Consider the following 144,179-nt stretch of genomic DNA (forward strand, 5'->3'; position numbering starts at 1 on the left):
TATCAAAGTATTTCATGACTGGATTATTACTGATATTCCTAAAACTAGGTAAGATCTGAAGGAGTTGGATATAAAAAAATTAATTTTAAGAATAAGATAAATATAAAACAACATAGTCTTGTCTGTTCAGGGATCATTTCCCAAATGCCCTTGTCTTCCCATAAATAACAGTCCTAGCTCATCAGACTCTTCCTACTAGAGATGCAGGTGCCATTGGCCAAGAAGGTGAGTGCTGGGATCGGATCCTTCTTTACTTTACTCCAGGACCTGCACTAATGCTCTTCACTGTGATGTACGCTTAGTTACAATTCCCAAAAGCTGAATCACAAATGTGCTTCTATTTTATTCTTTGGTAAAATTGTAATCCTGAAGTAAGGATGATCTGTTCAAGCTTAATAATTGTCTTGTGTACTTCATCATCAGGTACAGATTAAAATGTATCCTGTGTCTTCTTCTGATCTTAAGCAGTGTGAAATTAGTAAAATATTTCCTTCTGTATCATTTGGTAGCTCAGAAGTTAATCTCAATTGCTAAGTAAACATTTGAATCAGATCAAAGAAGGGTTTTTGTATTGACAATCTGTTACAATGTAAGAATCTGAATGTTAAACAATCATCCTAGGGTGGCCAATGTTTCTGGTGCACACACAGCCTTTTAGGAGCTGCCTTAGGGAAGCTCGGGGCTCTGGGTTTTTCTGATCCAGCTATGCCACCATTATTGAAGGTCTAATAATTACTTTATGAGAATAAGAACACTAATAATGACTTTAATTTCTTCAATCAGTTAGGAATCTTCCAAGGGAAATTCAGCTTCAGAGACACAATTTTCCTATTCTTTGGAAGGAAGTTTTGGCTACCGGTGCAGTCTTTTTCTAAAATTATCATTGCAAGTACAAACTTGTGTGCATCCAGAATATTTACTTCTTTTACATAGCAGATATTTATTTCTGATTTTTTCTGAGATGCTATCAGCATTGGCTTCAAAAGATTCTTTGCCATTATTAAAGGAACATTTTCTATTGCTTCCCTAAGTTTGAGGAGTAATTGGCTTTTCTTTTTTCTTAATTCTGTTATTGAGATTGGACCTAACCCAATTTGCTATTAAGTTTAGGATTTTGGCAGGTTATGTTTCTGTTTTAATATTTTCAGAGGCTTTGTTAGTTTTGGTTTTCATTTTTCATTATGCAAATGTAACATTTTTTCTAGGTTGGATTTTGATATAAATTCAGTATTCAATTTTTCCTATTTTATAGATATAAATTGCTTTTACTGATTTGTAACACTGAAATCCTATAAAAAATAAAGTTACAAAATATTATTAGGTAAGATGAGAGGGGCAAGATCTGAAGTGTGATTCGAGATGGCTCATGTATAGGTGTGATGATTGCATTGAGCTCTTATGGAGATCCGCTCTTCTGCTCTCCCTGTTGTATTCATTCTTTAGGATATCAGTGTAAGGTTCAGATGAAAGATCCGCTCTTCTGCTCTCCATGTTGTATTCATTCTTTAGGATATCAGTGTAAGGTTCAGATGAAAGATCCGCTCTTCTGCTCTTCATGTTGTATTCATTCTTTAGGATATCAGTGTAAGGTTCAGATGAAAGATCCGCTCTTCTGCTCTCCATGTTGTATTCATTCTTTAGGATATCAGTGTAAGGTTCAGATGAAAGATCTGCTTCTCTGCTGACCCTGTTCCATTCATCCTTTATATGGACTAATGCAGTGCATGCTTCAGAGCTCTAATGGAGATCAGCACAGCGGCTTCCTCCAATTCACTTAGAAGGACAATGGTGGGAGAAGGTTGGTACAAGGTTGTTTCAAAAACATTCAGAGGACAATGTTAAAGCTATTTCCCAAGAAATGGAATTAAAAAAAAAAAGTTCACCCTATGAATGACAAAAGCTATGCTCATAGTGCCTGTGCATTCATAGCTTTACCTTCATTTTGAAGAGGTGCTCCTGAGGATTTTGAAACTTGCATGCACATAGATTTGTGGGATAATTTTCAAATGACCTTGTGTAAGTTTGCTTTAGATACCGATGTAAAGTCAGAGTTAAAAATTGTCCCCATATTTTACAGCAATGGGGCAATTTTGAAATTAAGACTTCACTTTAAATATTGCCTCAGGAATGAATTAGAAATAAAAATGCAAAAGGAAGGATCTTAGACAATTAATATAACTGCCAGCAGAAGTAATCTATTTGTTTATTTTGATTTAATTCAATTGCATATTTAAAATAGGAAAGTAGTTTAAGCTACAACTTTAGATTTTGCTTTAAAAGTTCACTTCATAAAAAAATGAAAAAACAAGTTTTATACATGTGAAGACAACATAATTATAAATGTGTGAGTATGTAACACAGAGATTGTGTCACCATAGTGTACATTTTCAATTGGTGTTATGTGTAAGCAGCTTGCACTCATGAGTGTGTTATTTGAAAAGCATTGAGAGTAGATGTGCATTTTACATTTTCCATATACATTTTAGGGATGTTCCAGGGCTGGGTTCAGAAGAATGCATGGATGTTTCTATTTTATACATTAAACAGATACAAGGAGAGAGGAAAAAGGATACAATCCACAAATCCACAAAAAATTAAAGAATTCTTAATACAAACAAATGACAATATCATAAGTCAAAGCTCTATAAATCTTTAATCTGCAGCCTCTCGCCACGCAATGCGCCGCAGGCTGTATTCAGCCTTTAGAGCGTTTTTCATCTAATCATTTATTGTCATTTGTTGCTCTGTATTTAAACAGTTATACTTTATTGTATCTACAATTTTTTATTTGGTTTTTACTTTTATATTCAAAGCATCTTTACCCCAGACTTTACCACCAAATCACCAAATTTATAAAAAGGAATACTTAGCCCAGCATACCCTGGTGATATCACAGATTTGATTTGTTGGGCTAAGTATTCCTACTTATAAATTTGGTGATTTGGTGGTAGAGTCTGCGGTAAAGATGCTTTGAATATAAAAGTAAAAACTAAATAAAAAATTGTAGATACAATAAAGTATAACTGTTTAAATACAGAGCAACAAATGACAATAAATGATTAGATGAAAAATGCTCTAAAGGCTGAATACAGCCTGCGGCGCATTGCGTGGCGAGAGGCTGCAGATTAAAGATTTATAGAGCTTTGACTTATGATATTGTCACTTGTTTGTATTAAGAATTCTTTAATTTTTTGTGGATTTGTGGATTGTATCCTTTTTCCTCTCTCCTTGTATCTATTTAGTGATTAATTGGAGAGGTAATGGCTTCTATTTGTTGTGATTGTTTCTATTTTATATACATTATTTTGCTTTCATGGCATACCTGGCCCAAGGATCACTTTGGTGAAGCAAATCAAGCATTTCCCCTCTCTACCTCCCCTATACAATTGGCATCAGCATCACCTTCCCTTTCTCTCTACCCTTGGAACCATCACCTTCTCTTCCTTTCTCTCTTCCTCCTACCCCCTGGCATCATAATCACCCCTCTTCCTTGACATCTTCTTCATCCTTTCCCTCTCCTCCATCCCCTGGCATCAGCACTTTCTCTAGCCCTCCTCTTTTCCCCTCCACCCTCTGCTATCATCATCATCACCACCTTCCCTCTCCCACAAACTCTCCCCGTTCACATTATCATCTCCTTCCCTTTCATTCTACCCCTCTCCCCCACACCCTGGCATCATCTCGTTTTTTCTCTCCCTCCATCTCTTCTACTCATCACCAGCATTATCAGCCTGAAGTCCCCCATTTCCCTCTCACCCCCACCCAGTCATTTTTTCACTTTTAAGATGATGACCAGGTGCAAATATATGCAAGTGAAAGACTTCTGCATGTCCCTCTGGCATGTTGTAAAATAGTAACTTACTGTATAAATGTTGGCCCCTTCAACAAACCGGCCCTGGCCTACCTCTTCTTTGCACTTTCAAATTTACTTGTAGACCCTGATTTGCATGTGTATGCTTTTTTTTTTTTTAAATAGCAAATACTCACATAAATTCTATTTTATGAGTGGACGTGCTATTTTTTATGAGTGTGCAACTTTTGAAAAGTTACCTTATAATATATATGCCTTTTCACATGTATTTTAGAGCTGAAAATATATTTAATGGCGTCTATTAAAATCTCCTCACTTACATGGTAGAAGGGCATTTGCTTGAATAGGCTCACATCTGCTTAAAATTGCACGCTCAGGTTATTTTATAACATGCACTCACATATGCACATTTGTTAATAAATAGCTGCATCCCTGGGTGCAAGCTGATGAACATGCACAGATGTGCTCTCAGGCACCTGTTTAAAAGTTACCATCATATTGAATTATTTAATGGATGGAATTTAATAAAACTGCAGAAACTCTACAGGAGTTACATGAACAATATTAATCTTAAGATTCAGAAAACAAAAAACATGATCTCTGTGTCCAGGGATCATATCCCGAATGGGCCTAACATCAAACTTAAACACTCCTGGCTCATCAGGTTATTTAGTTATTATTTATTTATTTTAAAGGGCTTTATTCTGCATCTTCCTAATACGTGTTCAGTGTGGATTACAATGTACACTGATAGAAGAACATGATACATAAAGCAATACTACAATGTAAAATTAAAATATCATGTCAGAGATGAAGAAATCATTGGTCAAGAAATTATCTTGACCAGACCTTGACCAGATCTTGACCAGATCTTTCATTATCATAAACTAGAATCTATGCTAATGCTCTTCAGCATGATACTTCCACAGATACAATTTGTAAATGCTCTTTAGTTGAGTGCACTCTTCATTTACCAGTTATTATTTGATGTTACTGTAAGCCTGAAGAAAGGATCATCTATTCTAACTAGATAATTTCTTGACTAATTCAGCACTGGAACCAGATATCAAAGTGTCTCCCTTATGATTAAATAAAACATTTCCTGCTTTTCTGTCATCTGTTAATTTGATCACCTCACTAGTCATTCTCCTTTCCAGATCATTTATAAATATATTAAAAAGCACCGGTCCCAGTACAGATCCTCGAGATATGCAACTGTTTAGATTTCTTCACTGAAAAAGCTGACCATATAATCCTACTCTCTGTTTCCTCTCATTTTACCAGTTTGTGATCCACAAAATGACATTTTCTCCTATACCATGACTTTCAATTTTCTTAGGAGTCTCTCACATGGGACTTTGTCAAATGCCTTCTGAAAACCTAAAGACACTAAGGACTGGATTTACTAAATGTTGCAGAGCTTAGAATATCCAGCCGTAATGGGGGGTGGGGTGGCAAAGTGAGGGTCGGGCCTGTGAAAGCCGGCAGCAATCACACATCCGCGGTGCAATTGCTGCCGGTTTTCGCACCCAATAGCACCATCATAAACGGTGGTGCTATTGGGTGTGAAACTTGCGGCGAAAAGGGGCCTTACCTTTTTGCCATCAGCAATGTCTTCTGTATATATTATCTGACTTTGCTAAGATGCTTCTCTGCTACAGGACACACAAGGATATCACAAGTAATTTAGTTGAAGCAAATATAAATTTATTATTGCATATCTTTGGGAGACACAGACAGCCAGACCTTCAACACAGGGGAAAGCACTACAGCTGTCTCTCCCAGTATCTTGTTAGAGCTGTATTATATAGGTTTAAAACATGCAGAGAATGCCTGTGAGCCTATGGTGATAATCACTTACGCAATATGACAGTGAAATAAACTACTTTAACCTGAAAACACTCCACCCACATTGAGACCCCTCTGTTTCTTAGCCTTGCTTTTGACAGACATGTTCTGCTTTTTCTGAGTGTCCTTTCTCCTTGATCATTTCATCTCCAGGGGGCAGGGAGAAACTCTGATATCAGTTGAGCCTCTCAGTTGATTACAGATAATCCAAGAATGTAGTCTGGAATGTGGCCTCAGCGATTTGCTATCTGTAATCTCATGACCTTTGAGCATAGGCTTTGCAGAGCCTAAATGTATTCCAGATGTCTTCCAAAGTCTTGAATCTGAGGTCAGTTAAAGGTTTTAGTTGCAAACAAGCCTCAGACAATAAAGGATTCTGGGAGCTGAGTGAGCCATAGTCTTAGCATTAGTCTCCATATTAGACTGCCCATATATCACTTCGCGTGCGATCCGCATAGAAAATGATTCCTAAGTGGTAGATTTTTAAAGACTTGCGCACATCCATGTTATAAAATCATTGGGCCACACGCACATTCACTCCAGATTTTATAATCCACATGCGTATGTGCAAGCAGCGTGCAAAGTGGATTACACATATGCAAATTTTGGGTGATGATGCATCCCAGCTTTCCCAGTTTCTTCCCCCCTACTCTAACCTCCCTTCCCCTTCCCCTTCCCCTTCCTCTGTCCTCCCCAACCCGTAAATGCTACCATTTTTTTCCCTTGTTTTTCAACTTAATTCTGAGCCTGAAGCTCAGTCACAGTGATGAATGGTGCTGTCCCAGCCCGCCCCAACCCACCCCTGACCCACCCCTCCCTACCCCTCCTCACCCCTAGGCCTGCCTCTTCAAAGAGGCTGGGCAGTTCTGCACATAACCCCCTTTTTAACATGTGCAGAGGTTTTAAAATTTGTCTCACATTTATCCACATGTTTTTTAACCCTTTAAAAAAATGTTACAGATTTGTGAGGCAAGAATTCCTTTGGGTGAATCCCATTAAACCTTGTTTATCAATATGTTCTGTGATTTTGTTCTTTAGAATAGTTTCCTTGATTTTTCCTGGCACTAAATTCATGTTCAGTGGTCTACAGTTTTGCAGATCACCCCTGTAGCACTTTTTAAATATCATGGTTACATTGGCCTGCTCCAATCTTCAGGTACAATGAACAATTTTAATGATAGGTTACAAATTACTAGTAATAGATCTGAAATCTCATTTTTGAGTTCTTTCAGAACCCTGGGGTATATACCATCTGGTCCAGGCAATTTGTTGCTCTTTAGTTTGTCAATCTGCCCTTCTACATTTTCTAGGTTTACAGTTCTGAAACTGAGAGTAATTTTATATAAGTGCATGTAGAATCAAAGTATGTGGATACAAATTAATTACAGGTTATAGTCCAAATATTCAAAGGAGAGTTATAAATACAGGTCTCCTTTGAAAATTAGGGCTCTATACAGAAACCCTGCCAGATCTGTGTGCATACATTTAGAAGTCCTCTGGAGCAGGTGTAAATGTATGTGTATACATTTATGTGTGTGCTTCTTAAAATCCAATGTAAACACATCATTGATTTCTGTACCCCAACTTTACCTTTTATCTATTTATCTATTTATTTATTTATTTGTAGAGTTTTATATACCGTTATTCGGTAGAGCCATCATAACTGTTTACAAAATATGCAATTATCATACAAAATATGCAATTAATGTACAATCAAATGGAGTTAATATAGTAGTTGGGAACAGTAGAGTTTTGTGAACAATAAAACAATTTTTTCTTAGTAGTTGAAAAACAGAATAGTGCCTAGAACATTTTAAAGAATTTAACGGATCAAGTGAGAGAGCAGGGAGGGGTGAAAGGAGGGAACATCAGGAGAGCATGGAGAAGGAGGATTATGCTTGCGAGTTCTGTTGAGTGCTGAGATGATCAGGTGTCAGATGGTTAGAATAGAGTTTGCAGAATAAAAATATTTTTAGGTCTTTTTAAAATGTTTTTAGGATGTGCTGTGTCAGTTCTTTGGGTAGGGTGTTCCAAATTTTGGGGGAAGCAATGGAAAATGCTCTTTCTCGTGTAGTTGAAAGATGAGCGTCTCTTAAGGTGGGGATGTTTAAGAATCCTGTGTTGTTAGAGCGTAGGTTTCTTTGTGGGTTTTGGGGGGTTATGTTTATGCCTTTTAATCCATGAAGATCATCATTTAGAATTTTATGAATGATGGTCATAGATTTGTAGGTAATTCGTGCAGAGATGGGTAGCCCGTGAAGAGAGGTCAAAATGGGTGTAATGTGTTTGTTTCTTTTTTTTCCAGTAAGGATTCTCGCAGCTGAGTTCTGCAGTATTTGCAGTGGTTTGAGGGATGATGAAGGGATTCCAATAAGTAATGAGTTGCAGTAATCGAAGGTGGAGAAAATAAGCAGTTGTAGGACAGTTCTGAAGTCAGAAGGGTTGAGAAATGGCTTTATGTGTCTTAGGGTTAGAAGCTTGTGGTATCCTTCTTTCGTTTTATTTATTATGTGGGGTTTGAAAGAGAGTTCAGCATCGATGGTAACTCCAAGGTTCCTGGTATGGGTGGTAGGGATTATCGTTGTCATTTGTTTATCTAGGATTGTCTGGGGTAGCAGAGTTGGATTGGGTTTTTTATCCATGAGTATGATTTCAGTTTTGTCGAAGTTGATTATGAGTTTCATGGAGTTTAGTAAGTGCTTGATTGAGATAAGTAGATCTGATGTTTTTTTGTATGCGTCTTCAATTGAGTTTTGTATGGGAATTAGAAGCTGAATGTCATCAGCGTAGAGGAAATGTGAGATCCCATGATCTTTTAGTAGTTGGCAGATGGGTAGGAGGTATATGTTGAAGAGGGTAGCAGATAAGGCTGAACCTTGAGGAACTCCAGTTTTGAGGTCAATCATTTTTGATGGGGTGTTGTTGATCACTACTTGATATGAACGTTCAGATAGGTAGGACAAGAACCATTGTAATGTAGTACCAGAAAGGCCAATATTTGACAGTCGTTCTAACAGTATATTGTGGTTTACTGTGTTGAAAGCAGCTGAGAGGTCAAGGAGTATGAATAGGTATTTTTCACCTTTGTCAAAGCCTCTGATGATAATGTCATTTAGGGAGCTGAGGAGAGATTCTGTATTTAGGTTTTTTCTAAATCCATATTGGGATGGATGTAGGATGTTGTTTGTCTCCAGATAATCATCTAGTTGGGTGTGTACAACTTTTTCAATGGTTTTGGTTAGGAATGAAAGGTTTGATATAGGGCGGAAGTTGGTGAGGATTTCTGGATCTAGGTTGTTCTTTTTGAGGATTGGTTTGATGACAGCAGATTTGAGGCATTTGGGGTAGTAGCCTTCGGTCAATGATAAATTGACGATTTTGGTGATGGTTTTAGAAATGGTTGATTCGATTGTTTTGAGGGAGGTTATTGGGGTGGTGTCCAATGGATGGTTGGCTGGGTTCATTTTGTTTATTATCATTTTAATTTCAAGAGCGGAGGAGATGTCAAAGTTTGACCAGGATGAAGTTATCATGCTGTTGAGTTTGATGTTCTGGTTGTTGTTGGTTATGTTGGATTGGATGAGATGAGCTATTTTGTTGTTGAAGAAGTCTGCAAAGTCATCACTTCCATGTTTGGTGCATGTAGAATCTTGGGTGGTTTTGGTAAGTTTTTGAACTATTGTGAATAGCATTCTGGGATTATGATGAAATTTGGAGAGTTTATTGGAGAAGAAATTCTTTTTTGCATTGTTGATGATATTTTTGTATTGAGTTAGGTTGTTCCGATAGTTATTTAGTGTGGTAGGGTTTTTGTTTTTCCGCCATTCTCTTTCTTTTTTTCTGAGTAGACGTTTGGCAGTTCTGATATTTTCATTGTACCATTGGTTGTTGTGTTTGGACTGTTTATATTTTGTAATGGTGGGATTAATGGTGTCTGCTACTTTTTTGTGATGTTCAGCCATGATAAGATAGCATTATCAGCGTTAGATAGGTTGATGTTTTTTAGTTCTGATTGAAGAGTTTTTTGTAGGAGATCTGTGTTAAATGGTGGACGGTAAGATATTATTTTAGGGGTGCTTTGAAGTGTTTTTAGGTTGAGGTTGGTGAGTAGTTTAGCTTGGATTAGGTGATGGTCAAACCATGGTATTTCTGTAGTGTGAGTAGAGATTGATTTCCAAATTTCAGTGTTGATAAAGATGAGGTCAATTGTGTGGCCTGCTTTGTGAGTTGGAGATTGGATTATTTGTTCAAGATTTAGGACTGATAGTGCATCAATGATTGTTTGGCAGGTTTTAGATTGGAGGGGTAAGTTGAAGTGTATATTGAAGTCGCCAAGTAAGATGATGGGTTTGTTGAGGGAGATGTTATTTAAGAGAAATTCAATTAGAGATGAACAGTTTTTCTCAAGTGCTCCTGGTGGAGAGTAAATGATGCATATCTGAAGTTTTGGTGAGTCATATATAGCAATTGCAAAAGGTGGAGAAATGGTAGATGGACGAAGTTTTAGTTGAAGGTTTGTTTTTTTTTAATATAAGCATTAAGCCCCCTCCTTTTTTATTTTTTCTGGGAATTGAAGAGATGTTGTAGTCCTGGTTGGATAGTTGGTTTATTAGGACGGAATCTGTGTTTTTTTTAGCAAGGTTTCCATGATTGCAATGAAGTCTGGTTTGCAGTCGTTGAGTAGGTCATTGAATAGAGGGATTTTTTAAATTATTGAGCGAGTATTGATAAGTATGAATGAGAGAAGCATATAGCTTGAGAGTTGGATGTGTGTGTGTTGTTTTTGATGGAGGTTGGCTTTTTTACATTGTGTAGAGGTTTTGAAAAAGAATGTTTTTTATGTGTTGAGAGTTCCTTAGAAGAAGGGGGAGGGTTGATTGGAGAAGAGATCTTATTAATCTTCAAGTTTTTTTTTTTTTTGTTTTTTTTTAGTGTTTGGAAGGAGCAGGAAGAGGAAGGAGGGTGTTAGGAGTGGAAAAGAATAATGGGCTGCTTTGAATGGGCTGCGTGAAGGGGCGCGCAAAGGGGCCTGCTCCTTTGGACATGCTCCTTCGGCGCGCGGTGTGCGGCGCCTGGGGTGACTGTTAATTTAAAAGCCACTTACCCGGCCCCTCTGTTGACGTCAGGTGGCTGGCTTTTCTTCAGTCAGGAGGCGTGGCTGCTTAGAGGCCTTTCGGGAAGGCCTGGCTGAGTTCCATGCTGATTAGCTGCAGTCGCGATCGGGTGGGGGGCGTCTCGCAGGATTCCTTCTTTTAAGGCAGCAGTGGTTGTGAGAGAGAGCAGCCTTCTGGGAAGCCCCTGCGGAGCTAGGTGACAGCGAGCAGATTAAGGAAACCAGTAGCGACAGGAGCCCGGCGGTGATGGTAGGTTGGGACTTGTTAGGCTATTTTATTTTATTTTATTTTAGAAAGCATTCTTTGGGATTGTAAATGTAAGCACTTAAATGACATAAGCTCCTAATTTTATTCACAGACCCCTCCCCCCAGTAATTTTTTAAAGCACATACTCATGGATAAAACTGGGATTTACCTACATTAATCCTTTTGAAAATCAGACCCAATTTGTTTTAATTACATTTTCTGATTTTTGTAGAAACAGATCTGTAATTTATATGCTCATTATTGTGATATGTAAACTTCAATATATTACAAACACTGGGAATGCCTAGGTTATCCCTTCTTAAATGTTCCTGATTGTTAATAGAGCAGAAATTTTTCAAAATTCACCAGGGTAATGTTGTGCGTTCTGGCCGCATGGGTGCCGTAACTGAGCCTGCTCACCTGGCCTTGCCTTCTACCAGTGCAGGCCTACCCACTACGGCAATCCCCCGACGTCCCCATCATTCACCGTGGACCTCTCTGGCATCCTCCTCACTCCAGACCTCGCAGCGGAGCTTCCGTTGGGGCTCTGCATCTTCGGCCACCTCGGCCCCACCCCTAGGCGCGCACTAGGCTGACGCCTCCTATTTAAAGGGCCAAGCGTGAGAAACCCTGGCTGAACACAGAGTGATGACATCACATAGCCTGACTATAAATAGCAAGGTCCTGTCCCCAAAAACTCGCCTTGGCAATTGGGTCGACACTATCGGTGTACTGAGTTTGCCTTCGTGATCCAGTGTCTTCCATTCCAGTGTCTTCCATTGCAGTACTTCCGTTCCAGCGTCACCTGTTCCAGCGTCTTCTGTTCCAGTGTCTACCCGCTCCTCTCCAGGTTGTACCTATTCGGACTGACTTCTCGGTACTGACCTCTGCCTGCCTGAACATTCTACTGCCTGCTGCCTGGAACTGACCTCTGCCTGCCTGACCATTCTACTGCTTGCCGCCTGGAACCGACCTCTGCCTGCCTAAACATTCTATTGTCTGTCGCCTGGAACTCATCTTTGCCTGCTTGACCATTCTACTGTCTGCTGCCTGGAACTGACCTCTACCTGCCTAATCATTTTACTGACTGCCGCCTGGAACCGACCCTCGCTTGACACGACAACGCATGGACTGACCCTGGTATTGACCCCTGCTTTGGCTGACCTCTCTTGGACTGATATTCTGGCTTTGACCCCTGCACTTCACTCAGACACTCTCTTCTTGCCCTCAGTGACCATCAGGCCTACATACGTGAATACCAACTGCGGTCGCCACTGGCTGGACTTACAGGCGCTGCCTGCCTCCTCCAGAGGACCTTTCTGAACTGTTGCCTTCCCTAGGTCTCCAGAACTTCTGGTTCAGGTTTTATCCACACAGTCCACATCAGCCATGCACCCTTGCTCGTAGTGGAAACACCTCTCCGCTACCTCTCCGGGAGACCCTGCGAGGCCCACCTAAGTCCAGGTAGTCCGGGTACCCAAGGGCTCAACCTGCCGAAACCCCGGACTGTTACTGGCAAAGCTCCAGCTAGCCTCTATCTCCTCTTGTGCTCCGCCTCCTGGTGGCAGGCACTCTCTGGGTCCGAGCAGAGGGCCGTACCAATTCTGCACTAGGCCAAGGGTCCACCTCCAGTGCAACAAGTAAATCTCAATTTTGTCAGATAGAAGGGCTGCCTGAAAGCTGTCCACTGCTAACTCCATTAAACTATGTTTGGGTTTCCACAACATTTCTATAATTTAGTTGTTAAAGGGAGGCCTTCCTGGAGGTGAAGGAGGGGACAGAGGACACGCAATTTGGGCATAATTAGAGGCTTCAATTGTAACAATACCTACAGATAAGTTGACTTTCAGTTTCACTTTGGGCACTACTTTGGATTTATGGACACTAAAAGCAGCTAAAAATATAAAACATGAAGTAAAAGGACCTTTGGCATTCAAGAGTCTTTTGAGTTTTATATCACTGGACTGCTTACATTAAAGTCCGAGAGACTTAATATTTACCAACTACATTCCTTGACAACAGTGTTTTTGTGGGATCTGTTATAATTGACTCATAATTAGGAAATAGTAGGGATGTGCATTCGTTTGCAACGTATTGGCAATCCGCAATGCATAAGTCCCTATTTGTTGTATTCGTGGGCTCGTGAAATGCATCGCAATCCCCCACGAATGCAACGTATCATATTAGTTTCATTCTTTTGGCTCGCTGTGATTTCTTAGTGGCCATTTGAAATAGGAAATAGCAAAAAACAGCCCTTTCCTGAGTCATAAGTGACCTCACATAGAGTCATAGAATGGGTCAGACAGGCTAACAAGGAGACCAGAATGCAACCTATCAGAGCTAAGCATTTTTCTAATGCAGCCAATCACCGCTCTCACTCAGTGCTCTGTGACGCAATTCCTGATGATGCAGCACTATTTATACGTTAAGCATGTGGCGTGCCACACACTTTCTTTGCAGAGATGTTCTAGGGAGGTGGTCCAGGGTGGTGGCTGCACTCAGAGCTAGTCTGACTGAAATCTGTATTCAATTGCTTGCTACTTTGATAGAATTTTCCATTGAAAAAGATATTTCTTCCTTTTTGCTACTGTGCCAAGTAAGCCATGCTTTTTATTTAACTGCAGGTTTGTTTTTTTTATTGAACTCAGGCTGTCTTTGTGTCTGTGCCACTGAGACAAGCTGCTAGCAGTGGCATGTTGCTGGTTATTTTTATATTCTACCCCCTGGGCTAGGTTGCAAGTAGGATTTGGGTGTTGTCGGTGGAAGATATATTCAATTTTTAGCTAGTTTGATAGAATTTTCCATTGAAAAAGATATTCCTTCTTTTTTGCTTTTTATTTAACTGCAGTTTGTTTTATTGAACTCAGGCTGTCTCTTTGTGCTCGTTTAAACCATACAGTGGTCCCAGTAGAAATGTACATCCAGGCACTTCCTCAGGGGCCTGGGGGTGGTTTGCAGACTCACATAATTGGGACAGTGGTGCTCTCTGAAGTCAAATCCCCAGTGGGCCTCTTTTGCAGTTACAAGCTTGGTGTGTTTACATGCAGTGGTCCCAGTAGACGTGTATATCCAGGCACTACCTCATGGGCCTGGGTGCGGATAGCAGACTCACATATATTGGTATAGCGGTGCTCTCTGAAGCCAAATCCCCAGTGGGCCTCTTTTGGAAGTAATTCTTTTAATTCAAATCCCAAGTAGGCAGTGACATTAAATCCATAATGTCATGGAAAGCTAGATGTGGTCGAGTGATTGGGACTGACAGAGGAGGCACTTCAAAAGGCAGTGCCAGTCCCCCATTACAGTTAAAAAGGGACCTGTTCCAATCTAAAATCTTTGAAAGGGCAAGCAGTTCCATCCGGAAAAAAAATAAATGTAAAGATGATGCATCGCCACCATCTGTTTCTGACCCTGTAGTTTTGGAGGTGAGGGAAGGGAAGGCTGACTCATGCCAGACAAAATGGTGACACCCAAAAGCAGCAGTGCGACAGCAGACTCTAGTTAGTGATGACAATGTAGTGCAGGCACTGTTTGCTTCTGATTCTGATGAAGAATCATCTTGTGTAGGATTCTCATCATCAGAAATGGAAGAAGTAATAGCTGACGAAGGTTTAGAAGGATTCGTTAGTCCTGTCTTAGCCTCCACTTCAGTGCAGCAGGGGAGAGATGAAACTGATGATGATGAGGATGAAGAGCAATCAGTGCAGACACAAAGTGTGACTGATGCCCCTGGCATTGCTTCTCAAGGTGCACCCACTATTTCAGCTCCAGTGCCAGCATCCACTCCGAAGGCTATAGAGAAGGGATCACGAAATAAATCTGTGATCTGGAGCCACTTTAAAGTGATGGAGGACCCACGTTTTACTCAGTGTAATTACTATGCCAGGGCTATTAGCAGAGACAAGCAAATGGGACATCTATCTAATTTTGGCATGACGCATCATATGAAGATGCAACAACCAACAACAGTACTGCTATCTGGGGATGGTGTTAGTACCAGTCAGGAGACCCCTTTTTCCAGGTAGCGTAAAGTGGTTGAAAAGGAGCAGAGTCACACCATGCCATCAGCCCCTTCTAGCAGTCAGGTAGTAGGCCAGCAGCCATGTGGCAGAAGCGACAACCCATCATGGAGGAACATATCTCTTCTATCCTACAAATACTTCATCGGTTTCCAATTTTATACCGTGTATAATATAAACTTGTCAGTACCATCCATTCCCTTTAATATATCTTATTGCTATAGATTGCAGCCACTTAAAAACCTATCAGAACTTTATGATCATCTAACCATGGATGGCTGGACATTCCCCCATCCCACCCACAACCCCAAGATTGGTCCACTTGGAGGGAACCAGAGAGCATGCTGTTGCGATCCCCCCTGTTGCTGCGCTACAGGTGGTCTCTCACCTTCCTCCGGAGGCCGCTCCGAAGCCAGGGCCTCGCCTGTGTTCCATCCGGGACTTGCTCCAGGGCCTGAGAGGCCTAGCTGTGCCTGTGGCTTGCTTGCCAGCGTTTGGACTTCCTGTCTGGCGACGCCCTTCTCCTAGGGGCCGGCCCGCAGCTCTCCTCCTTATTTATAGGGCCAGCGGTGGGCGGTCCTGGCAAGCTCCTCCCAGGGAGTTGCCTTCTACCTCCAGTATATAAGGACTTCCTTTTCTTTTGCAACTGGCCTCCGGATCGGGCTCTACAGTCGTCTGTAACCTTGCTGATCCAGGTCTACCGTGGTCTGCCTTGCGTTGATGGCTCTCTGTTCCTGACCTTGCCTTGATGTCTGTTCCTGACCTTGCCTTGATGTCTGATCCTGACCTTGCTTTGATGTCTGTTCCAGTCCAGGCCTGCGGATCGGGTTCTACAGTCGTCTGTAACCTTCCCGATCCAGGTCCACCGTGGTCTGCCTTGTGTTGATGGCTCCTTGTCCTGTCTCTGTCCGAATGTATGCTTCCTGATGTTCCTGATGTCTGCCTTGATGTGTTCCTGATGTCCTGATCCAGTTCCGCTCGCTTCTGCCCTACGTCCTGTCTGGTTCCTGAGCCTTCTGTCCTGTTGGGCCCTGGAGTGGCCAACAGGAGGGATTCGTCCCACGGGCTCTTGAGCTTCCCTGCCTGCCAGCCGAAGGGGCTTCGGATGTCAGTATCCCAGCATCGGAGTTCCTGTTCGCCTGGATCTTCCGCTTCGTCTTCCCTGCACCCTCCTTTCCTCAGCGTGGTCTGCGACCAGCCTTCCTGGGCTGTGTAGGGCGCATCTGGGATGGGGTGGTCCGCGACTCAGTCCCGTGGGTGGGCTGAGTAGGGCGCCCTGATGGACAGTGCCATGTTTCCTTCCAGCCCTCCTCTTCAACGTCTTGCTTCAGCCTGTCTTAGATGTCTGCTTCAGCCCCCGTCTGACGTCTTCAGTGTAAAGGACTCTGTCTGCCCTCGCCTCTGTCCGGCCTGCTGCCCATTGCCATTCCCAGCGGCAGGTCCAAAAGGGCTGGGAACAGTCAGAGGACCGTTCATCAGTCAACTTCCCCGTGTTGGCTACCATGGGCGTGCAGGTCCGGCTGAGGGTCAGACTCTGTGCCTGCTTCTGTACCCGTCTGGCTCACCATGCCTGCCCAGCTCACCTCCCACGGTGTGGCTGGGGCTCCTCCCTAGCTTTCGCCGTGGCCCAAGGGCTCACCACCAGCTCGAGACGACCGCGCCCGCGTGCGCTCGTAACACATGCTTTCTCAACTGCTGGATCTTTAGGGGTAGATTTTAAAAGGAGCATGTGCGGCGTACATGTGCGCACGCTACCCTGTTCTCTCCGAGGCAACTTTGAAATTGGAGCGGCCTCAAAGGGAACATCCCTACCCCCCACCCCATCTTCCCTTCCTTTCACCTACCTTCACCACCCTTTCCCCCTACCTTTTTCTTTTTTTTTGTTTCAAAACTTACTTCAGCCCTGGGGCTGCCACAGGAGCCGACTGTCGGCCGACCGTCAGCCCCTATGACATAGTGAGGGCAAAGGTAGCGCTGGCACCATTTTGAATACTGGCAATACGGCCCGAGTGCAGAAGGTCGCTCCCGGACCCCCGCTGGACTTTTGGCAAGTCTTGTGGGGGTCAGGAGGCCCCCCCAAGCTGGCCAAAAGTCCCTGGGGGTCCAGCGGGGGTCCGGGAGCGATCACCTGCACTCAGGCTGTATTGCCAATATTCAAAATGGCGCCGGCGCTACCTTTGCCCTGTCACATGGTAAGGGCAAAGGGCCATCGGCGCCATTTTTATTAACGCAGCCGATGGCCCAAGAGCGGGAGATCGTTCCCCACACTCCCGCTGGACCACAAAGTAATTTTAAAACCTTTTTTGGGGGTTCGGGAGGGTGTTTTGATTATCGGATCGGGCGCAGCGATAAAATCGGGCTGGGCGATAAAAATTTTAAGATTTGGATCGGAACCGGAACCGATCAGATTCTGGTTCCGATTCAATCTCTACTCTGTATAAACATTTAGCAGCAAACTTCCTCTTTGGGCAGGAGTCATGCAACAAACTTGTATTCTCTTCTTTAGTTTATTTTAATCTTTGGATTCTTGGGTTTCTGCCTGTGCAGTCACTCAGTGCAGAAATCACCAAACTGATACCATATGTGGGATAGCACAAGCACAGTTTAGCTTCCAAGAGGAGAGAGACACACAGGACTCTTGGTCTTCTTACATTCAATTTTATACTTCAAACATCAATAGTTTATCATAAACAACTTACTTTCTGGAACATTCACATTCACTAATTTTCTTCTGGACAGAGATGTGTCAGGAACAGACATGGGGCCTGTCAGTTCCCCTTTGGGCCCTGATTCATATTCCTACTTTCAGGAAATCCACCCACAGTGCTCCCTGCATATCTAACTGTTAAGGTGGAACAGGTCTATTTCATTACTGTTGAAGAAGGGATTTTAGGGACACTCCTTCACAGAGCTCTACTTTTGAAGCTGTTTACTTACTTTAAAAGCTATTTAACTGGGTAAAAATACTGTCTGGAAATTCTTGAGTAAAAAGCATGTAAGAAAATCCATGGCAAATGTTACGAATCCCAGCAGCGGGACTCCACGGCCGGGCTCTCACCTCCTCTTCTGCCAGTTCCAGGCTGCTCATGGCATTCCCTGCTCCTCTCTGGGCCACGGCTGGGCCTCTCTTCGGTGGTGTCCCCACGAGGCAGATGCCGCCGAGCTCCCTCTGCAGTCTCCACTCCCTAGGTGCGCGCGTGTGTAGAAGAATGCAATTTAAAGGGGCCGCGGAGAGAAACTTCGGCCCGGCCCCTTGAGTGACGTCAAACGCCGGCAAGGATTTAAACCCAGCACCAGCCTTCTGCTCTTTGCCTTGCAATAGGGTTCACTCTCCGGAGTTGCTAGTTTATTTATTTATTTATTTAACGTGTTTTGTATACCGTCATTTGGTTTCGCCATCAGAACGGTTTACAGAATCATGCAACAGGTTGTATACGCATCATCACAGTGTCTTATCTTGTAAGTTGATTACACATAGTAGTTACTATTTGCAAGGCTAATTACATATAATAGTTATTACTTGTAAGGCTAATTATAAGTTATTACTACTTGTAAGACTAATTACATACTTACAATAAGATATTACATACAGGAAAGGTATTACATTTAAGAATTCTATGGTAAATCCGGGGCTGTAACAATTTTATTTTTGTTGGGTGGCATGTGTACTTGGTGGGCCGGTTGGTTGAGTGAATTTGAGTAGGCTCTGGTGAACAGCCAGGTTTCCAGTTGCTATTCTTCATTCCTGCTTTCCTGTTCCAGTTCCTGTTTGCTCCTGGCTCCGTGTTCCTGCTCCATTTCCTGCCTGCACCTGCCTCAGTGTTCCTGATCCAGTCCCTGTCTGCTCTTGCCTCCATGTTCCCGTTCCCGTTCCTGCTCCACTCTCCAGTTCCTGTTCCTTCCTCGGCTTGTCTTCCTGGTTCCTGACCAGCTGGGCACCTGATATTCCACTGATCTGCTGCCTGTCTTGACTACTGGTCCGCTTCTCGACTTGCACCTCCGCTGCCTGCCATGAACTCTAGACTTTCCTCCTCCGCCTGCTCCGTTCCTCCTCCGTCTGCCCCGACCCAGACAGCTTATCTATGCTCCATCACCCAGAGACTCCACTCAGTCCTGCTTGTCCCCTACCTAACTCTGATCCGCCTCATGGCTACGGACTTCCTTCAGTGGTCTCTCTTCACCTTCTAGCCGATTCAAGAGTCCACTACCATAACAGATTGCAAGGCCATGGACCCAGTGGACCTCGCTGGCCTCCAGGACATTCCTGGAATAGCTCAGTGGCTACAACAGCAGCAGCACTGTCTAGATGTCTTGACAGCCATGGTTGAAAGAATGGCATCCCTGCAGGATTCAACACCTCCGGTGCCCTCTCCACCTTTGCTTCCAGTCCCAGATCTTGGTCCAGCCACATCTATGCATTTACTGGCTCCACCTCATTACTCAGGTGAAGCTAAGCAATGTCGGGGTTTCCTCAATCATTATTTTATGCGATTTGCTCTCCAGCCAACTCAGTTCCCTTCCGACCAGGTGAAAACCCACTTACATTCTATCTTTGCTGGATGGGAGGGGCCTGGCTTGGGCCTCTCCATTATGGGAACATAATGATGATCCATTACTGGGGAGCCTCCAACAGTTCGTACACAACTTTAAACAAGTATTCAACAAACCAGCTTGCCAATCTACCACAGCCGCTGAGCTCCTGCACTTGCACCAAGGTTCCTGGCCGCTGGCTGACTACGCGGTCGAGTTCCGTATCTTGGCGACTGAGTTAAGCAGGTGGGAAGACAGCCTATGTAGCATTTTCCTGGAAGGACTATCCTCTCGCATTAAAGGCTAGTTGGCAGCGAGAGACCTCCCAGATGACCTCGAAGGCCTGATTGATCTGGCAGGTAGGATCGATCACAGACTCCCACAACGGCCTCGAGAGATTAAAACAGTTCATAGACTGGTTATCCTGGCTCCGACCTTCTCTTGATCTCTGACGTCATTGCCGGATCAACCAATCAGTCAGGCTGATGAGCCTATGCTATTAGAACAAATCCCCTAACCCCAGAGGAGTGGAAGCGATGCCAGTCGCTAGGCCTTTGTTTGTACTGCTGGGGTAAAGGTCATTTACTAGCTCCATGCAGTGAATGACTGGAAAACTCCAGGTGTCATCGGGGAGCTGTCCCTAAGCTGCATCAATCCTCCTCTTCAATCTACAGTACCAGTGACTCTTGAGTACCCTGGAGGAACATTCTCCACTCTTGCCTTCATTGACTCCAGTGCAGGAGGGAACTTTATCCTGGCTGATTTGGTACAACAATTGCAACTTCCTGTAACCCCTCGGAAATCTCTGTTATGGATTTCATCTATTCATGGCACATTACTCCCAGGTTGTGTCTCTGCTTCCACAACACCTTTGATTCTTCGCACCGGAGTACTCCATACAGAGGAGATCTTGTTTCTGGTTTTGGAAAAGGCCATCCACCCTATTGTTCTAGGGTTACCATGGCTCCAAAGACATTCTCCTATTATTCACTGGGACACTCTGCAAATAGCTGCCTGGAGTCCGCAATGTTTCTCATCCTGTTTTCTGACACTACCACAGCCCTGTGCAGCCTTAATCACCACCCCACTTGCACTACGTATCAGTATGCCGAGTATATGGACGTCATCTCAAAAGAAAGAGTGGAACTCCTACCACAGCATTGACCATTCGACTGTGCCATTGATTTATTGCCCGGCATGACACCACTTAGGGGGCGAGTATATCCTTTGTCTCTTCCAGAGACACAAGCCATGTCTAGCTACATCAAGGAAAACTTGGATCATGGATTCATTCATCCTTCTAAGTCACCCACAGGAGCCGGTTTCTTTTTTTGTTGCTAAGAAAGACGGGTCCCTCAGGCCCTGCATCGACTACAGATGACTTAATGCCATTACTCGTCGAAACAGGTATCCATTACCATTCATTCCAGAACTGTTGGATCGACTACAGGGAGCCAAGGTGTTCACCAAACTCGATTTCTGCGGCATCTATAACCTTGTATGGATTCACCTCAGGGTCGAGTGGAAGACCACCTTCAACACTCGCGATGGACACTATGAGTACCTTGTCATGCTGTTTGGGCTATGTAATGCCCCTGCGGTTTTTCAAAACCTAATGAATGAGATACTCCGAGACATGCTCCATTCTTCCATCATAGTCTACTTGGATGTCGTCCTAATCTATTCTAAGAATATTGCTACACATCGCCAGCAAGTAAAACAATTGTTACAATACCTTAGAGACAACCATCTATTCGCTAAACTAGAGAAGTACATGTTTGAGCAAGAGTCACTACCGTTCCTAGGCTATATTGTCTCTTCCACTGGATTTGAAATGGACCCAGACAAAGTGTCTGCAATTAAGGATTGGCCTCGGCCTGTAGGGGTCAAGGCTCTCCAATGATTCCTTGGGTTTGCCAATTTCTATAGACAGTTCATACCACATTATTATCAGAAGGTGGCTCCACTCTTGGCCCTTACCAAAAAGGAGCCAACACTAAAGAATGACCCTTGATGGCTTGCCAAGCCTTTGAGGACTTAAACGAGGCTTTTCTATTAGACACCTGTCTATATCTTCCTGACCCTCAATCACACTTCATTGTGGAGGTGGATGCTTCAGACATAGCAATAGGAGCAGTTCTCGGCCAGGTCTCCAATAAGGGGAGATTACTCCCTTGTTCCTACTTCTCTCGGAAGTTCTCAGCTGTGGAAAAAAAAAACTATGGCATCGATGATAAGGAGCTCCTCGCTAATAAACTGGAATTTGAGGAATGGCGGCAGTGGCTGTAGGGGGCCCAGCACCCCATAGTGGTTTACATGGACTATAAGAATTTTGAATTTCTGTGCCACACACAACGTCTGAATCCAAGACAGGCTCACTGGTCCCTATTCTTCAGCCATTTCCACTTCTCATTACACTACAGACACGCATGAAAGAACATACGTGCTGATGCCTTATCTCACACTATTGAATGTGAGGACTCACCCAAGTCTTGTCAATATATTTTGGACCCTGCAAAAGTTATAGTTGCAGCTACGGAGGTACCCCCTCTCAGCAAAACCGTGGTTCCAGTTCACTTAAGAAGAAAAGTTCTCTTGTGGGCTCACGATTCCCTTTCAGCTGGACACCCTGGTAAAGCAAGAACTCTGGAGCTCCTTGCTCAGTACTAATGGTGGCCTCATATGGGATGAGATGTCCTGGCCTACGTTAGCTCCTGTACTACCTGTGCCAAACAAAGATCCTTGCCAGGTCATCCCTGGTTTCTCCTCCAACCTCTACCTATTCCTGTTGAACCATGGACCCACTTATCCACGGATTTTATAGTGGACCTGCCACCATCCGAAGGGAAGACTGTCATTTGGGTAACCATGGATAGATTTTCTAAGATGGCCCATTTTGTCCCTTTGCCCAAACTTCCCTCTGCACCTGAGTTGGCCCAACTCTTTACGCAACACATTTTTCGCTCTCATGGACTTCCTTTGAATATTGCCTCTGACAGGGGTCCACAGTTCACAGCGAAGTACTGGAGAGCTCTTTGTAAGAATTTTGGGGTTCATTTGGACTTCACCTTGGTATTCCATCCCCAAAGCAATAGACAGGCAGAACATACAAATTGCTCATTAAAGACTTTTCTCCGAACCTTCGTAGGGGACATGCAAGATAACTGGGTTCCATACTGCCATGGGCTGAATTCTCATACAATAACCATATTCATTCTGCCACAGGGAATTCTCCCTTCCAACTGGTCTATGGTAGACAACCCAAACCACTGCTACCTCTTCCCTTGTCTGTGCTGTCTCCTGCAGCCCAAATGACTTCCCAGCAGCTCCAGTCTCTCTGGGAGTCTACACAAATCAAACTACAGCACACAGCTGCCATTGCTAAAAGGAATGCCAATAGACATCACTGCCCAGCTCCAGTGTTTCAACCGGGTGGCAAAGTGTGGTTGAACATGAAGCATATTAATCTTCGCATTCCCTCTATGTGACTGGTGCCCTAATTCTTTGGTCCATTTCTGGTATCTGAAAGAATTGGTGCCGATTCCTACCACCTACGTCTTCCCAGCTTGTTGAGGATTTACAATGTTTTCCATGTCTCTCTGCTCAAACCTTTGGTACTTTCAAGATTCCATTGAAAACCTCCTGATTCTTCCAAAACAGCTGCAGAAGATGATGCCATTTATCAAGTATGGGAGGTCTTAGATGTACACTTTCATCATCGAAGATGGGAATATTTATTGTCCTGGGAGGGATGTGGTCCTGAGGACAATACTTGGGAACCTGCTATCATCTTAGACAAAATCCCTCCTTCAATTTCATCAGGATCATCCGAACAAACCAGGGCCTCCAAGAAGGTAAGGGGGGAGTACTGTTACGAATCCTGGCCATGGGACTCCACGGCCGGGCTCTCACCTCCTCTTCTGCCAGCTCTGGACTGTTCATGGTGTTCCCTGCTCCTCTCTGAGTCATGGCTGGACCTCTCCTCAGAAGCATCCCCACGAGGCAGACGCCGCCAAGCTCCCTGTGCAGCTTCCGTGCGCAAAGACTGCAATTTAAAGGGGCCGCAGCAGGAAACTTCGGCCTGGCCCCTTGAGTGATGTCAGTCACTAGCAAGGATTTAAACCCAGCACAAGTGGTGCTTTGCCTTGCAACAGGGTTCACTCTCCGGAGTTGCTAGTTGCTATTCTTCATTCCTGCGTTCCTGATCCACTTCCCGACTCCATGTTCCTGTTCCAATACCTGCTTGCTCCTGCCTCCATGTTCCTACTCCAGTTCCTGCCTGCACTTGCCTCAGTGTTCTTGATCCAGTCCCTGCCCTCTCCTGCCTCCATATTCCCGTTCCAGTTCCTGCTCCTCTCTCCAGTTCCTGTTCCTTCCTCGGCTTGTCTTCCTGGTTCCTGACTTCGGCTTGGCTCCTGATATTCCACTGATCTGCTGCCTGTCTTGCTTACTGGTCCACTTCTCGACTTGCACCTCCGCTGCCTGTCACAAATTCTAGACTTTCTTGACTCCATTCCTCCTCTGCATGCTGCGACTCAGACAGTTTATCTACTCTCCGTCACCCAGAGACTCCGCTCAGTCCTGCTTGTCTCCTGGCTCTGATCCACCTCCTGGCTTTGGACTCCACTGCAGGTTTTCCTTCTACAATCTCTCTTCACCTCCTAGCTGACTCAAGGGTCCACTACCATAACAGCAAACATACATTTAGTCAGGATATGGGTAGATGTTCCCTATTTGTGTTTTATTCAATGTTTAAATGTTTTAAGTGTTTTAAGTTATGGATGTTTTAGCAGCTCTGTTATTTTATTATGAATGTATATTGTAGCGCTTAGTATTTGTTTATATTTTTAGCTAATTTAAATTACTGCTGCTTAGTAAAAATTGTTGGATTGTTCTTGTTATTTTATGTATTTTATGACTATAAACCATTACGATGGCTTGTCTTAGTGATGGTATAAAAAAACTTAGATAAAATAAAAAAATAAAAATATTTGAAAAAAAAATATCACATGGTTTTATATTGAAAAGGAGGTGGTAGATGGGAAGCTCAGTAGCATAAGAACATAAGAACATGCCATACTGGGTCAGACCAAGGGTCCATCAAGCCCAGCATCCTGTTTCCAACAGTAGCCAATCCAGGCCATAAGAACCTGGCAAGTACCCAAAAACTAAGTCTATTCCATGTTAATGTTGCTAGTAATAGCAGTGGCTATTTTCTAAGTCAACTTAATTAATAGCAGGTAATGGACTTCTCCTCTAAGAACTTATCCAATCCTTTTTTAAACACAGCTATACTAATTGCACTAACCACATCCTCTGGCAACAAATTCCAGAGTTTAATTGTGCGTTGAGTAAAAAAGAACTTTCTCCGATTAGTTTTAAATGTGCCACATGCTAACTTCATGGAGAACCCCCTAGTCTTTCTAATTTCCGAAAGAGTAAATAACCGATAGAGATGTGCTTCGTTTTTTTCTACCGGGTCGTTTTTCGGTTCGAGTACTTCGTGGTACATTTCGGGTTTTCTCATTTCGGTTTTCCGAAAAACGAAACGAGGAAACCCGAAAACGGGGCCGAAAAACGAATCAGTAATCGAAGCTAAAAAAAACCCACCCCAAGCACTTAAAAACGTTTTAAAGCATACATATACAACCCCCCCCCATCCCGATCCCTCCCCAAGACTTACGAAGATCCCTGGTGGTCCAGCGGGGTCCCGGCTTCTATTTGCCCTCCGTGCCCTCCGTGCCAGTGCAAGCTGCGCGCCTCCGAATAGCCCGAACTACCATGTCACAGGGGCTTTCGGCGCTATTGGCCAGCCCCTGTCACATGGCCATCGGCGCCATCTTGTGCTCCTATCATGTGACAGGAGCTGACCAATGGCGCCGAAAGCCTCTGTGACATAGTATGGGCAAAGGCTATCGGCGCCATTTTGGTTACTGGCAGCCGAAAACGAAATCGCTCCCGGACCCCTGCTGGATCCCCAGGGATTATTGGCAAGCCTTGGGGGGGTCAGGAGGGGGCTATTCACTATTCAGCACCATTTTGAGGCGCGCGGCTTGCACTGGCATGGAGGGCACGGAGGGAAAATGGAGGCCGGGACCCCGCTGGACCACCAGGGATCTTCGTAAGTGTTAGGGAGGGATAGGGATCGGGATCGGGATCGGGGGGGGGGGGGGGGTATTAGCTAATTTAAATGTTTGGGGTGGTTTGGGGTGTTTTTTTTATTTAAAAAAAAAATTTGTGCCCCTCTCCCCAGGCAAACCCGAAAACCGAATTTTCCCCGAAAGTCGGGGAAAATTCATTTCGGGTTTCGGGGACAACGAAATGCCAACGAAGTAGGAAATTTCGTTGAATTTCCTACTTCGGGCGAAAAATGATACACATCTCTAATAACCGATTCACATCTACCCATTCTAGACCTCTCATGATTTTAAACACCTCTATCATATCCCCCCTCAGCCGTCTCTTCTCCAAGCTGAAAAGTCCTAACCTCTTTAGTCTTTCCTCATAAGGGAGCTGTTCCATTCCCCTTATCATTTTGGTTGCCCTTCTCTGTACCTTCTCCATCGCAATTATATATTTTTTGAGATGTGGTGACCAGAATTGTACACAGTATTCAAGGTGCGGTCTCACCATGGAGTGATACAGAGGCATTATGACATTTTCCATTTTATTCACCATTCCATTTCTAATAATTCCCAACATTCTGTTTGCTTTTTTGACTGCTGCAGCACACTGAACCGACAATTTCAATGTGTTATCCACTATGACGCCTAGATCTCTTTCTTGGGTTGTAGCACCTAATAAGGAACCTAACATTGTATAACTATAGCATGGGTTATTTTTCCCTATATGCATCACCTTGCACGTATCCACATTACATTTCATCTGCCATTTGGATGCCCAATTTTCCAGTCTCACAAGGTCTTCCTGCAATTTATAACAATTTGCTTGTGATTTAACTACTCTGAACAATTTTGTATCATCATCATTTTGTATCATCTGCAAATTTGATTATCTCACTCGTCGTATTTCTTTCCAGATCATTTATAAATATATTTGTCTTTATATTTGACTTTATTTATTCTCCAGCATCCCTCAGAAGTTCAGAGATGAGAGCTCTCCACTCTGCTTGCTGTACATTTGCCTGCTAATTAGCTTTTCTGTGACTGCCTAACCTCTCACACATCCTTCCCAAGATGGTAACGTTCAGAAGTGTCACTACATTTACATCATAATTTTCATCCCTCTGATCTTGCAATAGATGAGTTGGTGAGAGGGAGGATGTGAAAACGGAGAGAAAAATGGATGACAAATGATGTATAACAAGTATCAGCTGCTTCTCATGACTTTGAAAAGAATTGAATGACTGAGTGTTTTTCAACACTGATAGCCTTAGGCATAATTGGGACTACCTGCATATTACAGTTTTCAAAAGTCATTGAATGGAAATGTTTTAATCTCTTTCTTTCTATCCTAACAGATTATGGGCACTGAAACAATGGAGATGGAGAATAAGACATGGACAACAGGATTCATTATTCTGGGGTTTAATAAACATTCTCATGAGGAAACCTTAATTTATGTAATAGTTTTACCAACCTTCTTTATCTCTATTCTGGGAAACCTTGGGTTTTTAACATTAATGTGGTCTGACCATCACCTCCACAAACCCATGTACTTCTTCCTCAGTAACCTGTCCTTCATTGATATCTGTAACACCACAGTCACTCTCTCAACCTTTCTGCAAAGTCTCATAAAAGGGAAAACATTAATTTCCTTCTCTCTGTGTATGACACAGCTTTACTGTGTTATAAGTTTAACAAGTACTGAAGTTCTTCTTCTCTCTGCCATGGCCTATGACCGCTATGTGGCAATATGCCACCCCTTACGATACCCACTCATGATGAATAAAAGGATCTGTATCTTATTGGTGGCTGCTTCATGGTTAACTGGCTGTCTTGATGAACTTCCAGTTGAAATTATCATATCTCAGTTCTCCTATTGTGGCTCCAATGAGATTAACCACTTCTTCTGTGACCCCAATGCACTGCTAAAGTTATCCTGTAGTGATACTCACAACTTTGAAACAGTTGTACTTTCTGAAGGAATATTTTTGTCTCTCATCCCATTTCTTCTAACTCTATTATCCTACATCTTTATCATTGGAACTGTCCTGAAAATCCATCATTCTGATGGACGAAGCAAGGCCTTCTCCACTTGTTCCTCCCACCTGACAGTTATTCTTCTATTTTATGGGACAATTATGTGTGTCTACATGAGGCCCAGTTCAATGCAATCACCAGAGCAGGACAAAATGTTTGCCCTCCTGTACACAGTACTCACCCCCATGCTAAACCCTATTATTTATAGTCTAAGAAATCAAGAAGTTAAAAATGCTCTCAGAAAAATCATCATTAGAAAACAATATGAAAGGAAAAAAACTCTCTCTGCATTCCATCTGATATGCTGTCAGGAATAAACACTCATCTGATGCATGTTTGTACTGCCATTTGTGGAATGAATGTGAAACCATGAAAAACTGCAGAATTTATTTCTTGTGTTGTTTTTCTTGTTTTAAATAATAGATCATGATGAAAGAGACCACGAGTCCATATGATTTAGCAATTGGATCACAACATGATGAACTTTTACTTAATTACTAGAGGAAGGACTCTAAATTTATTTATTTTATTTATTTAAAGGCTTTTATATACCGGAGTTCATGTACTAGTACATACCACTTCGGTTTACACAGAACCAATATTGGAAAATTACATCAAACAAGTGGGTATAAAATAACAAGGCTAACTTTGTAGGAACTTAGAACTTGAGGTAAAGGAGAGAACAGGACCAAGTGGTAACAGATCAATGTAAATAGCTAAATAATAAATACAAATTCTTACAATAAATACAAATGCTTACAGATTACAGTCTTCAAAATCTAAGTTTACATCTTCAGAATAATGTTTAAATCTACAAGAACTAACGATTACATCTTCAAGGTTTGTAGACTTCAAAGCTGAGGTTACATCTGACTTAAAAGGTATTGGTGTAGCATGCTGTAAATTTAATGATTGGGAATATGAGACCAAGAAATACAATTAAGAGTTGCGACATCAGACATCTGGTTAACGTGATTATGAAATGCGTGAATGAGTCTAGTTCTGGGACGTGGCTCTGAGCGAAAACTAAGTGAAGGCTTTTGTAAAGAGCCAGGTTTTGAGTTTCTTTTTGAATGTTCGAGTACAGGTTTCAAGACGAATGTCCGTGGGGAGGGCATTCCAATGGAGGGGGCTGGCAGTCGAGAATGCATGTTTCTTGAGTGAGGACTTGGCTGAAGGTAAGTGTAAGGTGCCTAAGTAACTGGTTCTGATTGGTCTTGATGATGCATGTGGACGAAGTGGACAGCTTAGATCAAGCGATGTTTGGGAATGGATGGTCTTGTGTGTTATAGTTAGCACTTTGAAAATGATTCTGGATCTGATAGGGAGCCAGTGTAAGTAAATCAGCTATAAAAAGCATTTAACTTTCAGAAGGGTGATTAAGATAAAAATGAGGAAAAAACTTACCTATGTGATTGCATTTCTCTACCTGTAAAGTACTCATTGAGAGAGAGAGAGAGAGAGAGAGGGAGAGAGAGAGACTATCTATACAACCCTTCTAGTAGGCTCTCCGGGCAAGGCAGGCAGCGCCTGCGAGTCTAGTCGATGAAGGCCGCAGTCGGAATCCAAGCAGGTTGGTCTAGTACTCACGGTAGGCCAGAAGAAAGTGTCCAAGTGAAGAGCAAGGGTAAAAGACAGAGTATCCATCCAGAAGTGGTCAGCCAAAGCAGGGGTCAATAACAAGGTCAGTCCGAGCATAGTCAAGGCAGGCAGTGGTCATTTCCAGGCAGCAGACTAAGAGAATAGTTAGGAAGGCAGTGGTCAGTTCCCGGCAGCAGACAAAGCGAGTAGTCAGGCAGGCAGTCATCAGTTACAGAGATCAGTCCGAGAAGCTACTACCTGAAGAAGGAAACAGGCAGGACCACAGGAAGATGCAAGAACAAGGAGACACTGGAACAAGGAGATGCTGGAACAAGGAAACATTGGAGCAAGGAAACACTGGAACACAGGATTAGACAAACTAATACACCGAGATGTCGACCCGATTGCCAAGGCGAGGTCCTGGGGGCAGGGCCTCGGTATTTATAGGGAGATCAAGTGACATCACTGGGTGGAGGTCAAGCCACACTTCCCACACTGGTCCCTTTAAAAGGGATGATGTCAGCTGCGCATGCCCCTAGGGGTGGGGCCGAGGCGGCCGAAGATGCGGAGCCCCGACAGGAGCTCTGCTGCAAGGCCTGTGGCATCGAAGAAGCCAAAGAGGGCCATGGTAAACATAGGGGGCACCTGGAGCCACAGCAGCTGCAAGACCGGAGCTCATGGACAGCCGTGCGAGGTGAGCAGGCCCGACCGCGGCACCAATGCAACTGGGATGCGCAACTGTACATCCCCTTCTAGGCCACCCCCTTACCGGTCTGGGTTTCTCTGGGTGTAAGCGATGAAACTCTTGGAGAAGATTCTTGTCGAGAATGTGGTGAGAGGGCTCCCAAGAATTCTCCTCAGGGCCGAAGCCATCCCATGAAAGGAGGTATTCCCAGTGGCCCCTACGGTGATGGACATCCAAGACTTCTGTATCTTGAAGGATGTCTTCGGGTTCTGCAGAATGTTGAGTCGGTGGAGGAGGCCTTCGGGAAGGCCAAGACAAAACCAAAGGCTTTAGTAATGACACGTGGAACGTATTATGGATTCCCATGGAACTTGGTAGTTTCAGCTGATACGTGACTGTACTTACTCGTCGTATGATAGGGAATGGACCCACAAACTTGGGAGCTAGTCATTGGGAAGGTAAGCATAGTCGGATATGCTTCATACTAAGCCAGACTCTTTGTCCGGGCAAGAACAGAGGTGCGGCCCGACGATGGGCGTCAGTGATGTGCTTGGCCCGGTCAGCTGCTTGGCAGAGCCGTTCTTTTACTTGGTTCCAGAGCCGGTGTATGATTTGCGCTATACATTGGGCTGCATGAGAGGGTACACTGAGTGGAACTGGCAGGGGTAACCAAGGTTGATGACCAAATACTACAGTGAAGGTGGAAACTTCTGTGGTAGAGGTGATATAAATGTTATGGGATAGTTTGCCCATGGCAGGAGGTCAGCCCAGTTATCTTGTTGGTCATTGACATATGATCACAAGAATGTTTTCAAAGACCTCTCGGCTTGGCCATTTGCTTGCGTGTGACAGGCTGACATTGGTTAACATGATATTGAACTTTTTACAGAAAGATTTCCAATATTTAGTGGCAAATTGGGGGCCACAATCGGAGACGATTTCCTGTGGTAGGCCATGTAAACGAAATACGTGGTTGAAGAAGAGCTGAGCTAGTTCTGGGGCTGATGGATTTGAGGTAAAGGAACAAAGCGGGCCATTTTTGAAAAACAGTCTATTATGACTCAGATCACTGTATTTCCTTTTGAAGGAGGCAGGTCCACGATGAAATCTGTGGTGAGTCTAGACCAGGGCTTGGTGGGTGCAGGAAGTGATTTAAGAAGGCCCCATTGGCAGGCAGTTGGGGGTTTTTGCTGTGTGCAATCCAAACAGGAGACCACGTATTCTCGGAAGTCTTTTGTCATACCAGGCCACCAATATTGCCTTCGAAGCAACTCGAGGGTTTGGGCTCGACCGGGATGACGGGCCAGCTTGGAGTTGTGAGCCCAATGAAGGACACATTCACAGAGACGGCAGGGAACCACTGTCTTCCCGGATGGTACAATGGTGGTGACAGCAATAGATATGCAGGCTGGATTGATAATGTGCCTGGGAGTCGAGGGTGTTTCCTCTGGTTTGACGGAGCAAGAGAGCGCACCTGCACGGAGATCTTTCGCCGCTGGGCGATAGCAGAGCTCAAATTTGAGGCACTAAAAGAATAGGGCCCAGCAGGCTTGTCTTGTTAAGTAACTGGGCCTCCTTCAGGTGTTCCAGATTTTTATGGTTGGTAAATATTGTGAATCGGTGTTGTCCCCCCTTCAAGCAAGGGACACCATTCCTGGAGGGCAAGTTTCACTGCTAGGAGTTCACGGTCCCTTATGGTATAATTTTGTTCTGTGTGGGAGAATTTGTATGAATAAAAGGAACATGAAATCAAAGTTCCCTTGGTAGAGTATTGACTCAAGACTGCTCCTGCTCCAATAGTAGATGCATCGACTTTGGTTATGAAGGAACGGTTAGGATCCAGTTGGCATAAAACGGGCCCATTCAGAAGGCCTCTTTCAAGGCATGGAACGCTGATTGAGTCTTGGGGTTCCAAACTCGAAGGTCACATCCCTCTCTTGTCATGGTAGTGAGTGGAGCAGCCAGCATGGAGTAATTGGTGATGATGTTTTGACCGTAATTTGCAAATCCAAGGAATCTTTGTAGGGCTTGGAGACCCACTGGTTGAGGCCAATCTCGAATACCCTGGAGTTTTTCAGGGTCCATGGTGATCCCACGGGTGGAGATGATGTAACCTAAGAATGGAAGACTGGGTAGCTCAAATATGCACTTCCCCAATTTAGCATAGAGATGGTGGTCTCTGAGATGCTGGAAGATGATTTGAATGTGGGAACGATGAGACTTCAGATCTTTGGATGAGATTAGTATATTGTCTAGATACACTATGACGAATGAGTTCAAGAGGTCCAAGAAAATCTCATTCATTAGCCACTGGAAGACTGCAGGGTGTTGCAGAGCCTGAAGGGCATCACCACGTATTCAAAGTGACTGTCTCTTATGTTGATGGTGGTTTTCCAGATTTCTTACGTTTTAATCCATATTAGGTTATATGCCCCTTGGAGATCTAATTTGGTAAAGATCTGTGCGCCTTGCAGGCAGTCAAATAGTTCACTGATGAGTGGTAATAGGTATCAGTCTTTACAGGTTACTGCGTTCAAACCTATATAGTCTATGCAGGGTCTTTGACTACGATTCTTCTTCTTAACAAAGAAAAACCCATCGTCTGCCGGGGAAGTAGAGGGTCTTATGAACCCTTTGGCCAAATAATTCTTTGATGTATGTTGACATCGCTTGGGTTTCTGGGAGTGAAAGAGGATAGGTTCTGCCCTTGGGTGGCAGTTCTATGGGGCAGTTGAAATTCCGGAGTAGAGGCAGGCTATCAGTGTTTTGTTTGGAGAACAAGATTTTAAATTCCAAGTACGGAGCAGGTAACCCGGGAAGGGTAGTATACCTCAGGACTTTCATGGTGGGAGACACTTGCCATAAGCAGTGGGTTTGACATTGAGGGCCCCACTGGGTGAGTTGCAGGGATTTCCAGTCAAAGTGGGGTGAATGCAACTGGAGCCAAGGAAGTCCAAGGACTATCATTTCAAGACCAGAAGGGAGATCTCTTCATCATGAAGGGTACCAACAGTGAGGCGTATAGCCAGGGTATGGTGAGTGATACAATCAGGGAGATGTTCTCCTTGAATTGAGGTATACTTAGTGGTAGGGATGTGAATCATTTTTGAACGATTAAAATTATCGTCAGATAATTTTAAAATCATCCTAAATCGTCAGAGTGCACGATACAATACAAATGCCCCCGATTTATCATCATAAATCGTCCTAAATCGTTAAATAGGGCACAGGACACATTTCGGAGTCACGTGATGTGGTGAGCTCAGCTGCAGCAAGAACTCTGAGCTCTGACCGCCACCCCTGATCCATCCCCAGCCATCCTCCTCTATTTTCATCTGATTTACCTCTGGGAGCCGCCGATCGATTGTGGAAATAATTGAGCTTGTGTGAGTGTGGCCACTTTGCTTCTTATGGTGACAAGAACGGCGAGGAAAGACAAAGAAAAATCGAGGCCCCCAGACACCAAGATGGCTGCCGCAAACCAGGAGGTAGATGGCCTACCCGCTGACTCTTTGGAGGAAAAAATCTCACAGGCTGTGGTGGCGGCGCTTGATGTGCGGCTCCACCAGCTATCGGAGCAGATTGCCGAGGTGCGTGCTTCTCTAACTGACTTTGATTTGCGAATTGAACATACGAAGGGTCGGGTCAGCCTCGTGGAAGACGATGTGGGTGCGCTCGAGAGAAAAGTGGCAGAGCTGGAAAAGACGGCGCTTGCAACCACGGAAAAGCTCGACGACTTAGAAAATCATTCACGCCGTAATAATCTGAGGTTCGTGGGGTTTCCCGAGTCTTTGGCCGAAACAGAGCTCCCTCACCTTTTGGAAGCCTGGCTTTTGGGCCTTGTTCCATCTCTGGCCTCTCCCTCCGGGGGTCTGCTGGAGCGTGCTCACAGAATCGGCAAGAGACCGGATGGAGCGCAAAACAGTCGCCCCAGGGTGATTATTACCCGTTTTCTCCACTTTGCCCACAAGACTTTAGTGTTGCAGCACTATCGCAAGCAAAGGGAATTTTTTAATGAGACTTTTAAGATTTTAGTGTTCCAGGACTTCTCGCCGGCGGTCACCCTGAAACGCAAGGCGTTTCATGAGGTCTGTTCAACACTTATTGCTAAAAAAATTTGCTTCTCACTATTATATCCAGCTCAACTCCGCGTTTCCTATCAAGGATCTCTGAAATCTTTTTCATCTGCGGAGGAAGCGAAAGCATATGTTAAAAATCTACAAGAGATGCCGGGAGACGAGGCTTCCTGAAGCAGGTTCATCGAATTTAGAGGAGAATATTTTTACTTAATTTTGGCTCAACTCATCGGTTGAAAGTTTTTCTTTGTCATTATTCTGCCCAGACCAATTGAACTGTCTTTTACTGGCTCTTGGCCCGTTGGGGCTTTGACTGTGTAACCTTGGCTCTGGGGCTATCCACCATGGGCTCATGGCGTTTACCCGAGTTCTGTTACGCACTATGGCTGAGCCTGGGATTTTGGATGTTCTGGCTGTTGTTTAGGATGAGTTTGGGTATATAGTTCTGGGGATGTGAGGGGGTGGTGGTCGAGCACACCAAGGTTTCTGTGGCTCCTGGTTAGATGTGCATGTGTTTGGGATATACATTTAAAAACACCAGGTCTTGGATTGGGATGGAATTTTTGCTCCGGTTATGTGTTGTTTTTTGCTTGCCAGGACCTGATGTGGGAGGGGGGGAGGGAGGGTGTGGGGGGGGGAGTTGTTTTTCTACTATTTTACTGGATGACATTATGATTTATATATCGCTATTGGACTTTTGGCATGGGTGGCTGGGGAGGCTTCTGTTTATTATACAGTGTGAGATTTTACTTGGGTTACACTTTTTTCCTGAGTTATGGGTATAGAGTTTATATCTTGGAATGTGGCGGGTCTAGGTACTCCGATCAAGAGGGAGAAGGTGCTTGCTCATCTTCAGAAATTACATGCTAGTGTTGCATTTTTGCAGGAGACCCACTTATCTTCTACTGAAGTGGTTAAATTAAAAAAAAAAAAATGGGTTGGTCAAGTATTCTATGCCACAGGAAACACTAAGAGTAGGGGGGTAGCTATTTTAGTCAATAAGAATACTGCCTTCCGGGCTCGGGAAACAGAAGTCGACCCCAATGGGGGATACATCATAGTGAAAGGTGAATTGCTGGGAGTGTCCATTGTTTTAGCCTCTGTTTATGCCCCAAATTCCTATGATCATGGGTTTTTTAGCACTCTTTTGACCCAGCTTTCTAAATATGGCTCTAACCCAATTGTTCTGGGTGGTGACTTGAATATAGTGACAGACCCTCAATTGGATAGAAATCCTTCTCTGGGTGGACATCCCCTGAGTGAGAGGAAGGGCCCGGTTTTTCTGTGTAAACACCTGCAGCTCTTAGATCTGTGGCGGGTTTTAACACCCGGGAGAATGCGATTTTACGCATTTGGAGAGAGCCCACTCTACTCGCTCTCGCATTGACTACTTATTGATCTCGGAAAGCTTGTTTCCTAAATTTGTTAAGGCTTCCATTGGATCATTGGTAATTTCAGACCATTGCCCTGTCACGGCTGTAATGTGTATGCAAGATTCCACTGCCCCTATCCAATGGAGACTCCCTTCTCATTTGTCCACGGATCCGGAGTTCCCAAAGTTTTTGAGGAGTAAATGGCAGGATTTTTTTGTTCTTTAATGCACAACACACCAATGACCCGGTATTACTATGGGAAACAGGTAAAACTGTGTTAAGGGGGGAGATTATTAGTTATGCTAGTCATAAAAAGCGTAAAGCGGCAGAGGCTATTATTTCATTAGAGAAACAACTCCAAGCTCTTAAACGTCAGCTGAATAGGGGCGGAGGTGAACAGGTGATCCCCCAGTACAAAGCAGTCCAATTAGCGCTAAACAACCTTTTACACGACAGGGCGGGAAAAATCTATGCGGTTTCGGCAATACACTTTTTTTCACTATGGGAATAAAGCGGGGGGTCTGCTGGCCCGTATTTTGCGGGCTCAGGAATCCTCTAAGTTTATAGCTAACTTAAAGGCTCCTAATGGGGAAATAAAATCTAAATCTCATGACATTGCCCAATTGTTTTCCGAGTATTACCATACGTTATACTCGGCGGACCAGGTAGATGAGACCGCTATTACGGAGTTTCTTAGTCAACTTTCACTACCAGCTTTAACTGAGGGTCAGCGTCTCACCTTAAATAAACCCATTGCAATATCTGAAGTACTGCTAGCCATAAAGGCTTTGAAAGATAACAAAGCTCCTGGCCCTGATGGAATGTCAGCACCTTTCTACAAGGCCCTATCGCAGGATATTGCCCCCATTTTGCAGTCTCTTTTTGAACAGATGGCTACTCAGGGCTCTATGCCAGCCTCAATTCGGTCAGCTACTATTGTAGTGCTGCCCAAGCCAGGAAGGGATCCTTTGTTAGCCTTTTCCTATAGACCAATTTCCCTCCTGAACCTAGATATTAAATTGTATGCCAAAATCATAGCTACCAGGCTGCAGCCCTTTATGCCTCAGTTAATTTCCCCAGGACAGGTTGGGTTTGTAGCGGGTAGGAGACCAGCGGTGAACATTCATAAGGTACAGGCTGCCCTGGAAAACTGTCATAATTTCCATCTCCAAGACCCACTTCTCATCACTTGTGACGCAGAGAAGGCTTTTGACAGGGTGGCTTGGCCTTTTCTTCGGCAGGTTCTTACTAAGATGGGTTTCACTGGGAGGATTTTTGAATATATTACTCTTCTCTACTCCAACCCTAACAGCGAGAGTGTTAGTTAATGGTTTGCTGTCGGCAGAATTTTTTTTGGGGAGAGGAACTCGACAGGGATGTCCACTCTCTCCACTGCTGTTTATTTTAACAGTGGAGCCCCTTGTTTGCAAATTACATCACGCTGATGAGGTGGAGGGGATCCCTGTTGGGGCACAAATGTATAAAACCCTACTATTTGCAGATGATATTCTACTCCTACTTACGCGTGCTCGGACTGCCCTTCCCGCAGCCTTGCAGATATTTTCACAGTATCAGTCCCTTTCAGGCTTCAAGCCTAATTTGGACAAAACCGAGGCTCTTGACATACGGGGTATGTTGGCTCAGGAGTGGTTGGATCTTCCTGTGAAATGGGCAGGGCCTACAATAAAATATCTGGGGATTCAGTTACATTCGCACCCTGATACTTGGTATGCTATGAATATTCCACCTGCCATTGTTAAAAGTGTGTCCACATTGCAGAGTTGGCAAAATTTACCCTTATCGTTACAGGGCAGAATTGCCTTGATTAAAATGGTCCTTGCCCCTCGCCTAATTTACTTACTTTCAATGATTCCCTCTCTGTTGGTAGAGAAAGATAATCGGAAATTACAGACTGCAATCCGGTTTTTTGTATGGCGGGGGAAGAGGGCTAGACTGGCTTATACTACGCTGACTGCTCCTAGAGTACAAGGGGGTTTGGGTCTCCCTGATTTCATGTGTTACTCCAGAGCGGCGAATCTCCGGTTTTTGGGAGATTGGCTTCTGGGCTCTTCCCAATACACAGACACCCCACTCATACAGGCTATGTGCGCTCCGTTTGATCCCCGATATGTTCTTCACACGAAGGAAGGTGGGCGAATAGAACATCCACTCAAGTTTAGCCTGGTAAGAACTATGAGAAAGGTGTGGGCGCATATTCGCTCCTCTCTGGGGCTGTCTGTCCATGTCTCCACTCAATTCCCGTTAGCCAGCCTTGTTGATATATCACCCCTTCCTCCTAAAGCGTTTAAGCTTCCTATTTCCACTGGTTGGCCACTGGGGGAATTATGGTTGCCTCACACCGGGCACTTTCGTTCCTTTCAGCAATGCCAGGAACAACTGGGTATGCGACCACATCATTTCTTACTTTATGGGAATCTTAGAGCAGCTTATGGTACTGTGACAAAGGGAATCGTGGGGCTGTATTGATTCTCCTCAATTTTCAGATTTGATTAACTGTTTTCGTACTAAATCTGCCTCATTATCTTGTTTATATGCTTATTTGTGTGCTCATCATGACTATTACATATATTCTTCTTTGCTCTCTAAATGGTCGCTTGATTGTGGGGAGGACTTGACTGTTAAGATGCTCAAAGATGCTTATGCTTCTATCTCCAAAATGGTTACCGTGACGCTCCGGGAACTTCAGCAACGGGTTTTTCACAGGACCATCATCTCAGCGGCAAGAGCCAAGATTCTGGGGATCGTGGAGTCTGATATCTGTCTTAAATGCCATCAACCTGGAGCTACCTTGATTCATTGTCTATGGACCTGCAGTATTATACAAGCTTTTTGGGAAGAGCTACGGCGCTTCGCTATCTACTACTTTGGGGTCTGCCCTCACTTGGTCGTGCTCGTTTTGTCTCCTCAATGTTGAAGTCGGGATACTAGTGTTTCTGTGGATAATGTCCTTTTTGTCTCTAAAGCTTGTCTCATTGCCAAGAAATGTATTCTGCTAAAATGGATTGAATCCTCGGCACCTACCAGACATCAGTGGTCCCATCTTATGATGGAATTATTTCATATGGAATATGGATCTCTTTACAAAAAAATATCGCCTAGCAAAAAGAGACACTTCCGCGATATATGGCAGGTGTATTATGTCCTTCTTCCAGCAGATGTTCAGCGCTTATCTCCGCTTGAGCTAGACCTTTCAGACACCAGTAGGCCGAGTGCTTAACTGTGGACAACATGTTCTTTTGCCTCTCCTTATTGATGGGAGGGTTCTTCGGATCTGCCATTTTTTGTGAGCTACGTACCTTGGGTACGCATTTTTGTTCCCCAGTCTCCACATTGGACAGTGTTATGACAGTGTGTTTTATAGACAGTTCAAATAATGTTTATCCAGTTTTCAAAACATTTTATAATTTATGTTTTCTTATAGGGGGGCGGTGGGAGGGGGTAGAGAGGATGGCTAGGGGTTTTGGGGTTTAAGGGTGAAAAATGGAAATCGAAATGTTGAGAAATTCTTGTTTTATTTGTTTTTTTTTCGCTTTGCTATGTTGGTTGTTTTTCTCAATAAAAACTATTTTACAAAAAAAAAATAGGGCACAGGAATTATTTGGGGGAGGGTGGGAAAACCGGGCATACCACAAACAACCCCCTAAACCCATCCTTGACCCTTTGTAAAAACCAATTCCTTACCCTCCCCCACCCTCCGAACCCCCCCAAATGTTAAATTACCTGGTGGTCAAATGGGGGGGGGGGGTTGTTGCCGGCGCGATCTCCCGCTCCTCTCGGACCATCGGAGCCATTTGGCTGCCACTTATTAAAATGGCGCGATGGCCCGATAAAAAAAAACCACCCGACTCTTTAAATTGACCCCCCTTAGCCTCCCCCACCTCCCGACCCCCCCCCCAACCCAAAAAAACCTTTTACCATTACTGGTGTCCAGGGGGGCCTCGGGGGACGATTTCCCGTTCCCAGGCATCAGCTGCGCCAAAAAAAATGGCGCCAATACCCCTTTGCCCTTACCATGTGACAAGGTATCCGTGCCATTGGCCGGCCCCTGTCACATGGTAGGAGCACTGGATGGCCGGTGCCATCTTTAAAGATGGCGCCGGCCATCTTTACCATCAGCCCCTATCTTTAAAGATGGTCATTCCTGTGTCCCTACCTGAGTAGGGACACAGGAATGACCACAGGAAGATACTGGAACAAGGAGATGCTGGAAAAAGGAAATGGCTGAACAAGAAAACACTGGAACACAGGATTAGGCAAACTAATACCACCGAGGTGTTTGACCGATTGCCAAGGTGAGGTCCTGGGTTCAGGGGCCTCGCTATTTATAGGGAGTTCAAGTGATATCACCAGGCGGAGGCCGAGGCGCGTTTCCCGCACTGGTCCCTTTAAAAGGGATGACGTCGGCCGCTGCACGCATGACCAGGGGCGTGACCGAGGCAGCTAAAGACATGGAGCCCCAACGGGAGCTCCGCTGAGAGGCATGTGGCGTCGAGGAAGCCGAAGAGGGCTGGGGTGAACATCGGGGGTGCCTGGAGCCAGCAGTAGCGGCAAGACTGGAGCTTGTGGAGGGCCATGCGAGGTGAGCAGGCACGACTGCTGCACTAACGCGGCCGAGACACGCAACAAGGTCGAGGTGTTCTACTGCGTTCTTGGCATATGGAAATCTGAAACTTTGGCCTAGACCTGGGCCTTTTCAGCAATGTATATTATTTATAATGGTATAGCTGCATTTAAAAATGGCTTGGGTAAGTTCCTAGAGGAAATGTCCAAAATAATTATTAAGTTGGAGTTGCATAAATCCACTCTTATACCTGGGATAAACAGCATGGAGTTTATCTACCCCTTGGGATCCTGCCAGGTTCTTGTGACCTGGGCTTGACTACTGATGGAAACAGGATACTGGCTTGATGGACCTTTGTTCTGACCCAGTATGCAGAATCTTATGTACTTATGTACTTTATCCAAACCAAAAGAAAACAAAAACCTCTTGAGTTGTAACTGAAAATTATATGCATGCATTTTAGGAGTGGAAGAAATCGAAGAAATAGGGAGAAAAGTGTGACTTTCTGTAGTTTTTTACATCTTCTTTCCTCCTAGTCCTTGAAGCTCTTTTATTCACCTCCATTTCTCCCATGATCCGCATTCCTTTCAGTTTCATTCTCTAAACCCAGCAACTGTAACCATCTCACTCATCTCAATACCCGTTTCTCCTGCAGACCCCTCACTCACATGAGAGCAGGAAAAAACTGGAAACTGGGAGATAAGAAAAGAAGCAAAATGAGAGGTCTGCAGGAGGAAGTTAAACGAGAAAGGATGCAGGGGGTAGGGTGAATGCAGGAGAGACCAGCAATTCTACAGGAGAAAGAGGAGATAGTGAGAAGTCTTGTGGGGGAAGGAAGAATGAGGGCAGCGGATATATGAGAAGAGAAGGAGAGTTCTTAAGAGTATGGAGAAATTATGTGAGTAAGAAAGATGTGCGTGAAGAGATGAAGTAGGGGAGACTACTATTACTAGATAACTATATACTAGATAACCAAATGAACTACAGATCTCTCATCAAGAACATCGTAAAGGATGGATTCTTCAAATGACAAGTCTTAAAAAGACTGAGACCTCTCCTCCATTTCAAGATTTCCGATTAGTTCTACAGGCAATCATTCTTACTAAAATAGATTACTGCAATTTCACTACACTGGGCTCTCCTGCAAACGCCATAAAACCTCTTCAGATGTTGCAAAATGCTTCAGCAAGGATCCTAACCAAGACTAACAAAAGAGAACACATCTCACCCATTTTAAAAAGCCTACACTGGCTTCCCGTCAAATTCAGAATACTCTTCAAAGTGCTCTCATCAATCCACAAGGCACTACATAACATTGCCCCACTCGAGCTCAAAATACCTCTCCAACTCCACACCTCCACTAGACCAGTGAGACAAGCCTACAGAAACAACCTTCAGATTCCACCGATGAAGTCAGCATTAAGCAAAAGCCTTCTCTACAGCCGGTCCCAAACTCTGGAATGCTCTCCCGTCAGACCTCAAATCAGTGCAATGCCCTACTACATTTAAAAAAAGACTAAAGACCTGGTTATTCAACCAAGCTTTCTCATAATCATCAATCTGCGGAACTTTCCCTGCCAAGGATCCCTTCTTTGGTAACCAGTAGAGAACTATATAAATCATCTCTAGTTCTCTCTAGTACCCCACAAAGAACTATCAGGTCATCTATGAATCCTTGGCAGTCTAAAAATCAAATACCCAGCCTTACAATCAAATCCTTGGCAGTCTAAAAATCAAATACCCAGTCTTAAAAATCAAATACCCAGCCTTATACCTATCACCTATTTCCTTAGCCAACATTTGGCTCCGTAGCATTTACGTTATGTTATTAACCCTATATATCTGTATCCAAGTTCCTGCTACCTGTTCATTGTAAGACATTAACTTGTCAATGTTTCTGTTTAGAATGTAAACCAATTGATCAGTAACTCTGTTATTGGAAAGTCGGTATATAAAAGTGCTAAATAAATAAATAAATAAATAAAATATAAAAATAATTTTAAAGCTCTAAAATTGCAGGGCTTATGAGTTAAGTAGGAGGCAGTGAGAGTTAATGTGAAAGGAGAAAATCTATCATCTGTTTATACTAGAGATGTGCATCATTGTTGTGTTCGTGTCATTCTTCATTTTTTGGCCGCCGTGGAAAATGTCGGTTTTTTCGGTTTGGGTCTTTTTTTTCACGAAAAATCAATTTTTAGTTAGTGCACGCTAACTCCCCATTAGTGTGTGCTAACTTCCATTAGTGCGTGCTAACTCCCCGTTAGCACGCACTAACAAAAACCGTTAGATTTTATTACTTTTTTTACTTTTTGTTAGTGCGTGCTAACAGGGAGTTTTTGTTAGTGTGCGCTGACTCCCGTTAGTGCGCACTAATTGAAAAAACAAATTTTTGCGAAAAAATGGGAAAATCCCGATCTTTTCGGGCTCCCTGAAACATGCCAAATTGAACAATTTAGTTTGAAATTTTCCAATTCAGCGAAAACAACTGCACATCTCTAGTTTATATTGCTTTTAATATGCAAAACTCCATCACAGTCTGAAGAAATGGACAGAGATCTAATGGAAGATATTCAAGAAGTTACAATAAAATGGGAGGTGCTGCTGTAAAGATATTTTAATCTGTAGATATTAATTGTGACTGTGATATATTTTTACAAGCACAGAGACCCTGGACCCTCTACTGGAAAACCTGATCCATCAACTACTAATTGAACCCACTTAGAAGGGGGGCAAATCAATACCTGGTGCTTACCATTGAGAACATTTTTTGATGTTGTAATAGATTATTATCTGGGATCCATATGATTACTAGATGATGTGGATGTTGCATAGATCCGTCGGTGCTAGATGGCTTTGCCCCATTTGCCTCACCTCATTCATGGCTCCTCCTGCTTACCTGGGAAAGATGGCTATCGCCGCATCTACAAGCTCCTCGGCATCCCCGGAATGGCTATAGTGCAGCCTCCCACCATGCTCCTCCCAGGTACCTGCTAGGGTACGTTCGCTCGCATCACCCACGTCTTTATTCCAACCTTGGCATGAACCTCAGGGGCATTCCCCATTGCTGACATCATGCCATCCGGGTATATAACCTACTCTATTTTGCTAGCTCGTTGAGTTAGCAAGGACTCAAATTTGTTCCTGTCAACGCTACTCTGCCGCTTCCGTGCTGCCACTGGAATCTCCTTCTCTACCCTTCGGGGTAACCACTAACCTGGGTACCCACTCCTCGGGGGACCTCTGCTTTATTGCAAGTGCCTTACAGGGAACAGGTACTCACTCCTCAAGGGCCTGCTCTCCCTGCCTGCACTTCCTTCTACCACCTGGTGGAATCACATATCTACAGCAAACACCTACTGAGTATCTCATACACAGTGCTTCCTTGCTGGGAAACCTGCTTCGGAGATTGCCAAGACCAACGGGGTGAGAAGGGCTCCCTCTGCCGAGGTCCTTGAGACTGCAGCTACCAGACTACCTCACTACTGTCACCTCTGGTGGTACTCTTCTAGCTATATAATAAAGAACTAACAGTGTTTGTGCATCCTGAGTCTACCCTAGTACTGTGGCTCCTCCCAGGGCTCCTCCCCGTGGGCATGGTCATCTGCCACAGTACCCAAGGATCCACCCAAACACCACTCAACCATAACAGTGGATCAGTATTAGAGTGCAGGAAATGAAGGTTTAATCAATGGAGATCGGTGTATAAGAAAGACCTTTACTGAAAATTGTTGTGCTTCCCGGCCGCGCTGGTTCCGCGACTGGGCCTACTCACCTGGCACAACCGTCTGCCAGCTCCTCCCTTAACCCCAGCTCTCCTCGACTGCAGCATCCACGGGAGTCCCATCAGGGCCTTCCTCCTTGCAGCGGACCTCACACTGGGGCTCAGTGTCCTCCTCGACGTCGGCCATGCCCCCTAGCGCATGCTCGTGGAACTCTAGTGAACTTAAAGGGCCAAGCGCAGGAAAACCTCGGGCAGCGCCCGATTCTGATGTCACCTGAACCCTGTATATATGCAGGGCACAGACACTAGCTCAATGCCTTGGCAATCGGGTCGTACACTCCGGTGTTCCTTAGTTTGCCTGTTCCAGTGTCTCTTGTTCCAGTGTCTCCTGTTCCAGTGTCTCCTGTTCCTTCGTCTCTCCATCCCTGGTAATACCCTTCAGACTGATCTCACGGTACTGACATTTGCTTGCTCTCTGACTACTACTGATTGCTGCCTGGACCTAACCTCTGCCTGTCCACTAACTACTCCTGATTGCTCCCTGGAAATTGACCTCTGCTTGACCTGACTACTCCCAGATTGACTACAGGTACTGACCCCTGCTTCAGCTGACCATTCTGGACTGATACTCTGGCCTTGATCCTCGCTATCCACTCAGACTCTCTGTTCTGGCCTCCTGTGACCTCTGGACACTCTTACTTGGACATCGACCTCTCACCCTAGTTTGTGGTGGGCACTTCCCTGTGCTTCCTCTCTAGGAGACCCTGTGAGGCCCACCTAAGACCACATGGCCCAGGTAACCCCGGGTTGCTATCAGCAAAGCTCCAGCTAGCCTCTATCTCCTCCTGTGCTCCACCTCCTGGTGGCAGGTACACTCCGTGTCTGACCGGAGGGCCGTACCAATCCGGCATCTGGCCAAGGATCCACTTCCAGTGCAACAGGTTGCCAAGGCCATGAACTAGCCTAGCCACTCATCTGCTAGACAACAGCTAACCCTAGAAGCGTCGGCTTCATAAGTGGAGAGACCCTAGTCTCAACTACAGGACTCTGTTATGGCCAATTCAGGAGGTTTGGCTCAAACCCCGCCTCCACAGGTATCACTGGCCCTTCCAGATCTACCCCATATAAATGGGGATCCGTGCTGTGCTGGCTCAATAGAAACTTCCCTTGTTCCCTCATTCAGACCCCTAACTTTCCTTCCCAATCAGTCTTCAGGCAAAGATCCTTTAAGTTTGAAATTATTTATTGTACAAGTAGTTTTTAATTACTTACATTTGTTGCTTCCAAATGTATAGCCCCAGGCAAAGATCTTTGTAGCTGGAAATAGGTAGGAGGGGGAGAATGGAGTTTCTTGGGATTCAAGGTGAGAAAACAAAGGGGTTCTGAAGATGATTTAATCTTTAGAAATAAAGCGATAAGAAGGAATGTAAAAAAGCTGATCGTATCACAGAGCTTTATAAGTGTTCCTGGCTCTGCAGCCGCATAGACTAGACTGAAATTGTCCTAGAGAGTTATTACAGAAAATGTTTCCACAAGCCTGGGATAGGGGGCAAGGTCCAATGGCAGCGAGCCTAGGACTCATGTGACAGAGGGGGAGCATGAAGGGCAGTCCCTTGAGCAATAAGGTATTTAAGATTCAAGAAAGTTCAGTTAGATTGAGAGGGCATGCAGACTCTTCCCAGGTGAGAGAAAGCAAGGGGAGGGAGTTCTTTTAAGGGCAAAGCTCCCTCTTAAAGGCAGGCTCCCAGACTTTTATCATGGGTCTATAAAAGGTGTTTCAATATCAAGAGTTCCCAGAATGGGAGGGGCTGCAGTAAACACAGTTATAAGCTACAGTGCCCAGCTGCTGGGGACAGAACACACGCCTCTGCCAAGACTTCATCAATCAGCGCTTTTATGCAATTTGTACTGCCAGCCTGCATTGTTTCCATTGTGAGACTACCAAGATTACCTTTATCATCTACACGCCTTGAAGGAAAGGCCATGGCATGGGCTTATCCACTTTGGATGGGTACTGATGATATCCTCCGTCATCTCTCTCTATTTCATGAATGTTTTTAAGTGGACTTTCGAGGATCCCGGCTGACAGGTTGTGGGTATCAGCTTCTCCACCTCCTTCAGGCTCGCTTCGCTTCACCCAATTCACAGGAGAATTCAGGACTAGCCACAGAACTGGGGGGTGGCAAGAAAGACTGCCTATGGGCAATCTATCTGGGCAGCTTGTCCTCCTGCCCTCAAGGCTGATCATGAGATTTCCCACATCTCTGGATGTCCATAGATTTCCCTGGTTGGCAAGATTGATCATCGCCTTTGTCAGCGACACCAGGAGATAAAGGTCTCCCAACCTCCTGCCTTATGCCCAGATTGTGCTATAAGTCCCCAATTAAAGGCCTTACCTGCACCTCCTCCATCACCAGAGGAGACAATGCAGATCAACCATGGGTACTTGTCTCCTGAAGAGCACATTCGACGCAAGAAACAAGGCATTTGCCTATACTGTGGTGGTTCTGGACATTTCCTGAAAGCCTGTCCCATGTGTATGGGAAACTGCAGAGCTTGAGCCTGGCAGGAGTCCTGAGCTTGGATGCGACTGTTACTGGCCCCTAATTATTACTCACTGTGTCCCTCTTTAGGGAGTCACGCTCCTTTGCCACTACCGTGGACACTGGGGCGAGTGGCAATATTATTTTGGACTACATTGTCACCCTATTCCATATCCCACTTCAGCCTCTTGAAATACCTCTCCGCATCACATCAATCCAAGGAGAACACCTCCCTGGATGCATTACTCATCGTATACCGTGGCCTTCCTCCTTACCGTGGGAACCTGCATGAAGAGGAAATCTCATTGTCATCTTGAAGCGTTCCACGCATCCGGTAATCCTAGGACTTCCTTTGGCTCCAGGTACACGGACATCACTTGACTGGCAATCCCTGCAGTTAATTCAGTGGGGCCCCTATGCCAGAACTGCTGTCTGTGACAGGTGACTCTAGCAGTTACCATTCTGAACTCTACAACCCTTACCGGCTTATCTGCTCCATAATATTTTGAGATGCAGCAACCAGAATTGTACACAGTATTCAAGGTGGGATCTCACCAGGAGCGATACAGAGGCATTATGACATTTTCTTGTTTTATTTACCATTCCCTTTCTAATAATTCCCAACATTCTGTTTGCTTTTTTGACTGCCGCAGCACACTGAACCGACAATTCAATGTGTTATCCACTATGACGCCTAGATCTCTTTCTTGGGTGGTAGGACCTAATATGGAACCTAATATTGTGTAACTATAGCATGGTTATTTTTCCTTATATACATCACCTTGCACTTATCCACATTAAATTTCATCTGCCATTTCTATGCTCAATTTTCCAATCTCACAAGTTCTTCCTACAATTTATCACAATCTGCTTGTGATTTAACTACTCTGAACAATTTTGTATCATCTGCAATTTGATTACCTCACTCTTCGCATTTCTTTCCAGATCATTATAAATTATATTGAAAAGTAAGGGTCCCAATACAGATCCCTGAGGCACTCCATTGCCTACTCCCTTCCACTGAGAAAATTGTCCATTTAATCCTACTTTCTGATTCCTGTCTTTTAGCTAGTTTGTAATCCACGAAAGGACATCGCCACCTATACCATGACTTTTTACATTTCCTAGAAGCCTTCATGAGGAACTTTCTCAGGTGATGTACTACTCTTCAGTTATATCAATCAGGCCTACCACATCTTTCAGGTTCACCGTGATTTGGTTCAGCCCATCTGAATCATTACCCATGAAAACCTTCTCCAGAATGGGTATCTCCCCAACATACTCTTTAGTAAAACACCGAAGCAAAGACATCATTAGAGATGTGAATTGGAACCGGAATCTGATCGGTTCCGGTTCCGATCCAAATCTTAACATTTTTATCGCCCAGCCCGATTTGAGTTCTGATTATCGCTGCGCCCGATCCGATAATCAAAACGCCCTCCCAAACCCCCAAAAAAGGTTTTTTAATTACCTGGTGGTCCAGCGGGAGCGCAGGGAACGATCTCCCGCTCTCATGCATCGTCGGTCGGGCCCCTATGACATAGTGAGGGCAAAGATAGCGCCGGCGCATTTTGAATATTGGCAATATGGCCCGAGTGCAGGAGGTCGCTCCCGGACCCCCATTGGACTTTTGGCAAGTCTTGTGAGGGTCAGGAGGCCCGCCAAGCTGGACAAAAGTCCACGGGGGTCCAGCGGGGGTCCGGGAGCGATCTCCTGCACTCAGGCTGTATTGCCAATATTCAAAATGGCACCGGCGCTACCTTTGCCCTGTCACATGGTAAGGGCAAAGGGCCATCGGCGCCATTTTTATTAACGCAGCCAATGGCCCGAGAGCGGGAGATCACGCCGGGAACCCCCCCCCCCCCCCAATGGACCACCAGGTAATTTAAAAACATTTTGGGGGGGTTCGGGAGGGTGGGGGATTTGTTTTAAATGGTCGGGGTGGGTTTTAGGGTTGTTTTGGTGTGCCGGTTTTCCCGCCCTCCCCCGATTTATGATTTTTCACGATAAATCAGGGGAATTTCTATTGCATCGCGACTCTAACGATTTTTGACGATTTTTTTAAATCATCAAAAAATGATTCACATCCCTAGAAATCATGTAATCTTTCTGTGATGGCCTTATCTTCTCTAAGTGCCCCTTTAACTCCCTCACAGGCTTTCTGCTTCTGATATATTTTTAAAAGTTGTTATTGTGAGTTTTGCCTCTACAGCCAACTTCTTTTCAAATTCTCTCTTAGCCTGTCTTATCAATGTCTTACATTTAACTTGCCAACACTTATGCATTATACTATTTTCTTCTGTTGGATCTTTCTTCCAATTTTTGAATGAAGACCTTTTGGCTAAAATAGCTTCTTTCACCTCCCCTTTAACCATGCCGGTAATCGTTTTTGCCTCTTTCCACCTTTTTAATGTGTGGAATACATCTGGGCTGTGCTTTTAGGATGACCACGCCTCTTGCACAATGACTACGCCTCTTGCACACTTTTACCTTTGTAGCTGCTCCTTTCAGTTTTTTTTCTTACAATTTTTCTCATTTTTAATCAAAGTTTCCCTTTTGAAGGTTTTGGCACGAGAGCCGTGAATTGCTTACTGTCCCCCGCCAGTCTTAATTCAAATTTGATCATATTATGATCACTAATGCCAAGCAGCCCCACCACAGGTACCTCTCTCACCAAATCCTGTCCTCCACTGTGAATTATAGTCTAAAATTGCTCCCTCTCTTGTCAGTTCCTGAACCAATTGCTCCATAAAAATGTCATTTATTCCATCCAGGAACTTTATATCTCTAGCATGTACCGATGATACATTTACCCCAGTCAATATTGGGGTAATTGAAGTCTCCCATTATTACCGCACTACACATTTGGGTTAGCTTTCCTAATTTCTCTTAGCATTTCACTATCAGTTTCACCATCTTGACCAGGTGGATGGTAGTATACTCCTATCACTAGTCTTCCCTGACACACAAGGGATTTCTACCCATAAAGATGTCTGGGATGGCATAGAGTCCAACAAGATGTTTATCCTGTGGACTCTATACCATCCCAGACATAATGCGCCCACACCGCCTCCCGGGTGCTCCTCTCTTTCATTTCGATATATTTTGTTCCCCGGTATAGCACTGTCCCATTGGTTGTCCTCCTTCCACCATGTCTCTGAGATGCCAATTAAGTCTATGTCATCATTCACTGCTATACATTCTAATTCTCCATCTACTAAGACTTCTGGCATTAGCATACAAACATTTCAAAGTTTGTTTTTTGTTTGTATTTTCATTCTGCTTTTTAATTGATAGGGATAAGTTAGAATTTTTTAGCTCAGCTGAGTTTTTAGTTACAGGCACTTGGACTACTTTTCTTATAATTAGAACCTCACTGTCAGGATGCCCTAATTCTAATAATGCATCATTAGAATTTTTGAAGATACCTCTCTCCGAACCATGCACTGCTGAGTGACTGTCGGCTTTCCCCTTTGTTCTAGTTTAAAAGCTGCTCTATCTCCTTTTTAAAAGTTAGCGCCAGCAGTCTGGTTCCACCCTGGTTAAGTTTGAGCCCATACCTTTGGAAGAGATTCTCCCTTCCCCAATAGGTTCCCCAATTCCTAAGAAAACTGAATTGTCTTTGCACCATTGTCTCATCCATGTATTGAGGCTCTGGAGCTCTGCCTGCCTCTGGTGACCTGCGCATGGAACAGGGAGCATTTCAGAGAATGCTACCCTGGAGGTTCTGGATTTAATCTTTCTACCTAAGAGTCTATATTTGGCTTTCAGAACCTCCCTCCCACATTTTCTTCCTATGTCGTTGGTTGCCCACATGTACCACGACAGCTGGCTCCTTCCCAGCACTGTCTAAAATCCGATCTAGGTGACGCGTGAGATCACCATCTTCGCACCAGGTAGGCATGTTACCAGCGATCCTCATGCCCACCGCCACCCAACTGTCTACATTCCTAATAATCAAACCACCACTAATAATCAAATATATACTTATTTGGCTACACACTTAAAACCAAAAAATAAAAGAGGTGAACCACCTTTTCCTTAACTAAAGATTATATTTACCTGCGGTATGTATTCAAATGGTGTTGCCACTGTAGAGGTGGTTCACCTCTTTTATATTGGTTTAGGTGTTGGACCCCTGCAATAACTTCAGTCATTATGTTTGGATGATTCCCACCATTGAATTTAATAATTGATTTAGTTAGAGGTTGTCCTATAGATATTTTAATGTCTTCCCCATCGGCATGAAATATGTAGGCATTGGTCAACTGCAGTTTCTAAGATGGTGCCGGCCATCCATTGCTCCTACCATGTGCCAGGGGCCAACCAATGGCAACCGGTAGCTCCTGTCACATGGTAAGTGCAAAGGGCCACCAACGCCATTTTGATTAGCTGGCAGCCAGATGGCCCCAGAGCAGAAGATCGCTCCTGTGAACCCCGTTGGACCACCAGGGCTTTCAGTAATCTTTTTGGGGGGGGGGGGGGATCAAGATGGTGGAGGTGGTTGTAATTAAGTAAATTTTGAAGGGTTTGGGTTGGGTGTTGGGTTTTGTTTGGTTTTTAAATAATGTGCCCCTCCCCCTGGTTGCTAACCTAAAAAACCATTTTTACTGAAGTCCGGGGAAAAATCCGTTTCTGGATTCGGTCCCCCGAACCAGACCACTTAGGCAATTTTGTTGAAATTGCCTAATTCATGATAAACGAATGGACATCCCTACAATTAATCCAGGGATATAATGCTACCCCACCAAGAGTGGATAAGTAGGGCAGATCCCAACCTAATTCGCATACTGTCTACTGGGTTTGCTATAGTCCTCTCAGAGGAGAGTCCAAAAATTAACAAATTAGAAAAGCTCCAAAACACCTCCTGAATCTCCAAAATTCCTCCACTATGATAGCTGCTGGGAGCATATTCCATAAATTTCGGACCTGCCAGTGCGCAGAGCTCTGTCTCTCCCTGATTTAAAAAACCGAGCTGATTGAACTGAAGGTATCGTGAGTATTCTTTTATTGGCAGAAGCGGGTTGCTCTGGTGGAACGTGTATTTTAATAGTTGCATTTAACCAGACCACCTGGTTTTCCCATAGATCAGCTTGTGGTAAAATGCAAAGTGATTTAAATTTGACTCTGTATTCTATAGGTAACCAGTATAAATAAATTAAAGTGGCGTATATGTTTCTTCTTTTTTTCCAGTCAAAATGTGTGCTGCTACATTCTGATGAACTTGTAAAGGTCGGGTAGTGAAGGCAGGTAGACCAAATAATAGTGAGTTACAGTAATCTAAACTACTGAATAATAAGATTGAAGGATTGTAATGAAAGTCGTTCTGCTTGAGTTCAGAGTTTCAGTCAATCATAAGATTAGAAGCTTTGCGTACCCGTCTTTTACTTTTGTGGTGACATTTTTAAAGCTAAATTTGAGTCTAAAATGACACCCAGTTTCCCTAATATTGTAGAGATGTGCATTCTTTTATCATGAATGAGGCAATGTTCAACGAAATTGCCTAATTTGTCGTGATTCGGGGCACCCAAACAGACCCCGAAATGTATTTTCCCCCGAACTTCAGGGTAATTTGTTTTTTCGGCTTAGTGCAGGGGAGAGGGGCCATTTATTAAAAAAAAAAATAAAACACCCCAACCCTTCAATTTTACTTTATTAGAAACCACCCCCCCCCCACACACACACACACACACACACCATCCCGAACCCTTCCCAAGACTTACTAAAAGCCCTGGTGGTCCAGCTTGGTCCTGCAAGTGATGTCTCCCTCTCAGCAGTCAAGACTAATCATGAATCAGTATTCAAATGGTGCTGGTGCCCTTTAACCCTTACTATGTCACAGGGGCTACTGGTGGCCATTGGGTCAGCCCTGTCACATGTAGGAGCACAAGATGGCGCCGGCCATCCATTGCTCCTAACCATGCCACCGATATAACCCTGTGACATAGTAAGGTTTAAAGGGCACTGGCACCATTTTGAATACTGATTCATGTAGGGCGTGTACAGCCTGAGAGGGAGACATTACTCGTTGGTAACCCCGCTGGACCACCTGTGCTTTTAGTAAGTCTTGGGGAGGGATTGGATGGTGGGAGGTTGTATAAAGTAAAATTGAAGGGTTGGGTTGGTTTTTTTTCTGATTCTTTTTTTTTTTCACAATTCGTTTTTTTTCCCGATTCCGTTTCCAACTCGTTTTCTCCGATTTGTGCCGCCGAAAAAGACCTGCAGAAAAACGACATTTTTCAATGAAGTGCCCGAACACGGAAAAGCAAAGCTCATTTCTAAATATAATCTGTGAATTCTAGGATGGTGTTATCCTCTAACAACATCTGATTGAAGTTTCTTGGGGATATTTTCCTTTCAAGAAGTATAATCTCGGTTTTCTCAATGTTCAAAACTCATCTGTGTGAGAACTTGTTTTATAACTTTCAGATACAAGGATACAAGTCTCCCATTATTAGTGCACTGCCAAATTGGGTAGCTTCTCTGATTTCTCTTAGCATTTCATCATCTGTCCTGACCATTTTGTCCAGGTGGATGGTAGTATACTCCTATCTCTATACTCTTACCCACACACATGGGATTTTTACACATATAGATTCTACTGAGCATTTAGTCTCTTGTATGATCTTTATCCTGTTGGACTCCTATACCCTTCCGGACATAAAGTTCCACACCCCACCAAGTTCATTCTCCCTATTATTGTGATATAATTTGTAACCTGATATAGCACTGTCCCATTGGTTATCCTCCTGTTCCGAATTTGCTAGGGAGTTAGCAATCTGTTCTGGATTTGCTAGGGAGTTATCAATCGTTCTGAATCTGATGCTTGAATGGGAGGAGCAATCAGATAGTAGTTAGGCAATCTGTTCGGGATTTGTAGTTATATATGAGAGTTGAGGGTGGATTCCTTGTACCAGTGGCAGATGACCACGTCCCTGGGGAATATCCCGAGAGGGACCACCAGTCAGGCTCAGGGTTAGGAAACACAACACACACTAGTTATTAGACAGTATACTGAACCAACCAGAGATGGCAGTAGTGAGCTAGTAAGCCTGGCTGGGCTGTAGTCCCTCAGATACTGGAACAGCGATCCCTGGAGGCTGAGCTGAAGAGAGACTGAGATATAGTGAGTAGGCAGTGTATGCAGATGGTAACACTCACACAATGTCCCAATGAAGCCCATGAGCTGGAAAGTATAGGGCCCTTGAATAGCAAGTACCTGGTTCCAGGGAAAGCTCAGAGAGAAAGATGGTAACTCACTGATGTAGCTGATATAGTTGGTAGTGAAGACTTCCAGGCAGAGGATAGTAATCGAAGCAAGTCTGGTCTCAGGGCCCTTGAGGAGCAAGTACCAGTTTCCAGACTGTCACCAGAAAAACAAGGAGAGAGCGAGGCCCCCGAGGAGCGGGTACCTCGATAAGTCCGTTAAGGTAGAGAAGCTTAGGTAGCGAAAACCCTTGCTAACTCGATGTGTTAGCAAATTCCAAGACCTTAAATATCCATCGTGGGTGACGTCATCTTTGGGGGACGCCCTTGAGGTTCGCGCCAATGCTGGTACTTCAATCAGGGCGGGGCCGTATGCGCGCCCTAGCCTCCAGGAAATTGGCGATACAGTGGTCAAGCTAGCCGGGAACACCTGAGGACAAGTGGCAGGAAAACGCCGACCGTAGCCAGTCTTTCCACGGACGGAGAGGGAGGCGCCAGAGAGGTAAGGAGGGCAGAGAGAGGGCGTCGGGCACCGATGGACACAACACACCTCCTTCCATCAGGTCTCTGTGATGCCAATTATGTCAATCTCATCATTTACTGCAATACACTCTAACTCTCCCATCTTACTTCTTATACTTCTGCATTGGCATACAGACATTTCAAAGTGTGGGTTGTTTTTTTTTTTTATTAACAACCTGCTTTTCAGTACTTAGAGATAATTTGGAAATCTTTAGCTCAGGTGATTTTTTACATATAGGCACATGGACTATATTAGCTTTTATTGGAACCTCTCTGTTGGAATGCCCTTACTCTCCTGTTTCATTAGTATCCTTCAAGGATACATTTATCTGAACCATGCACTGCTGAGTGACTGTCGGCTTTCCCCCTTGTTCTACTTTAAAAGCTGCTCTAAAGATTTCCCAAAGCTATACTTACCAATCCTTTTAACCACCATTAAATTGATCTTCACTCAAATTATTGAAGGGTCTGAGATTTGTGCGCCGTTAGGTGCGCACTTCTGGTCTTCTACTGCAACGGGTACAGGGCCTCTGGAAGCTGAGGCTATGGAATTAAATCCCTGGAACACTCGCCGTGACCTTCTGGACTCCTCTCCTGGGGGATGCTGGGACCAGTAATGCAGATGAGCCTTCCAGTCCTTTGCTACATGAGCAAGCTGCCAAATTTTCATTCATAATTCCTTATTAAATAGCCACTTACTCATGTAAATTTTGGCCTCATCCAGAATGCTCTTGGCCAACGTTTTTCTTACATTCAAAGATTTACTTACTTATCCTTATTTTAATGTGTATTTTGAAGATTATAAACCACCATTTATGTTATATGCCAAATTTTCATGCATATGTGCTATGTTTTTTGAGCACAACTCTTTGAAAATTCACCTTACAGGGATATCTACGGGATAGAAAGGGGATTGTAAGGCTGAACAACTGGTATGGATGAGAAGAATAGCTAAGCTGTATCATCTTTAACTGCTCATGTGTTCTTATGTTTTAACAGTCAACCAGGCAGCCTCTTTTAAAGCCCAAACTCCATTATCCTCTCCCATCTCTAAATATCCAGCTACATTTGAATGGCCAAATCAGGCCACAATGACTGCTATTACTGGTATCAGTAGCATGGGATCTACTAGTGGTTTGGGTACTTGCCAAGTACTTATAGCCTGGATTGGCCACTGTTGGAAACAGGATGCTGGGCTTGATGGACCCTTGGACTGACCCAGTATGGCAATTTCTATGTTCTTATGCCTGAACCTTTCCTCCCCTCAGAAGGAATGAGAGACTGGGGATGATGGGAACAGTATGAGATTTAGCTTTGATCCCAGAAATATTCACAACAGTGTCACAGCTCAGGGCACGATGGAGAGAATGCCTGGGCACACTAAGCCATGCACCTGCTGAACCCCAAAGTGAAGCCTGCCAGACATGTGGCCTAGGGCACCATGAGAAGTGCACCAATCCTGCTATGAGGCCCACCCACCCCTTCCATGAGGTGCTGGGAGTATGGAGGAACTGCACTGTATTCAGCTGCTGCTGGCAGTTTCCTCCAACTCCACCACCCTAGCAATGCAAAGGTGCAGAGCTGGACATTTATATGGCTATAGATTTACCATCTCAAACACCCAAGGGTGAAACAACTTCCAGTCAAAATAAGACAACTTAACTAAAACTCAGTAGTTTACTTGGTTATTCTTGTCCCTCATCACCAGCAATCAGGTCCCAGAAGCTTTGACAATCTTTATTACCTGCCTGATACAAAGGCTGCACTTCTGAGGAAAAAACAATTGTACTAGAACTGCTCACCGTAAGTCAATTCAAATTTGCTTGTTACAACATTTTTGTAAGAAGCTACGTAATTGGATTTAATTAAACTGTAATGTTCAGGAGAGAGAATTTATTTTTGGGAAAATAATAATAATAATAATGCTAGAATGGTGCACTTTCATCTCATTGACAATGAATAGGTCATGCATTTTAAGGAATGTTTATTATTTCAGAAAGCACTAGAACTAGGCAATATGCCAAGGATTAACATATAGAAGATTTAAAACAAATTGGATAAGTACTAGCAGCCCCCATAAAATGGAAATAATAAATCAGGACCTATACTGAGAATGCTTTTTTATGCTTGCTGACCTCTGATTAGAAATACAGAGTGAATTAAAAACCATTAATGGTAAAGGTTTATTTTATTCCTGATATTGACAGTTACTGGGATCAAATCTCAGACTATGACTTCAGAATCATTTTTCATTGTAAGACAAGGCAACTCTTTCCTATGCAAGGATATTTTGATATTTTTTTTCCTTAAAAAGAATGGAAGTGGGAATGAAGAATGTATTTATAGTGCGTGATGTAAACAAATAGTTCACTAAATGTACCTGCTAGTCCAAGTTTTCTGCTTTGTTTGTCTCTCTGCTCATCTCCACTTAAGAATGTCCCAGTTGCCCATGATTTTTGTATGCTCATCTAAATCTCTTTTACATTTGCTTAAAGCAAAATCTGGCTTGGTGAACTGATTAAATCAGGCTTGGATTAGCAAATTATCAAGATGAAATCAGAAATTTATTGTCATGATTTAAGAAGATATACATTTTGCTAACTTAAATAGCAATGCTGCCCAGATATGTCTCCATTGTATAAGTGTGAACAGAGCTAATATAGGAAGGTGAGCTGAGCTAATCTGAATTCCAGAGGGAAAATGTTTAGGTTTATGCTGAGATTATTCAGAGAGCAAGTGTTTAAGTGTAAATGTCTGCTCTGTTTCATCACTCCTTTTCTTCTCTCTCCTGCCTATCTACAGTTTGGTGATTGAGAAGAAAGAAGTAACCCATTGACCAACTGCTGAGTAAGTAAGTCAATTCCAGATTATATTATTATTAAGAATGCTTTTAATACAGAAGTTTGACTCATCTTGCTAGTCCAGTCACTGGAAAAGCATGGTCAGTATTCGAAGTCAAGGATTACAAAACTCATAAAATATCACACCTGAGTTCATGGACATGATCCAGAGCTGAAACTAAAGCATTGAGTGGCTAAGAAGCCAGACTCAACAAACCCTATTTTTTTCAGTTTTAAACCAATGAAGAAATTTCCATTTATTTATTTATTTATTTATTTATTTATTTATTTATTTACTTGTTCATTTATTTATTTGTTTATTTGATTTTAGATACTGCTCCCTTCATAGTTTGCTAGATAGGCTTTACATACTAAAAGGAATATACACAATTAAAAACAAGAGACATATAATGTGACTAACAACCACATTATAATATAATCATGCATAGCAGCTGATCAGGGTTACTCACTAATAATATTCCTTGCTAAGCATTGCTAATTATCACACTAGACCTAAACAAATTGTTCTTTGGGTAGATGTTTACAGCTGACAAATGTTGAAGGGTTTCTTTATTTGGAATTAGGTGTTTTCTGAGAATAAAATATTAAAATTTGTATTTGCACAGACATTGAGATAACCACATTTTGAGGTCACTTTTCCATAGTAATTTAGCCATGTAAATGGCTACTTATAGGGGGGTAACAGAACCATTTGGAAATTGCCTCCTCCTCCTCTAGAAATAAATAAATGTGCAGGTAGAAGAATGCATGTCAGGGCATAAAAGAAGCAAATCTAACCTGTAAAGAATGGAAATGTTCCCAGAGGCAAAGTTAGGGAAGGACATGAAACGACGAGTCTATCTTTGCATTTAAATATTACCAGGTGCTTGGTAATTAAGGGGAAATGTATCAGCAGCAAAAGCAGGTCTACATCTCCATGAACTCCTTCCCCCTCGGCAGTTTTCAAAGGGAAGGCCTGGGTGAACTTTCCCTTTGAGAACTGATGCAAAGCCGATGGCTACAAGCACCTGAGAATTATGCAGCAAAACTCCCAGTTCTGAGAATTGTCCCCACTGAGAGTCATTTTATAAACGTGAGCACAGGTGTAATGTATGATGGACCTGTCACCTGGGAGGAGATTTTCATAGGAATATGTTCCTTTATAAAAGTGAGTACAGGTGTAATGTATGATGGACCTGTCACCTGGGAGGAGATTTTCAAAGAAATAGTTTCCTTTATAAAAGTGAGCACAGGTGTAATGTATGATGGACATGTCACCTGGGAGGAGATTCTCATAGAAATATGTTCCTTTATAAAAGTGAGCACAGGTGTAATGTATGATGGACATGTCACCTGGAGGAGATTTTCACAGAAATAGTTTCCTTTATAAAAGTGAGCACAGGTGTAATGTGTAATGGACATGTCACCTGGGAGGAGATTTTCATAGGAATATTTTCCTTTATATAAGTGAGCACAGGTGTAATGTATGATGGACATGTCACCTGGGAGGAGATTTTCACAGAAATAGTTTCCTTTATAAAAGTGAGCACAGGTGTAATGTGTGATGGACATGTCACCTGGGAGGAGATTTTCACAAAAATAGTTTCCTTTATAAAAGTGAGCACAGGTGTAATGTACGATGGACATGTCACCTGGGAGGAGATTTTCATAGAAATATGTTCCTTTATAAAAGTGTGCACAGGTGTAATGTATGATGGACATGTCACCTGGGAGGAGATTTTCATAGAAATATGTTCCTTTATAAAAGTGAGCACAGGTGTAATGTGTGATGGAAATGTCACCTGGGAGGAAATTTTCATAGGAATATGTTCCTTTATAAAAGTGTGCACAGGTGTAATGTGTGATGGACATGTCACCTGGGAGGAGATTTTCATAGGAATATATTCCTTTATAAACATGAGCACAGGTGTAATGTATGATGGACATGTCACCTGGGAGGAGATTTTCTTAGAAATATGTTCCTTTATAAAAGTGAGCACAGGTGTAATGTGTGATGGACATGTCTCCTGGGAGGAGATTTTCATAGAAATATGTTCCTTTATAAAAGTGAGCACAGGTGTAATGTGTGATGGACATGTCACCTGGGAGGAAATTTTCATAGGAATATGTTCCTTTATAAAAGTGAGCACAGGTGTAATGTATGATGGACATGTCACCTGGGAGGAGATTTTCATAGAAATATATTCCTTTGTAAACATGAGCACAGGTGTAAGGTATGATGGACATGTCACCTGGGAGGAGATTTTCATAGAAATATGTTCCTTTATAAAAGTGAGCACAGGTGTAATGTGTGATGGACATGTCACCTGGGAGAAGATTTTCATAGAAATAGTTTCCTTTATGAAAGTTAGCACAGGTGTAATGTGTGATGGAGCTGTTACCTGGGAGGAGATTTTCATAGAAATAGTTTCCTTTATAAAAGTGAGCCCAGGTGTATTGTGTGATGGACAAGTCACCTGGGAGGAGATTGTCATAGAAATAACGTCCTTTCTTCATCTCTGGTTTCTGGCTCTCCTTCTACTTATGTTGTAATTGCCTTATTCCATATGATTATACTGTAATCATTTCTTATGTTCTCTTTCTTCCTTATGTGAAGAATTTTCTACTGTATGGATCCCTTATTTTTCCTTACAAATTATACATGAATGTTATTCTGAAAATATAAATAAAGTGTTAAAAATTTAAAAAAAATTGTGCACATGGTCAAAACCTGTGTGTGAAAAGTACTCACAGACTATGTCCAAATTTTCAAAGGGGAATGACAAGCACAGGTCTGCTTTGAAAATTAAAGCTATGTGCAGAAACCCTGCCAGACTTGTGTGCACATATTTATAAATCCTACAGAGCAGGTGCAAGTGTGTGTGTGTGTGTGTGTGTACATTTACACGCATGCTTCTGAAAATGAAAAGTATATGCATAAAACATTTCCCTATCCCAACTGCACCCTTCAGAGAGCTTCCTTTTGTGATCGTAAAAGTTAACCCTTAAATGAGGAAAACTCCTACTTTTACTCACACAACCTGCTGGGTAATTTTCAAAAGCCCTTATTCATGCATAAAACTGGGAGTCAGACATGTAAATCCTTTTGAGAATCAGGCCCAGTTTGTTTCAGTGACACTTTATGATTATTGTAAAAGCAAATCTGTTACATCCATGCTTCTTATTGTGACGTGTGAATTTTGATACATTACAAACATTGGGAATGCCCAGGCAAATTTCTTCTTACGTGTTCTGAAATATTATTAAAACAGGACATTTTCATAAATCTATCACCAGGGTAAGATTCTATTTTGCCAGATATAAGGGCTGCCCAAAAGCTTTTTTCATATGATGTGTACTTTTAGCTGATAAAGGGAAACATTACTAAAGGTGAAGGGAAGGGGGAACATGTAATTTGGGCATAATTATGGAATAGCACACATATTCTATTTTCCAATGAACACTCACTTTTCTCCAAACCAAAATTTTGCCCCCACAAAACAAAGGTGCAAAGTTTATGGGCCATTTATACTGATAAGTGATTTTCAGAGAGAGAATAATAACTCTTGAAAATGTCTACAAAGTGCATGCTTAGAAAGTAGCTGCAGAGTTTTGAATTCACATGGATGTTTTCAAAATTGCCACACTACTCCTTCTTCAGTTTATCTTTCTATACAAACATTACCGTTTTTGCTTATTCTTTATGTAACGTTTCTATACTGCTTGTCTGTATTTTAAATCCATCTGGCTTTACAAGTCTTCCTTCTATCATGCTTACTATCCCTGTCTCTATGCATATATTTAGATCTTTCAGTTTATATAAAACTTATTTTTACAAAGATATATTTAATTTATAAATTTCCTTTTAAAAGTGTAATCATCTCATATAATAAAAGCATGAAAGTCTCTTTTTATATATATCTATCTAAATAATGGGTGACTGCTAGTTGTCACAATGCGGTGATGCCCTTCTGGGATAACCCCTATGAGGTCATTGGGTGCCACAGTACGTGGGGGGGGGGGGGCGGTCACATGACCAGGAGGTCCCCAGGAATTAGATTACAGTGCCACACTCAGAGAGATGGAAGAGCTGCCAGGACACAAGGGGCTTTGCACGACTGCCACAATACACCAAACTTTCCACTTGTCAGAGGCAACATTGATGACAACTTGAAACTGAAGCCTTTCAAACCCTACTTTCTACTCTTAACTCTTTGGGGGGCAGTGGACATTTTCCCTGCAGTTATGCTTGAAATGTTTCCTATGGTCACTTATTAAATTTATATTTTAATCCCTACTCAAATCCAAAGAATATGTTGCTTTAGTTTCATGGGCCCCTGTTTGTGTGTGCATTTTTTATATGTGCCTGCCAAAAAGTATGAGGATGTGAAGAGGGATGTTGGTTTCACTGATTGGAGGGTGGAATTGGTCAATGATTGGAGGCTTCCTGGAAACATCTGCAAGAGTGAAGAATTGCATGTTCTGATCCTGTGATGACAACTTTCATTTTGCTTCCAGTTCCCAGCTGTGGTGTCTTACCTGTAAGATGGCAGAATAAGTCCCTTTCATTTGTGAAAGATCATCAGGATATGGGACGTTTGGGTTGTTCCAGCAGTTGTACACATCTGGGATCATGGAACTAATCCATGTCTGTTGCATAGATATCTAGATAAGCCTCCTATTAAGCTAATATCTTGTGTTAAAGCCTTAATACGCAGTGCAAGCAGAAGACTCCAATAGATTTACTCTTGAGTCTGCATAGACCTCCAGCACTCAGATAGGGAACAACCCTAGAAATAGTTTAAAGTTTCTAGTCATGATCAGATGGATAGAACATCTGGGATAACACAAGTAGTCCCTAACCACCCAGAGGACATAGAAATTATGGCCTTCTTACATGAAACTTTATTCTTCACAACTAAATAGTGCAACATTAACAACTTACTTTCAGCAACATTCACGTTCAGCATTCACCTTCAGGATAGAGATGTGTCAGAAGCTGCCTTCTCCGGTATGCAAGGCCTGTTTGTTCCCTTCTGGGCCCAATATCTTATTTTTGCTCACAGGAGACTCACCCAGAGAGCTACATACATGCCTGATTTTAAGGTGGACCAGGCCAGACGCCTTGTCCAATACTGTTTAGGGAGAGTTTTGGGGGAAACTCCTTCATATACCCTACACTCAGCTCAGACCTTTCAGGTCAAGCATCTTTAGTCAGCTTGAATATCTTCCAGAGAAGTGATTTATCTCTCTCGTTGTGGGGTCAAAACAAAGTCAGTGCTTCAGTGTCTGACATCAGCTTTATATGCTTTCTATGGAATTTCTATGCTTTCTATGGAATTCTCCAGACCTCTCGCCCAGTAAATTCAGGGTAAAAGTTACAGGCTCTCTGCTTTCCCTTCCCACTAGGGATACCCTTTAATGTGCCCCAATTTTCATCTTTACCCACTGTGTTCTTTGCCCAGTGTCCCCACTATTTTATATGAGTCCAACTGAAGCTCCAACTTCCAGTACTCCTAGAAGCAGATTATATCTAGGACTCCTTCCAAGAGGACTCACATACACTCCTTGGGTAATTGCTCTAGCGCCAGGGAAAATCTCAGTCTTTCCTCAGGACTTCTAGGATATATTTTCCCATTCTCTTGCTCCATAATTTGTAATTTATATTTTTTTTACTGTTACTGGTTCTACGTCTCTTCCAGTCATTTTCAGGCCTCTTTGTGCTGCCTCGTTAGGTCACCCTGCAGAGCCTCCAACAGATCTCCTTGCAGTTCCTCCTGCATGTCTGCCTCTTCACTTTGGGTTGCACCAATTCAGGGCTTGTTTGCACCTCCTCCCATTTTTAATGTGGCCCATACCACAATGCCACATTGTAGGTCTCCTTGCACTTACATCTCTGCAGGTTCAATCACCTGGCTTCCATTTTCTTTTTGTATAATTAGCTGTGCCTGTTCCTGCAGCTCTGGCTTTACTTCTGTTACCTATTCCTACAGTTGCCTTTTCTCTTGGCTTTCTGCCTGTGCAGTCCGGTACTACAGAAATCCCCAAACTGACACCATATGTAGGACAGCACAAGTGGATTGCAACTTCCCAAGGGAGAGAGATATGCTGGACACGGTCTGTTTACATGAAATTTTATTCTTCAAAATCGAGTAGTTCAACTAAATCAGCTTACTTTCAAGAACATTCATATTCAGCAATTACCATTAGGACAGAGATGTGTCAGGAGCTGATTTCTCCTTGACACACAGGGCCTGTCTATTCCCCTATGGGCCCAGATTCTTATCCCTGATCTCCGAAGACCCACCCCACAGTGCTACCTGCATACCTAACTTTTAAGGTGGACCAGAACTGATCAGTACTATTCAAGGAGGGACTTTAGGAGCACTCCTTCCCAGTGCAGTACTGTTGAATCCATTTACATATTGAAATAAAGATTTACTGGGAGAGGTTAGGAGTTAAAACTGTTTTCAAAAGCTATTTAACAAGGTAAAAAAATATATGGGTCTATATTCAAAACCTGTTTAATGGCTAACTCAAAAGTTATCTGTCTCTGCAGAAAATAGGGCATATTCAGCCACTTTTTCCAGCTAAATTATTGCCAGATAAGTAGTTAACCAGCAATAATTTAGCCAGATAACAAATAGATTTTTAGGGGCATTTTGAAGAGTGGATGAGTTAACCAGTTAACCTAGCTGAATATCCTGTGTACATGGATAAATTTAGACCTGTTTTATAAGGGTATGCAGTGCTGCATCAGAATAAAAGAAATGTAAGTGTCCGTGGCTCCCTTCCTTATTGTAAATTGCAGTGCCTCCCTCATCACTCATCAAACTCATCAAATACTACTGGGCTGTCTACCCCCCAACCCTTTCCCCTTTTTCACTGTAAAAAATGTCTTTCATGAACCCTCATCCCCAATTCTCAAACTAGTTGTTAGTTCCCCCGCACCCCAATCCCACCCCCTGGACCCCCATTCCATCCCCAACTCCTATGGTGGCAAAAACCATCCCTGCTGTGGGGCATTTGATTTCTTTGTTTTTTTTTTTTTAATATTGATAAAAAGCTACTTAGCTGGATATCTTTTAAAGATATCCAGGAAAGGAGCAAGTTATCCAGTCGGATAATTTTTTAATCTAATTTGCTATGGTCAAACATAGCTGGTTAGGTTTTAAAGTTAGCTGGATACGTATAGTCGGTTAAATTGAAACAAGTATATTCAGCAGGACAGTTATCCCACTGAAAAAATGGGACTATTTATCTGGCTAACATTAATGAGATAACTTGTCCACTGAATGGCCTTCTGAATATTGATCTTATTTTCTGGAAATGATTTACCTGACTAAAAGCATGCGTAAATTTCTATGGTACGCATACATTTACCACCAAAAACAAGGAAATCCACATAACAACAACCAGTCATCTTAAAGGCACTACCAGTGCTTATAATGATTCAGAAAACCTGTCAGCACGCCCTCTTAAAAGCAGGACCGCCTGGACTACTACATCATTTGTGAACAAAGTCTATTTTCAATAATAATTTTTTTTGTGTGCATTTTAAACTTCACGTGACTTGACTTATTAAACTTCAATAGTTGGTGATCAAGACTTGATCATGGTAAATATGGATTCACCATCAGGTGGGATATTTTGGAAATTGTCTCCCTAAATGGATGCCTTAAAATGTTCAGGTCCGTAGCACACATACTTTAGATAGATTTAAGGGAGGAATTTCCCATAGGCATGATTTAGACAGCGTTAATTGATAGCAAGCTGCATTGCATTTCCAAATGTAACTATCCTAGATCCCAGTTCTACTTATAAATGTTGTGCATTTAGAATTTTCATAGCCTTCACGATTTTATTTTTCATTTTGTTTTAGTGTTGCTCGGTGTGTGGTAAATCATTTTAATATGCTCGTGCAGGATGAACTGCAAACCGCAACAAGATGGAATTTGTGTCTGTTCTTTCTGACTTAGAAATTCATGAAAACACATGATGTTACAAAAGCAAAAAATAAAGAAATGCATGTCCCTCCCCTTCCCATCAACACAAAAAAAAATTAAACCTCCTCCAGCCTTCCCTTCCAAAACAACACTTGACAGTAGGCAGGGGCCATTCACAGGTGCCAAATTTAAAGAATAGAGAAGGATGGCTGGATGGGTGAGTAGACATTGCTCTTCCACGTTTGTTCTATGAACCCACACTGGTGCAATAAGGAGGGGCAAGGCAGATCTACAACCCCAAGGGATGAAAGCAGGGAACAGAGCAGCCAGGGAGGAGCTAGCCAGTCCTCGCTTAGGACCAGCTGGGTAAGGGAGGTGTTGGAGGGCCTCTGGGTTGCCCTTTTCTTTGGTTTAATTTTGTTGTTTACAAATTAAATGCACACAAATATCTTTAAGTAAAGCATTTTGGATTTGCTAAATCCTACCATGATTTGAAAACTAAAATCTTCACATTTTTTTTAAATATTTAAAAGGAGGCGGTGGAGGGGAAAACTCAATAAGAGCACATGATGTTCATATGCCTCAATGCTTTTCTGTTTATTTATTCTCCAGCCTCCCTCAGAAGATCAGAAATGAGAGCTCTACATTGTTTGCTGTACATTTATCTGCTAAATAGCTTTGCTGTGACTGACTAACTCTCACCACATCCTTCCTAAATTGGAATTTCACAGAAGTGTGACTACTTCCTTACCATAATTTTTTCCTCTGATTTTTCTAATAACTAACTTAGGATGAGATTCATCAAACTATCACATTTGATAGGAAGAGGAGTGTATTTATGATAATAGCTTATTTATCGCAAACTGCACTATCTTAGTGCTTTCACATAGGTATTACCACAGAGCGCTATAACTTTTTTGCAATTTGCAGTAAGTGCCACAATTGTTGTAATTCCTACCTATGACAACTGAGAGAGAGAGAGAGAGAGAGACTAGCTATAAGACCCTCATAGTAGTTAGGTATTTATACCTCTATAGGAGCCCCACCTAGTTACTCTAAGAGAGATTTAGGTATTAGTGTAGTGGTTTAGGGGCCACTGACATTCAGCGTGAGACGTACGACAGAACAGGACAGTCTTGTGAAGATTTTGATGTCCTTCAGAGTGAGGAAACTCACCCAAAATGAGATTTGTACAATGTTCTCTCAACCTAGCTTGATGTTACACAAGTAGAGACTCCATCAAGCTAGGTTGAGAGAACATTGTACAAAATCTCATTTTTGGGTGTTTCCTCACTCTGAAGGACATCAAATCTTCACAGAATGTACTGTTCTGTTCGTACGTCTCACTCTGAACGTCAAAGTGGACCCTAACCCCCTACACTATTGCCTATAACCTCACTTCCAGTACAAAAGTAAGCCTCCTATAGAGGTATAAATACCCTAACTACTATGAGGGCTTATAGCTAGTATCTCTCTCTCTCTCTCTCTCGTCTCTCTCTCTCTCTCTCTCTCTAGCTTAAAACACTGCAAAGTGTGATAAGCCATGTTGCACAGCTTAATGAAAAAGGTGTAGTTATTTCCTGCATTAAAACTGTGCAATATGGCATTGCAAAGCCGGCCCACTTGGCCAGAAATCCTGCCCCAAACTTCTTCCCTTTTCTAAATTAGCATCAAACCATGTTATGGAGCTTTTGCATGCAATAAGGTTTTTCACATGCAAAAAACCCATAATGCAACTTGGAAAATAACCCCCTTGGTGAGAGGGAGATGCAAAAATGGAGAGGATAATGGATTAAAAATCAGAATTGGCTGTCTCTCATTATGAGTTTGAGGCAAATTGAATGACTCAGGGTTTTTCAAGACTGATAGGCATGATTGAGACTACTTGTATATTATAGTTTTCAACTGCAATGTTTTAATCTCTTTCTTTATATCCTAACAGATTATGGGCACTGAAACAATGGATGGAAAATAAGACAGGGACAACAGGATTCATTATTCTGGGCTTTAATAAATATTCTCATGAGGAAACCTTTATTTATGCAATAGTTTTACCAGCCTTCTTTATTCTATTCTGGGAAACCTTGGTTTCTAACATTAATGTGGTCTGACCATCATCTCACAAACCCATGTACTTCTTCCTCAGTAACCTGTCCTTCATGATATCTGTAACACCACAGTCACTCTCTCAACAATGCTGCAAAGTCTATTTAAAGGGAAAATATTAATTTCCTTCTCTCTATGTATGACACAGCTTTGCTGTTTCTTAAGTTTAACAAGTACTGAATTCCTCCTTCTCACTGCCATGGCCTATGACCGCTATGTGGCAATCTGCAACCCCTTACGATATCCACTCGTGTTGAGTAAAAGGATGTGTATCTATTGTGGCTGCTTCATGGCTAGTGGCTCTCTGGATGGAGTTCCTTTTGAAATTCTCATATCTCAGTTCTCCTATTGTGGCTCTAATGAGATTAACCACTTCTTCTGTGACATCACTGCACTGCTAAAATTATCCTGTAGTGATACCACAACTTTGAAATACTTGTACTTTCTGAAGGAACAGTTATAGCTCTCATCCCATTTCTTCTAACTCTATCATCCTACATCTTTGTCATAGTAGCCATCCTGAAAATCCATCATTCTGAAGGGAGAAGAAAGGCCTTCCACCTGTTCCCCACCTCACAGTTGTTCTTCTATTTTATGGGACAATTTTGTTTGTATACATGAGGCCAAGCTCAATGCAATCACCAGAGCAGGACAAAATGTTTGCCCTTCTCTACACAGTACTCACCCCCATGCTAAACCCCATTATTTATAGTCTAAGAAATCAAGAAGTTAAAAATACCCTCAGAAAAATCATCATGAGAAAATAAATGAAATGAAAAAAAAACCTCTCTGCATTCCATCTGAAATGCGTCAGGAATAAACACTTTTCTGGTGCTTGTTTGTCTGCCACTTATGAGTGAATGATAAACCATGAAAAACTGCTCAATTTAATTCTTGTGTTGTTTTTCTTTTTTTAAATATTGGATCATGGTAAAGGAGACCACTACTCCATTGACTTGTTAATAGTGATGACAATATGATCAAATTTATTTAATTACTGGAGGAAATATACTAAAGATATCTATTATAAATGCATTTAACTTTCAGAGATTTGATTATGATAAAATGAAAAAGCATAACAGGGAGACTAAATGAATTATTTGCTTCTGTCTTCACTGAGAAAGATGAAAGAGATATACCCATGCCAGAAATAATATTCAAAGTTTCAGCGAAATGGAAACAAATCTCAGTGTACCTGGAAGATATAATAGGTTAAATTGACAAAATATATTTTAGCAATCATCTGGACCAGATGGTATACATTCCATAATGTTGAAAGAACTGAAAAATTATATTATATACTTGCTATTAATAATTTGTAAACTATCATTAAAATTCATCTATGGTACCTGAAGACTGGAAAGTTGATGATATAATACCAATTTTAAAAAGGATCAAGGGATAATTTAGTAAACTGTAGTGAGTCATATGTCTGAGCCATGCAAAATGGGAGAAAGTAGCATTAAGAATAAATTATATGAACATTATAGATGGGGATAGTTTAATGGGGATAAAGCCAATATGGATTTAGACATGGGAAGTCTTGCCTCACAATCTACTATATTTTTTTGAGGGTATAAATAATATGTGGATAAAGGGTGAGCCAGTTGATATAGTATAACTTGATTTCCAGAGAAAGCATTTGGACAAACTCCCTTGTGAGAGAATTCTTCAGAAATAAAATGTTATGTGAAAGGGGGCAGCAATCCTATGTGGATTGCAAACTGGTGTTTTTTTAAAAAGAGTAAACAGAGAATAGGCTGCTAATTATACATTTTCCCAATGGTGAATTATGGAGTGTCCCAGAATATATTCTGGTACCAATGCTTTATAATATATTTATAAACGACCTAGAAATGGGAATAATGACAAAAGTCATCAAATTTTGCCAATGACTCAAAAATTATTCAAAGTTGTTAAATCACAAGAGGATTGGGAGAAATTGCAAGAGGAACTTGCAAAACTGGAGAGTGGGCATTGAAATAGCAAATTAAAATTTAAAGTGGACAAGTCAAAGTGATGCACTTAAGGAAAGATACTCCGAAATATTGCTAAACAATGAAAGCGTCCACATTAGGAGTGGACCATTCAGAAAAAAAGGATCTAGGCACCATCCCTAATAATATGTTTAAATTTTCTGCTCAATGTGCAGGAGCAGCTAAGAAAGCAAAATTATTTTTTTAGGGATTATTAGGAAAGGATTGGAAAATAAATCAGAGACAATCATAATGTCTTTGTATCACTTCATGGTCTGACCTTATCTTGAGTATTGTGTGCAGTTCTGGTCACCACATCTCACAAAAGACATAGCAAAATTAAAATGGTTACAGAGAAGGTCTACCAAATTAATAAAGGGGACGGAACAATTCCTCTATGAGGAAAAGCTAAGGAGGTTATGACATTACATTTTGAGAGACAGCTGAGGGGAGACATGTTAGAGGTCTATACAATAATGAAGTGGAGAGGAACAGGTAAATGTGAATTGGTTGTTTACTCTTTCAAAGAATAAAAAGACTATAGAAGAACACACAATGAAGTTACAAGGTGATACATTTAAGACTAATAAGTGAAATGTTTTTTTTACTCAATGCATAATTAAACACTGGAATTTGTTGCCAGAGGATGCAGTGAATTGCTATTAGTGTAGCTGTATTTAAAATAGGTTGGGCAAGCTCCAGGAGGAACGTCCATAAAATGAACTGAAGGTTGAGTTGTAGAAATCCACTTCTTATCCCTGGAATAAGCAGCATGGAGTTTATCTACCCCTTGGGATCCTGCCAGGTTCCTGTGACCTGGATTGGCCACTGTTGGAAACAGGATACTGGGCTTGATGGACCTTTATTCTGACCCCAGTATGCAGAATGTAATGTACTGATGTACTTTATCCAAACCAAAAGAAAACAAAAAACCTCTTGAGTTGTAACTGAAAATTATATGCATGGATTTTAGGAGTGGAAGAAATAGGAAAAAATAGGGAGAAGAAAAGTGCCACTTCCTGTAGTTTTTTCACATCTTCCTTCCTCCTAGCCCTGAAGCTTTTTTTATTCACCTCCATTTCTCCCATGATCTGCATTCCTTTCAGTTTCATTCTCTAATCCCACCAACTGTAACCATTTCACTCATCTCAATACCCATTTCTCCTGCAGACCCCTCACTCACATGAGAGCAGGAAAAAAAACTGGAAACTGGGAGATAGGAAAAGAAGCAAAATGAGGTCTGCAGGAGGAAGTTAAATGAGAAAAGGATGCAGGGGTAGGGTGAATGCAGGAGAGACCAGTAATTGTACAGGAGGAGGAGGAAAGTGAGAGAGTTGTGAGGGGAAGAAGAAGGCAGCTGGATATATGAGAAGAGAAGGAGAGGAAGGAAATGAGAGAAATATTGAGAGTAAGAAGTTTGTTAGGGATGTGAATCATTTTTTGACGATTTAAAATATCGTCCGATATATTTTAAATCGTCAAAAATCGTTAGGGCCACGATACAATACCAATTCCCCCGATTTATCGTTAAAAAATTGTAAATCGGGGGAAGGGGGAGGGCAGGAAAACCGGCACACTAAAACCCCCTAAAACCCACCCCCGACCCTTTAAATTAAATCCCCCACCCTCCCGAACCCCCCCCCAAATGCTTTAAATTACCTGGGGATCCAGCGGTGGTCCAGAACGGCGGCGGTCCGGGAACGGCCCCCCTCAATTGAATCCTTTTGTCTTCAGCCAGCGCCATTTTGCAAAATGGCCGCCGCAAAATGGCGGCGGCCATAGACAAAAACGATTCGACGCAGGAGGTCGTTCCGGACCCCCGCTGGATTTTTGGCAAGTCTTGCGGGGGTCAGGAGGCCCCCCCCAAGCTGGCCAAAAGTTTCTGGGAGTCCAGCGGGGTTCAGGAAGCAATTTCTTGCCGCAAATCGTTTTCCGTACGGAAAATGGCGCCGGCAGGAGATCGACTGCAGGAGGTCGTTCAGCGGGGGTTCCGGACCGCCGCTGAACGACCTCTGCAGTCGATCTCCTGCCGGCGCCATTTTCCGTACGGAAAACGATTCGCGGCAAGAAATCGCTTCCTGGACCCCTGCTGATAGGGGCCCTGAACTCAGCTGTCGGAGCAACAAATAAGTATGAGAAAATAAGTGTGAAGCTTCTTCTGCCGTCATTTCTATCTTTCTATGTAAATATCACTGTAGAAGAGGCAACTAGTAACTTGGGGTGAGGTTTGGTGGTGGCCTAGGTTTTGGGGGGTAGTTTTTATATGCACAGTCAGAGGTATGAACAGTACAGTACACATCAGTGAAGATTGATGTGCTTTGAAATGAAGAAAGGTACACAGGAGGAAAAGGTACGCAGGAGAAAAAGATGAAATATAAAAATTCAGGCTAGTTAAGATAGGGCTAGGGTGAGGGCAGGATAGGGGAATGTTACGACTGTCGCTGCCCCGATGTCTCCACTCCACCCTCCTTACCTCTCTGGTGAATCCTCCTGCGGTTGATGGACATTTGGCTGCCGCGGCGTTCTGCCTGCTGTCCTCTCCGGCGTCCCCGGACTGGCTTGGGAGCTGGCTCCCACAATGCTGTTCAGCTGCCTTAGGGTGCGCGCCGCATGGCCCTGCTTCAAGTACCTTCAGTGGCGCGAACCTCAGGGGTGTCCCCCTGTGATGACCGTCATGCATCCAGGATACAAATAGCCTACACGATTGCTAGCTAATCGAGTTAGCAACGGTATCCTTACCAGGTTTCCTAACAGATGGACTCGCTTTCCATAACCTTGCAACTCTGCCTCCTTCGGACTTACTCTATTTGGGGGTACCCGCTCCTTGGGCGCCTCTCTCTCTCTCTCTTCTTTTTCAGATCACTGTCTGGAACCGGTACTCACTCCTCGAGGGCCCATCTTCCTGGACTCGCTACTTGGACTCCACTTCTGCCAGGAAGACACCGCTGCCTATACCATCTGTGAGTTACCATCTCTCTATCAGAGCTATTCCCTGGAACAAGGTACTCACTCCTCGAGTGCCTGCCTTTACTCCATCTCCTGTGCTCTACACTGAGAGACCACTGCATGAGTACATTACCAACGAGGCTCTATTCCTGAACTCTGCATATCCTGCTACTACTCACAATATCAGTTCTCTCTATTACAGCACAGCCATTGTGGGATTGCTGTTCCAGAGCCTGAGGGACTACAAGCCCAAGGATGCACTGATGGGATGAAAGGAGGATAGCAGGAGAATAACTGAGCCGTAGGCTGAAGGAAGAACAAAGAGAAGGCAGCAGAATGTATCATAAGAAAGTATGTTCAAGGATGTGAGGAAACGATTAGAGCATGAAAGAACTGCAGGGGTTAGGTATAAGTAGGAAAGAAATAGGAAGAAGAATATTCAACATCTCATTTCTATGTATCATCCATTTATTACAAAGTATATTTGTCAAGATTCCAGATTCAATTCAAGAAAGAACATTTGAATTATATGAAACAGACATTTTCCATGATGCGCACTGAAACTAATGAAAAAGAAAAACAATAATCTTGATGTTATGGTTTGTTCATTTGTGAACCCTAGGTTGAGGTGAGAGGTGTCACCTCCCACAGGGAGGAGCCCTGTGAGCCTCACCGTCGAGAGGCATGGTCCCAGCAGACATCAGAGACAGCTGTGGAATAGAGTCTTTATTGATAGATAGAAGAACACAGCCCATGGAGCGGGAGTGCAGGAGAAATGGTGATGTCAGAGTAGAGGGGTAAACCCAGATGGATTACCTCAGAGAAGGAGATCTGGTAGTAGCCCACAGGGTAGGGTATGTCGAGGAAGTCTCTTTGTAGTGATGATAGTTTGTGACCTGCAGCGCAGGGTACACGAAGGAGTCTCTCAGTAGTGACGATATGGTAGTGACCTGTAGCATAGGAAATACCAAAGTAGTCTCCCATAGTGATGGTATGGTAGTGGCCTGCATCGCAGGGTACACCGAAGGCGTGCCTATGGGATTCCTGGGGCAAGATGATGGTCAGCAGCGCCCATGCTAAAGGCAGGTTGGCAATTGCTGGCAGAAGTCACCGTTCTCCCCAAAACTGACAAGGCAGCAAAGAAAGAGGTGAACATTAGTGGTCGCAGCCGTGTGCAACCGATGGGCGCAACACTTGAAAATAAGTTACAATATTTCAAAACAGGTTCTGTGAAAAGTTTGAAAGAAGTATTGGGGTTCACCACTAGCAGAATTAAAAGTTATTACCAGGGGATCCTGCTTGGATGAAAACCCTTTAATTAAATCCCTTTTCTACCCTTCTTGCCTTATAGACAAAAAGTTTATTATTTAATTTCAGAGATGTGTTTTCTTTTTACTCCAGAACTTTATTAACCAATAATTAATGCAACACAGCATGCACTAGAATTAAAACAAGACAATTTGTAGTAAAAATATTTTCTTTATTTCAGATAAAGAAAGATATCAATATTAAAATCTCTAAATGATTCTAAGAAACATTTCTATGTTCAAACCTTAATTTTATCAGACTATACCCTACAATCAGTATGACATGCATTAATATGGTGACAGATAAAATTAATATTAAATAAATATCAACTAATGACATCTTTATTTAACTAATGCATTTCTAATATATATGCCAATTTAGAAACAATAGCAATTAGTTTAACAGGTTCTCATATGTTGAAAAATATAATAATATCTTTACCAGATATCTGAAGCAATCCCGCTGTTTGTCTCTCTCTCGCGGCTTTCCACTTGTCAGGAAAAGCCAAAGTCCCAGTCTTTTCTTCCTATGTCTGCTTCCCCTCTTCCAGTTCCAAGTTTATTTCCCCTGTTTCATTGTAACTTTCTCACACCTTTCAATTGATTCTCTGTATTTAAAGTTCAAATTTTTATTGGAAATTTGTATTACGTTACGCTATACTTTGCACACATTGTTATTTGTAAACCGGGTTGATGTGATCCCTATCATGAAACTCGGTATAACAAAAATAATAAATAAATAAATAAATAAATAAATAAATATAACCCTAAAATCCTCTGCTGTAAGGCAACTGTATTATTTCTGTCAATATGTCAATCTTTAGCTTTTGAAGAAAATGGTTTGAAACCTTGATGAGGTTCAAACAATTTAATTCATATCAGAATACGGAAAATAAAAATATAGGAATTTTCCTGCCCAATTAAAGCATTGCATTTTTTGTAATGCCAGGCTGTGCCAGAAGAAAAAAAACACTCTCAATATTTTTTTTCTTTCTTCTAACAGTTCAGAGATAAGAGATTATGTATTCCTTCCTATCCTAGGATACACGCCTGAGCAACCAAATGGTTGAGGCTGCCCAAGGCCCTAAAATTAAACATTCCTTTCTGACTATAGATTAGGAATTAGCTGTAAACAGCTGTTCTCAAGGTCTGAAAAGGGGGGGGGGGGGGAAGAGGGGACTAGAATATTTCCAGCAGAGGCCTTGACTAATGCTATGGTTTCTAAAAAGAGAAAAGGCATATGGGTATTAATGCTTATGTTTCTCTTATGGCCTATTGATTACTGGCTACACTGAATATAGGTAATTATCAATAAAGCACAAAATAACAACATATTTTCTAACAGTTCATATTAAGTTAACACCAGTCCAATGCAGGTATTCAATAGTGATTATTAACTGATAAATCACTGAATAGCTTGGAAGGTGAATAAACTAGGGATGTGCAATTGTTTTTAACCAAATTAGGCAATTTCAACAAAATTGCCTAATTCGGAATGGTTTGGGAGAACCAAAAAACGATTGATTTTTTTCCAAAATGTTGGAAAAAATTCATTTTTTAGTTAGTACTCGCAAACAGAAGTTAGCGTGCGCTAACTCCCTTTAGTGCACGCTAACTCCTCATTAGCATGCACTAACTCTTCCAGGTTAGTGTGCACTATCAGGAGTTAGTGCGCATTAACCCAAAAATCAGGGCCTCAAAAAAAAACAACCCTGAACCACGGGAAAAAAAAAATTCCCACAGGGGGGGGGGGGGGTGTCTCCAAAATAAAGCCCGACACAAAATTTTTACCCGAAGCACATCTCTAGAATAAACCAAGTCATTTATCTTCCCCATGGTAACAATTCATTTGTGTAGGATATTCCTTCATCTCCATGTGTGGACAGGCACATTTTTGGTTAATGTCTTTTAGGACCGCTTTACTCATACGAAGGCCTTCCTACTTCAAAGGGTACAATGTCAGGGAGTATTTATTCAAGGAAAGGGTGGTGGATACATAGAAAGCCCTCCAGGAAGTGCTGAAGGGTACTGATAAATGCAGAGAATCCCAAAAGGCTAGAGAATGGAATGGAAGAACAGTGGTAACTTTTGTTAATTTCAAATGTAACATTTCTGAATGGGGGTAACATGTATGCCATTTCAGTTAGCACTGCCTTAAGAGAAGGCACTGGGTGGCAGTGGACCATTATTTTTCTAGTTACTATCCTTAATAAAAGGCACGGTGGGGGGTAACCTGCATGGAGTGGTATTTACTGTCCCTAACAGAAGACAGGAGGGTAAGCTGCACTAAGTGGCAATAGCTCTGAAGCATCTTGATGGGCAGATTAGATAGATCATTTGGATCTTTACCTGCCATCATTTATTATGTTACTATTACTCACTATTTTTGTCATAAATATGAAGACATTAAAGTCCAACACTAAAATGTAATACATAGGCCGCTACATATATGTTAAAAAATGTCACTACAATTTTATTATTGAAATTATGAAATTACTCAGAAAAATTGCCACTTATGAAAGCATGTAGAACTTGAAATTTCATATTTAAAGGTGTGTGTATCTTATGAATCTTGTAGAAAAATCATTTCCTGTTCTCACTCACAAATGGTTATTGTGCATTTCGTAATCACAAAATAAGAGAGTATGGACCCCCTACTTGTTATATCACAACATACATATATAGGGAACCCTATAAATTCTTTATCCACATTCACATATTAATGTACTACTGTAACAGTTTATTATTATCACTATTCCTTAATTATACCAACTGTTTATACACTGCATACAAATTGCTTTTTTCATTTTTATTGATGACACCCATTAATATTCATAATAACAAAACAGTAATATAAAGAGATGCGCAACCTAATGTACATAAACCACATATATTAGCAGCAGTATATTGACATCTAAAAACATACCCCAATACAATTACTCATCCACACACACTCCCCACCCATTAAAAAAAACCCTGTTTTTCTTTTTTGAATTTTCTCCACAAATTATCAAATTTCAGTTCTTTTCATTGGCTGTTATTTGATCCAAAAGAATTCCTTCCACGGGAGAAGTTCACAACGTCCCCAGGGGGGACGAGTATTGGCAACCGACGGTGATTTTGATTCTCAAAATGGCGTTGATTGCCTTTGCCCTCACTATGTGTGTCATAGTGAGGGCAAAGGCCTTCGGTGCCATTTTGAGTATTGGCATCAGACGGCCGGCGTGCAAGGAGGTCACTCCCGGACCCCCGCTGGACTTTTGGCAAGTCTTGTGGGGGTCAGGAAGCCCCCCCAAGCTGGCCAAAAGTCCCTGAGGGTCCAACGGGGGTCCCGTAGCGACCTGCCGTCTGATGCCAGGACTCAAAATGGCGCCGATAGCCTTTTCCCATATGTCACAGGGTCTACCGGTGCAATTGGTCAGCCCCTGTCACATGGTAGGAGCACAAGATGGCGCCGATGGCCATGTGACAGGGGCTAACCAATGGCACCGGTAGCCCCTGTGACAAAGGCTATCGGCGCCATGATGAAACTAGCACCGAGGGTGTGATTGAGTTCCCGGACCCCACCGCTGGACCACCAGGGAGTTTTGGTAAGTCTTGGGGGGGGGGGGTCAGGAGGGGGGGGAGGGGGGTTAAATTTTTATTTAGGCCGAATAAAACAGAAATCTGTTTAATACGTGGGGAGTCGCGATGCGTTTCACCTCCCCACGTATTTAACAGATAGCAAAAAATAAGTTGCAGCTTACAAATCCGTGGAAAACGGATGCACATCCTTATTCTCCACTATACTCATTCTCTCATTTCTTTCCACTACAGCACTGCTACCAGAGGAGTTGCTGTTCCAGCACCTGAGGGATACCAGCCCTGCCGGGCTATTCCAGCTGCTCACTTCTGCCACCTCTGGTGGCTTCCTTACACAGTCTAATAAATGATCAAACTCTGTGTTTGTGTGTCCTGAGCTAAGCCTGACCTGTGGCCCCTCACAGGACATATATAATGTATAATATATATTGGGTTGACAATATTATCCTGTTTGTATCTTTCAGAGATATGACCCCCAGGATGGGACAGAATATTCCAGATGAGGCTGCACTGGTGACCTGTTCAGAGGCAATGTTACTTCTTTTTTCCTTCTGGGTATGATTATCTTTGCATCCTAGCATTCCTTTGGCTCAGGCCACTGCCTTGTCACCCTGGGACACCACAACAGGAGTTATTATATGTACAAACTTAGACTTAACATTTAGAAAAGAAGTAACAAGGTCTGTGTGTCCAGAGATTGTATCCCAAATGGATGTATCAAACAGTTCAAAACCTTCCTAGCTTGTCAGGTTATTCATACCAGAGATGCTGGAATCACTGACCACAAAAGTAAGTGATGAGATCCAACGTTCCTGACTTTACTTTAGTACTAATGTTCTCTAATATGATGCATCTGCAGGAACAGTTTGCAAATGATCTTTTGTGACTATATTTGTTGTATTATTCATGTCTTTTGTGTAACTATAAACCTGGAGGATGATCTACCTTAACGACACCAATACTGGACTGATATTACGTAGGGTGCAGTTTTAAAATCATCCTTGTATGATTCCATTCATTGTAAAATGTGTAGCACAATTATATCCTAGAGTACTGATAAATCCTTATGGTTTATTATGGTTTAGGTGGAAGTTAACAAGTTTACACCATCATCGCATTAGTAATAAGGATAACGACTGTCTCAGGATTAGATTGGCAGAATCTTAATTGTGATCCATGACAGTTCACAACTGAGCCAGTGAACCTGAGCTAAAATGTGCGGAGCTTAATGAGGAGATAAAAAATACAGTGGGGAAGGAAAAGTAGATCCCATTATGTATTTCTAATCTCCAAAGATATGCAGACATTCTGGCACAGGCTCATTGGGTCAATTGTGAGCCATCTTGCAACCACTCTGCCTCTCTAACCCTAAGCATAGAAACTGGTTTTGTGCTGATAAAAAAGGTCATGACACTTAAAGAGAACACATTTCCAGATTTCTAAATCAGGACCAGTGTTTATTGTAAGATTATACTTAATTTAGAAAGAAAAAAACATTTCCTGAAGTACAATTTATTCTGTCATTCAGATACAGTAATTGATGGAATAGAAAGCAAGGACTGAATCTTTCAGGGCTGCCTTAACTGCAAACTTATGGAAATTCTCACTAGCTTTGTAATCCTGTATGTCCGAGAATCTTTATCCTGCCAGTTCTGTTGCTGCTGGGATGGAGGTGCAGATTCCTTTCAATCTGGAAAGTTTATGGAAATTCTCATTAGCTTTGTAATCCTGTATGTCCGAGAATCTTTATCCTGCCAGTTCTGTTGCTGCTGGGATGGAGGTGCAGATTCCTGTCAATCTGGAAAGTTTATGGAAATTCTCATTAGCTTTGTAATCCTGTATGTCTGAGAACCTATATCCTGCCAATTCTGTTGCTGCTGGGATGGAGGTGCAGATTCCTGTCAATCTGGAAAGTTTATGGAAATTCTCATTAGCTTTGTAATCCTGTATGTCTGAGAACCTTTATCCTGCCAGTTCTGTTGCTGCTGGGATGGAGGTGCAGATTCCTGTCAATCTGGAAAGTTTATGAAAATTCTCATTAGCTTTGTAATCCTGTATGTGCGAAAACCTTTATCCTGCCAGTTCTGTTGCTGCTGGGATGGAGGTGCAGATTCCTGACAATCTGGAAAGTTTATGGAAATTCTCATTATCTTTGTAATCCTGAATTCCTATATTACTGTTTGAATATAGGCACTTATGCAGCTGAATATCAGCCTCCACATAAACCAAAATGTATTGTGTGTTAGATGTAACCAGATATGTAGTCACATTTTTAACGATTAACTTTGCCTGCTCTATCACTGCTGCATATCACCCTCTCTGTGTAGGAGGTAATATCTGGCTTTGGAGTCAGGGAAAGGAATTCTAGCTGCAGATACCACAGAAGCTTGTGGCATAAGGTTGGCTTGGATGCTGAATGTCTTAAAGGCTCCTTAATGACTAACTCAAAGAATGGACTTTTGCATGTGAAGTCTCACTGGTCTGTATATGATTTGTATTAATCCTGTTCAAAGCCCAATGCTTACAAGTTTCAACTCATGGACAGTGCAATGCTAAATGTTATAAAAAAAAAAAATCCCAGTTATGCAATTTAATAATACAAATCATAATTGTTATATGACTTTAATAAATCATAAATCCTAGAACATTTTCTAATATATATATATATATATATATATATATATATATAGCAATCAAAAAATTGTTGGCAGTGTCGTCTCTACCAGTGCTATAACTAGCATATATACCAAAAAAAACCCCACATTAAAAAATGTGGGAGACAACTAGCACTTTTGTAAGTTCAATACTCTTTTAAGACCAAACATCATGTTTGGTCTTAAAAAGAGTATTCCCCTGAAGAAGCCAGCAGTGGCGAAACGAGGTCCTTGTCGGGATGAACAATAGAACTGGTTGATTGGAATACACCAAGGATACATATTTATTGAATGTATATAGGATTACCATCTAAGAAACATAAATAAGGTTTTTGATACAAGAGGTGTATCCACCAACAAAGACCTAAATCAACATCAATGGGATCAGGATGTACAAGGTTTGATTAGGGTAAGGTTGAGGGAAGAAGTAGGAGAGAATTGAGGGACATACTTTAGTGGACTCCATGCAAATTTCAATGTATATGTATTTTGTGATATGTTGAAAATTCACTATATGTTATTTTGATAGGTATCAAGTTTTCAATAAAGGAATGATTCTTTTTAAGTAATACTTCATTTTGAAATGTCTTATTGAACTTACAAAAGTGCTAGTTGTCTCCCACATTTTTTAATGTGGGGTTTTTTTTGTATATATATATATATATATAATTTCAAGGTTTATTATATTAGATATTACAATAAAATATATTTTTAGTTGATATGGGAATCTGTTTTCATTAATTTTATTCTATCAATATTCATTGATATAATTATTATTTTTATATTCTAAATATTTTATATTTATTCTTTCCTTCCGTTTCTTCCCTTCTTCTCCTTTTGTTTATGTTACTGAACTTTACTGAATTCTGCTGCTCTCTGTATTGATGAGCAGCTGAGATGCACCAAACATTTTCTGCTAAGTTGTGTCTATGGGAAAAGTGCTTAGCATGTAGGCCTCTATTAATGTGCATGCAGAACAGACACTTGCACAGTAATCAAGCTTAGCCACTCGAGAAGGACATAAAAATAAGCTTCTACTTATCTCGACCATAACTAAAAGAGGAAGAGAGGGGATGTTTGAGGGTGTTATTGCAACCTTAGATGCTTCCTAGATAGAACTATTTCTATGGATATATATAAAGAAAATGTAAATCTTCCCAGTCCAGGGAAGCCCAGTCTCCTGCTGAGGAAGGAACATCTAACCATGGCAATCACCACAGCAGCATCAACGTGGAAAAATGGGTCTGGTGAGAGAACTTAAGGCTGAAGCTCCACTTACAAAGATGTTGGCTAAAGTTACCCAGACAACTGTAGCCGAATATTCAGAAGGACAAGCCTCTCAATATATTCAGTTAAAGGTACCCGGCACTGTTATCCATGCTACCTTGCCACTCACCAGCTCACTAAATAGGAAAAAAAGAAAGAAACAAAAACCAAAAGGGAGCCAACAGCAGCTGATTCCCTCCCCAATAAATAAATAAACTATACGCTGACCATCACTTGCTCTCTCCTGCCCAGTCCTGAACAGGTATTGGTCGGTTCAGTGACAGCTGCCAGTAAAAAGCAACCACAGGCTTTCACTATTTCACTGTACAGGCATTCACTATTCAGTCAAGAAGGAGGATGTAAGGGATGTTTCTCCTCCTGCTGTGCCTTTTGGCCATTTTTAATGGTTTTGGATGGGGTAGGGGTTGGGACTGGGAAAACATTTGAAAATTGTAATTTTTTAAGATTTATTTATTTATGTATTTATTTATTTATAACTTTTCTATACCGACGTTCATTTACACATCACATTGGTTTACATTACAACAATTGAGAAACTTGATACATGTAACTGGCATAAGAACAGGAATTGCAACATAGTGAAATTTTCAGGTTGATCAAAGATTTAAGGCAGTTAGTTAGGAGATAACAGGATAGGAGATGGCAATATGAAGAAAAATATGGAGAGAAGGTAGCGAGGAGAGAGACAGTAACTATATACATAGGGTGCCGGGGAGATATTTGAGATTAGGTCTTGGTAGTCGGTGTGAGTGGGTGTCATGTGAAAGCTTGTTAAAACAGCCAGGTTTTCAGAATTTTTTTTTAAGTTTGCAGTGTTTGGCTCTAGTCTTAATTCTGGCGGCATGGAGTTCCAGATAGGAGGGCCGGCTATAGATAATGCTCGTTCACGAGTCGAGTTTAAGTCTGTGGCTTTGGGTGAGGGTCTTGCCAATAATCCGTTATTGGCAGATCTGGTGGTTCTGCTTGGGGTTTGAAAATGGGAAGGGATTGTTTAGCCAGGGAATGTTTTGGTTATGAAGGGATTTATGTATTAGTGTTAGACTCTTGAAGAGGATCCTGGATTGGATCGGTAACCAGTGGAGGTCTTTTAGGATGGGGGTGATGTGTTCATTTTTTTGGGTGTTTGTGAGGACTCTAGTGGTGGCATTTTGCAGAAGTTGAAGGGGTTTGAGAGTTGTCACAGGAAGTCCTCGTGTTGCATCCGTCAGTCACAGATGGCAGCGACCGCTCTGCCTTACCTCTTTTTCTCTCCTTTCTCTCTCTTTGGGCAAGATAGCTGTCTCCGGTGCTGAGTGCTATGAGAGGAATCTGTCAGTGCCATGCATTAGGGGTGGTACCTTTAAAAAATATCATTTTAACTATTGTTTGGGGGGGGGGGGGGGCATTTGGGTCCACCACTGGATTTATTTTATTTTTTTATTTTAACAAAAAAAAAAATGCATGTAGAACCTGCCCCAAACCTTCCCCTTTATTAAATGATTCAACCCTGACAATCTGAGTCCCCCAGCCCATTCTTAAGCCCTCCTGGACTCAGCAAAATGTCCCTGGCAGTTTAATAGGAGGTGCGAGAATGACCTCTCACTCCTGTGTCCAACGGCTGCCATTATTAAAAATGGCACCAGCTGCCCTTTGACCCTATTATGTGACAGGAGCTACTGGTGCTATTTTTTATTAATATAGAGCATTTAAAAAAAATGAAGAGAAAAAACATACAAAATGTTGTTGTATTTTTTTTCAATTTTTTTAGACCCATAAAATGCAATGAAATAGGAAATATCTCGGTATTTCCTATTTCATTACACATTAACTAGCAACTGTACCCGTGCGACGCCCAGGCAGTGAGCCTTTTTATTGGCACATCTGTTCTTGTTTTGAACCTAATTTCCATAGAAATTCACTGTAAGAGTGTCCCTTCCACATACACACACCCTCATACAGGCTCCCTCACTCTCTGGCACACACACACATCCCCTCAAATAGGCTCCCTCTCTGAAACCCACCGTCAAGCATCTCACGCACTCCCCCTCTTACCAACCAAGCTGTCTCTCCCACTCCCCCACACCCCCTCTCCTCTCTCACACACACATTCTCTCTCACTGGCATACCCCTCCCTCATATAGGCTCCCTCTCTCTGAAACCCACACTCAAGCATCCCGAGACCCACCCTCTCTTACCTCCCATGCTCTCTCTCACACCCTCCCCACCCCCTCTCATCAACCATGCTCTCTGTCACCCCCTCTCTCACACACACATTCTTTCTCACCAGCATCCCTCATGCTCTCTCTCATACCCTCCCCAACTCCGCTCACCAACCATTCTCTCTGTCACCCCCTCTCTCATACACGCATTCTCTCTCAATGGCATCCCCATGTTCTCTCTCACACCCTCCCCACCCACCTCTCACCAACCATGCTCTCTGTCACCCCCCCCCCCCCCACTCTCTCACACACACACATTCTCTCTCACTGGCATCCCCCATGCTCTCCCTCACAGTCTCCCTACCCCCTCTCACCAACCATGCTCTCTGTCACCCCCTTCTCTCACACACACATTGTCTCTCACCAGCATCGCCCCCCATGCTCTGTCTCACACCCTCCTCTCTCACCCTCCCTTCCCTGACAAACATTATCTCTCACCAGCAAGCCTCGAGACCCGTGCCATTCGCGGCGAAGATGAAGGCCTGGTGTGCTGTTCGCAGTGGAGATGAAGGCTTGGTGCGCCGTTCGCAACACATGGGGGCCTTCCTTTTTTGGTGTGATAAGAAAATAGCGTAGATCAGAAAATAGCAGCGGAGACCCCAGCATGCTACGAAGATGAAGGCCCGGGCGTGCATATCATGGCACATGGGGGCCTTCCCTTTTCGCCGTGAACTGCGTGCCGGGCCTTCCTCCTCGTTGCGAACGGTGCGTGTGCTGCGGGACGCACTCCGTTCGCGACATGCCAGGGTCTCCTCTGCTATATTCTGCCTCTCCCGCAATGGCTGCTGTTCTTCCTACCTGTGCCGTGTTAGAGTTGCCTGCACCATCTATCAGTGGGCTGGGAAACATGCAGCCCCCATATATTATAGCGCCATCTATCAGTGGGCTGGGGAACATGCAGCCCCCATATATTATAGCACCATCTATCGGTGGGCTGCGGAACATCCGCGATCACTGACGAACACATTCCAAGCCTGATATATTACAGATGCCACCCTACTATGCATTATTATTATCTTTTGGGGGTGGGAGGGAGGTCCCACCTGATGCCTACCACACTTTTTTATAATTCATTTCCAGGAGGGAAGTATTTTTGGGGGGGATAGGGATGGGAAGGGATGGAGATCAGCCACTGCTGGCCTGAGAGGGTTTTTTTTTTTTAAACTTAATTGATTATGATGAACATAAATGTTAGTTTTAAAGTTATTCAGATAAACAAATCTGGATGCTTATAGACCTGCTTTCCACCATGACCAGCTGGGGAGCAGTATATATCATCGCTACCTGGTGAGCCCTGACCCCTGGAATATCCCCAACCATCAGGATACGTTTTAGCCAGATGTGAGATATCTAGTCACAAAGAGAGGAGGGGATTATTTAAACCCACAGTCCCAGACTCATCTGGACAAACTTTTCTAATATGGACCTCACAATTCTTCCCCATTTGCTGAAGTAATAATGCAGAATGGCCAGGATGACAAAATAAATAGTTAAATGTATCCCTTATTTCAGGCAGATAGAAAATAGAGAACAATTACCCCTCTTGTTGCTTCACTGATTACTAGAAACATAATTTGTGGGGATATCAGCCATGCATCTAGGAGTGAAGGGACCAGATCCTGTAGGGGAAAACCTTTCGCCCTCTCAGCTTGACAAAATGGCAGGTACAAGTTAAACTGAAAGGCTCATTTTCAACCACAGTTGTGCATGGCTTCCAATGTACTGAATATTATTGCCTAAGTTTTAATCAGACATCTTCTTAATCACTCATGGCTCAGCTCAAGATCATCAACCATGACATAATAATAAGAGGTCAGTTTAAGCTCTGTTTTGTTCTATCTGTGCCAAGTAATTTATTCAGAAAATTTAGCAAGATTATTTTTATTTTATCTCTGTGTTGACTAATTTCTATTCATTTCCCCTCATTCTGCTTCTCTTCCTTCTTTCAGTACCTAAGGAAAACAGGAAATCACAGCGAAGTAACAGAATTCCTGCTTCTGGGGTTCTCGGAATTCCCAGAGCTGCAGCTCCCTCTCTTCATTCTCTTCTTATTGCTCTACCTGATGGCTGTGCTGGGGAATCTCCTCGTTATCTGCATAGTATGTGCTGATCCACACTTGCACACCCCCATGTATTTCTTCCTGGTCAACTTGTCTGTCCTTGACATCTCTTCCCTCACCGTTACTGTGCCAAAATTACTGTCAATCCTCCTGACACAGAGTAATCTCATATCATTCAATGAATGCATTCTGCAGATGTTTTGCTTTTTATCTGGTCCTGCAGTAGAATTTCTGCTTCTCACTGCCATGGCCTATGATCGTTATGTTGCAATCTGCAATCCTCTGCATTACACCATGATCATGAGTAGGAGGGTCTGTGCTCTTCTGGCAGCTGTCTCATGGATAGCAGGTTTCTTTGAGGCATTGCCACACTATATCCTTATATCCCAGTTTTCTTTCTGTGACTCCAATGTAATCAATCACTTCTTCTGTGACCTCACAGCGCTGCTGAAACTTTCCTGCACAGACACCTCTGTCATTACAACAATTGTCTTTGCAGAAGGGGTGTTTTTAGGTTCTGTCCAATGTCTCCTAACTCTGACATCCTATGTTTTTATTATTGCTACCATCCTCAAAATCCAAAGTGCAGAAGGGAAAAGCAAGGCCTTCTCCACCTGCTCCTCCCACCTTACAGTCCTCATTCTGTCATATGGGACTATACTAGGAGTTTACATGCAGCCCAAGTCAGAAGATTCTATACATTCAAACAAGCTGCCTACTGCAGTGTATACAGTCACACTCCCACTGCTGAACCCACTGATTTATAGCTTGAGAAGCAAAGACTTAAAAATGGCCCTGAAAAAAGTCATAAGCAGGAAGTCAACATTGTCAGCCACAAAAGTTTTGGAAGCCCATCTGAAATAGGAACTAAATTGGGTCCCTTTGACTTGGCCACTATCCACACAGCAATTGTAGGAAGTAAAAGGAACATTTTTCTTGGTCCAATAGTTTCCTTCTGCTACTTAGGCTTCCTCCTCAAATTATAACCAAACCCCACTGACAGGTCAATCCTGTAAAGTGCATCCGCGGTTTCCCCGTTCCTAACCCGCTTTCTACTCATTTTCCGGCCGCGTTAGCCCTTCCTGCGATCCCCAATCCCCTTTAACCTACTCTTACTGCGTCCTTAAATCCCCGGGTAACCCCTTCCGCACGCGGCATGTATATTGCATGTAAATGATCGAATTAGCTATTCCCTACCATCCAGTAACGCGCGCCCCGACTATCGCTAGTTTTCCCTGCCGTTTTGTCGCGCGTGTAACCTAACTTACCGCCTACCCTTACCCCTGCGTTAGAGGCAGGGGTAAGGGTAGGCGGCAAACTTTCCCCCAGCCCCCGCTCACCTGCCCTGGCCGCGTCCATGGGTGCTGGTCTCCCCTCCTCCCGAAGCAACAAAAGCGAAAAAAATAGAAAAAGAAAAAAAGTTGCAAAAGAGAGAGGGGTGAGAGGACAGGCAATCCTACGCTCGGGACTGCCAGTCCCTCTCCCCTCCTCCCGAGGCAAGGCGTGAAAAGCAGCCTTGCTCCGGGAGGAGGGGAGAGAGGATTGGCAGTGTAAAGCGACAAAGCAACTTACTTTTTTTGCAGCCCCCTCCGGAGACGGACATCGGTGAGGACGACCGCGGCTCCCTGCCTCCAGCTGCCCGCGAAGATAGACGCCTGCACGGGCGAAAGCAGCCCCTGTTCGTGCAATTGGGCCGCTCAGGACGTGACGTCACGACCTTTGGCGTCATGGCATGTGGCGTCACGCCTTGAGCGGCCCAATTGCACGAATAGGGGCCGCTTTCGCCCGTACAGGCGTCCATCTTCGCGGGCAGCTGCGGTCGTCCTCGCCGATGTCCGTCTCCGGAGGGGGGCTGCAAAAAAAAGTAAGTCGCTTCGTCGCTTGGTAGTCTGGGCAGCTGCTTGCATTTTCTAGCTCCTGCCTCCGTCCGACTCGGAGTACTGACTCGCTTTGATGCTGTTGGTTGGAGCTGGGAAGCCACATGGGCAGGGAGGGATCAGCAGATTCTGGTGCTCTTCCCGTGCAGTGTACTGCCAGTCCTCTCTCCCCTCCTCCCGGAGCAAGGCTGCTTTTCGCGCCTTGCCTCGGGAGAAGGGGGAGAGGGGATTGGTAGTCCCGAGCGTAGGATTGCCCGTCCTCTCGCCCCTCTCTCTCTTGCAACTTTTTTTTTTTCGATTTTTTTCGCTTTTGTTGCTTCGGGAGGAGGGGAGAGAGGGCTGACAATCCCGAGCGTCGGAGAACTGTCCACTTCCTGGTACCTGTCATTTCAAATGTCATTTGAAATGACAGATACCAGCGTGTCCGTGAAGCGTTAGGCCCGCGCACCTAGGTTACTGTATAGGCGCTGTATAGCGCTCTATACAGTAAAACGGGTTGCGCGGGCCTAACGCTTCACGGACGCTTCTTAGACACAGCTTGCATTAGCAAGCTATTTACATACAGGATTGAGCGGTAGGTGAGCTGGACTGTGCGTGCGGCAACTGCGGGTGCGCCGGGCACTAACGCAGCTCTTCCTACCATTCGTTACTGGATTGACCTGTGAGTTATTACATCTTAAGGCATCATTCACAACAATTCCCCCATTTAATTAATTAACTAATTAATTAATTAATTAATTACAATGTATATTCTGCATTTCAATTTTGTTTCTGCTTCTGAGCTCACATAGCTCAGGCATTTTAGAACAATCCTTAGCCAGAGACCATGCAACAGGGACCTCTCTAGAATCTCTTAATCACAGACTCTTTCCCCAACCACTTGTTGTTGCTATTACACAATGCTAGGAATCTATCCAAAGGACCATAAATACTGGGTCTGCGGTTTCACCAGCCCAACATGACTTACAGAACAGAATCTGGCCCAGAAATTAAACCAAAGACATCTGAATGGCATTGCACAGCCATTTGCTATGAGCCACTCAGCTGGCCCTAACATTTTTAACTGTTTGGTTGTGGGAGATTTGTGAAAGACTAGTAGGAAGAAGAAAAAGGGTTGTAAAAAACAACATAGTAACATAGTAATATCTGCATAAAAGGACCAAATGGTACATCCACTCTACCCCCATGTTTCTCTTAAGGTTAGCAACTGCCGCTCCATGCAGTTATTCCCAAGCCTTGTGATAACCCATAATATCTTTACTGCTAGCAACATTTTTACTGGGTGATGAGCCTTCTTGATAATTCAGACCATATTGACATGTTTTGCTAATGGATTTGGCCTTAGAAGCAGACCCGTGCATTTTCACTTATATCTGTGTATCAATACACCAGACCATAGGACTGAGATGAAGAACAATGGAAGGAGGCATGGCGAGAAATATATAGCAGGCTGATTCGGGCAATCATAGTTCAGTATGGTAAAATCCAGATAACGTAGCTTTATAACATTGACATTCAGTGTTATCCAGGTAAGTAAGCTCATACAGAGAGCAGTCCAAAGATTAGATAACTTTCTCTAGATCCCTTGGACTTTATTCAAATATATTCAGATGAATGCATAACCAGCTGCATTCTGCTGAATATTTGTGTAAATTTATCCAGGGAATTTTACTGCTCATTGGCCTGTTTTTGGATGCCTGGAATGCCCTTCTAGAGAAGTGCTGGTCACAAGGACAGTGACAGAAAAGCATGGAAAGTGAATAGTATTGAAGGTGTTAGGAAACCTTCACTGAACAACATTTGCACCCCAAGGCTGCAGTGATATACTCATACTTTAGCTGCAATGCACTTCCTAAAAGGCATGGAGAAACCTGTATGGAGCAGTAGCTGGTACTCTAAATGAGAGACTATGGGAATGTGTGTTGGGTTCCATGTGAGAATTGTATCTACTTTAGGTAATTGCATATAAAATCAATGCTGGGCAGACTAGATGGATATTTATCTGCTGACATTTATTTACTGGGTTATTATATTCCTATGAATATGGATCTCTGTGTTTCTAGGACAATGACTGAATTATAATAAAAATATCTGTTAGAAAAGACTGCCATGATGTCCCCATTGTAGAGAAAGGCTTCCCATGCCATTTGAGGTATCAGCTACATTGAAGAACTAAAAGTTTCTTCAGTGGAAGGACAAAAGTCCATGATGCAAAGTTTATCATCAGCAGAGATGTCAATCGCCAATGAAATTCTACAGCAAAGCAAAAGACAAGGCACACAGGCTTTATTAGGAAGGGGACAGAAAAAAGTCTGTGACTATAAGCAGCTTGGAATCCATCTACCCCTTGGGATCCTGCCAGGTACTTGTGACTTGGATTGGCCACTGTTGGAAACAGGATACTGGGCTTGACAAACCTTTGGTCTCCCAGCATGGCAAGTCTTATGTTCTTTTGTAAGAATAAATGGGTGAAGGACAAAGTTGCTTTTACTCAAGAATTCTTATTCCATCTATACATGTAAATTATTTCCTGCATCTAGATGATTCCCATGGTCCCCAGCTTACTATGAGATAGTATAAAGTTAAGCAATAATAGTTTACTCTGAAAATCTAAAATAGGCCAATGGGAAAATGAGGTTGGAGTGTTCTTACAACACTGCAGGACCTCAGGTGTTTTCCACTGAAGAGTTTTAAGACATTTGTAGTCCTCACATCCAAAGGAGGGGATGGGGATGGTTTGGCCCGGCTGGACACATTTTTAAACATTGAGCTGGAGGTCTGGAAATCAGGCTAATAGGCCTGGGTGCCTCATTTTATAAAGTTTGTTGCCACTTAACCAGCTATTTTCTTTTGAATATGGCCAGTCATGCCTTAAGCTGTCTGGGAGGATTATCTATTTGCATATCGTGGATAGGAGTTCAGCTACTGCAAGGGGGAGTGCGATTTTAGCCTCAGCATTGTTGCTTGCTAAGAAAACTGTGTTGCTATGCTGGAAAACCAGTGCTGCTCCTACTTTTATGCATTGGAAAGAATTAATGCAGAATCCTGCGCAATACGAGAACTTGGGTCAGAAAGACTTGCACCCTACAAAGGCATTTACGGCTCTCAAGGGCTAATTTATGTTATGGGACAACGTTTGAAGGAAAGCATAAAGGTGGTCTGTTGTTGGCTTTTATGTAGCATGGGCTTCCTGCCAGATTCATCGTTTACATGGACGGTTGTGAGGGTGAGTGACAGGTCTGACAGTGCTGTGTGAGTGCCTGAGGTCTGACAGTGCTGTGAGGGTGAGTGACTGAGGTCTGACAGTGCTGTGAGTGTGAGTGACTGAGGTCTGATAGTGCTGTGAGTGCCTGGGGGGATTGAAATAGCTGTAAACTGATATTTGAGTCTAAGTTTGTTCATTCAAGGGACAGTGTTTTCTTTCTATTCAGCACTTTGACTTGCTGATTGATATGTTTACTGATGTTTTGATTGTCTGTTGACTCAAATAAAACAAATTTAAAACAAACAGTTTTCTGGCCACATGCAATTGCATAACTTTAGGACTGATCTCAAGCTTGCCTAACAACATTATCAAACTAACTCCGCTGGATGCAACTGCAAACCGGCTGTTAGCTGGATAACTTAGCTCCACTCCGAAACTCCCCCAGAAAGCCCCAGTGTTACTTAGCTAGATTTTAGGCACACAGCCTTTTGATATTCAAAAGTCAGATTTTAACTTGGCAAATATTGCATTGACCACAGGGAAAATGCCCATAAATATTAGGGGTGGGAAGAAGTGAAAATTTAATTTCAGATTTTATTTCATTTTGGGGGGCATTTCCTCACAAATTTCATTTGGTTTAATGCTTGTTTTGTTTATTGTTGCATCCGTCGGTCTCAGACGGCTTCGACCGCTGTGCCTTACTTTTCTTCCTTCTCTCTCCTCAAGCCTTGGGAAGATGGCTGCTGCCGCGTCATCATGCCACTCTCTCCGGCGACCCCGGATCGGCAACGGCGACAGTGTTCGCCATGATTTCCTGAGGGCCACCTAGGGTGCACACGCGCATGCCACCCACTAGGGGTGTGCATTCGGATTGACCGCATTAGTGAAACGCAACTCATTTTTTTTTTTACTTAAAAAATTGATTCGACATAAACGATCGGATTTCCCACATATCGAACATAGATATGTTCGATATGTGGGAAATCGCGATTGTTGAGCCAAAATAAAAATATAAACCCCCTCACCCTCCTTAATCCCCCCCCCCCCCGACTTACCACAACTCCATGGTGATGGAGCGGAGTGAGGACGCCATTTCTGCAATCCTTGGCGAGAAGCATGTGACGTCGGCGGCACGTCGAATGACGCCGGCGTCACGTGATTCCCGGCTCGTTCGCGCCGGATGGCTCGTTCGGCCCAAAAAGAACTTTTGGCCAGCTTGGGGGGGTCAGGAGGCCCCCCCAAGCTGGCCAAAAGTTCTTTTTGGGCCGAACGAGCCGTCCGGCGCGAACTTGCCGGGAATCACGTGACGTCGCGTCTGAGTGACGCGGCGCCACGTGATTCCCAGCGAGTTTGCGCCGGACGGCTCGTTCGGCCCAAAAAGAACTTTTGGCCAGCTTGGGGGGGCCTCCTGACCCCCCCAAGCTGGCCAAAAGTTCTTTTTGGGCCGAACGAGCCATCCGGCGCGAACGAGCCGGGAATCACGTGACGCCGGCGTCATTCGACGTGCCGCCGACGTCACATGCTTCTCGCCAAGGATTGCAGAAATGGCGTCCTCACTCCGCTCCATCACCATGGAGTTGTGGTAAGTCGGGGGGGGGGGGGATTAAGGAGGGTGAGGGGGTTTAAATTTTTTTTTTGCACATATGTACATATACCCAACTCATTGGATTTTTTTTATGTCCATATTGGCCGCAAGTGGGACCCCCTTTCGGACATAAAAAATATGAACATAAAATTTTGCTCTGCACATCCCTACCACCCACGTCTTTATCCACGTCATGGCGGGAACCTCGGGGGCGTCCCCTCCAAGTGACGTCAGCACATCCTGGTATTTAGCCTGCCCTTCATTTGCTAACAAACCAAGTTAGCAAGGATTGGATTGCCTCCTGTTTAAGCTGCTCTGCCGCTTCCAGCTGCTGCAGGAAGCCCTCTCTGTTCTTCGAGGTATTTTCTCTAACCTGGGTACCCGCTCCTTGGAGGCCTTCTGCTCTATTTCATATACCTATCCTGGGAAACCGATACTCGCTCCTCGAGGGCCTGCTCTCCCTAATCTGGTGCCTGCCACTGATCAGCTTCTGCCTGACTGGACCTTCATTTACAGCTTCAGCTTCAGTGAGTACTAACCTTCAGTCTGTCTTCAACTTCAGCGCTCCGTTCTACATCCGGGACCTGTTCCCGCTACGCTGCACTGCCTACCATCTATTCAAGTGAGAAAATGTCTCCTCTGCTGAGGATACCTGACTGGTTCACTGGGTATCTTCACTGCTGCCTGCTTCCCGGGTAGTGCCATCAAGCAGTATAATAAAATCCTACTTCTCTGTGTCTGCGTGTAAAGAATCTCGCCTAGTACTGCGATTCCTCATGGGGCTCCTCCCCGTGGGAGTGGCCATCACCGCAGTACCCAAGAATCCACTCCAACACCTCAAAACCATAACATTTATACAGTTTAAAAAATGAAATAAACATTAAACAAAACTACCCATGAATGGAAAAAAAAAAAGAAACAGGGACTCTCATCCCCGACACCAATCCTTACCACCCTCCCTGGCCAGTACTTACCCAGTTTGGGGGGGATCTTGCAAGGAAGCCTGGGCTCAGGCTGAAGCCTTGGACTTGCATATGCCTAGGCCACTGTAGATTGCTGCGACCTTGGCCTAGACCCTAAGAAAGACTCAGGCTTGGAAACCTGTTCTCGATGCCAGAGTCAAGGTCTAGGCCAGAACCCAAGTCCAGGCTGATACTGGGGCCCAGTCCAGAGGCTTGCTATTAGCTCAGATTACCAATTTATTTCAAACAAATGCATCTCCAGCCAAGGTTTAATAATATTTTGGGGAATCCTTCATGACCACCATTTTTATTTGGCTAAATGTTTGTGTGGGTTATGATTTAACCACTCATTGTTGCACTCGGAGGTGGTCCCTTATCCTGGGGCAGTGGAAAACTGCTCCCTGATAGGGACCAGGAAGCACCTGCCCTTATGGGGTGGAGCACTGGAGTAGACAGAGGCTAGGATGAACTTCAACACTGGAAGCCCGCGGTCCCACCAGGTGGAGTCCATTGGGACCCGGACCACTTGGTAGGGATGTGCAGAGGGACGCCATACGTTGCATTCGTGATTCGGATTCGTCAGGGAGCAGATACGTTGCATTCGGCCGTATGGCGCCCCGATGCGTTAATACGGTGATTTCTATTCGTGTGCCTGCTAAAATTCAAATTAACTACAACCCCCCACCCTCCTGAAGCCCCAAGACTTACCAAAACTCCCTGGTGGTCCAGCGGGGGGTCCTGGAACCATCCCCTGCACTCACACCCTCGTGCTAGTTTCATCATGTCACCGATAGCCTTTGTCACAGGGGCTACCGGTGCCATTGGTCAGCCCCTGTCACATGGCCATCGGCTCCATCTTGTGCTCCTACCATGTGACAGGGGCTGACCAATGGCACCAGTAGCCCCTGTGACATAGTATGGGCAAAGGCTATCGGCGCCATTTTTAATGGTGGCATCAGACAGCCGGCGTGCAGGAGGTCACTCTGAGACCCCCAGGGACTTTTGGCCAGCTTGGGGGGGCCTCCTGACCCCCACAAGACTTGCCAAAAGTCCAGCAGGGGTCCGGGAGCGACCTCCTGCACGCCGTCCGTCCGATGCCAGTACTCAAAATGGCGCCGATCGCCTTTGCCCTCACTATGTCACAGGTACCGACGGTCGGCCCCTGTGACATAGTGAGGGCAAAGGCGATCGGCACCATTTTGAATACTGGCAGCAGATCGCCTTTGCCCTCACTATGTCACAGGGGCCGACCGTCGGTACCTGTGACATAGTGAGGGCAAAGGCGATCGGCGCCATTTTGAGTACTGGCATCGGACGGACGGCGTGCAGGAGGTCGCTCCCGGACCCCCGCTGGACTTTTGGCAAGTCTTGTGGGGGTCAGGAGGCCCCCCAAGCTGGACAAAAGTCCCTGGGGGTCCAACGGGGGTCCCGGAGCGACCTCCTGCACTCCGGCCGTCGGATGCCACTACTCAAAATGGCGCAGATAGCCTTTGCCCGTATTATGTCACAGGGGCTACCGGTGCATTGGTCAGCCCCTGTCACATGGTAGGAGCACAAGATGGCACTGATGGCCATGTGACAGGGGCTGACCAATGGCACCGGTAGCCCTTGTGACAAAGGCTATCGGCGCCATGATGAAACTGGCACCGAGGGTGTGAGTGCAGTAGATGGTTCCCGGACCCCCCGCTGGACCACCAGGGAGTTTTGGTAAGTCTTGGGGGGGTTCAGGTGGCTGTATAATTCGGGGAAGATTTGTGTATTCGTGGGGAATCACGATACGTTTCGCTTCCCCACGAATACTACGAATAGTGTAATATACGTTGCGGATCACCAATACGGCGAAAACGAATGCACACCCCTACCACTTGGACTTAGGTAGGCCTTGCACAGGCATGCCCATGGACAACAAGGGAGCGTGGTTGGGCTTGAGACTGAGGTTCATATAGAGCAAGGAAGACCAGAATCAGGAGACGTAGTCAATTAGGCAGGGTTCAGAATCCGAGGCTCAGTCCGAAGAGTAGTCAGGCAAGGCAGAGGACAGGTTCCGGAGGTCATACAAGGTCACAAGACTAGCAGAGGTCAGGATGCAGGCAGCAGACAGGAAGATTGAGGAACAGGCCGAGGTCAGTGCCAAGAGACAGTACGGGGGACTACCTGGGGAAACGAATGGACAGACGCAGGAACAGAAGGATGCTGGAACAAGGCTAGAACAGTAGGATGCAGGAATAAGGCTAGAACTATAGGTTCCGGGAACAAGGCTGGAATGAGACTGGAACGAGACTGGAACGAGACTGGAACAAGCCTTAGGACGCAGTGATAATCTAGCACACAATACAATGTGACCCGATTGCCAAAGCAAGGAAGTGCAGGCAGGGACTTCCTTAAGTAGCTCCTTCAATAAGGGTGTACTATGGAGCTAGGACCCTCCCCTAGCCGTACAAGAGGCCGGGTGGTCCATGTGCGTGCACATAGAGGCATGGCCAAAGCCACGGGAGATGCCGAACTCTGGCGTGAGGCCTGATGCACAGTGCAATGCCTGGCAACCGCCGCCGTGGAACGCTGAGGCTTAGAGGCCACTGGAGAAGCTGACCCGGGTCCTGCAGAGGCGCCAGAGAGGTGAGCAGGCCCATGCGTGGGCTGGATGCAGACGGGTCATGCAACAGTACCCCCCTCCCCCCTTCTAGGCCTTCCTCTACGCTGCCATGGTTTAACAGGATAAGTCCTATGGAAGGTTTTCAGGAGTTCCTTATCAAGAATGTTGTGGGAAGGTTCCCACAAATTCTCCTCAGCCCCATAACCTTCCCAGGCTAAGAGGTACACCCATTTCCCTCGTTGCTGATGGACATCGAGGTCTCTCTTACCTGAAGAGTCGTATCTGGTTCTGCAGAGATCTGTGGAGGAGAGGGAACTCTACGCAAGGGCCAGGAGAGGACCAAAGATTTCAGCAGCGAAACATGGAATGTGTTATGGATGGCCATGTCATGCAGAAGCTGGAGCTGATACGATACTGCTTCCACTCTTCGAATCACCAGAAATGGGCCGATGTATTTGGGCGCCAAGCGGTGAGAGGGTAGTCTCAATCTTATGTGTCAGGGCTCAGCCACAACTTCTGGCCAGTACGGAAGAGTGAAGCGGGACATCTATGGGCATCAGAAGTATGCTTGGAATGTTCAGAGGCTTGGGTAAGGTGTTCTTTGACCTGGTTCCACACCTGACGAATGGTGTGGGCCATGGATTGTGCAGCTGGAGATGGAACAGTCAGAGGAACTGGGAGTAGCAACCGAGGTTGTCGTCCAAATACCACGGAGAATGGAGATACATCAGTGGCAGCAATGACGTGGGTATTGTGCGACAGCTCAGCCCAGGGTAGTAGATCAGACTAGTTGTTCTGCTGATCATTCACATAGGAACAAAGGAATGTCTTTAAGGTTTGGTTGGGCCTTTCAGCTTGACTATTGGCCTCTGTGTGATAAGCCGATATGAAACTCAAGGCAATTTTAAATTTCTTACATAGGGAGCACCAGTACCTGGCGGCAAAATGTGGTCCTCAATCAGATATAATCTCCTTTGGGAGTCCAAGGAGATGGATAATAGGTTTCAGAAACAACTTGGCTAATTCTGGGGCTGATGGGAAGCCCGGCAAGGGAATAAAGTGACCCGTCTTCGAGAACCGGTCGATGATGACCCAGATTACATTATTGTTGCAGGACAGAGGCAGATTCGTGATAAAGTCCATTGAGATACTAGACCATGGCTTGGTAGGTGCTGGCAGTAGTTGGAGTAGGCACCAAGGCCATCCAGTAGGCGGCTTCTGTTAGGCACAGATGGGGCATGAATCTACATAGTTATGAGAGTCTTGAATAATGTTGGGCCACCAATAGTGTCTTCATAACATCTCTAGGGTCCTGGCATGACCCGGGTGTCATGCCAATTTGGAATCATGAGCCCATTTCAGAACCCGTTCACATAATCTACGTGGAACAAAGGTTTTCCCAGTTGGAACTATGGTGATCACGGCAAGGAATATGCAGGCAGGATCTATAATATATCTAGGAACGTCAGGGACATCTTCAGGTTCAAAGGATCTTGAAAGTGCATCTGCACAGAGGTTCTTGGAAGCTGGGCCATAACTTAGAATGAAGTTGAACCATTCAAAGAAGAGTGCCCATCGGGCTTGTCGAGGGTTCAAGTGTTGAGCTTCTTTAAAGTGCTCAAGATTCTTATGGTAGGTGAAAAAGGTAAACTTGTGTTGTGTCCCTTCAAACCAGGGATGCCACTCTTGGAGTGCCAACTTGATGGCAATAAGTTCTCAGTCCCAATGGTATAGTGTTGTTCTGTAGGAGAGAACTTATGTGAGTAGAATTAACAGGGTATCAGTTTACCCTTGGGAGAAAACTGGCTTAAGACGGCTCCTGCTCCAATTGCAGAGGCATCAACTTCAACGACAAAAGGACGTTTTGGGTCTGGATGCTGGAGACAAGGACCAGAACAGAAAGTTTCTTTAAGTTGAAATGTGGCACGTGCTTTGGGGCTCCACACATGAGTGTTAGCCCCTTTCTTGGTCATGGCAGTTAGTGGAGCAGCTAGGATAGAATAATTGGCAATGAAGCTCTGGCAATAATTGGTAAAGCCAAGAAAACATTGTAAAGCTCATAGGCCTACTGGCTGGGGCCAGTCTTGGATCCCCTGGACTTTTTCTGGATCCATGGAGAAACCTTTATTGAATATGATGTACCCTAAGAAGGGTAAATGGTTTTGCTTGAAGAGGCACTTTTCTAAATTGTCATAAAGATGGTTTTCTCTTAGATGCTGGAGAACATTTCGAACATGATCCCGATGAGATTCAAGGACTTTGGAGAAAATCAGGATGTTGTCAAGGTATATGACTACGAAGGAGTACAAGAAGTCTTGGAGAATTTTGTTCATAAGGCATTGAAAGACCACTGGGGCATTGTATAGCCCAAAGGGCATCACGGTGTATTCATAGTGACTATCCCATGTGTTGAATGCAGTCTTCCAGACGTCTTCAGGTCGGATGTGTACCAGGTTGTACACACCCCTTAGATCCAACTTGATAAAGACCCTTGCCCTTTGTAGGTGGTCAAACAGCTCACTGATAAAGGGCAGAAGATATCGGTCTTTGCTGGTTATATTGTTGAGCCCTCTGTAATCAATACAAGGGTGAAGACCGCCGTCCTTTTTCTTAACAAAGAAGAAACCCGCTCTGGCAGGAGAATCAGAGGGACAAATGAATCCTTTTTCTAGGTTCTCTTTTATATACTCAGACATGGCTAGGGTCTCAGGGTGAGAGAGTGGATAAGTTCTGCCCTTGGAGTCATGGTTTCTGGTAGTTCTATTGGACAATTTAACTTGTGCAATGGAGGCAAGGTATCTGCCTTCTGCTTCAAGAAGACATCTTCAAAGTCAAAATACTGAGTTGGCAACCCAGATAGAGTGGTATTCAGGCCAGGGACTACAGGAGTTACTTGACATAGACATGTCTTCTGGCATTTGGGACCCCACTGTACCAATAGCATTGCATGCCAATCGAACTGGGGTTCGTGGACCTGGATCCAGGGCAGCCCCAGGATAACTGGATGTGTAGAACATTTCAATACATACATAGAAGTACATCTCCTCATGGAGAGTGCCCACGGTAAGACGGACAGCCACTGTTCGATGGGTGATCAGCTCCAGAAGGGGTTCCCCTTGAATGGAAGTGATTTGAAGATTCACATCCAATGGCTGAAGAGGAATGTTCAGAAGCTTGACAATGTCATCCATGAGGAAGCTGCCACTTGCTCTGGTATCAACTAGAGCAGTGGTGGCGAAGGAGTGGGCCGCAATAGCCACAGAGATGAGAAGCAGGAGTTGGGGGCCAGTGACAGTAGCATCTAAGCTTGGGACCCCCGCCAGGCTCAGGCATTGCAGTTTTCCGGACATGCCAGACAGAACTGCCAATGATGTCCGTAAGTAACACAGTAAAGGCAAAGACCCACCTTCCTCCGACGGAGATGTTTGGTCAAAGAAAGTTGCCCATGGTTCACCTCCATAGGTTTCACCATGGAAGAAGGTGGTTCTGGAGTCTAGGCTGGAGGACTCGGGACATGCATGGGGTGTGGTATCGGAGAGCAGGAAGCTTTTGCTGGAGATGATGGTTGATCTTCCCGGTGAGGGAAATCAGGTCCTCTAGAGACATGGGAGTCTCACAGACAGAGAGTTCATCTTTGAGAGTGCTGGAGAATCCATAAAGGAAGATGGCTTTCAGACTATCTTCTTGCCACCCAAGCTTAGTAGCCAGGGTCCTGAACTCCACCGTATACTCATAGAGGATCTGCGACCCTTGACGGAGGTGGAGTAGATCATGGCTGGCCACAGCCTGGTGGTCTGGGTCTCTGAAGGTCTGCTTGAAGAGAGCAACAAACTTGGATAACTTGGAAAGTATGGGAGAGCATTTCCATAAGGGAGAAGCCCAAGCAAGAGCCTTCCCTTCCAGGCGGGAAAGGATACAAGTCACTTTAGTGATCTCCTTCAGAAACAAGAAGGGTTGCAGTGCAAATTGCATAAAGCACTGGTTGAGGAATCCACGACAGGAGGGTGGGTCCCCATTGAATCAAGGAGGTGCAGGGAGCACCAATGATGCTTTGGGTAGCATAAACGCCAATAGTCCCACAGGGTTGGCCAGAACTGTATCTCATAGCTGGGAATGAAGCTATTCTACCAAAGAAGCTAACGATTCCAAAGCTTGATGATGTTCCTTGACTATGGTGGCCAAATCCAGAGACAGGAGACTCCACCGAGTCCATGGCCTTGGCAACCTGTTGCACTAGGGGTTGGACCCTTGTCCTGGGGCAGTGGAGAACTGCTCCCTGGTAAGGACCAGGAAGCACCTGCCCCTAGGGGGTGGAGCACTGGAGAAGACAGAGGCTAGGATGAGCTTCTCCACAGGAAACCCACGGTCCCCCCGGATGGAGCCCATAGGGACCTGGGCCACTTGGACTTAGGTGGGCCCCGCAGGATCTCCTGGAGAGGTGATAGACAGGCGTGCCCACGGACAACAAGGGAGCGCAGTAGGGCTTGAGATTGAGGTTAAGATAGAGCAAGAAAGACCAGAATCAGGAGACGTAGTCAATCAGGCAGGGTTCAGAATCCGAGGCTCAGTCCGAGGAGTAGTCAGGCAAGGCAGAGGTCAGGTTCTGGAGGTCAGACGAGGTCACAAGGCTTGCAGAGGTCAGGATGCAGGCAGCAGACAGGAAGGTCGAGGAACAGGCCAAGGTCAGTACCAAGAGACATTCCGGGGGTACTACCTGGGGAGATAAACGGATAGACACAGGAACAGAAGGATGCTGTAACAAGGCTGGAACAGTAGGATGCAGGAACAAGGCTGGAAAGAGACTGGAACGAGACTGGAACAAGACTGGAACAAGGCTGGAACAAGGCTTAGGACACAGTGACAATCTAGCACACAATACAATGCCAACCCAATTGCCAAGGCAAGGAAATGCAGGCAGGGACTTCCTTAAGTAGTTCCTTCAATTAGGGTGCACTGCGAAGCTAGGACCCGCCCCTAGCCCTACAAGAGGCTGTGCGGTCCGCGTGCATGTGCATAGGGGCGTGACCATTGCCACAGGAGATGCCGAGCTCCGGTGTGAGGCCTGATATGCAATGGAAGGCCCAGCGACTGCCGCCACAGAATGCCGAGGCCTGGAGGTGCTCGCAGCTGCTGCTGGGGTGGCCAACCCGGGACCTGCAGAGGTGCCAGAGAGGTGAGCAGGCCCATGCATGGGCCAGACGAGGATGGAGCATTCAATAGTTATGAGGAAAGGGAAAGGGGAAGAGGAAAATTAAAACAAGAAGGTTTGTCCTATTTATTTCCAAAGTTAATCAGACAAAGCCTTTGAATATCGACAATGTGTAGTATTTCAGTCTTTATCATTTCTCTCTCTTCCTCTTTAATAAATATTTTTAGATCTTTTATTGCATCTCATAGGGCTTTTGTGTGGATTCTGCATCACTCTGATGGCCCTTGTCTAAACAATCTCTACTCTACCTGTATCCTTTTGGGGTTATGACCTCCACAGTTAGACAGAATATTCCAGGTGAGATCTTAGTAGTGATTTGGACAGGGCAACTGCACTTCCTGGGTTTGATTCTCACTGTGCATCCTAATAAAAATCAATGGCATTTGTGTGTAGAAAATTAGAATGCAAACAGCTAGGTCTGTGTGCCCAGGGATCATATCCCAAATGGGCTTATCCAGGGGTGTAGCATCAGTGGTGCATAGGCAGCACCAACTTTAAAAAAGCGTGGGCATGCACCACTGAATTTCCATGCTGTCACTAGCCAATTGGTTGGCTAAAATGTCCAGAAATTGTCTGGATTTTAATCCTCCAGTCCAGCACAACAGCTACTTGAATCTAGTAATTAGTTTGAAGAAGCTGTGGTTGTTGTAACTGTCCCTTCCTGACGGCTTCACTCTGCCTACCTTTCTTTCTTTGCACCTCCTCTCGCTATGGATGGACACGTCTGCCTGCCATCTTCTCCGGTGTTCCCGGACCGGCTTGGGTGCTGTCTCCCGCCATGCTCCGCTGGTACCTTAGGGCGCATATGCCACGCGGCCTTCACTCTTATTTCCTACTTGGCACGAACCTCAGGGGCGTCCCCCTGTGATGATGTCACGCTGCCCAGATATTTAAAGCCTACAATGTTTGCTAGCCTTTGAGTTAGCAAGGGGAATCTTACGGATTGGATTCACTCTCCGTACCCAGCTACTCTGCTTCTCCAATTTCCATTGTCTCTTAACGCTAACAGGGTATCCGCTCTTCGGGGGCCTCACTTGCTTTTCAGGTCGCTATCAGGAAACCTGCACTCGCTCCTCGAGGGCCCTTGTTCCCTGACTCGCTGCCTGCTCCTACCTTCTCTTCTGCCTGAAAGGATTCGCTATCTTCAACACTAGTAAGTACTACCATCTTCACCTCCTCGAGGACTTGCCTCCATTCCAGCCCTAGTTCCATCTCCTATGTGGAACCGCTGTGTGAGTACATTACCTTCAATCCTCTCAGCTATTAGAGATCAGGTCACTCCCTGTGACAAAGTGAGGGCAAAGGCGATCGGCGCCATTTTGAAACCAGTCCAGCACCGGCACCGAGGGTATGATTGAAGGGATCTCTCCCGGACCCCCCGCTAGACCACCAGGTACATGTAAAAGGTTTTTGGGGGGGTCGGGAGAGTGGGAGAAGCAAAGGGGTAATTTGTAAAGGGTCGGGTGGGTATTTTTTTATCGGGCCATCGGCACCATTTTTATCAGTGGTAGCCAAAATGGTGCCGATGGCCCGAGAGCGGGAGATCATGCCAGGAACCCCCCCCCCCCCCCCCCTACTGGACCACCAGGTAATTTAACATTTTGGGGGGGTTTCGGGAGGGTGGGGGAGGGTAAAGGATTGGTTTTAAAGGGCCAGGGTGGGTTTAGGGGTTGTTTTGGTGTGCCGGTTTTCCCGCCCTCCCCCCAAATAATTCCCGTAATTGATTTAACGATTTTCCTATTGTATTGAGTCCCTTACCGATTAATGACAATTTTAAAATTATCTGACGATAATTTAAATCATTAAAAAATGATTCACATCCCTAGTGGACATTGGCCCACTCCATTGTTGCAACATGGTGCATCCATAGACCTTACACAGTATTACACACTATAGCTATAGGCAATTCCTCTTTCTTGTTACAATATTCCCTCAACTATACCATGAAAGCTCAAATGATAATGTCCTATTGGCCCATGATGAATGTCCTCCAGAACGAATCATAACTTATTACGACCCTGCCTCCTGTGCTCAGGATGGCTCTTGGGGTCACAGAACTCCAATATATATGCTAAACCATATTATAAGACTTCAAGATGTTGTTGAAATAATTGCTAATGAAACTGTACAAGCACTGAGAATACTAGCTAAACAGCAAAAGGGTTTCCGGAATGCCATTTACCAGAACCATCTAGCGTTGGATTATATACTAGCTTCTGAAGGAGGATTATGTGGAAAGTTTAACCTTAGTAACTTCTGCCTACAAATAGACAACAAAGGTGAAGTAATTGAAGAAATTACCCGAAATATGATGTCCATTGCTCACGTACCAGTACAGACATGGAAAGGATTCAAAGTTAGTGATCCTTTTGGATCCCTCAGATCATGGTTCTCCGGGTTAGGTTCAGGATTCAAAGTTTTGATTGACTCCATGTGTACAATTGCCTTACTGGGACTTGTTGTCTGCCTCTGCTTGGCATGCCTTTGTATTTGCCTACGAAGATGTCACGACCAAGTGTCTGAAATGTTGATAACTCAGACCAGCGCATTGATCATGTTAAATCAAGCTGAGACCTTGAACCTGATGCTCCTGGATTCCAATTATATCAGCGCACCATTCCCCACCACAAATAATAGCTATCTTTGAAAAATGAGCACATTGGTACGAGGACAGGTAAGTCTCTAGCCACTAAGGAATAGCCTTGGTCAAGCAGAACAACATAAGACAGGCGATGTGTGATGCAGATAGGTGTGAAGGGTTCCTAGGAGAAACCCTTCAAAGGTGGGGAATACATGAATATGATCAGTACAAGAGACGTCAGAGCTGAGAAAATTAAACCTAAGGAGACTGGTTTCCTGGAAACTAACAGCAAATGCAAATGTCAGAATAAGCACCCTAGCAACAAAGCATGTACACATGCAAAAATTTACTAATTGGACAAGGGATAAGGAGCGGGTAAACGCAGATACCTGGTGATTGGCTGAAGGTATACCCTAATAATGCTGTGCACAATCATTAGATCTCTGAGTAGGTTGGAGCTTGCACCATTTGCTTTTTGTAATGCTTGCTTCTGCTAAAGAAACCATGCATTTCTTTATAATACATTTCTCTGTTTGACTTTTAAAGATGGTCTTTATTAGTCTTACTTTATCCAAGGTTTATACAATGGCTGGATCAATGTAATATGGATTCGTGTGTCAAAGGGGACATTTTGGGCATAGCCTTTGTTGATAATATCAGGCTGGGGAGACAGCTCAGAGGGTAGGTTACATGGCAGCAGTAAATTCTTAGATGTACCACCAACTTCAGTAATCAACCTACAATCCTGAGATTATCAAATGACTTAAACACTCCTATTTTATCAGGTAATTCATACCAGAGATTCCAAATTCATTAGCCAAGAAAGTAAGTGATGAGATCTTCTAACTTTATACTAAGGTATATGGTATTGTTCTCTAATATGATGTATCTGAACAAACAGTTTGCAAATAATTTTGCTATGAAAAAGCTTGACATATTAATATGTGATACAACTAAAATAACATAAGAACATAAGAATTTTCCATACTGGGTTAGACTAAGTCTCCATGAAACCTGCCATACAGTTTATAACAGTGGACAATACAGGTTACAAGAACCAGTCAAGTATCCAAACATTAAATTGATCTCATGTTACTAATGCCATTAATAGCAGTGGCTAATGGCTAGTCTTTAAGTTAACTTGATTAATAGCAGTTTATAGAGATGTGAAACGGAACCAGTATCAGTTCTGATTCCGGTTCCGATTCACATCGTGACATTTTTTTCTTGCATTCCGATTGGTTTTTTTTTATCAGCTGCGCCTGAGCCGATAACAAAAAAATACAGCTGACTCTTTAAAATGAGTTTGTTAGTATCCCCCCACCCTCCAGACCCCCCCCCCCCCCACACACACACATTTTTAAATACCTGGTGGTTCAGCAGGGTCCCGGGAGCATTCTCCCATGCGTGGGCCGTCGGCTGCCAGTAAACAAAATGGTGCCAATGGCCCTTTGCCCTTAGCATATGAAAAGGTATCCATGCTATTGGCCAGTCCCTGTCACATGGTAGGAGCAATGGATGGCCGGTGCCATCTTTAAAAATGGTGCAGGCCATCCAGTGCACCTACCATGTGATGCGTGCGACCGTCGCCCGTATGACATAGTGAGGGCAAAGGTAGCGCTGGCGCCATTTTGAAGATTGGCAATATGGCCCGCGTGCAGGAGGTTGCTCCCAGACCCCCGCTGGACTTTTGGCAAGTCTTGTGGGGGTCAGGAGGCCCCCCAAGCTGGCCAAAAGTCCATGGGGGTCCAGCGGGGGTCCAGGAGCGATCTCCCGCTCGCGTGACGTCGGGAGCCAGGAACCAAAATGGCGCTGGTGCTACCTTTGCCCTGTCACATGATAAGGGCAAAGGGCCACCAGCGCCATTTCTCAATGCAGCCGTGGCCAGAGAGCGGGAGGAGATCACGCCGGGACCCCCCCCCCCCCCCACTAGACCCCAGGTAATTTAAAACATTTGGTGGGGGATTTGTTTTAAAGGGTAGGGGTGGGTTTTAGGGTTGTTTTGGTGTGCCAGTTTTCCCGCCCCCTATTTAACGATACAATACAAATGCCCCTGACGATAAATTGGGGGCATTTGTATTGTATCGTGCACTCTAACGATTTTGGATGATTTTAAAATTATCTGATGATAATTTTAATCGTTCAAAAACAATTCACATCCCTAATCTCCTCCTACCCATTACTATTTAGTTTTCTTAGGAACGTTTCATGAGGTACTTTGTCAAATGCCTTCTGAAAATCCAAATGTAACATCTACTGGTTCACCTTTATCCACATGATTGTTAATCCCTTAAAAAACATGTTGTAGATTTGTTAGGCAAGACTTTACTTGGCTAGATCCATTCTTACTACATCCCATTAAACCAGGTCTATCTATATATTCTGTGATTTTGTCCTTTAGAATAGTTTCTATCATCTTTCCAGGCACTGAAGTCAGGCTCATTGGTCTATAGTTTCCCGGCTCACCCTTGGAGCCCTTTATAAATATCAGGGTTACATTGGTCACAATCAAATCTTAAGGTACAATGGATGATTTTAATGATAGATTACAAGTTTATATTAATAGATCTGAAATTTCATTTTTGAGTTCTTTCATAACCATATTTATTTTATTTATTTAAACTCTTTTCTATACCAATTTTAAGTTAATTTGCCATCACAATGGTTTACAACAAGGCATATATAAAAATGGTTTAAGATAGATAACACATTATAGAGATGCCAATAATGAGTGGTAATGTTGTTTGTTTAATATAAAATCTATTTGTTGATTTGTTTGCATTAGTTTGATAAGTCTATATTGCAGTTCATTTATAAGGTTAACAATCTAAGGTGTATTTAGTTGTGAGAAAAAAAGAAGGAAAACTAAAAACTACATACACAGTGCTTCCCTTGAACAGTTTGCAGTTTCTCTGCAGTCTTATCTCCAGTGGAATTGAGTTCCACAATGTGGCCCTGCCAGAGATAGTGCTCGCTAGGGATGTGAATCGTTTTTTGACGATTTAAAATATCGTCCGATATATTTTAAATCGTCAAAAATCGTTAGGGCCACGATACAATACCAATTCCCCCGATTTATCGTCAAAAAATCGTAAATCGGGGGAAGGGGGAGGGCAGGAAAACCGGCACACTAAAACCCCCTAAAACCCACCCCCGACCCTTTAAATTAAACCCCCCCCCCCCCCGAACCCCCCCCCCCCCAAATGCTTTAAATTACCTGGGGATCCAGCGGTGGTCCGGAACGGCGGCGGTCCGGAACGGCCCCCTCAATTGAATCGTGTTGTCTTCAGCCGGCGCCATTTTGCAAAATGGCCACCGCAAAATGGCGGCGGCCATAGACCAAAACGATTCGACGCAGTAGGTCGTTCCGGACCCCCGCTGGACTTTTGGCAAGTCTTGTGGGGGTCAGGAGGCCCCCCCAAGCTGGCCAAAAGTTCCTGGGGGTCCAGCGGGGTTCCGGAAGCGATTTCCTGCCGCGAATCGTTTTCCGTACGGAAAATGGCGCCGGCAGGAGATCGACTGCAGGAGGTCGTTCAGCGGTGGTCCGGAACCCCCGCTGAACAACCTCCTGCAGTCGATCTCCTGCTGGCGCCATTTTCCGTACGGAAAACGATTCGCGGCAGGAAATCGCTCCCGGAACCCCGCTGGACCCCCAGGAACTTTTGGCCAGCTTAGGGGGGGTCTCCTGACCCCCACAAGACTTGCCAAAAGTCCAGCGGGGGTCCGGAACGACCTACTGCGTCGAATCGTTTTGGTCTATGGCCGCCGCCATTTTGCGGCGGCCATTTTGCAAAATGGCGCCGGCTGAAGACAACACGATTCAATTGAGGGGGCCGTTCCGGACCGCCGCCGTTCCGGACCACAGCTGGATCCCCAGGTAATTTAAAGCATTTGGGGGGGGGGTTCGGGAGGGTGGGGGATTTAATTTAAAGGGTCGGGGTGGGTTTTAGGGGGTTTTAGTGTGCCGGCTCACGATTTTAACGATTTTCACGATAGTTTACACACCCAAACGGCAACAATACGATTCCCTCTCCCTCCCAGCCGAAATCGATCGTTAAGACGATCGAGGACACGATTCACATCTCTAGTGCTCGCTCCCTTACATGTGTAAGTCTGGCTGATTTAACAAATGGGATAGTCAGCAGTGCCTTATTGGCCGATCTCAGATTTCTGTGTGGTACATGTACATGTAGTGCTGTGTTTAGCCATCCCGGTTTTACATCATGAATTAGTTTGTGTATTGTGCATAGTGCTTTGTATTGTACTCTTTGTTCTATGGGTAACCAGTGTAATTCTGCAAGTGATCCTGTAAAATGGTCTCTTTTTCTTTTACCTGTCAATATTCTAGCGGCTGAATTTTGCAATATTTGAAGTGGTCGTGTAGTCACCTGTGGTAATCCTAGAAATAGCTCATTGCAATAGTCAGTACTTGCGAATATCAGTGCTTGTAAGACTGTTCAGAAATTTGATAGCGTTAATAGAGGTTTTAACTTTCTGAGGACCATTAATTTGGTATATCCTTTCTTTACTTTCAGTGATATGTGTTGTTTCAGGTTTAGTTCAGAGTCTATTATTATACCTAGGTTACGCACCTTTTCTATTAATTCCACTTTGAGGTTATTTTTAAGCATTATTGGTGATTGGATTGGGATTATGTTTTTTGTTCCAAGTGTATGAATTCAGTTTTTTCAGTATTTATCACTAGCTCCATGTGGTTTAATAGCTGTTTGATTATGTCCAGATATATGTTGGCTAATTTTATTGTTTTTTCAATTGTGTCATCAATGGGTAAAATTAGCTGTAAGTCGTCTGCATATATATAATGTATGATACCAAGACCAGCAAGTAGGTAGCATTGCGGGTGGAGGTAAATATTAAAAAGTGTTGTAGACAATGCTGATCCCTGTGGTACTCCTGTTTGTAAATTTACTTTTTTTGTCATTGTGTTTTTGATTTGCACCTGAAAAAATCTGTTATTTAAATATGTCTTGAACCATGCTATTGTGTTACTGTGTAGCCCTATTTATTTGAGTCTTTTGATCAATATTTCATGATTCACTGTATCAAATGCTGAGGAAAGGTCTAATAAAACAAGACTATAGTGAGTTCCACTGTCAAATCCTCTTAAAACATTATCTGACAGTGATAGTAATAATGTTTCAGTGCTATAATGTTTGTGTAATCTGTGTTGTGCAGGATATAGGATTCTATTTATACCATTTGGTCCAGGTGTTATTCTATTCTTCAGTTTATCAATCTAGCTGTTGTGTCCATCGGTTTTCGACAGATTGGCCCCGCATGTTGCATCACATATCTTGGCTCTTCCCGCTTACCTGGGCAAGATGGCTACCACAGAGTCATCAAGCCAACCTCTCTGGCATCCCCAGAACGGCTATGGAACAGCCGTACACCATTGCTCCTCCCAGGTACCTGCTAGGGTGCACGCATGCAACCCATGTCTAAGTACGCCCAGTGGCGCGAACCTCAAGGGTGTCCCTCATCTGATGTCACACCAATCCAGGTATATCTTCTTCTCAAGATTGCTAGCTCATTGAGTTGGCAAAGGCTTGAATAGACTCATCTGTTCCTGTCCGCGCTACTCTGCTGCTTCTCTGCTACCTGTAGGAAGATTTCCTTCTGCCCTTCGGGGTTTGCTACCAACTTGGGTACCCGCTCCTCGGGGGCCCTCTGTTCTATTTTCAGGTGCCATTCAGAGAATAGGTACTCACTCCTCGAGGGCCTGTTCTCCTTGCCTCAGTGCCTGTACCATCGACTACTATCTGGTGGAATCGCATCCATAACAGCTAATACAGAGTGAGTACTCTAATATCTCATCTGTCTCATCCACAGTAACTCCTTGATGCAGAACCTCCTGACGTCACCTAGGAGAGAAGGGCTACCTCTGCCGAGGTCCCTGGGACTACAACTCACCACTGCCACCTGGTGGCTACTTCAAGCTGTATAATAAAAGAGTTCAATTCCAGTGTTTTGAGTATAGAGTCTAGCCCAGTGTTGTGGTTCCTCACAGGGCTCCTCCCCGTGGGCTTGGTCATCTCCACAGCACCCAAGGATGCAGTAAAACACACGTAATAACAACACTAGCCTACTACATCTTCCAGGTTCACCATGATTTGGTTCAGTTCATACAAATCATCACCCTTGAAAACCATCTCCGTGACTGGTATCTTTCAAACTTCCTCATTAGTAAGCACAGAAGCAAATAATTAATTTAGGCTTTCCACAATGGTCTTATCTTCTCTAAGTGCCCCTTTTGCCCCTCCATCACCAAACAGTCCAAATGACGCTCTCCCAGGTTACCTGCCTCAGATATATTTTAAAAAGTTTTTTTTATGAGTTTTTGCCTATACAACCAACTTCATTTCATATGCTGTCTTAGCCTGTCTTGTCAGTATTTAACATTTAATTTGACAATGCTTTGTTGTGTTTGTGACATTGTAGACCCTTGGTCGCAATGGAGATGACTCACCCATGGGGAGGAGCCCCATGGGGAACCACTGCGATAGGCCAACACAGATAGCAGACACAGTATGGATAGAGTCTTTATTGTACTGCTGTAAATAGATGGTGAAAGAAGGAAGGTAAGCCACTGATCCATGAAGTGTGAGTACATTCAACAGGCTCAGAAGTGTAGTCTCACCCAGATGTTCATGATAGGTGGGAGCCTGCAGTGAGGGTAACGCCACGGCTGGTGGGTGGAATAGGAATGTCGGATTGTAGAAGTACTCACAGAACTAAGGTGTCTTCCTGGTGGTAGAATGGTGGGACCGAAGGTCTGTGGTTGTTGCATTCATGCCTGCTCTTGCCCTCGCTCCACCCTCTCTACCTCTGAGGTGACTCCCTTCAGGTCTGATAGACAGTTGCTGCCGCGGCTTCTCCTCGCCATTTCTTCCCGGAGTCCCCGGGCTGGCCTGACCCTGCAGATCTGCCATGTTCCTGATGACGTAGGGCGCGAGTCCTACGAAGTTTTACCAGCAAAGGCAGTAACCTTGGGGGCATCCCCCCGTAGTGACGTCATCTGCTTCCAACATAAAAGGTCATTGCTTACACTTACAAATTGAGTTAGCAAGGGATTGATTGTGGGGATCATCTCGACCTGCTTCATTCTCCGCTGCTCTACCTCCTCGAACTTCCCAGGGGTACTCACTTCTCGGGGGCCCCGCGCTCTCCTCTTGTTTTCAGATTGCTAAGATGGAATACGGTACTTGCTCCTCGAGGGCCTATGTCCCTAAATGCTCAGAAGACACCCTATTGCCTGGAAGTGATCGCAGACGTGAACATTGTGAGTCTCTATTCCAGTTGCATATAGAAACCAGTACTTGCTCCTCTAGGGCCCATGTTCCTAGAACTCTGAAGATTCTCTTCTGTCTAAGATGCTATCACAGGTACGGAGATCATGAGTTATTATTACAGATTGCCGATTAGGGATGTGAATCGTTTTTTGACGATTTAAAATATCGTCCGATATATTTTAAATTGTCAAAAATCGTTAGAGCCGCGATACAATAACAATTCCCCCGATTTATCGTCAAAAAATCGTAAATCGGGGGAAGGGGGAGGGGAAGGGGGAGGGCGGGAAAACCGGCACACTAAAACAACCCTAAAACCCACCCCGACCCTTTAAAATAAATCCCCCACCCTCCCGAACCCCCCCCAAATGCCTTAAATTACCTGGGGTCCAGAGGGAGGGTCCCAGTGTGATCTTTTACTCTCGGGCCTCCGGTGCGTTGTAGAAATGGCGCCGGCGCTACCTTTGCCTTGTCATATGACAGGTCAAAGGTAGCGCCGGCGCCATTTTGTTTTTTGTCCCCCGATGTCAGGAGCGTAGGAGATCGCTCCCGGACCCCCGCTGGACCCCCAGGGACTTTTGGCCAGCTTGGGGGGGCCTCCTGACCCCCACAAGACTTGCCAAAAGTCCAGCGGGGGTCCGGGAACGACTTCCTGCACGCGAATCGTTTTTTCCGTACGGAAAAACAATTCGCGGCAGGAGCGTAGGAGATCGCTCCCGGACCCCCACTGGACCCCCAGGGACTTTTGGCCAGCTTGGGGGGGCCTCCTGACCCCCACAAGACTTGCCAAAAGTCCAGCGGGGGTCCGGGAACGACTTCCTGCACGCAAATCATTTTTCCTTACAAAATGGCACCCAGCTCACATGAACTAACATCCTCTTTTCTTTACTTCCTGTCTGCAGGTGGATAAATTATGCAAATTAGCATGATCATGCATGCTATGAGTTGAATTGTGTGGGTGGATGACTGCCTAATTCCTCTGAGGTGTAGTTCAGAATCACTAAGATCCCAAGATCAGTCAATAGCACCAAAAGCACAATGCATTGGTAAACATTCATTAGCCTTAAGCAATCAAACCATTCTAACTTACATCTATAAATGTAAATGACAAATGCAAATCATTCCTTGGACAACATCACCAGAGCAGGGAATTCTACAAATAGAAGACAGCTGGATAATCCCATTGAGTGGATTCAGATGGACTGTTAGGTCCTTTCTTGTATGTGAGGGTACTTGGCTTATATTCTTTGCTCTCTAGATTAAAGGTTATTAATATTGAAGACATATTTGACAGTTGATCTAGTACTTTTTCTTTCTTATTTTTGGTATACAAATACATTACATCTCTGAAAGGAATATATAGCATCCAAATGTTTGTTTTGTAGTGTATGTGTGTGTGTTTTGTTTCATTTGTTTTATTATTTCCAGGATTCAGTTTGTTTAATGTACATATATTTCAATTTGGTTCATTTGGCAATTCGAAAAAGAAAAAACATGAAAGTTAACAAAACTAATGAAACACCCCAATCCTCCCCTATAGTCACCCAGGGCTCTCCATTGCTCCCTTTTACTCTTCTGCAGTCTCGATGGGACAAGCTCGATGCCCAGCTACTCTGACCTTTCTAACTCCAGCTAAAAAAATGGTGCCACCCTCAGGGACAGACGGTGCCAAGGTGTTTTACTGCTGTAAAGAAACTCAGAAACATTGATTACAACCCCACTTTATATTAATGTAACAAAGCAACTTTACTGCTCATTTAAACTATCATTATACATCTGCAACATATCTTGCCCTAAATTAATTTACACTTCTGTGCATATTATATGCACCATTCCTGAATGAGAGCCAGAGGGGAAGCAGTGACTCAGAATTGCACCTCCCTCTTTCACATACACAGAAAGCCCATGGAGAAGGGAAGAAGGTCATATGGTGGGAATGCTTTAAAAATATTTTTTGTTGGCATATTATGTGCACTATTTCCTGGGTCACCAGTCATTTATTTAATTTGAAACAATCACATGAATTTTTTTTTTTTTGTAAAGATTCTGCATTTGTTTCCAACATGCACATCCTTAGTTGGTGTACTAATCAATTTATCTCATAGACCCAGGCTTCTCTCACTACTTCCCTGCGATCCATAACCATGGATCTGCCAATGCAGGAGCGGGACCAGCGGACCAGCGGGACCAGCGCAGGAACTGAAGACAAGGATGCAGGAACTGTAAACTGTAGATGTAGACTCAGAAGCGTGGGAGGTTCAGACGTTGGCACTGTCCCTCAAGGCGCCCTACACAGCCAGTACCACTGGTCTGGTCATTGACCACCCTGTCCCACATCCGCGGGAGTGGAACCAGCGCAGGAAAGGAATAATGCTGCTTGAAGCAGTCCAGGGTAATGCACTGCACACCGGCAGTCTGAAGCAGGAGGCTGCACACCGGCAGTCTGAAGCAGGTTAAAACATCAGGGTCAGGAACAAACATCAGGGAACACCAGGAAACATCAGGACGTGCAAGACACCGGACACCAAGCTGAAGCAAACAAAAAGGTCTGACGGAGCGCTGGAAGAGGAGACATCAAGAATTGTGTAACACCAATACAAGGCAAAGCATGAGTGCTGGATCAAAGCTTTTATAGTCCAGGAGCAGGCAACTCCCTGGGAGGAATCAAGATGGGCCGTCCCTCGCTGACTCTAAGAGTGGAGAGGAGCCGCAGGCCCGCCCCTTAGGAGAAGGGCGTGGCCCACACCAGAGCATCCAGGCTGCAGTGGAGCAGGCCCCGAACAACACCGAAGGCCTCCCAGGCCGTGGAGCAGGATCCGGACAACTGCCCAGGCGAGGTCCTGGCTTCGGAGCGGCCTCCAGAGAAAGGTGAGATGCCTCCTGTGGCGCAGCTACAGGAGGGATCGTAGCAGACACTAAACTGAGCACAAATTCTGATGTGCAGATAATCTGAAATCTTGTAACAATGCTGGGGGCCTCTGTATTTTAAAGTCACAGCATGAAACACAAGTGAGGGCTGCTGCATCACAGTGAGTTTTACAACAAGGGGAATTTAGGAGAAAGTCCTGCAATACTTTGCAGCGCCTGATAATATTGCCAGGGCTAAGAACAAAAGTATTTAGTGGGCCAAAAATGTTGACTTCCTGCTTATGGCTTTCTTAATGGCCATGTTTAATTCTTTGCTTCGCAAACTGTATATTAGGGGGTTCAGCAGTGGGAGAATGACTATGTACAGTGCATTAGGCAGCTTGTTTGATTTAAGAGAATCCTCTGACCTGGGCTGCATGTACATTCCTATTATAGTCACATATGTCAGAATGAGGACTGTGAGGTGGCAGGAGCAAGTGGAGAAAGCTTTGCTTTTCCCTTCTGCACTTTGGATTTTCAGGATGGTGGAGATGATAAAGATGTAGGATGTCAAGATTAGGAGAAATGGAATGAAGCCAGACAGCACCAATTCTACAAAAGTCATATTTTGAATGACCAAGGTGTCTGTGCAGGAAAGTTTAAGCAATGCAATAGTTTCACAGAAAAAATGGTTGATTACATTGGAATTACAGAAAGAAAACTGGGATATAATAATATAGTATGGCAATGCCTCTAAGAAACCTGTTATCCATGAGACAGCTGCCAGAAGAGCACAGATCCTCTTATTCATGATAACGGTGTAATGCAGAGGATTGCATATTGCAACATAACGGTCATAGGCCATGGCAGTGAAAAGAGAAAATTCTGCAAATACACACATAATACTACAGCACATCTGTATAATACATTCTTCAAAATATATGGTCTTGCTAATTGTTAAAACTGCTAGCATTTTTGGCACAATAGAAGTCAAAGAGCAGATGTCAAGGGCAGACAAGTTGGCCAAGAAGAAATACATGGGGGTGTGCAGGTGTTGATCAACACATACTGTGCAGAAAACGAGGAGGTTCCCCAGCACGGCCATCATGTAGAGGAGAGAGAAGAGAGCAAAGAGAGGGAACTGCAGCTTCGGGAATTCTGGGAACCCCAGAAGCAGGAATTCTGTCACTCCGCTGTGATTTCCTGATTTCCTTGTATTCATTGCTTCTTGGAGTGCTGAAAGAAAGGAGTAAGGAAAGGCTAAATGAGGCAAACTGATAAGAAACTAGGCAATACTAAAATATATGTAATTAAAAATTGAATTGTACCCCACTTTACCATAAATGTAAGAAAACCTTCTTTATTGTTAATTTAAACAATCACACATACTAACATTATTCATCTGCAACATATCTTGTCCTAAACAAAAGGCTTCTAAAATAATTGACACTTTTCTGCATATTATATATTGATTAAAGGAAAATACAAAACATTAAAACAACACATTAACAACTAATATCACATTCCGAAATCCCATATCAGAGATGATACAGTAAATGAAAGATACGTTTCTGCTAAATTCATTCAGCATAAGACACAGTAAGAAAAATTCACAATGATCATATACAAGTCCATTTGACCAGTACTCAAAGGGAAGTCCTATGAACTCTTAGTAGGGGTGTGCATCCGTTTTCGACGTATTGGCGTTCCGCAACGTATTTTGTCCTATCCGTTAAATACGTGGAGAGGCGAAACACATCGCGACTCCCCAAGTATTTAACTTATTATCCATTTAATTCGGTGCACCCCACTGCGTGCACTTTTCTTCGCCCCCATTAGCTACTAGCTACCTATGATTTTCACAAAATGGCAGCGCCCATGCCCTACATTCTGGTATCCATGCCGACCTGTCTGACCCTTTCCTGTGACTCACAGGAAAGGGTTGGACAGGTCGGCATGGATACCGGAATGCAGCGTATCTGCACTGATACTTTGTGACATGCACTGAATGCTGCCAATCGCGCTGTCATTCAGTGTTCTCTGTCGATTTTACTGATGAGCCAGCACTATATAAACATCAGCACGAGGAGCCATGCACTTCTTTCCAGCGATGCTGTGGGGAGGTGGGCTGGGTGTAAGAGAAGGCTACACTGAGAGATAGGCTAGTTAAGCTAGTTAAGGGAAGAAAAGGCTAATTATTCTTTGTTTTGCTGCAGTGCCAGGGCCAGCTAGTCCTGTTTCTTTCAAGCTGTTTATTTTGGGGATCTCTGACTGAGAAAAGAAGCTGTGCTAGGTCAGATAGCACTGACCACTATTTAGGGTGTTGGGCTGGCTTGGAGAGATATATTATTTTCAATTTCATCCATTTTTCTGGAGTGACAAAAATTCCAGCTTTTTTAAACTGATTTATTTTAATTCAAATTACTTAGTCTCTCTGTGCACTGGGCTTCACTTGGCAGTTTAACAGACTGAACCTAACTATTGGGTGGGTCTGTGCAGTCAGGTGCCCAGGGAGTCTGCCTCTTTTGTGCTTACAAGCAAGCAGCTTCTGTGTGCATGCCACACACATTAGTGCACAGCCAGGCACCGTGACAGTGAGCAGTGGGTAGTTTTAACAGACTGAACCTTACTATTGGGTGGGTCTGTACAGTCAAGTGCCCATGGAGTCTGCCTCTTTTGGGCTTACAAGCAAGCAGCTTCTGTGTGCATGCCACACACATTAGTGCACAGCCAGGCACCGTGACAGTGAGCAGTGGGTAGTTTTAACAGACTGAACCTTACTATTGGGTGGGTCTGTGCAGTCAAGTGCCCATGGAGTCTGCCTCTTTTGTGCTTACAAGCAAGCAGCGTCTCTGTGTACACACCACACACATTAGTGCACAGCCAGGCACCGTGAAAGTGGGCAGTGGGTAGATTTAACAGACTGAACCTAACTATTGGGTGGTTCTGTGCAGTCAAGTGCCCAGGGAGTCTGCCTCTTTTGTGCTTACAAGCAAGCAGTGTCTCTGTGTACACACCACAAACATTAGTGCACAGCCAGGCACCATGACAGTGGGCAGTGTTACTACTCAGTGACATTAAATCCATAATGTCAGGGAAAGAGAGATGTAGTCGAGTGATTGGGACTGGCAGAGGAGGCACCTCAAAAGACACTAGTGCAACACCACCAGAACAGCTAAAAAGGCAATTGTCGCAATCTAAACTCTTTGTAGGGGATTGCAGTTCCATGATGAAAAAAATGAAATCTGACCATGATGCATCTCCATTGCCACCACTTGTTTCTGGCCCTGTAGTTTTGGAGGTGAGGGAAGGGGAGGCAGAGTCATGCCAGACAAAATGTAGACACCCAAAAGCAGCAAGGGGACAGAAGTCTCGACTAACACTTAGAGTTGACAAGGTTGCGCAGTCACTATTTGCTTCTGATTCAGATGAAGAATCTTCTTGTGTGGGATTCTCATCAGAAACGGAGGAAGTAATAGCTGACGAATCTTCGGTAGTATCAGTTAGTCCTGTCTTAGCCTCCACAAATGTGCAGCAGGGAAGAGATGAAAGTGATAAGGAGGAGGAGGAGGAAGAGCAGTCAGCACAGGCACAGAGGGTGACTGAACACCCCCCCCCCCCCCCCCCCCTCCCCCTGGCATTGCTTCTCAGGATACACCCACTACCGCAGCTCCAGTGCCAGCATCCACCCCCGAGGTGTTAGAGAGGGGAGGATCACGAAAGACATATGCGATCTGGAGACACTTTAAAGTGACGGAAGACCCGCGTTATGCTCGGTGTAATTACTGTGCCAGGGATATTAGCAGAGGCAAGCATATGGGACATCTATCTAATTTTGGCATGAACCATCATATGAAGAGGCAACACCCAACAAGATTGCTGCCATCTGGGGATGGTGGCAGTACCAGTAGGGGGACCCCTTCCAAGCAGTGTGCAGTGGTAGGAAAGCAGCAGAGTCAGCCCACACCCTCATCCCCTTCTAGCAGTCAGGTGGCAGGCCAGCAACCCCCTGACATGTGGCAGAAGTGACAATCCACCATGGAGGAAATGGGGTGGAGTGCGGTATCCCGGGGTAGGAGGCAGGCAGCCTCAAAAGTTGTAACTAGGAGCATTGGGGAAATGATTGCCCTTGATGACCAGCCCTTGCAGTTAGTGGAGAATGTGGTTTTCAAGCATTTTTTGAAGGTCGTACTCCCAAAATCCCCTCCAGAACCACATTTAGTAGAAAGGTCATCCCCAGCCTGTACAAGCACTGTCACAGTCACATGAAAGCACTTCTATCTAAGGCAGAGGGAAGAGTGCATTTCACCTGTGATATCTGGACCACCATGAATGCTGAACACTCTTACCTCTCTCTGACAGCACACTGGTGGGACATGGCTGAGGCAGGGACAGCCAGCAGCTCTATTACTGAAGAAGGATCTGGGTAGAGGTGGGCTTTACTGCACACCCACATGACGGACCAGGCCCATACCGCAGCCAATATTCTAACATGCATCAGAAAGATGCTGGAGGGCTGACAACTACACCAGCGAGACAGGAAAACGCAGGCAGGGTTCTTTGTCACAGGCAATAATGCTAACATGGTTAAGGCAATAATCAATAGATGCCTTAAGAACATCCAATGTTTTGCACACACTCTATACCTGGTAGTGAAGTCAGCTCTGGGCTTAGAGTCCAATGACAAAGAGAATGAATATCTGCAAAGGTTAATACAGAAGGGCAGGAACATAGCAGCACACTTCTACAGAAGTGTCAAGGCGGGGCAGGTTCTCCAAAAAAAGAAGACTGATTTGGATATTAGGGGTGTGCATTCGTTTTGAACGCATATGTAAAACGCAACTTATTTTTTTTTTTTAACTTAAAAAAGTGATGAGGCGCAACGATCGCGATTTCCAACTTATTCAACATAGCTATGTTGAATAAGGAGGCCCCCCCAAGCTGGCCAAAAGTTCCGGTTGGGTCCAACGGGGGTCGCGGAGCGGAGGCGCGGTGAATCACGTGACGTCCGCGTCACTCCGACGTGACGCCAACGTCACGTGATCCTCGCAAAGGAATACAGAAATGGCTTCCTGACTCCCCGCTGTACCACCAGGGAGTTTTGGTAAGTCTTGGGGGGGGGGATTAAGGAGGGTGAGGGGTTTAAATTTTTATTTAGGGAACCGGTGCACTTATGGACATAGCCTCAACTTATGGAATTCTACATATGTCCATATTGACCAAAATTGACCCTCACCTTCGACTTATGGACTTATGAACATAAACTTTTTGTCTGCACATCCCTATTGGATATGCCTCACAAGTGTCTCATTCAAGACATTGCCACCCGGTGAAATTCTACCTTTATGATGCTGGAGAGGTTACTGGAGCTGCAGACACCCCTTCATGAACTTTCTGGTACAATGGACATAGGTGTGCAGAATCCCCTAGAGCATCATGATTGTTTAGTCATGAGTCAGCTGGTAAAAATCCTGCAGCCCTTCAAGGATGTCACGGAGGAGCTGAGTTCCAGAAGTGCCACCTTGGCTGACATCATCCCTATAGTTAATTTCCTGGATGAACATTTGCAGGCCTTTAAATGGGAAGAGGGAATGACAGTTGAGGTGCTGCAGTGTCTGGAAGTTTTGCAGTAGCAGGTGAAAGACAGATTAAGGCCTTAACAGATGACCGTACATACATGCTTGCCTCAGTCTGTGATCCCCGTGTGAAAGGGAAACTCGCCCTACAGTCCAATTGTCTGTCATTTGTGAAGGAGTTGCTGTTAGCAAAAGTCCGTGAACAGGAGCGCAATAGGCGGAGACAAATTAGTCTTGAAGCAGAGGTGGAAACAGCAGGCACTTCAGAGAGTTGTGCTGCTAGCCCAAGCAGGAGCAGCACTGTGTCAGCGACAGATAGTATCTCCTCCTCCACGTCAGAACGCCCAAGGCATGTTGCCTATAAAGATTCATCAATTGTGCAACGGGCGCGAGAGAAAGCAGCTGGCATGAGTGACTCTGAGCCCGCCCAAGCAAAGGAGACACCAGCACAGCTGTCAGTGACACGGTATCTCTCAGAGTCGATAGAGAACATGCAGACAGATTGGCTGGCATATTGGGCACACAAGTCCACTGTCTGGCGACACCTAGCCAAAGTGGCTCAGCAATATCTGTCATGTCCACCACCCAGTGTGCCCAGTGAACGTGTTTTTTCAATGACAGGGGATATCATGAGCCCTCACCGCTCAAGGCTGGCACCAGAGTTGATGGAAATGCTAGTGTTTTTTAAAGTAAGCCTACCTTTGCTTGGGTTTCCAAATATTCACTGTGAATGGCAAGATGAATAAAAGCAATTCAAAGCCTTGCAGCAGCTCCAACTGCCTCCTATGCTCCAGATAATATAAGCACTGCAGCACATGTTCCTGACCTCAAATGCTGTGCCTGACTGTCCACTGCCCAGTCCATACATCCCTACAAGGGCCTGAACTCAAACACTGTGCCTGACCATCAACTGTCCAGGCCTTATGTTCCTACAAGTGTTTGACCTCTATTGCTGTGCCTGTACGTCCAGGCCTTATGTTCCTAGGTGGGATTGACTTCTGTCCTCGACTGCTTTGCCTGTCAGTCCAGGCCTTATGTTCCTACAAGTGTTTGACCTCGATTGCTCTGCCTGTCCATCCAGGCCTTATGGTCCTACAAGTGTTTGACCTCGATTGCTCTGCCTGTCCATCCAGACCTTATGTTCCTAAAAGTGTTTGACCTCGATTCCTCTGCCTGTCTATCCAGGCATTATGTCCCTAGGTGGGATTGACTTCTGTCCTTGACTGCTTTGCCTGTCCATCCATGCCTTATGTTCCTACAAGTATTTGACCTTGATTGCTCTGCCTGTCCATCCAGGCCTTATGTCCCTATGTGGAATTGACTTCTGTCCTCAACTGCTTTGCCTGTCAGTCCAGGTCTTATGTTCCTACAAGTGTTTGACCTCGATTGCTCTGCCTGTCCATCCAGGCCTTATGTCCCTATGTGGAATTGACTTACGTCCTCGATTGCGCTGCCTGTCCATCCAGGCCTTATGGTCCTACAAGTGTTTGACCTCGATTGCTCTGCCTGTCCGTCCAGGCCTTATGTTCCTAAAAGTGTTTGACCTGAATTGCTCTGCCTGTCCATCCAGGCCTTATGTCCCTATGTGGAATTGATTCTGTCCTCAACTGCTTTGCCTGTCAATCCAGGTCTTATGTTCCTACAAGTTTATTGTTAAATTTTGAACTTATGTACACTGTTCCAAGTTTCATAACCTTGTTCTATGTAATGCCTTTTGGCAATTTTCATGTTCTGTTTCAATGTAAACCGATGTGATCTTTATTTCATATAGGAACACCGGTATATAAAAATCTAAAAATAAATAAATAAAGTGTTTGACCTCGATTGCTCTGCCTGTCTGTCCAGGCCTTATGTTCCTACAAGTGTTTGACCTCGATTGCTCTGCCTGTCAGTCCAGGCCTTATGTCCCTAGGTGGGATTGACTTCTGTCCTCGACTTCTTTGCCTGTCCGTCCAGGCCTTATGTTCCTACAAGTGTTTGACCTCGATTGCTCTGCCTGTCCGTCCAGACCTTATGTTCCTAAAAGTGTTTGACCTCGATTGCTCTGCTTGTCCATCCAGGCCTTATGTTCCTACAAGTGTTTGACCTCGCTTGCTCTGCCTGTCCATCCAGGCCTTATGTCCATTCCTAATGGCTGAACCCTCGTTGCAAAGGGAAACCTCAGTCTCTGGCATTTAAAACTAGTACTCTTTCACAGCATTGATCCTTAAATAAAACAAAGAGTTTTCTTTAGTTTCAGGGCAGAGAAGAGAACTTCCTTCATCTTGCTTATGAAGTCATGATCTCTTTGCAAATGATTAAATCTGAACAATTTGTACCATTGTACACTCTAGTGGCCAATCCATTCCTAGGAAGCCCTTTCCTGCTCTTAGGAAAGGGAACTCTCCATGGCGTTGCAGCCTATCTCTTAGGATCTGTTGACCCATGTTTAACCGCTGTTCACATGGCACCTTGCTCCCTGCCACCACGCTTTGAAGACTTGTGCTCCACTCTCGGGGCCAACCCATTCCAAGGAAGTCCTTTCCTGCCCTTGGGAAAGGGAACTCTCCCCGGTGTTGCAGCCTATCTCTTAGGACCTGGTGACCCATGTTGAACTGCTGTTTAGGGGCGAACCCATTCTAGGGAGACCTTTCCTACTCATAGGAAAGGGAACTCTCACCGGATGTAGCCTGCCTGTATCTATCTACCCTCTGACCCATGTTGAACTGCTGTTTGTTTACATGGTAACCTCCTCCACCTCGGCATTGACGATTGTCGTATCTATATTCAAGTTTCATATCACCAAAATGCCAGGAATAGTGCAGATGATAGCACATATCAAATCTTGATTCTTCTAAAGTATACTTCATCTGTATGTACTCTCTCCTGTGTTGCTAGGTGCCAAGCACAGTTTATTAGTACTTCTTCTTAGCTTCGGAATAGTAAAGTTCTTCAAAGCCTCTGTTTCTACTAAAACAACAGCTGGCATTTGGGATTTTACTTCACTTGATGAAGTCCTTTTTATTAGTGTTTTACCTCCAGTCGTTTCTTCCATTTTGAATCATCCTCTTTCTATGCCAAGCTGTACTCTGCTTTCCGGCCTACCTGTCTTTTGTCAAGGATATTCTCACACTACAGTCCCTCAGGGTCCCGTGTGTAGTCTGCCTGTATGCGCTCTGTCCCATGTTGAACCACTGTTTAGGGGTGAACCCATTCTAGGGAGCCCTTTCCTGCTCGTAGGAAAGGGAACTCTCCCCGGGTGTAGCCTGCCTTTTTCTCCCCTCCGACCCATGTTGAACCGCTGTTTAGGGGCAAACCCATTCTAGGGAGCCCTTTCCTGCTCATAGGAAAGGGAACTCTCCCCGGGTGTAGCCTGCCTGTTTCTACCCTCTGACCCATGTTGCACCGCTGTTCACATTCACCCTCCTCTGTCTCGGCCTTGAAAACTCTCATTTGTATATCAGCTACATCCACCGGATTTTAAAAGACCAGCGAGAGCTCACTGGACACCAATGGAAACACTCCACTGTAGGGGCGAACCCATTCTAGGGAGCCCTTTCTAGCTCATAGGAAAGGGAACTCTCCCCAGGGCTCTTGTTTGAATATTTGCTACTACCACCAAAATCGGCACCCGCAGATGCTCCACTCTACCCAGGCATAGTTCATCATGTTTCAGTCCTAGCACTCGTGTTAGACTCCCTGGTCCCTGTTTCAAGATGGGTTGGGTGCACAGTATGCACAGTTGACAGTCCCACCACATGCTGAGCCTCGTCTTGTCTTGGCTCCTTGTCTTTCCCTTATCAAACCACAGGGAACTGACTACCTTGGCTCTGCTAGCCTGTCTTGCCCCTTTCTGCCACTCTGCCTTGCTGCCAATCACCAGATGACTCACTCAGCTCCTGGTGGTGTTCTTGCCACTCTTATGGTTCCTCAGTGTGTTGGTGCTAGTCTATCTGCTTGCTATGTTCCCCCTTCATTGTGCTGTAGGATATCAATGCCACTTTTTTTACCGCTTTGCCTGTTGTGCTGCCTTTGAGGGTTCATGCATCTGTTATCGGTGCTCTCTATTGAAGCTGTGGTGTGTTTTTGACACTCTTGCTGCACTCTTGCCACTTCTGGTACCCCGTTGTACCTTTACAGTGCCTTAGGCTATTCATGCCACTTTGGTTCCACTTTGGAGGTTTAGGCAAGTTCTATAAACAATTATTAGCCACTGTTAAAAATCACTGCTATCCAGGGAATGAGAAACAAGAAACAGAGCTAATTTTTAGGATGCACTGGATACTTGTGACCTGACCTGGCCCCTGTCAGAGACAGGATGCTGGGCTCAGGGGACATTGGAATGACCCAGCTTGGCATATCTTATGTTCTTATGCTTTTAAGTTAACAAAATGGATGCCCAGTTGTATTCCACACTCATTTTCTATCATCGTGGGAAAGGGAATTCTATATTTAAACCTGAACTAGCTCCATCCATGTATGGTTTTTTTTTTTACCTCTGAACCCTCTTGCTACCACCTCTATATTCAGTATCTGTCAAAATTATTCTCATTTATATTAAGGATGTAACTGTACCTGGTCCGTGTTGATTACCCCAGCCTTTGATGTAAGCACTGTAAGTTTTTCAACCTTCCTCTTATTGACTTTTTCCAGCTATTATCATTCCAAGGATCTGATTTACTAAGCTCCTTTCATCCTAATCACAAGATAGGAAAAAAATAAATTATTAAAGCAGATCTTTTGTGGAGGGTGCTGTTGTTCTTGTTGTCTGATCCTTATGCAGGCAAAACTCTGAAATGGAGATAAATCCTGAATACAACAGAGAGCATCAAAGACCCATGCAGATATCACGTTGATGTTTGGAAAGCATAAAAACATAGAACTGAAAAGTGGGTACAGGAAATACAGTTGTTTAAGTATATATTATAAGCTTAATAAACGTGATATAATTTTGTCAAATAACTTTATAACATGGTAATTTTAAGTCATTTCAATGGATAAAACAGTTATTTAACAATAGAAATAATCTGTTAAAAAATTGTTCTGTACCTGAGATGAGTTAGTGAGAAAATGATCTACATACAATAAATCATCCTTCCTTCTGCCTTACAGTCATTCCAAAAAATAACAGCACAAGCAGCTTCACCATAACAGCTCTTGCAATCTGTGTCTGAAGAATCATCAGACTGGGGAGGATTAGCCCAGGGTTTTCTGCAAATCCAAAGTCCTGATTCCATCACTTCCTTTCTTATCCGGCGGTTTCTGCATCTGTAGCTTGAAGAGCCTGATGAGCCCAGAGTATTTACAGGCTTTAATAGAGCCATTTGGGATTTGATCCCTGGATACATCACAGAACATGTTTTTTGTTTTCTGAATCTTGACTAAGATAATTGGCCTAACTCCTATACAGTTAATTGTTTTTTGATTCACCCATGAAATGTTCTGATGTATGCTCTGTATGCTTCATAACTGATACTGTGCAAGATTTATTGAGTGGCTACTAAGACAGAATCAACACCCGAGATGCCTTTAAGAAAAATTGAACATTTTCAAGCAGCTGCTGAGCAGCCAGCACAACTAGTTTTAGGAGGTCAAACTGGCAGAAAAAGCAGAATGCAAATTACATACATAAATATATTTAAAAATGAAATAAACAGAAATATTCAGTTGGCCAGTGAGCTGAGGGGTTATACAGAGGAAAGGGATGGGCAGAGGCAAAATGTTAATTTCATTTCATTGGACACCAGAGTATATTGTATTAAGTTTCAAACCAAAAAATATATTTTGTTTATTTGTTTCCCATTGAAATCAAAGGGGAAAGCAATGCAGCCTATTTTGAGCATTCAAATATGGGTTTTCTAATCAGTTATAATGAAATTTGGGTGCAGACAACAGCAGAAGGGGGCAGAATACTCCAAGGCACCAGGACTGGGGCAAAGTGACATCAAAAGTGGCCTGAGTAGCCACTGTAAAAGGCAAAATTGTAGCAGCAGTAGCAGGAGGTTTTCAAGCAGCATCAGAGGGGCAAAGCAGCAGCAGGATGTCAAGAACACCCCAAGACTTCAAAGGAGAGCACTGATAACAATGGCATGAATCCCCAAAAGCAGCACAGATGGGGCAAAGTGCATCAAGAGTGGCCTGAACATCCTAAGGCACCATGAATGGGAAACAAAGCAGCAAAGGCGCAGAAATGTCCCTGTTGCATGTCCCAGCCATGGCAGACCCATGACTGGGCCTACTCACCTCCAGCAGCCGACTCCCAGACCTGGCCAGTCCTCTTTGGCAGAGGTGGCTAGCCACCTGCGCTTCCACTTCCCTGCTTCCCCGCTGCTTCCTCGGTCTCTCCCTGTCCCGCTGTGGGCTCCTCGGGCTCTCCCTGTTCCTACATGGACTCCTCTAGTTCCCGGTAGGTCTCCTCATGTGTGCCGCAGGGAGACACCGCTGTCCAGCGCCCTGCTTCCTCCTAGGAGTGCGTGCGCGTTTCTTCCACTTTTAAAGGGGTTGCAGCGGGAATCTCACCCAGGGCCCCAGATGATGACATCATCGGGCCTGCTTCTTAAGGCAGGGCCCACCACTTGTGCCTTGCCTTGGCAACAGGTCTCCACGCTAGTTGTGTTCTTCGCTGCTTGACCTCATTCCTCATTCCTGTTCCTGACTTTGTTCCTGGTTCCTACTTAGCCCTCATCTTGGACTAATTACTAGCTTAGACTCTTGCTACATTTGGACCATACTCAGGACTGATTACTGGCTTTGACCCTTGCTACGTTGGACCATGCTCAGGACTGATTACTGGCTTTGACCCTCGCTTCGTTGGAACTATGCTCAGGACTGATTAATAGCTTTAAGCCTTGCTTCATTGAAACTACACTCAGGACTGATCTCTGGCTTTGAACCTTGCTTCATTGAAACTACACTCAAGACTGATCTCTGGCTTTGAACCTTGCTCCATTGCTCCATTGGACTATGCTAAGGACTGACTTCTGGCCACTTGCCTCACTGTACCGTATGTAGCTCTGCTACCTGCCTCGATTCCAGCCTGTTCTGAACCTCACCTCTGGTATCTCTTTGCACTTGTCCTTGTTAGGCTTCGGCCTTCTGCTGCCCGGGTGTCATCCACTCTTGTTCCTGGCCCGTTCTTGCCGCCTGGGTCTATGGATCTCTTCCTCATCCAGATCCATCTTGGTCCCTCTGATACCTCTGCTGGTCCCTAGCTACCTGCTACAACATCCACCGGGAACCGTTGGATGGAGGCCCATCTAAGACCAGCTGGTACCAGTATGCAAGGGTTCAATCTGTGGGGAATGAGGGCTGGTATTGGTGAAGCACCAGTCGGCCTCCATCTCCTGGTCTGCTCTGCCTCCCGACAGTGGGGACCCATGGGGTTTGCCCTATGGGTGGTGTCAACACCACCTCAGGTCAAGGGTCCAACACCAGCGCAACATGTTGCCAAGGCCATGGACTTGGCAAAGCCATCCGCCCTCCAGGCCAACCCAGGCCTGGTTCTGAAGATCCAGGAACAGCAGTGGTTCCTAGAGGTGCTAGCCTCCTCAGTCAAGAGTCTCCATGTTCGCCTAGATATATATGCCGGATCTACAGCACCGTCAACCATGCTCCCAGCCCTCAGCCTTCGCCCTCACCCTCTTGGGCTCTGCTGGCCCTACCTGCTCCATCCCATTTCAATGCATATCCCAGGCTCTGCAGAGGGTTTATTAACCAGTGCTATATGCAGTTTGTTCTGCAGCCCTCCATCTTCCAGGATGAGCTTACAAAGGTCACCTTCTTTATTTCTCGTCTAGAGGGCAAGACACTGGCATGGGCATCTCCCTTATGGGAGCATTCGGTCTCTCTTCCAAGAACTACCAAGTTTTGTGGTCGCCTTCTGGATATTCAATGGCCCCGGGAGGCAGTCTAGCTGGTTCCAGTCTTCTACATTTGTGACAAGGCCAGTGTGCACTCAATGAGTATACAATTGAGTTTTGAAACTTGGCCACAGAATTGGTATGGCAATAAGATTGCCTCTGAGTCATTTACCTGGATGGTTTCTCATCCCAACTCAGAGATGAGCTTGAAGCCCATGAACAACCATTCTCTCTTGAGGATCTCACTAACCTTGCAGGTCACATCGACCACCGCCTTCAAGAGCGTCACCGGGAAGTTCGTATGCCCCGATGTCCCATTGTGGAACATTCCCGCTCTCCACCTGTGGCAGGGTCCACCTCTAGCGGAGTTCTGCTGTCCACCAAAGTGGAAGAACCGATGGAGCTGGGCCATGGGTGCCTGTCCCTGGAGGAATACCTCAGATGGAGGCATTTGCGTCTGTACCTCTACTGCAAAGCTGCAGGGCACTGCTTATTGTCTTGTCCCATCCGTCTGTGAAACTCCCTGGCCTAAGTTCAATTGGGGTCCTGAACTTGGGCGCTACTACCCTGGCCCCTCAGTTGACACTACCGGTCACCCTGACCTGGGACTCTCGTTCCTTCCCTGTTTTGGCCCTGATTTACTCGGGGGCAGGTGGGAATTTCATCATCAAGGATCTGGTCGACCTCCTAGGCATCTCCACTCACACTATCGAGAAACCACTACTCATTGCCTCCATCCGTAGCGACCCACTACCTGGGAGGATCTCCCAAGTGATGGAACTCATTCATCTCCTCACCGGAATCCTGCGAGGAGGAAGTCAAGTTCTTTATTTTAGAGAAATCAATTTATCCAGTGGTCTTAGGTGTTGCGTTCGGGCCTACTCTTCGCCCTCACTCCACCCTCTCTACCTCTGTGGTGACTCCCTCCGGGCCTGATGGATGGCTTGCTGCCACGGCATCTCCATGCCGCTTCTCTCCGGCATGGAGATGCCAGATACTGGAGCTCCTTATGCAAGAAATTTAACATTGCCTTGAATTTTACGTCAGCCTATCACCCACAGGCCAATGATCAAGCTGAAAGGACCAGCCAGACCTTGAAAACATTCCTCCATTCCTATGTGAATGACCAGCAGGACAACTGGTCTGATTTTCTACCCTGGACAGAGTTGTCGCATAATACCCACGTCGCTGCTGCCACCGATGTATCTCCGTTCTCCGTAGTATTCGGACGACAACCTCGGCTGCCACTTCCAGTTCTTCTGACTGTTCCTTCCCCAGTGGCACAGTTCATGGCCCACACTATTCTTCAGGTGTGGAATCAAGACAAAGTTCACCTTACCCAGGCCGCTGAATGCTCCAAGCGTACTTCTGATGCCCACAGACATCCCGCTTCACTCTTCCGTCCTGGCCAGAAGGTTAAAAGTGCCTTCTCATCGCCTGACTCCCAAGTGCATCGGTCTGTTTCCAGTGCTTTGAAGAGTTGGAGCAGTGTCATATCACCTATAAATACCATGTGCCATGGGCATCCATAACACATTCCATGTCTCGCTGTTGAAGCCTTTGGTCCTCTCATAGAGATCCTTCACCTCCACGTCTCTCTACTGAACCAGACTCATCACTTCAGAAGAGAGGTCCTCGATGTCCATCGGCATCAAGTTAGATAGGAATACCTCTTAGCCTAGGAGGGTTATGGGGCCGAGGAGAATTCAAGGGAACCCTCCCACAACATTTTTGACAAAGAACTCCTTAAAGCCTTCCATAGACCCCATCCTGACAAGCCACAGCTGCATAGAGGGAGGCCTAGGAGGGGGGGAACTGTTGCGCTCCCCGTCAACATCTGGCCCATACATGGGCCTGGTCACCTTGCTAGCTCCTCTGCAGGTCATGGGTCAGCCATCCCAGCAGCAGCTGCGAGCTCCTCTAGGCCTTGGCGTCCTGCGACGGTGGTCGCCGGGCCTCACCCCAGAGTTCGACATCTTCAGTGATGTTGGCCACGCCCCTACTTGCGCGCACATGGACCACCCAGCCTATTGTATGGCCATGGGTGAGTCCTAGCTCTGCGGAGAGCCCTGATTGATGGAACTATATAAGGAAGTCCCTGCCTGCACTTCCTTGCCTTGGCAATCAGGTCAGCACTGTATTATGTTCTAGTTTGCCTCCTCCGCGTTGTCTTGTTCCAGTTTTGTTCCAGCATCCTTCTGTTCCTGCTTCTGTCTATCCATCTTCCCAGGTAGTACCCTCGGACTGTCTCTCTGGTACTGACCTTGGCCTGTTCCTTGACCATCCTGTCCGCTGCCAGCATCCTGACCTTTGTCTGCCTTATGACCTCGTCTGACCTCCAGAACCTGACCTCTGCCTCATTGATTACTCCTCTGACTAATCCTCAGATTCTGCCCTCGGCTGCCATTGATCACGTCTTCTGATTCTGGCTCTGTCCCTAGCCTCATCTTCGCCTATGCTGTTTGGGACTTCCTTGCCTCTCCAGGCCAACAGCTTAAGTCCAAACGCTCTCCATTGCTGATCATGGGCATGCCTCTCTACTACCTCTCTGGGAGACCCTGCAAGGCCCACCTAAGTCCAAGCAGCCTGGGTCCCTATGGGCTTCACCCGGGGGGACCTCGGGCTTCCAGTGGTAAAGCTCATCCTAGCCTCTGTCTCCTCCTGTGCTCCACCACCTGGGGGCAGGTGCTTCCTAGTCCCTACCAGGGAGCCATTCTCCACTGCTCCAGGACAGGGGTCCACCTCCAAGTGCAACAATAGCTTATGCCGCTACAGACACCTAACAATGCTTAATGTATATTGCACTTTTCTGGCAAACGGTAGGTGATACAGACATAATAAATGCATATTTGTGCTCAGCTGGTTAAAATCTACTTGTTTCACCGAAGGTTGTGGAGTGAACAAAATGTCCCCAGTAATGTGTTTACAAATAATTATTTGTTTCATCAAAGCTGTTTTCAACACTCACGGAGGGGAAGGGCCAACCTCACTTATAACTATCAGCTGAATGAAGAAAAAGGAAAGATTAAAAACTTCCACTAAATGACTAAATATAACTACTTCATATACAAAGAGTACAAAAACATCCTGTGTCCAAAACTGTTAAGTAACGAGTTAAAAGATGGAAGTATGAGCTTCCAGCCTTATTTTCAAAGGTCCACTTGCATAAAAAATGGGAGTTAGTCGCACGGCCAGGCCTTGAGTGTGCCACGCACATTTTAGAATGGACCCAGCCATGTGCATAAGCCCTGTAAAATGCAGAAGTGCCAGGCCCTGCAAAAGGGGCAGGCAAGGGACTGGGGAGAGATAGGGAGGGGCAGGAAAGGGGGGGGGGAGGGAGACGCAGGGTGTTAGGGTGCCAGGAGAGTGCCATTAGCTGCTGTCCCAGGAAAGCACATGCCAGCAGCCAGCCAGCACAGGGAGATTACTTCTAATCCTGAGGAGCAGTGAGTAATCAAACCCAAAAAAAGTGAATAGCTAGGAAGGGTTTAGGGGGCAGAGAGGGGAAGGGTAGGAATGTTTGGTGGGGGTATAGGGATGTTCACTCTTAGTCCATTCCTTAATTGAAGCAGATTGGGAGGGACCTGGGGAAGCCCTACTTGTGTCACCACAAGTTGCCTTTTAAAATTTCCCCCCACCTGCATGTGGAGGAGGCCACCCGCTTGCACATCCAGATGTGCACGTCAGGATCAGTGCACATATGGATGCACATTTGTGGCTCTTAAAATCAACTCATTCATGTGTAGAATCGATGGGGCAGGTCCATAATGATAAACCCTGAAACGTTCTCAAATGATTAAAAAAATGTATGTTTGAATGAAATATATGAATGAATAAAAAATAAATTAGATAATATATAAGAGAGGATTTCCATCCAGAGCTGGCAGGGGCCTACTTGCTCCTTGCTAGCTTGAGAGGCAGGTGACGTGCACCTTGCTGGATCCCTTCAACACAATCAGGGGACTTAAACTAGAAAAAAAAACTTCAGAAACCTTTTAGAACAACAGAAAACTGCCAAAAAGAGCATAAAACATGATGTTAGGTAGTCTATTAGTACTCATGCACTCATAAGATGCACATAACATACAGAGAGCAAGAAGCAAGGCAGGATTGCTACTGTTTAAGGAAAGAAAGAGAGGGCCAGAAAGAGAACTACAAAGGCTGAGAAGACATTATTATTGGAGACAGACTTTCTATAAAAAGCCTGCAGTTGCTCAAAGGACTGAAAACTAACATCCATGTGCTACTACCAACCTGAGGCAGAGGAACTACCCAGAAAAATAAAAATAAAAGGCAAAATTACCTGCAACCCATGGGAGCAAAAACCCGGGAAAAATGGCATCATTCAAACTTTACATAGACTGCAGAGGAAATTTAAAACTGGAGAATCTTTCAAGAATACTAAAACAAAAAAACTGTGAGGAATGAGAAAAAGAAAATAAATAACAAGTACAGACTGTAGCCCTGAAGACAAAAATAATTATTAGTTAGTCCCTGATGAATTTGTGACATAGTGAGGGCAAAGGCTATCGGCGCCATTTTGAATACTGGCAGTCGATAACCTTTGCCCTCACTATGTCACAGGGGCCGACGGTCGGCCCTGTGACATAGTGTGGGCAAAGGCTATCGGCGCCATTTTGAATAATGGCAGACGACGGCCCGAGTGCAGGAGGTCGCTCTCGGACCCCTGCTGTGGGGGTCAGCAGGGTCCCCTAAGACTTGCCAAAAGTCCCTGGTGGTCCAGCGGGGGTCCGGGAGCGATCTCCTGCACTCGGGCCATCGGCTGCCAGTAATCAAAATGGCGCCGATAGTCTTTGCCCTTACTATGTCATAGGGGCTACTGGTGCCATTGGCCAGCCCCTGTCACATGGTAGGAGCACAAGATGGTGCTGGCCATCCATGTGACAGGGGCTGACCAATGGCACGGGTAGCCCTGTGACATGGTAGGTCAAAGGCTATCAGCGCTATTTTGAAACCAGCAGCCCAGGGTGTGAGTGCAGGGCATGGCTCCCAGACCCCCTGCTGGACCACCAGAGAGTTTTGGTAAATCTTGGGGGGTGGTGTCAGGAGGGTGGGGGGGTTGTTTAAATTGCCTTCTTTAGGCAGCCGAATAATTCGGTGAAGATTTGTGTATTCGTGGAGAATCGCGATACGTTTTGCTTCCCCACGAATACTACGAATATGGCCACATCCGTTGCAGATTGCCAATCCATAGGGACCGAATGCACACCCCTATCTTACAGAATGTAGGTGTATAAAGCAGTAATATCTGCTGTTACTAGTATCTTCAATGCGTTGAATAGCCTGCATTTGTAAAATACAATCTGAGGAATCAAGCTTATGATCTGCTCATAGGGACGCGGGAACAAATGAGTGAATCCACAAACTTGGTTCCACAAGTGAAACAATTCCAGATACTATCAGGCATCCTGGCACAGAAACCAAAGATTTGTGGATGATGGGAAATGAATAGAACAGTGGAACCAGAGGAAAAGGTTCAAAAAGGAAATTGAATTTTTTTGGGGACGATGTGTTTGTGAGCAGTGCTTGTTTATTGAGTGTTTGCAATGCTGGAGTAGGATCAGATGCAAAAGGGATGTAGAAATTCACATCAGATAGTTGTTTGAAAGCTTCCTCATTATGGGGCAAATCTTTAAAGAATCGCGCTGGCGCAAATTTGTTCACGCAACCCGGCGCGAACAAATCTACACCCGATTTTATAACATGTGAGCGCTGCCATGCGCATGTTATAAAATCCAGGGTCAGCGCGCGCCAGGGGTTACACAATTGTGCAATCTGCGCGCGCCGAGCCCAGCAGCCTGCCTCCATTCCCTCCGCCTCAGTGCCTGAGGCCTCAGTCCCACCCCCAGCACACCCCAGGACGGCACCCCGCCGACGTCCCCGCCGACGTCCCCGCCCCCAGAATGCCCCCTTTTGCAAGCCCTCGGACTTATGTGCGTCCCGGGGCTTGCGCGCGCCGCCGAGCCTATGCAAGATAGGCTCGGCGCATGCAGGGGGAGGCAGGGGTAGGTTTTTGGGGGTTGTGCGTGTATCTTACGCGCGCAACCCTTAGAAAATCTACCCCTATACGCTGTAGTATTCAGGATGATTGCAGGACAGATCCAATTATAATGGCAAGTTAAATGTTCAGTATGGGACAAATTATTGACATAGGGAGGATGGAATGTTTCTATTGCTGATACATCTAATAAAACCAACTGTTTGAATGTAGAGATTAAAGGGTCAATCTGGGGAGACCCATCTGGATTTTCAGCCCTGTTCTTCCTACCTAGTAGTTTTTTATTTCATTTGTTTTGTCCTTATCTAAAGGGTTCTGAATCAACATGGCCAAGAGCACGGTCAATTGAAGTTCTTTCCAGTTTTTTTTAACTGATCATTTAAAATAGTTCCTTTGTTTAATCTTATCCCTTTGGTTTTGTGGTTCCAAGCAACCAAGGACTTTTCAGCTCCCTGTCTGCTCCACTTGTCATTTCACAAATTCATCAGGGGCTGACCAATAATACATTATGCTCATGTCTGCAGTCTGTACTTGATATTTTTTTTCTCATTCATCATAGTTTTTTTGTTTTAGCTTTCTTGAAAGGTTCTTCAGTTTTAATATTACTCAGCAATCTCTGAACGATGCAATTTTTCCTGGGTCTTTACTCCCATGGGTTGCAGGAAATTTTGCCTTTCATTTTTATTTTTCTAGGTAGTTCCTGTGCCTCAGGTTGGTAGTAGCACATGGATGTTAGTTTTCAGTCCTTTGAGTAACTGTAGGCTTTTTATAGAAAGTCTGTCCCAAATATGACTTAATAATAAGGTCTTCTCAGCCTCTGCAGTTCTCGTTTTGTTCCTCTTTTATTACTGCTTTTCTAAAACAGTAGCAATCATGCACTGCATCTTGGTCTCTGTATGTTATGTGCATCTGTATGCTGTGCACATCTTATGAGTATTACTAGCCTGCCTAACCACATGTTTTCAGCACTTTTTTGGCAGATTTCTGCTGTTGGAAAGGTTTTTGAAGTTTTTTTTTTCTAGTTCAAGGCCCCTTATTATATTGAAGGGATCCAGCAAGGTGCATTTCACCTTCCCCTCAAGCTAACATGGAGCAAGCAGGCCCCTGCCAGCTCTGGTCAATATTCCTCTGTTATCTATTATCTTATTATGTTGTATTCATTCATATATTTAAATCATATATTCAATTATAAAAATATATTTGTTAGTCATTTGTGAGGGTTGTAGGTTTTATCACTATGGACCTACCCTATCGATTCTATGCATGGAACTTATACATTCAGCTTTTACCTCATTACTTAATAGTTTTGGACACAGGATGTTATTGTACTCTGTATGTGGTTATATTTAGTCATCTAGTGTACATTTTTAATCATTTTATTTCTTCATTCAGCTGATAGTTGTAAGTGAGATTGGCCCTTCCCTTTGGGGGTGTTGGAAACAGCCTTGATGAAATGGGCTAATAATCTTTAAACTAACTTACCTCTTGTGTGATCAGTTTTTGTTTAAAATATTTTCTATTTTGTTGCATTTCGGGGGGGCCGATGAAACGATAGGAAAACCTACAGAATCTCGTGTGGTTTTCTTATCATTTTTTTTTGCGGGGGAGGAGAAAGGGCACACAAAAAAAAACGCCAAACTCACCCCAACCCTTGAAATTTAATTCATTGCAACCCCTACCCTCCCGACTCCTCAAGACTTGCACATACCCCCCCTAAGACTTGCCGAACATCCCTGGTGGTCCAGCGGAGTCCCAGGAGCGATCTCCCCCTCTCAGGCTGTCAGCTGGCACTAATCAAAATGGCGCCAGTGGCCATGTGACAGAGGCTACTGGTGCCATTAGTTGGCCCCTGTCACATGACAGGAGCAATGGATGGCCCGTGCCATTTATGAAGATGGCACGGGCCATTACATCTCTAAAATATATCACATTGGATATACTGGAACAGAGGAAGTGTCAATGGAAATAAGGAAGTAAAGGTTTATCGAGCTACCTATGGACCATTACTTGTCCATACTCTGATTGCTGTATTCATTTGCATATATTTTACATTTTTTCAGATTTCATTTCAATCTAGGTTTCATTATTTGGCAGTTTGGTGACATTTTTTGGAACTTGTTTGTTTCACATGCAGATGATAACATTTTTTTCTAAACACATGAATTTTCATCACAGATTTTTCTGTTCACCTGTAACAAGGATTTCCTCTAAGGAATCCTCTTGGAGAGGCAACATGTGGAATAATAATTGACTGATTGAAAATTTATTGGTGCAGTATTGGCTCTTTAGGACTGGACTTTATAGCTCAGCACTCCCTGATCATTCACAGTTTATGCTGCAGAAACCCAAATACTTAAAGAAATCAAAGAGAAATAAAGCATGAGGAAATCCTGAGTCCATTTCTCTTTCTTTCTCTTTGACTCTCATTCTTTCAGTGTTTGCACAGATTACAAAGGACTTCTCAAAAGATGTATCAGAACTAACGCTATCTTAGGAGACAAAAGTCTATCTTAGAAGACAAATATTAGTGATATTACACAATATCACTAATAAATCAAACAGAACATTTATCTAATTATTTCATGGATGGATTATGGAGAACATAATTATTCTTTGGTGTTACAAAACAAAAACATGGCCTATGTGTCCAGGGATCAGATCCCAAAAGGTCCTATAAATGAATGTAAATAGTCCTGGCTCAGACGTGCGGTTCATGTCACAGTCACAGGAACAATTGGTGCAATAGGTAAGTGATGGGATCAGATCTTTCTTTAGTTTACATAATGATTTGTACTAATGCTTTCCAATATGATGCAGAGTCAGAAATATTCTTCAGAAACTCTTATGGTAAATGTTCTTTATCATGAAATTCTTCAGTATGTTGTAAAACTGATGTGAGGAGGATCTGTTGCAACTTGATTAATTCATCGCCAGCTACAGACAAAAATGTTTCCCCTTGTGATCAAAATAAGTGCAAAATTTGCAGTAAAGTGTTTAGATTTTTTTTATAATGTTAAGATATGAACTTTGCTTCCCGATGGATGACAACTGAACCCCAACAGCACACACTGTATGCACTCATCAGCAGCTTAGGATACAAAAGGGAAGTGGCTCGCTGACTATACAATGATTTTATATCTCATGTAAAATCAGTATAGTATCTGGAATTATGTTTATAAAAGGAGATTACATTAAGAAAGGAAGCCTTTTCATTTTCTGGATAAGAATCCATTTGTTATAAGTTGATGCCTATCAGAAAAGAAGACAGGAGTCGGGTGACACCTTACAGACTAATCAATTTATTGAAACCATAGGTGCCACCCGACGCCTGACATTTGTGCTACTCCAGACTAACACGGCTCTCCTTCTGAAGATTTTTACTGAAAAGAGAAACATTCAGTTGCCGTAAGCACAACTTATTTTAATATTCAGTTATCTGGTGACGCAGACACAGAAGAGGAGATGCAGCCACTGGACAGAGAAGCTCAGTGAATTCTGGGACTCAGTATGGATTTTAGAGCTGCCTCAGTGACACGCTCAGGTAAAATCAGAGAGATCTAGTGATGCTCTGCAACCGATCAACCTATCCTGCCGGTACTATTGCTATTGTGTTGGGTGTATTGTTTCCTATTGAATCATCTACAGTATGGGAGACTGGTTACATTGATATTAGGGAGTTGGGATTTCCTTGTTCAACATTGTAACCTGTATGGGCCTCATTTTCAAAAGCATTTGCACACCAAAAATTAGGTTTTTCAAGTGTAAATGAATTTACACATGTATATGGACTTTTGAAAATTGCAATAATATATGCCATTAACATGTCAATAGGATTTACCTGTGTAAGTGCACTTTGTATGCATAAATGGCTTTTGAACATTGCTACAATAGTATGTTATATTTAAACATTCACCTGTATGCTTTCATTCACTTAAGTCATCAGGTGAATGCCTTTGTGAAACAGTTTTGCAGTAGACAAACAAAAAATCCCCCAATCCAACAGTTGTTTCAATAATGCCCAAAGACAATTAATTGCTTTCTGTAAAAGGAAATGATTTAAGAATTGAACATTCATAGCTGTGTCATCTGGTGCCCCAGAATTTATGGTTCACCCTCCGAGAGGAGTCCTGAGACCAGAATCTAGTACAATGATGGTATTTACAACAGAAACTCCTGATCAGATCCTGGCAATTTATAATTTACCATCGTGCTAAGTCAGACACCAGGGAGCTAATAAGAAAGACTCCTTCAGAAAGTTAATAACTTTATTTTAGTATCAGCAATGAAAACTTCAGATTATTCAAAATATCAGCTTGACTTTCTGCTCACTTTATCTGTCCAGTTGTCATTGATATAAAAATCTATACATTTCCAGATTTATTTCACAGACAAAGATCCACATTCCTGTCTCCTCATGCATTCAGTGTTTACTATTGCTCTTCCGATATCCACTCATCAGTGGTCAGTGCTGTATTCCAGATTGACAAGTTTGTCTGAATGTCCTGAATGGGAAACTGAAGGAAAACTGCTCCTCAGCTGTGTCCAAGCTTATTCATTTTTTACAGAGGAAATTTTTCAAGAGAATTATTGTGGGCAAAATGGTGTTTATCTGGGGTGAAAAATTAAACATTTACAATTGTTCTTCCAGCAGCACAGGGAAGAGGATGCAAGCTGTCAGCAATGCATTTAATTTGACCCACAGGGAAAAGGGACAAAGCTGAATGATGGCTCTGAGCAGGCTCGCTGAGGTAAGCACAGGATTTTTACTGCAGGTACAGAAATAATCCCTGCTATACAGCTGCCAAGGAATTTAAAAGGGAAATTGGATGGTGGTGGCTGTGTGTGTGTGTGGGGGGGGGGGGGGGGGGAGGTCCCTGTCAACATCATCCTGCAGGACCTTGGGTCCATGTAACTCTCTGTAAGTGACTCACTGTTGAATTTTGCATGTGTCTTATTATTGTCCATGGGGTTTCCATAGCAGGCGTCAAAAATCGTTAAAGAGTGCGATACAATAGAAATTCCCCCGATTTATCGTGAAAATTCATTAATCGGGTTTGTGTCCACTAACGGGAGTTATTTGGGGGGAGGGTGGGAAAACCGGCACACCAAAACAACCCCTAAACCCACCCGACCCTTTAAAACGAATCCCTTACCTTCCCCCACCTTCCCAACCCCCCCCCCCCCAAAATGTTTTAAAATCACCTGGTGGTCCAGTGAAAGCCCCAGGACCGATCTCCCGCTCTCGGGCTGTCGGCGCCGGCCATCCAGTGCTCCTACCATGTGACAGGGGCTGGCCAATGGCACGGATACCCTGTCACATGGTAAGGGCAAAGGGCCATCGGCGCCATTTTTATTAGCGCAGCCGACGGCCCAAGAGCGGGAGATTGCTCCACGCGCCCCCACTGGACCACCAGATAATTTTAAAACGTTTTTTGGGGGGTCGGGAGGGTGGGGGGAGGCTAAGGAGTCAGTTTTAAAGGGTCAGGGTGGGTTTTTTGTTTATCGGATTGGGTGCAGCCGATAAACAAAAAAACAATCAGGCCGGACGATAAAATTATAAGATTTGAATCAGAACCAGAACCGAACCGATTCCGGTTCCGATTCACATCTCTAGTGTTTATTTTTTGATGTTCCTAGCAATTGTTTATTCTAATATTAATGTATATTTTTAGAGTTTAAGTGTTTGATTTTATATTTTTAGCTATTATTTAAAATTATTGTTATTCTTTTAGAGCTGTCGATTGTATTTGCTATTTTATTTACTTTTATGATTTGTAAACCATTCAGATGGCTTGTGTTAGTGACATTATAAAAAAGATAATAAATAAAACATTTTTTTTTCTTTTTACCACCTCTAATATAAATGATTTTCTTATAATTAGTCCTGGTTCAATTAATTTTTTCTTCAACATTTTTAGAAATATTCTGTGATATTTTTGGGACCTTAAATGCTTAAATTGGGTTCATTTTTTGTTATTCTTTGATTCTTCTCTCAATAGTTCTCCATGAAGCTTGAATCCAGGGAACCAGGAAATCACTCCAGTGTGACAGAATTTCTGATTTTGGGTTTCTCAGAATTCCCAGAGCTGCAGCTCCCTCTCTTTTCTCTCTTCTCACTCCTCTACCTGATGGCCGTGCTGGGGAACCTCCTCATTATCTGCATAGTATGTGGCGATCGACACCTGCACACCCCCATGTATTTCTTCTTGGCTAACTTATCTGTCCTAGATATCTGCTCTTTGACCACCATCATGCCTAAACTACTGGCAATTCTCCTATCAAACACTGGTAACATATCATTCAGTGGATGCATCCTGCAGCTGCAGTGCTACATGATGTTTCTAGGAATAGAAATTAGCCTTCTCACTTCCATGGCATATGATCGTTACATTGCAATATGCAATCCCCTGCGTTACACCATTATCATGAATAAGAGGGTCTGTGCTCTTCTGACAACAGCCTCATGGATAACAGGTTCAATAGAGGTATTGCCTCACACTATTATTATATCCCAGTTTTCTTTCTGTGACTCCAATGTAATCAATCACTTCTTCTGTGAAACTGAAGCACTGGTGAATCTTTCCTGCACAGATACCTCTTTCATTCTAATTATGACTTTTGTTGAAGGGATCTTTATAACTTGCACCCCATTTCTCCTAACTCTGACTTCTTATGTGTTCATCATTTCCACCATACTAAAAAATCCGTTCTAAGGAAGGGAAAAGCAAGGCCTTCTCCACCTGCTCCTCCCATCTTACAGTCATCTTTCTGTTATATGGGACTATAATAGGAGTGTATATGCATCCTGAGACACGGGACTCTACTAAATCAAACAAGCTGCCTACTGCAATATATATAGTCACTCTCCCAATGTTAAACCCCTTGATATACAGCTTGAGAAGCAAGGAGTTAAAAGAGGCCCTGAAGAAAGCCTTCAGCAGGAAGTCAACCTTTCTAAGGCCTGGATTTATCAAAATGCACTAAAATTTGCATGAATATAGCATGCGGTAAAGAAATGGACGTTTCTATGTAAATGAATGTGTTACCGCTTCGCAAAGGTAAGTATCACAGTTTGCCGTAATATTGCAAACTGAGAAATGGTTTCACGGTTTGCGAACTTGCATTGTGGTTTGCGAAGTGACATCGCAATTTATGATTTGATATTGCAGTTTGCGAAAACGTCATTGCATTGTGTGATAATGTTTCCAATATAATAGCACACTTCCTGCACCTTCCCCTTTGAGGTTGTGTTTGGCGTTGGAGGTTTTGGAGAGGAGGTTAGTTTTGGAGAGGGTTTCGGAGTAGTTCTAATCGATATCTGAGTGAGTAGTTGCTGTCTCTTTGTTGTCCTTTGTGTCACTTTACCTTTGTCTTTTGTCCTATTTGTTGGAATGCAAGTTTGTTTGTCTTGTTTGTCAATTTCTATGTGGAGGAGAAGAGGAGAGGTGGGAGTGAGGAGTGGAGGAGTAGTGGTGGGAATGAGGAGTGGAGGAGAGGAGTGGTGGAAGAGAGGAGTGGTGGGATTGAGGAGTGGTGGAAGTGAGTGGTGGGAGTGAGGAGTACAGGGAGGGGATGGAGCGTGAGAAGAGTGGGAAGAGAGGTGAGAAGAGGAGTGAGGATAGTAGAGGGAGGAAGAGTCAGAGGGAGTAGGAGAAGGAGGACAGCAGTGGCAGGGGAAAGAGTAGTAGGAGTAGAAATAGGGCATGTCTGGGAGACCAAGATGGCCGCCGACCACTGAGGACGTGAAAGCAGCAGCTCTCGACTTGTCAAAGTTTTGGCTTGGCTTTTCTGTTTAATTTCTTTGGACTTTAATTACCCGAACAGCATGCCGCACACAAAAAGAAAAGCTAAAGTGAGAGAAGGATTACCTAGTACTGAAGATAATCGACAGCCGAGTATAGTTGCTGCTTTTGCTAAGACGCCATCGAGTAACCCCGAGGGTGGAGTCGCTGGAGCCGGTATAGAGCAATTGCCTGGCTCCCTGACCTTTGAAACAACTTTGAGCCCGGGGGCTCCAACAACGCCCGAACCTCCTGCACGTGGTGAGTTGCTCTTTTCTCAAGAACTGCACACCCCCAACTTACAGAGAAGAGCAAAAGAGAGTTTTGCTTCTTCGGAGAGCCCGGTAGCCCCGAGCTCCAGTAAGCTGGGAGAGGGAACCGCACGCTGCACAGAACAACGAGAAGAAGGCGCAGTAGCAGAGGTAGGAAGCGAGAACGGATCGCAGTCGCTTACTTGCTCTACCCCCATATTAGCTCCTTCCCTGGGTGAAATCAGGAATATTCTGTTTTCGATGCAGAAATCCATAAACGCACTAACTATGTCAGTACAAGAAGCAATATTGAAGTCCCAGAAAATGGAGGAGCAGAATGAAAAATTAACAAAACGCATAACCCTGATGGAGGGTAGAGTTGATAATATGGCTAAAATTCAAGTGAATTTGATAACATCAGAGAAAATGCAAGAGAATAAAATGGAACTGCTTGAAAATCAGATAAAAAGAGCTAACCTGAGAATACTAAACTTCCCGAAGACCAGGATGATGACGGCAAAAGATTTATTCTCAAGTTATTTGATGAACATTTTGAAATATTCCCACGATAATCTACCATTATTATCGAGGATTATCATTTGCCACAGCGTAATCCAAATGATAAGTGGAATAATCAAGATGAGAACCAACTAGATGAGGATGTGAATGTGGATTTAAATCTTACTGAATTCCTAGAGAAATCTTTTGAATCTGAAATAAAAACTAGAGCAACAGTATTGATTCAATTTGCAAGTGTAATTGATAGAGATAAAGTGCTAAGATCATATTTTAGATTTCAGAAATTGAAATTTTATGGATATACAATACAGATATTTCCAGACATTGCAAAGAGTTCCCAGATAAAAAGAAAAAAGTTTCTTGCAATGAGGGAGAAAGCTATAGAGCGTGGAGCAAAGTATTTTCTACGTTTTCCATGTAGGTGTATAGTTAATTTCAGAGAAGCAAAATATGTTTTCATTGAACCTGAGCAATTGCGGGTATTTTTAGATTCTCATTCTCAATCCTAGAGAAACTCTGAATAGTAGTTGGGAAAAAAAATGGGTATGGTGTCACTCTTTGTTCGGTTTAGGCAATTTAATTGATATAGAAATAGGGCCAGTGTTAGCAGCAGGGACAGACAGGAAGGAAGGGATAGGAGGTTGGTGGAGGAGGAAGGGGTTATTCTGGAAAGAGTGGTGGGAGGAGCACAACAGGTTAGAGAGACAGGACAGAGGGGAAGGAAGTTGCTAGGGCAGGATGAGGTGGAGGGGGATGAAGGGAGGGGAGACGAGAGCGGGACAGAGAGTGAAGGCAGGGAGGACACCCCTCCGGGACCAGAAGTGGCACCCCCCATCAGACAGCCAGGCAGCGCCCTGCCCCAGACTGTGGGCTATTAGATTCAGTGCAGAGGAGAATGAGCTGCTCATAGCAGTTGTGCTGCGTAACTATGCACACCTCTTTGGGAACAAAGCAGCCAAGACCAGCAAGGCAGCAAAAGTGCACATTTGGAATGACATAGGCCAGTGGCACACCGAGAACTTGGGAGCAAGTATGTCACAGCTATCGAGATGTCAAAGCACAATTAAAATCGAAAGTTGCATCTAGGCAAAAATATTAGCAGCAAACTGGTAGAGGGGCACCTTGTCCGACAGTCATCACTGAAATGGAGCAGAGGTTACTGGAGCATCTGGGACCCGACGTTTTTGAAGGCTTGGAGCCGCGGCTGGACACCTCACACATCGCGGCTGGTAAGTTCTCATGAGCCATAAAGGCCCACACAGCAACTGCTAGACACATACCAAGTCTTAAACTATGTGCTTTAGCCGTTCACAAGGAATGACCCAAACCAGTAGTCAAACCCACACAAAAATTGCCATTAGATGATCACTTTCCAATCACACAAAGTGCTCCTCTGATGCCAAAACCTTGAAAGCTTGTTAAGCCATATTTATTTTATTTATTTATTTATTTAGAGATTTTTCTATACCGCGGCCCGTGCAGCACATCACCTCGGTTTACAGCAAACAATAATGCAGCAACAGGCTTTACAATAAAATATTAAACGGAACAGTACATGTAAAATGCTTAAACTTAGCAACTAGAACCTTTTTTTTTTTTTAATAATTATAATTGACGTAAATGTAACAGGGATTACCGAATATTTGATTTACCTGTAGGAAGAATACTGAAGAGAAGTTTTCTAGGGAACAGGAGCCGGAAGGGGTGGGAGGGGGAAACAGGAGGGAGGTTAACAGTGAAGTATGCGGCCGGAACATATTAACTTATGCTGTTTTTATTTTTCTTTTCTGTTTCCACAGCTCGCCTTCAAGAACATCTGGGTCCCTGCCATGAATGGCCATGACCCAGCTGGCAAGGGGCAGGTACCATCCGGGATGCACCTGGGACGAGCCAGGCCATACCTTTAATGCAGCGGCCCTTGCTAATAGATGCAGAGACTCAGTACGAGGTGGAGAAGGAGGAGTCGCAAAAACCAGAACAATCTCCACCATTCACAAGCCTGAGTGTTTCCATTCATCTGGAGTCTTTGATGCCCAACCCAGCAGCCTGGAGACCAATAAGCAGCACCCCAATGTACTCTGCCAGCAGTCCAGGTATGCCTATGTTGATGCCTCATGCCCCATCCCCACCATCTGCACCGGCACCACCCCCACCATCAGCGCCAGCCCCACCCCCACCCCCACCATCAGCCCCAGCACCACCTCCATCATCAGCCCCAGCCCCACCCCCACAATCAGCCCCAGCACCGCCACCTACAGCACCCATACCACATCCTGATGATCCTATAATGCAATCCCGGCTCTTGCAAGCAGAAATCCGCAGCCTGCGCCGAGTAGTACAAAGGCAAAACCGTATCCTGTAGCATGGGATTATTTATTTATTTATTTATATTCTTTTTTATACCGAAGTATAGCTGAGTGCCTTCACCCCGGTTTACAGTGTAACAACTTCATACAATGAACAGGTTATAAATTATAACACAATATAATAATAAAGTTATAACATTACAGCTCTGTCCCAGGATGCTAACAGTATAACAGCATCCATAAGCACCCTGACAAACATAGGGGCGGATTTTAAGAGTCCTGCTCGCCTAAATCCGCCTAAATCCGGGCGGATTTAGGCGAGCAGGGGCCTTGCGCGCCGGTGCGCCTATTTTACATAGGCCTACCGGCGCGCACAGAGCCCCGGGACTCGCGTAAATCCCGGGGTTTTCTGAGGGGGCGTGTCGGGGGCAGGCCAGGTCGGCGCGGCGTTTTGGGGGCGTGTCGGCAGCATTTGGGGCGGGGCCCGGGGGCATGGCCGCGCCCTCCGGACCCGCCCCCAGGTCACGTCCCGGCGCGCTAGCGGCCCACTGGCGCTCGGGGATTTACGTCTCCCTCCGGGAGGCGTAAATCCCCTGACAAAGGTAAGGGGGGGTTTAGACAGGGCCGGGCGGGTGGGTTAGGTAGGGGAAGGGAGGGGAAGGTGAGGGGAGGGGAGGGCAAAAGAACTTTCCCTCCGAGGCCGCTCCGATTTCGGAGCGGCCTCGGAGGGAACGGGGGTAGGCTGCGCGTCTCGGCGCGCGCCGGCTATACAGAATCGATAGCCTTGCGCACGCCGATCCAGGAT

The 144,179-nt window shown here is 44.3% G+C and overlaps 2 protein-coding genes across 2 annotated transcripts; both read left to right on the forward strand.

The window, feature by feature from the left end:
• The first annotated feature begins 27,063 nt into the window (after positions 1-27,063).
• LOC115077725 (olfactory receptor 13F1-like) lies at positions 27,064-28,044 on the forward strand. Its single transcript, XM_029580011.1, has one exon. It carries the CDS (start codon positions 27,064-27,066, stop codon positions 28,042-28,044), a length of 981 nt encoding a protein of 326 aa, XP_029435871.1.
• Positions 28,045-33,460: 5,416 nt separating this feature from the next.
• On the forward strand, positions 33,461-85,782 carry LOC115077726 (olfactory receptor 3-like). The gene is made up of 2 exons (XM_029580012.1): positions 33,461-34,081; positions 84,808-85,782. The coding sequence occupies exons 1-2, from the start codon at positions 33,461-33,463 to the stop codon at positions 85,780-85,782; spliced, it is 1,596 nt and encodes a 531-aa protein (XP_029435872.1).
• Positions 85,783-144,179: the final 58,397 nt, after the last annotated feature.

Source organism: Rhinatrema bivittatum, chromosome 16 (assembly GCF_901001135.1).
Source record: "Rhinatrema bivittatum chromosome 16, aRhiBiv1.1, whole genome shotgun sequence".
Lineage (NCBI taxonomy): Eukaryota > Metazoa > Chordata > Amphibia > Gymnophiona > Rhinatrematidae > Rhinatrema > Rhinatrema bivittatum.

Coding starts and splice junctions, on each gene's coding strand:
- LOC115077726 (XM_029580012.1), top strand. CDS start 33,461: ATGGCTGCCGCAAACCAGGAGGTAGATGGCCTACCCGCTGACTCTTTG. Junction 34,082..84,807: donor AACGCAAGGCGTTTCATGAG/GTCTGTTCAACA, acceptor TCCTTCTTTCAG/TACCTAAGGAAAACAGGAAA.
- LOC115077725 (XM_029580011.1), top strand. CDS start 27,064: ATGGAGATGGAGAATAAGACATGGACAACAGGATTCATTATTCTGGGG.